Source organism: Pristiophorus japonicus, unplaced genomic scaffold (assembly GCF_044704955.1).
Source record: "Pristiophorus japonicus isolate sPriJap1 unplaced genomic scaffold, sPriJap1.hap1 HAP1_SCAFFOLD_548, whole genome shotgun sequence".
NCBI lineage: Eukaryota > Metazoa > Chordata > Chondrichthyes > Pristiophoridae > Pristiophorus > Pristiophorus japonicus.
Genome location: NW_027254455.1, coordinates 95,654 through 239,832, shown reverse-complemented (window position 1 = coordinate 239,832; position 144,179 = coordinate 95,654). Strand labels below are relative to the sequence as shown.

General features: G+C 48.3%; 1 long non-coding RNA gene and 3 pseudogenes across 1 annotated transcript; 2 read left to right on the top strand and 2 right to left on the bottom strand.

Moving 5' to 3' along the window:
• The first annotated feature begins 19,260 nt into the window (after positions 1–19,260).
• On the top strand, positions 19,261–35,538 carry LOC139254476 (uncharacterized). Its single transcript, XR_011592016.1, has 3 exons — positions 19,261–19,328; positions 20,986–21,123; positions 35,477–35,538. It is a non-coding gene; the product is annotated as an uncharacterized lncRNA (long non-coding RNA).
• Positions 35,539–49,242: 13,704 nt separating this feature from the next.
• Positions 49,243–96,121, bottom strand: LOC139254475 (guanylate-binding protein 1-like; annotated as a pseudogene).
• Positions 67,862–68,096, bottom strand: LOC139254479 (U2 spliceosomal RNA; annotated as a pseudogene).
• Positions 96,122–116,410: 20,289 nt separating the features above from the next.
• On the top strand, positions 116,411–116,641 carry LOC139254480 (U2 spliceosomal RNA; annotated as a pseudogene).
• The last annotated feature ends 27,538 nt before the right edge of the window (positions 116,642–144,179 follow it).

Below are 144,179 nucleotides of genomic sequence, written 5' to 3'. Positions count from 1 at the left end.
GGCTTGCAGGCACTGTGATTGCCAAAGAGGGGAATAGGGTTTTGGTAGTTAAATTTACCAATGGACAAATCTGCCGCAAACACGTGGATCAAACTAAAAGGAGGTTCAGCAACCCCATAGAAGAAGCAGAGGAGGAACATGACGTGGAGTTTACTCCACCACAGGTGACCGAACACCAGAACCAAGTGGAGGAGAGCCCAGTCACTGTGGGCAGTCTGGACAGGCCTGAGGCACCGCAAACAGCAGACACTCAGGCCAGCGCCCAACAACCGGAACCCCAATTCAGGCGTTCTACAAGAGAGTGTAAACCACCAGAGACTTAACCTGTGATCCCAATAAGACTTTGGGGGGAGGTGATGTCGTGTATTCAACTATCATTGTAACCCATGTATAAGCTGACCTAAGTTGTACACCTTGAGAACATTGACCACTAGGGGCAAACTTGTGGGAGACATTCCTAACCTGGACTTTCAGGTATAAAAGGGGAAGCTCCACCCATCTTCATCACCTGAGGTCTTGGTAATAAAGGTAACTGGTCACAGAGTGACCTTCTCTCAAGTATGGGCCTCGTGTGCATTTATACTGTATAGTAAGGACTTATCAAAAACTGCACGCAGTATTCCAGGAGTGGCCTCACCAATGCCCTGTACAGCTGTAACAAGGCTTCCCTGCTTTTATACTCCATCCCCTTTGCAATAAAGGCCAAGATTCCATTGGCCTGCCTGATCACTTGCTGTACCTGCATACTATCGTTTTGTGTTTCATGCACAAGTACCCCCAGGTCTCGCTGTACTGCAGCACTTTGCAATCTTTCTCCATTTAAATAATAACTTGCTCTTTGATTTTTTTCTGCCAAAGTGCATGACTTCACATTTTCCAAGATTATACTCCATCTGTCAAATTCTTGCCCACTCATTTAGTTTATGTCCTCCTGAAGCCTCTTTATGTCCTCCTCACACATTACCCTTCCTCCCATCTTTGTATCGTCAGAAAACTTGGCTACGTTACACTCTGTCCCCTCTTCCAAGTCGTTAATATAGTTTGTAAATAGTTGGGGTCCCAGCACTGATCCCTGCAGCACCCCACTCGGTACTGATTGCCAACCGGAGAATGAACCATTTATCCCGACTCTCTGTTTTCTGTTTGTCAGCCAATCTTCTATCCACGTTAATATATTACCCCGTGAACTTTTATCTTGTGCAGTAACCTTTTGCGTGGCACCTTGCCAAATGCCTTCTGGAAGTTCAAATACACCACATCCACTGGTTCCCCTTTATCCACCATGTTCGTTACATCCTCAAAGAATTGCAGCAAATTTGTCAAACATGACTTCCCCTTCATAAATCCATGCTGACTCTGCCTGACCGAATTTTGCTTTTCCAAATGTTCTGCTACTGCTTCTTTAATAATGGATTCCAACATTTTCCCATCCACAGATGTTAGGCTAACTGGTCGATAGTTTCCTGCTTTTTGTCTGCCTCCTTTTTTAAATAGGGGTGTTACATTTGCAGTTTTCCAATCTGCTGGGACCTCCCCAGAATCCAGGGAATTTGGGTAAATTACAACCAATGTATCCACAATCCCTGCCGCTACTTCTCGTAAGATCCTAGAATGCAAGCCATCAGGTCCAGGGGATTTATCCACCTTTCGTCCCATTATCTTACTGATAATGGCGTTGTACCCCTCTCTTAGTGTGGGTTGGCCCGTGCTGCCCCTGGACCCTCACCTCTCCTGGGTCTCGAACTCTCGTTCCTGGCCACGATCACGACGCTCCTGGGCCCTGATCTCTCACTGCTCCTCCGCCCCGATCAAAACTGGAGCAGTCAGAAACAGGACATCAATTAATCTGCTCTTATCATGGAGACATGGATAGTAGGAGCATGCGTGCGCACTAGGTCCGTGCAGCAGAGCTGGTCTCCAGTCGTCTTGGTTAATCCTTGCCACTGACCAAGACCTAGCTCTGTCAAGCCCGTGTGATGGCTGGTGTGCAACGGCCACCACACGTTAAAAACATCCACACACAGGCATCTTCCACCCTTCAATATGTAGTTCAGGACCTGGAATGTCTGGTCCCTCATTGAAACACCTGTGAACTCATCCCTTTTTGGTGTGGAAGCAAGTCATCCTCGATACGAGGGACTGCCTAATACTCATTAATATCTTACTGAGCACCAGCTCCTTAGTGATTGTGATTGTGTTAAGTTCCCCCCCGCCCCTATAGCCCCTTGACTATCCACTGTCGGAATACTGTTAGTGTCCTCTACTGTAAAGACTGATACAAAATATTTGTTCAGAGTTTCTGCCATCTCCATGTTCCCCATTACTAATTTCCCAGTCTCGTCCTCTAAGGGACCAACATTTACTTTAGCCACTCTTTTCTGTTTTATATACCTATAGAAACTCTTGCTATCTGTTTTTACATTTTGCACTAGTTTACTTTCATAGTCTATCTTCCCTTTCTTAATCATTTTTTTAGTCATTCTTTGCTGGCTTTTAAAAGCTTCCCAGTCTTCTGTCCTCCCACTAGTTTTGGCCACTTTGTATGCCCTTGTTTTTAATTGAATACCGTCTTTTATTTCTTTAGTTACCCACGGATGGTTATCTCTTCTCTTACACCCTTTCCTCCTCACTGGAATATATTTTTCTTGAGAGTTGTGAAATATCTCTTTAAATGTACGCCACTGTTCATCAACCGTCCTACACTTTAATCTATTTTCCCAGTCCACTTTGGCCAACTCTGCCCTTATACCTTCATAGTCTCCTTTATTTAAGCTTAGTACGCTGGTTAGAGACCCAACTTTCTCACCCTCCATCTGAATTTGAAACTCAATCAAGCTGTGATCACTCATTCCAAGGAGATTGTTTATTAATCCTGTCTCATTACACAGGACTAGATCTAAGATAGCCTGCCCCCTGGTTGGTTCTGTTCCATACTGCTCAAGGAACCCATCCCTTATGCACTCTATGAACTCTTCCTCAAGCCTACCCTGACCAATTTGATTTGTCCAATCAATATGGAGGTTAAAACCACCCATGATTATTGCTGTTCCCTTTTTACAAGCCCCCACTATTTCCTGGTTTATACTCCGACCAACGGAGTTGCTGCTGTTAGGGAGACTATAGACTACGTCCGCCAGTGACTTTTCCCTCTTATTATTCCTTATCTCCACCCAAACTGTTTCAACATCCTGATCATTTGAGCATATATCATTTCTCATTATTGCGTTGATTCCATCTTTTATCAATAGAGCTACCCCACCTTCTTTTCCTTTCTGTCTGTCCTTCCGGATTGTCAAATACCCCTGAATATTTAATTCCCAGTCCTGGTCACCATATCTCTGTAATGACGAAGAGGTCATAGCACAGATTGAGACAAATGGGTATCAACTCATCTATTTTGTTACAAATGCTACGTGCATTTAGACAAAGTGCCTTTAAATTTGTTTTTTTACACTTTTTTCCTGCTTGTTTCCCCTCTCCTTCAAACTCACTTTCTTTATTTTTGCTTTCTAATTCCAGCTTTTCTCTCCTCCCTACTGAATTAACTCTCAGGTTCCCATCCCCCTGCCAAGCTAGTTTAAACCCTCCCCAACAGCACAAGCAAACCCCCCCCCCCCCGGCGAGGATATTGGACCTGGCTCCATTGGGGTGCAACCCGCCCGGCTTGTACAGGTCCCACCTTCCCCAGAAGCGGTCCCAATGTCTCAGGAATCTAAAGCCATCTCTCCAGCCATGTATTCATCTGCTCTATCCTCCTATTTCTGTACTCACTAGCTCGTGGCATTGGTAGTAATCCAGAGATTGCTACCTTTGAGGTCTTGCTTTTTAATCTCTCTCCTAGCTCCCTAAACTCTGCCTGCAGGACCTCATCCCTCTTCCTACTTATGTCATTGGTACCGATGTGGACCATGACCTCTGGCTGTTCACCCTCTCCCCCCAGAATTCCCTGCAGCCACTCAGTGACATCCTTGACCCTGGCACCAGGGAGAAAAACATACCATCCTGGAGTCACATCTGCGGCCGCAGAAATGCCTGCCTGCTCCCCTGGCTATGGAATCCCCTTTCACTATAGCTCTTCCATTCTTCTTCCTCGCACCTGTGCAGCTGAGCCACCCGTGGTGCCGTGGACTTGGCTCTGGCTGCACTCACCAGAGCCACCATCGCCCCCACCGGCACTCAGAACAGAGTGGGGGGAGGGGGCACAGCGCAGTCAGTGTCGGAGCAGTGAATGACAAATCGCAACTTCAGGATTTCCACATTAGGAGGCTCATGGGCGAAACCCTGAAGTTTCAAATGGCTAATAACAATGAACGCAGTTTGTTCTGAAACCCTCATCCCTGCTTTTGTTACCTCCAGACTTGACTATTCCAACGCACTCCTGGCTGGCCACCCACATTCTACCCGACGTAAACTTGAGGTCATCCAAAACTCAGCAGTCTGTGTCCTAACTCACACCAAGTCTCACTCACCCATCACCCCGACCTACATTGGCTCCCGGTTAAGCAACGCCTTGATTTCAAAATTCTTATCCTTGTTTTCAAATCCCTCCATGGCCTCGCCCCTCACTACCTCGGTAATCTCCTCCAGCCCTACAACCTTCAGAGATCTCTGCGCTCCTCGAATTCTACCCGCCTGAACATCCCTGATTTTAATTGCTCCATTGATTGAGTAGACTAGGCCGATATTCTCTAGAGTTTAGAAGAATAAGAGGTGATCTCATTGAAGCATACTAAATTCTTACAGGGCTTGACAGGGTAGATGCAGGGAGGATGTTTCCCCCGGGCTGGGGGGGCTAGAACCAGGGGTCACAATCTCAGAATAAGGGGTCGGCCATTTAGGACTAAGATGAGGAGAAATTTCTTCACTCAGAGGGTGGTGAATCTTTGGAATTCTCTACCCCAGGGGGCTGTGGAGGCTCAGTCATTGAGTATAATCTAGACAGAGATCGATAGATTTTGAAATATTAAGGGAATCGAGGGATACGGGGACAGTGCAGGAAAGTGGAGTTGAGGTAGAAGATCAGCCATGATCTTATTAAATGGCGGAGCAGGCTCGAGGGGCCGAATGGCCGACTCCTGCTCCTATTTCTTATGTTCTTATGTTGTTATGAGATTTTAAATCAAAGCCCTCGTCTGCCCTCTCAGGTGGATGTAAAAGAATCCATGGCTTTTCAAAGAAGTGCAGGGGAGTTATCCCGAGTGTACTGCCCAATATTTATTCCTCAATCAACAACAAAAAAACAGATGATCTGATCATGGTCACATTGTTGTTTGTGGGAGCTTGCTGTGTGCAAATTGGCTGCTGCATTTCCTACATTACAACAGTGACTACACTCCGAAAGGACTTCATTGGCTGTAAAACACTTTGATATGTCCAGTAATCATGAAAGGCGCTATATAAATGCTTCTTTCTTTCTTTCTTTCTTTCTTTCTTTCTTTCTTTCTTTCTTTCTTTCTTTCTTTCTTTCTTTCTTTCTTTCTTTCTTTCTTTCTTTCTTTCTTTCTTTCTTTCTTTCCTTCCCCCCCCCCCCCGTCTGTATTTGTCTCTCTCTCTCTCTAGCCATGCCTCTCATTAACCTCTCTATCTCTGTCGCTCTCCATCGCTTTCTCCCTTGCTGTCCATCTCTCTTGGGATGATTTTAACATTGTGTGATCTCGAGTTAAACGCCCGTTGGGCACCATGCCTGATTTTCCTTTGGGTACTTTAGAAACTTCGTACGGACCATGTGTGTCTCAGTGTCCCCTGTACATGTACAGTACACAATGGGTTAAAGGGAACGGTTCATTCTCGTCTGGTATTGTACACCCTGTGTGTTAGTGTCCCCTGTACGTCTACAGAACACAGTGGGTTAAAGGGAACAATTTATTACGATACTGAGAGCCACCAGCAGAGAGAACTAGAGATGGGGTTCATCGACCTGAAACATTAACTTTGTTTCTCTCTCCACAAATGCTGCCTGACCTGCTGAGTGCTCCCAGCATTTTCTGTTATTATTAGAGAGAGATGTAACTGAGTACAATCATACAGAGATATAACAATGATTAGGCAATTAACACTGAAAGAATGATGATTCAGACACTAGGGAATAAAAAGATTTGGGGAACGAGAGACATAAAAATCAGGTAATGATTGATCAGAAACTCGAGACACTGGGGAAACAAAAACTAGTTGTTAATCATCCCAGTAAAGCAGGTTGGGCCCCAAGCTCACTTATCAGCAGTGCAGGTGAGCCCATCGTTCTCTCAACACACAGAGTCACACAAACATATACACATAAACACACACACATACCACACACACACATACACACACACGCATACACATACACACACACACACAGAAATACCCACACAGAGTCACACAAACACACACACACACAGAGCAACACACACAAACACACACACAGAGTCGCGCAGAGTCGCAAATCACTCAGACAAACACACAACCCCACACAGACAAACCCTCGGTGAACGTCTCACCCTGATCGGTGAGATTCTAACAGAAATTCCAGGCAAAAAGAGAGAAATTGATGCAGTGTGTGTTGAGGGGATTCATGTCCCTCCTTCGCTCCACCCCCTCCCCAAATATCCCTCCTGACAGCTGATCACCTCACTCCACGGTTTCGACCAACGCCTCTATAAAAGGTCAGTGATTTCTTGGAATTAGAATACTTACATCAATGACAGAAGATAATAAAAGCTTTTAATAAAAGCTTCCTGACAAACCGGCTTCCGTTCACTGTGTAAAGCTGCCTCTCATATGCACCTGGTTTGCAGTCTGACGATACAGAATCACAGCAAGTTCCAGCAAGACTATTTGACCCAACAGGTCTGTGCCAGAGCGACCCCCTTCAGGCACCCACTCTCCCCCTGCTCACTCCCCACACACTGTAATATCCCACCCACTCTCCCCCTGCTCACTCCCCACACACTGTAATATCCCACCCACTCTCCCCCTGCTCACTCCCCACACACTGTAATATCCCACCCACTCTCCCCCTGCTTACTCTCCACACACTGTAATATCCCACCCACTCTCCCCCTGCTCACTCCCCACACACTGTAATATCCCACCCACTCTCCCCCTGCTCACTCCCCACACACTGTAATATCCCACCCACTCTTCCCCTGCTCAACCCCACACACTGTAATATCCCACCCACTCTCCCCCTGCTCACTCCCCACACACTGTAATATCCCACCCACTCTCCCCCTGCTCACTCCCCACACACTGTAATATCCCACCCACTCTCCCCCTGCTCACTCCCCACACACTGTAATATCCCACCCACTCTCCCCCTGCTCACTCCCCACACACTGTAATATCCCACCCACTCTCCCCCTGCTCACTCCCCACACACTGTAATATCCCACCTACTCTTCCCCTGCTCACTCCCCACACACTGTAATATCCCACCCACTCTCCCCCTGCTCACTCCCCACACCCTGTAATATGCCACCCACTCTCCCCCTGCTCACTCCATACACCCTGTAATATCCCACCCACTCTCCCCCTGCTCACTCCATACACCCTGTAATATCCCACCCACTCTCCCCCTCTTCACTCCCCACATCCTGTAATATCCCACCCAGTCTCCCCCTGCTCACTCCCCACACCCTGTAATATCCTACCCACTCGCCCCCTGCTCACTCCATACACCCTGTAATATCCCACCCACTCTCCCCCTGCTCACTCCCCACACCCTGTAATATCCCACCCACTCTCCCCCTGCTCACTTCCCACACCCTGTAATATCCCACCCACTCTCCCCCTGCACACTCTCCACACTCTGTAATATCCCACCCACTCTCTCTGCACACTCCCCACACCCTGTAATATCCCACCCACTCTCCCCCTGCACACTCCCCACACCCTGTAATATCCCACCCACTCTCCCCCTGCTCACTCCCCACACCCTATAATATCCCACCCAGTCTCCCCCTGCTCACTCCCCACACCCTGTAATATCCCACCCAGTCTCCCCTTCTCACTCCCCACACCCTGTAATATCCCACTCAGTCTGATCCCACTCTCCTGCTCACTCCCCATACCCTTTACCAACCCATGCCGTTGGCCACTGCGCTATCACCCCTGACCACCCCTTTAATTTCTAAAACCTATCCTCAGATATCCATCGCCATAACAGCAGTGGGATGATTGAGAAGTTCACCGACAGTGCAAACGTCTTTTATCATGTAGTTTGATAGGGATGTTGAGTAAATGTTTAAAACGCAGGAGTCAGATCTCCTTGTTGTGATCACCTGTCAACACGGGATACACCTTTTCAGAAATACGTGAGTGGGAGTGTTCTCTTATTTATTTGCTTCCTGATGCTCGGCACGTAGAAAGCCGGCAGTTTGCAAACACAGAGTACCACTTCTGTTCCGTGCGGTGCCCTCACCAGTCGAAGTACAAAATGAAGTTGTTTGGGATTGTCATCGTCTGTACTTGTATGGCTGAAGGTGAGTCTGTTTCTTTCCCGTTAGTTCTGGGGATTTGTGTGACACTGTACTTGATGGCCCATTCTCCAGTGACGCGTAGCCCAGACCGGGGATTGTCGACAGCTTTCAATCCTTGAACCAGTTCGTCAACCATCCAACAGTTTTCCTGGTCAATATTCCTCTGGTCCCAGCTCACAAGTACCGACACTGGGGCCCCTGGTTGCGGAGGAGGGAGGTGGTGGATGGAGAGAGTGATGAAAAGGGATTAGGAACCCGGCCAATGGCAGAATGTTGTTTGAGGCACGTATTGCAGAAAAAGAGACACCTTAATATCCACCCAGTCTGATCCCACTCTCCCCACACCCTGTAATATCCCACCCAGTCTGATCCCACTCTCCCCACACCCTGTAATATTCCACCCAGTCTGATTCCATTCTCCCCACACCCTGTAGTATCCCACCCAGTCCAATCCCACTCTCCCCACACCCTGTAATATCCCACCCAGTGTAATCCTAAAACCCCACTCACTCCCCACACCTGTAATATCCCACCCAGTGTAATCCCAGTCTCCCCCGCTCACTCCCTATACCCTGTAATATCCCACCCAGTGTAATCCCAGTCTCCCCCGCTCACTCCCCACACCCTGTAATATCCCACCCAGTCTAATCCCACTCTCCCCACACCCTGTAATATCCCACCCAGTGTAATCCTAAAACCCCACTCACTCCCCACACCTGTAATATCCCACCCAGTGTAATCCCAGTCTCCCCCGCTCACTCCCTATACCCTGTAATATCCCACCCAGTGTAATCCCAGTCTCCCCCGCTCACTCCCCACACCCTGTAATATCCCACCCAGTCTAATCCCACTCTCCCCACACCCTGTAATATCCCACCCAGTGTAATCCTAAAACCCCACTCACTCCCCACACCTGTAATATCCCACCCAGTGTAATCCCAGTCTCCCCCGCTCACTCCCTATACCCTGTAATATCCCACCCAGTGTAATCCCAGTCTCCCTTGCTCACTCCCTACACCCTGTAATATCCCATCCAGTCTAATCCCAACCCCCTGCTCACTCCCCGCACCCTGTAATATCCCACCCAGTGTAATCCCAAAACCCCCCGGTCACTCCCCACACCCTGTAATATCCCACCCAGTCTGATCCTGCTCACTTCCCACACCCTGTAATATCCCACCCACTCTCACCCTGCTCACTCCCCACACCCTGTAATATCCCACCCACTCTCCCCCTGCTCACTCCCCACACCCTGTAATATCCCACCCAGTCTCTCCCTGCTCACTAACCACACCCTGTAATATCCCACCCAGTCTCTCCCTGCTCACTCCCCACACCCTGTAATATCCCACCCACTCTCCCCCTGCTCACTCCCCACACCCTGTAATATCCCACCCACTCTCATCCTGCTCACTCCCCACACCCTGTAATATCCCACCCACTCTCACCCTGCTCACTCCCCACACCCTGTAATATCCCACCCAGTCTGATCCTGCTCACTCCCCACACCCTGTAATATCCCACCCAGTCTGATCCTGCTCACTCCCCACAACCTGTAATATCCCACCCAGTCTCCCCCTGCTCACTAACCACACCCTGTAATATCCCACCCAGTCTCTCCCTGCTCACTCCCCACACCATGTAATATCCCACCCAGTCTGATCCTGCTCACTTCCCACATCCTGTAATATCCCACCCAGTCTTCCCCTGCTCACTTCCCACACCCTGTAATATCCCACCCACTCTCACCCTGCTCACTCCCCACACCCTGTAGTATCCCACCCAGTGTAATCCCAAAACCCCCCGCTCACTCCCCACACCCTGTAATATCCCACCCAGTTTGATCCTGCTCACTTCCCACACCCTGTAATATCCCACCCAGTCTGATCCTGCTCACTACCCACACCCTGTAATATCCCACCCAGTCTGATCCAGCTCACTCCCCACACCCTGTAATATCCCACCCAATCTGATCCTGCTCACTCCCCACACCCTGTAATATCCCACCCAGTCTCCCCTGCTCACTCCCCACACCCTGTAATATCCCACCCAGTCTCCCCTTGCTCACTCCCCACACCCTGTAATATCCCACCCAGTCTCCCCTTGCTCACTCCCCACACCCTGTAATATCCCACCCACTCTCCCCCTGCTCACTCCCCACACCCTGTAATATCCCACCCAGTCTGATCACACACTGTTTTACAGTCCACTGATGCAGGAGCAGCGTTCCATCGAATTACAGAGAATGTGCAGCACAGAAACAGTACATTCAGCCCGATAAATCTGTGCTGGTGTTTATGTTCCACACAAACCTCCTCCTACCTTACTTCATCTCACCTGCATTTAGGGGGAAGTGAGATAAAAATATGTGGCAGATAATAATAGACGGGTAAACTGATAAGGTGCACTGCAGCATGGTGGTAGGTGGTTTGTGCGGAGAATAAACACCAGCAGGGACCAGTTGGCCTGAATGGCCTGTGCCTGTGCAGCACATTCTATGCAATATGTCCAATTTGGCCCCTCGAGCCTGCTCCGTCCTTTAATAAAGTCATGGCTGATCCGATCATGGACTCAGCTCCAATTCCCCATAACCCTTCACTCCCTTATCTTTCAAAAATCTGTCAATCTCTACCTTAAATATATTCAATGACCCAGCCTCCACAGCTCTCTCGGGCAGATAATTCCATAGATTTATGACCCTCTGAGAGAAGAAATTCCTCCTGATCTCCATTCTGAATGTTTGGTCATTTACTTTCTAATTCAGTACAGTGCAACGTCACCTTTCGTTCTTTCGAAGTCAAGGTACCATTCCACCAGCAGCTAAAACAATAATATACAAAACATAGAATCATAGAATGGGTACAGCACAGAAAGAGGCCATTCGGCCCATCGAGCCCGTGCTGGCTCGCTGCAAGAGCACTTCAGCTAGTCCCACTCCCCCGCCCTTTCCCCGTAGTCCTGCAAATATTTTTCCTTCAGGTACTTATCCAACACCCTTTTGAAAGCCACGATTAAATCTACCTCCACCACCCTCTCAGGCAGTGAATTCCAGATCCTAACCACTCGCTGCATAAAAACCTTTTTCCTCATGTTGCCTTTGGTTCTTCTGCCAATCACCTTAAATCTGTGTCCTCTGGTTCTCGACCCTTCGCCAGTGAGAACAGTTTCTCTCTATCTGCTCTGTCTTGACCCGTCATGATTTTGAACACCTCGATCAAATCTGCTCTCAAACTTCTCTGCTCTATGGAGAACTGCCCCAGCTTCTCCAGTCTATCCATGTAACTGACGTCCCTCATCCCTGGAACCATTCTGGTCAATCTCCCTCCACACCCTCTCTAAGGCCTTCACATCCCTCCAAAAGTGTGGTGCCCAGAATTAGACACAATACACCAGTTGAGACTGAACCTGTGTTTTCTAAAGGTTCATCATAATTTCCTTGCTCCATTGCCACTTCAGGCACACTTTCAAACTCACCTGGATATTAAGCCAGGTGAAGAGTCTATTGTGGATGTGGTCAGCTAACATGGGTATGTAATATGAAAGTTCAAGTTATTACAAAATAAAGGATAAAACCAACCTAACGGTTCTATAGGGACCACATCCCTGAACTACCAAGAGCCTCTATTTGATACTCAGAAAGTGGCTCAATTAATCCCACTCTGTTTTTTTCCAGTGCTATCTCTGGCCTGTAATACTTGTATCGCAACTTCGGGTTCGTGTTTCCCAAAGGAAACGATTTGCTCGACTGGGATCAACACCTGCGAGACCATTTCATCGTCAACCATTACCAGTAATGTTGCTTTTTATGAAGCCATTTTGATATTGCATGAAAATTGGGACTTAAATTTATTTTATTGAATTCCGAAACGTTTCATTCTTTCTTGGCTTCTAGCTCATCGATAGCAAGAACGACTTGCATTTATATAGCGCCTTTCATGACCTCAGGACATCCCAAAGCGTCATACAGCCAATTCAGTCATTTTTGGAGTAATGTAGGAAACGCGGCAGCCAATTTGCGCACAGCAAACTCCCACAAACAGCAATGACCAGATAATCTGTTTTTTTGTTATGAGGGATAAATATTGGCTAGGACACAGGGGATAACTCCCCTGCTCTTCTTCAAAATAGCGCCATGGGATATTTTACATCCACCTGAGAGAGCAGACGGGGCCTCGGTTTAATGTCTCATCTGCAAGACGGCACCTCCGACAGTGCAGCACTCCCTCAGTGTCAGCCTAGATTTATGTGCTCAAGTCTCTGGAGAGGAATTATGAACCCACAACCTTCTGACTCAGAGACGAGAGTGCTACCCACTGAGCCACAGCTGACACTGTGGCTAATAACTACAATGGATGGTGATTGAAGCTGTCTGTACAGAAGACTGAACTTGGCTGCAGGAATGACGACTTAGAAAAAGCTTTACCAATGTGACCCAGCGCTTGAGAGAGTTAGAAGGAGAGAATTTGAGGAGGAGAGAATTTGAGAAGCAGGATGAGGTGGTTAAGCAAGGTCTGTAAGCTCCATCTAACATAGAAACATAGAAAATAGGTGCAGGACTAGGCCATTCGGCCCTTCGAGCCTGCACCACCATTCAATGAGTTCATGGCTGAACATGCAACTTCAGTACCCCATTCCTGCTTTCTCACCATACCCCTTGTGTCCTCGGCAACAGGCTGCCGTACTGTCGTAAAATAGCTGTCATAAATCTTTCAGTTTCAACGGGCAAACACTGCTCTTAAAATAGTTCAAACAAGAGGTTAGCGTGAGCTTGAGAAATGTCACCCTACCCTTTGCTTTTCTCTTTCGATTTGCACAAGTACAAAGCAAGCCTTGTGGCTGACAGAAGAAATGCAATGGAGGAGGAAGTTTGGGAAGAAAAAAGTGAGAGAAATTGAGGCCTGCTTTTATAAGCTTAAGACTTTTAAAGAACAGAAAATTCATTTAGAAAAATAATTGAATTATTTAAAATCCTGTTAAATAAGATAAGTTTATTTCTAGACTCTTTAAAATATGTACATTTATTTGTCAAAAAAAATTAAATTTTTGTTTTAAATAATTAATTGAATTCCAATTTTATTAATTTGAATTATGTGATTTTTTTAAAGTTATTTTCAGTGTTTGTTTGTTTTTGGGGGTATTCCCGTTCCGACATATGGCAGCTCCGTAGATACGGAATTACTATAAGTATGAATTGGGATACTCTGCTAGGTTGGGCTGGCCCACATGCTCCCATTGATGCATAGGAAACACTTACGCTCCTGGCATACGTGTGTGTCTATGAAGGCCTTCGCGTAGAGGGTTAGGACCGCAATTTTTCAGGTCAGAGGCATCCGCCTGTGAGAAGCTTCCTGTCATGTATTCAACCAGCAAATCTGCCGCAAACATGTGGATCAAACAAAAAGGAGGTTCAGCAACCCCATAGAAGAAGCAGAGGAAGAACACGATATAGAGTTCACTCCACCACAGGTGACCGAACACCGGAACCAAAGGGAGGAGAGCCCAGTCACTGTGGGCAGTCTGGACAGGCCTGAGGCACTGCAAACAGCAGACACTCAGGCCAGTGCCCAACAACCGGAGCTCCAACTCAGGCGCTCTACAAGGGAGCGTAAACCACCAGAGAGACTCAACCTGTGATCCCAATAAGACTTTGGGGGGGAGGTGATGTCATGTATTCAACCAGCATTGTAACCCATGTATAAACTGACCTAAGTTGTACACCGTGAGAACACTGACCACTAGGTGGGAGACACTCCTAACCTGGTAGTCAGTGTTCTCACGGTGTACAACTTAGGTCAGTTTATACATGGGTTACAATGCTGGTTGAATACATGACACTTCCGACCGCAATTTTGGGCCGTAGAAGCTGGTCAAACAAAATAAATATATAATTAAAAAGATTCAAAGTGTCACTGACTAAGCTCAGTAGGGAAGGTGCGTGCATCTTTAAGGCATTTGACAAAAGAGCCAGAGGAACACAGGAACAGGAGGGGGCCATTCAGCTCCTCGAGCCTGTTCCGCTAGTCAATGAGATCATGGTTGATTTGCAACCTAACTCTATTATACCCGCCTTTGGCCCATATCCCTCAATACCTTTGGTTTGTAGAAAGTTATCAATCTCTGATTTAAAATTAACAATTGATCTAGCATCAATTGCCATTTGTGGAAGAGAGTTCCAATCTTCAAGCACTCTGTGTGTGTAGAAGTGTTTCCTAATTTCACTCCTGAAAGGTCTGGCTCTAATTTTTAGACTATGTCCCCTCATCCTTGACTCCCCAACTATTTTTGTTGAAACTTAAATCAAATGCCCCCCCTGGAAACCACAAATTAACAATTTTAAACTTTATGAAACCTTAAATCAAATTAAAATTTTGTTGCTGGAGGTGATGACGCACTCCAGTCCCTCTGGTGCCCATCTCTCATGGAAGGCCGCGAGCGTACCGGGGCTGGGCACCGCGTGCTCCATCTCCAGGGACACCCTGGCTCGAACGTAACCGCAGAAGAGAGGCAGGCAGTCGGGCAGAATGACCCCTTCGATCGCCCTCTGCCTGGTTCTTGACTCCCCAACCAGCGGAAATCGTTTCTTTCTACCTATCGGTAATGTCTGGACCTATGCTCACAGGTCTGCGGAGCTGTTGCACTATGAGTCGCTTAGCCAGTTGCGAGATGTTCACAAGACTCAATAAAGCCCCAGTTAATTGAGTGCAGGTTCACCACGATGAGGCGTGCAGTTGTGAGCCTGGTGGATGAACCGGTCGGGTTCAGTTTGATTGTTAAACCTTTGCTAATAAACCGGCTAGTTCTTTACAGCAATTGTGTAACTGTGAATTCTTAAGCAAAGAACCCATGAAGCAAATATACTACACTACCCTATCTGTTCCCCTTAATATCCTGAAAACTTCGATCAGATCACCTCTAAACCTTGTAAATTCTAGGGAATACAACCCTAATTTGTGTAACCTCTCCTCATAACTTAACCTTTGGAGTCCGGGTATCGTTCTGGTAAACCTAGGCTGCACTCTCTCCAAGACCAATATATCCTTCCTATGGTGTGGTGCTCAGAACTGCTCACAGTGCTCCAGGTATTGAGCAGGTTGGGCCTATACTCATTGGAGTTTAGAAGAATGAGAGGTGATCTTATTGAAACTCCTGAAAGGTCTGGCTCTAATTTTTAGACGATGCCCCCAAGTCGTTGACTCCTGAACCAGCGGAAATAGTTTAATTCCATCTACCCTACCTGTTTCCCTTGATGGGCCGAAGATTCCAGCCTCGCTGGGTGCGTACGAAGTGTGCACAGACCGACGAGGCCTCACAAGAGCCGGTTCTCGGGGCGCGATGCGCATGTGCCGAAAACCAGTTTTTCCGATCTGTTAAGATTTCTCTGAATAGGGTCCTCCACGTTCCCGGGAGAAGGAGATCCTTGCGGAAGAGATTGGACTATTTGCCCAACTCATGCCCAGCGAATGTCCTTCAAGCTTTTACCCCTGGTAAAAGCAGGCGAATAGCTTACTTTTACCAGTGTTAGAGTTTTAAAACATATAAAAATTAAATTTAAACATTCATTTATATATTTAAAATCCTGTCCATTAGCTAAGGTTATTTTTAACACTATTAAAACACACTAAGAAAATACAAAAAATCTATATTTTTCTAAAACATTTAATTACATTTAATTTCAATTAATTTTAAATATGTGAGGTGTTTTATTTATTTATTATGCTGTGTTTTGGTGTTTTTGGGGGTTTTCTCATCGATAGTAATGGGAACCCGTACAACCAGAGCTCCCATTTTGATCAATGAATATACTGCATGGTGATTGGTGGTCCAGGCCCACATGACTCCAGCTTATACGTACTTACGTGAAAGACATCATCCTGTGCACTGCACAGTTAATCTATGCCTCCGATCGGAATCGTAGGTTGCTCCGGGACCGCCAGGTATTTTGGTTGATTTTTTCGGATCGGATGCATTCGTACGAAGGAAATCTCCGACCGCAATTTTCAGCCCAATATCTTGATAACTTCGATCAGATCACCCCTTAACCTTCTAAAACCCTGGGAATACATCCCTGATTTGTGTAATCTCTCCTCGTAACTTAACCCTTGGATTCCCACCAAGGCCAATATATCCTCCCTAAGGTCTGGGGCCCAGAACTGCTCACAGTGCTCCAGGTGTGGTCTAACCAGGGTCCTGTATAGCTGCAGTATAACTCCTACCCCCTTGTATTCTCGTCCACTAGATATAAAGGTCAGCATTCAAGTAGCCTTTTTGATTATTTTCTGTACGTGTTTGTGACAATTTAATGATCGATGTACCTGAACCCCCCAGTCACTTTGCACCGCTGCTGTTTTTAGCTTTTCATCATTGAGAAAGTACCCTGCTCTATCCTTTTTAGGCTCCAAGTGGATTTGCCTTGGGGGAGATGAGGAACATTTTATTTTGTACGCAGCGAGTTGTTATGGTCTGGAAGGCACTGCCTGAAAAGGAAGTGGAAACAACATTTAAAAGGGAATCGGGTAAATAAATGGAATTGAAACATTTGCTGGGCTGAATGGAGAGAGAAGGGGGAGTGGGACTAGCTCTTTCAAAGAGCCAGCACATGCATGATGGGCTGAATGGTTTCTTTAGGTGCTGTCTGATTCTATGATTCTCTGGTCCAATCCCCCCGATTTGTGTTCAATCCTTTTTCTCGGGTTCCAGTTGTGAAGAAGTATTTAAATGTCAGAATAAAGTGTGATGAATAGGTTGATGGAGGGAAAGACATGGTTGGCTTGGATAATGGAATACAGAGTAACATTTCAAAATTAGCTGATGCTGCCAAATGTAGAGGTGTGGCAAACAGTGAGGATGATACCAACCGACTGCAGCAGGACTTTAGATCGGCTGGCAGAATGGGCAGAGAAGTGCTGGATGGAATTTAATGTGAGGCGATACATTTTGGCAGAAGTGATAGGGAGAGGCACTATAGACTTAATGGCACAGTTGTAAAGAGTGTGCATGGACAGAGGGACCTGGGGGTTCATGTACATAGATCTTTGAAGGTGGCAGGCCATATTGAGAGAGTATTTAGCAAAGCATATGGGATCCTGGGCTTCATAAATAGAGGCAATGAGTACAAAAGTAGGAAAGTTATGCTGAACCTTTATAAAGCTCTGGTTAGGCCACAACTAAGGTATTCTGGTCACTACATTTTAGGAAGGATGTGAAGGTCCTTGAGAGGGTGCAGAGGAGATTTACCGGAATGTTTCCAAGGATGGGGGATTTAGCTACAAGGTTAGGGTGGAGAAGCTGGGGTTGTTCTCTTTGGAGCGAAGGAAGTGTAGGGGAGATTTGATAGAGGTGTAAAAGATTATGACAGGTTTAGATAAGGTGGACAAAGAAAAGCTGTCCCCATTAGCTGATGGTTCAAGGACTAGGGGACACAGATTGACGGTTTTGGGCAAGAGATACAAATAACTTTTTTACGTAGCGAGTGGTAATGACCTGGAACTCGCTGCCTACGAGGGTGGTGGATGCGGAGACGATCAATGATTTCACAAGGAAATTGGATAGGCACTTGAGGGAAATAAACTTGCAGGGCTACGGGGATAGAGTGGGGCAATGGGACTGACTGGATTGGTCTACAGTGAGCAGACATGGACTTGAGGGGCTGAATGGCCTCCTTCTGTGCCTTAATGACTCTATGACTCTATGACACAGACAGATTGGGGGTCATTTTAACTTTTAGGTGCTAGTATATGATGGGAGATAGCTCATTGGCCTCTCATTATACAACCTGGCCCATGCTTCCTTCTATTGACTTTAATCAGTGGCTAATTCCACATCACACATTTTACACTGTCACTCAAAGTTAGAATGACCCGCATGGAGTGAAGACACAGCGATAGATGGATAGAGAGATAGCTAGATAGAAAGCAAGAAGAGCAGAACAGAGAAGGCCAAGAGGAGATTTGATGGAGGTGTTTAAAATCAGGAAGGATTTCGATAGAGTAAATAAAGAGAAACGGTTTCCAATGTCTGCAGGGTCGATAACCAGAGGGCACAGATTTAAGGTGATTGGAAAAGAACCAGAGGCGACACGAGGAAAACTTGTTTAAGCAACGCTTGGTTAGGATTTGACTGATAGGGCGGTGGATACAGATTGAATAGTAGCCTTCAAAAGGGAATTGGATAAATATTTGAACGAAAAGAAAAAGAAAAATTTGCATTTATATCGCGCCTTTCACGACCACCGGACATCACAAAGCACTTTTCCAGCCAATGAAGTACTTTTCAAGTGTAGCCACTGTTCTAATATAGGAAATGCGCAGCTAAATTGTGCACAGCAAGCTCCCACAAGCAGCAATGTGATAATCATCACATAAAGTGTTTTAGATGTTGATCGAGGGATAAATATTGTCCAGGAGAAAAAAATTGCAGGGATATGGGGAAAGAACGGGGGGAGTGGGACTAACTGGATTGCTCTTCGAAAGAGCCGGTGCAGACTTGATGGGCTGAATGGCCTCCTTCTGTGCTGAACTATTCTATGATTGTATGATTCTAAGAGACAGAGAGAGAGGTAGGTGCATAGACAGAGAAAAGAAAAGCTGAGGTTATTTCTTGGACCATGACGAGGAATTGAATAATGGTCTTTGTTTTGCGGGGCTGAATTGCTCGCGACACAATCATACTGAGCGATGCTCTAAAATGAGGAAAAAGTTTCAAGTTCCAATTCTGAACTGTGCTTGTTTTCAGTGGAACAAATCACCAGTCGTATTTATCAAACGTGTGGCATTAACTCTAAAGGCATTTCGTTCAGCAGTGACAGCGTGTTCATCTCCCAATCCAGCAGTTTCTGTGCTTCTGATTTCTGTAATAATCGGATAATTGCAGGTAAGGTTACAGTGCGTGATAATCCGACTGGGATCCAATAGATTCATTGAACTGATGTATGTAATGCGTATCCCCGATTTTCATCAGATGCTTCGCCTCCAATCTCTGGAATTCCCTCCCTAATCCTCTCCGCCTTGCTACATCTCCCACCTTAAAACCTACCTCTTTGACCAAGCTTTTGGTCGCCTGCCCGAACAGCTCTTTACGTGGCTCGGTGCCAAATTGTGTCTGATAATGCTACCCGCCCTCCCCAACCACCCCCACCTCCCCGTTTACTGTTCCACTGAAGTCAACTGAAAACGAATATCGGGTGAGGCGTAACATGGGCGACCGATTTGCTCATGCACACAAATAATTTGACCCCGCTATTCTAATGGGATTAATTTTATTTTATTAATTCATGGGATGCGGGCTTTGCTGGCAAGGCCGGCATTTATTGCCCATTCCTAATTGCCCTTGAGAAGGTGGTGATGAGCCACCTTCTTGAACCGCTGCAGTCCGTGAGATGAAGGTGCTCCCACAGTGCTGTTAGGATTCTTATTGTTTATCCTAGCGGTTTGATACAACTGAGCGGCTTGCTAGACCATGTCAGATGGCAGTTAAGAGTCAACCACATTGCTGTGGGTCTGGAGTCACATATAGGCCAGACTGGGTATGGACGGCAGATATCTATCCCCAAAGGACAGTAGTGCACCAGATGGGGTTTTATGACAATCCAGTGGTTACACGATCGCCATTACTGATGCTAGCTTTTAATTCCGGATTTATGTAACTAAGTGACTTTAAATTCTACAGCTGCCGTGGTGGGACTTGAACTAGATGGCTTTGGATTAATAGTCCAGTAAATAACCACTATGCTACCGCTTCCAATAATGATAATGTTGGTAATGTTGGTGTCATATTTTGACCTGAAATAAACTTCCGACCACATATCCACAGCATAACTAAAACCGTCTATTTCCACCTCGATAACATCGCCCGTCTCCGCCCTAGCCTCAGCTCATCCTCTGCTGAATCCCTTATCCCTGCCTTTGTTACCTCTAAACTTGACTATTCCAATGCACTTCTGGCTGGTCTCCCACATTCTATCCTACACAAATTAAAGGTTTTCCAAAACTTCGCTGCCCGTATCCTAACTCGCACCAAGTCCCGCTCATCCATCACCTCTGAGCTCGCTGACCTACACTGGCTTCTGGTTAAGCAATGCCTCGATTTCAAAATTTTCCTCCTTATTTTCAAATCCCTCCATGGCCTCGCCCCTCCCTATCTCTGTAATCTCCCTCTGCCCCAAAACCTCCCCGAGATGTCTGCACTCCTCTAATTCTGCCCTCTTGAGCATCACTGATTATAATCGCTCAACCTTTGGTGGCCGTGCCTTCTGTTGCCTGGGCCCCAAGCTCTGGGACTCCCTCCCTAAACCTCTCCGCCTCTACCTCTCTTTCCTCCTTCAAGATGCTCCTTAAAACCTACCACTTTGACCAAGCTTTTGGTCACCTGCGCCAATTTCTAGTTATTGGCTCAGTGTCAAATTTTTATCTCATAATATTCCTGTGAAGCACCTTGGGATGTTTCACTACCTTAAAGGTGCTATATAAATGCAAGCTGTTGTTACTGTAATATCCAATAGATGATTCTTTTCCTCTGGTTTCCCTTTCAGAGCCTGCCAATACCACCCTGAATGGAATGAAATGCTACGGATGTTATGCAAGTAGCTCTGAGGCCTGCAGTGAAAAAATAGTGAAGTGTGTCGGAGAAGAGAATGGGTGCATGACTGGATCAGGAATACAGCAAGTGTGTACGTTTAACTTTTCTGTTCCATCGCTTTAACTTTTCTTTGATATTATGGCCTGTCCCATTCTAAATGAATGGAAAACACACAACATAAAATTAATCTGTCACTCAGTGTCAGTCTGAAAGCAGTTCTGTTCAGGTGCATGGAATCAGAGAACGATACAATACCTAAGGAAACTATTCAGCCCATCGTGCCTGTGCTGGCTCTTTGAAAGACCTTTCCAACTTTCTCACTCCCTCTGCCCTTTCCCATAGTCCTGAAAATCCCCCCCCCTCCCCACCCCGACCACCGCTGCATCAGAAACTGGGCACAGATTGGCCTTACGTGTGACCCACGGAAATAGTGAGGGGGATGGGGAAGGGTTAGATCTTCAACTTGCCACGTGGGCTTGAAACTGGAGGGTTTGAACCTGCACTTTTACAGCTGGGTGTCAAACACACGGCAGACAAGTGGCGACCCTTTTTACAACTCTGCCCACTTTACTTTTAAACTGACTTCAGTGGAAAGGACTATCAGGTGGGGTGTGAAACAGGCCAATGATTGGTCAAAGCAGGTTTTGCCTAGTGGGTTTTTTCTTTGCAGGGTACAAAGTAACTGCTGCCTGTGGGATCCTGGTCTTTATAAATAGAGGTATTGAGGATAAAAGCAAGGAAATTACGGGAAAATCAAAGCCCGTGCCACTAAACGCTCAGTTGCAGAGTGGTTGTGAAATAGGCTAAGTGACAGAAAGCAGAGAGTAGTGGTGAATGGTTGATTTTCAGACTGGAGGCATGTAAAGATTGGTTTCCCCAGGGGTCAGTATTAGGACCACTGCTCTTTTTGATAAGAAGATAAGAATTAAGAGCAGGAATAGGCCATTTGGTCCAGTGTGCCTGCTCCACCATTCAATAAGATCGTGGTTGATCTTCTACCCCATCTCCACTTTCCTGCACTGTCCCCATATTCCTTGATTGCCTTAGGATAAGGGGTAGGCCAGTTAGGACTGAGATGAGGAGAAACTTCTTCACTCAGAGAGTTGTTAACCTGTGGAATTCCCTGCCGCAGAGAGTCGTTGATGCCAGTTCATTGGATATATTCAAGAGGGAGTTAGATATGGCCCTTACGGCTAAAGTGATCAAGGGGTATGGAGAGAAAGCAGGAAAGTGGTACTGAGGGAATGATCAGCCATGATCTTATTGAATGGTGATGCAGGTTCGAAGGGCCGGATGGCCTACTCCTGCACCTATTTTCTATGTTTCTATGTTTCTATGTTAATATCCAAAAATCTATCGATCTGTGTCTTGAATATACACAATGACTGAGCATCCACAGCCCTCTGGGGTAGAGAATTCCAAAGATTCACCACCCTCTGAGAGAAGACATTTCTCCTCATCTCAGCCCTAAATGGCCAACCACTTATTCTGAGACTGTGACCGTTGGTTCTAGACCCCAAAGGCAGGGGAAACATCCTCCCTGCATCTACCCTGTCAAGCCCTGCAAAAATGTTGTATGTTTCAAATAAATTACCTCTCATTCTTCTAAGCTCCAGAGAATATAGGCCCAGCCTATTCAATCTCTCCTCATAGAACAATCCCCCTAACCCAGAAATCAGTCTGGTGAACCTTCGTTGCATTCCCTCGATGGCAAGTATATTCTTCCTTAGGACAGGAGTCCTAAACTGTACACAGTACTCCAGGTGTGATCTTACCAGGGTGCTATATAATTGCAGTAAGACATCTTTATTCTTATATTCAAATTCTCTTGTAATAATAAAATAATGATAAAAATTGATACCCACATTACAATAATTACTGCAATCTAAAAGTACCTCATTGACTGTAATGTGCTTTGAGACGTCAGGTGGTCATGTAAAGCGCTATATAAATGCAAGTCTTTCTTTCTATGTGTTAATGACCTGGACTTGGGTATCAATTCAAAGTTTGCAGAAGACACGAAACTCGGAAATATAGTAAACAATGAGGAGGCTAGTAACACACTCATCGGGAGGCATGGACAGATGGTGAGATGAGCAGACACATGGACAGATGGTGAGATGAGCAGACACATAGACAGATGGTGATATGGGCAGACACATGGACAGATGGTGAGATCTGCAGACACATGGACAGATGGTGAGATGGGCAGATACATAGACAGATGGTGAGATGGGCAGACACATGGACAGATGGTGAGATGGGCAGACACATGGACAGATGGTGAGATGGGCAGACACAGACAGATGGTGAGATGGGCAGACACATGGACAGATGGTGAGATGGGCAGACACATGGACAGATGGTGAGATGGGCAGACACATGGACAGATGGTGAGATGGGCAGACACATGGACAGATGGTGAGATGAGCAGACACATGGACATATGGTGAGATGGGCAGACACATGGACAGATGGTGAGATGAGCAGACACATGGACAGATGGTGAGATGGGCAGACACATGGACAGATGGTGAGATGGGCAGACACATGGACAGATGGTGAGATTGGAAGACACATGGACAGATGGTGAGATTGGAAGACACATGGACAGATGGTGAGATTGGAAGACACATGGACAGATGGTGAGATGGGCAGACACATGGACAGATGGTGAGATGAGCAGACACATGGACAGATGGTGAGATGGGCAGGCACATAGCAGATGGTGAGATGGGCAGACACATGGACAGATGGTGAGATGGGCAGACACATGGACAGATGGTGAGATGGGCAGACACATGGACAGATGGTGAGATGGGCAGACACATGGACAGATGGTGAGATGAGCAGACACATGGACAGATGGTGAGATGGGCAGACACATCGACAGATGGTGAGATGGGCAGACACATCAACAGATGGTGAGATGGGCAGACACATAGCAGATGGTGAGATGGGCAGACACATGGACAGATGGTGAGATGAGCAGACACATGGACAGATGGTGAGATGGGCAGACACATAGCAGATGAAGTTTAATGTAGCAAAGTGATTCATTTTGGAAGGAGGAATGAGGAGAGACAATTTAAAATAAATGGTACAATTTTAAAGGGGGTTCAGGAACAGAGAGACCAGGGAGTGTACGTACACACATCCTTGAAGGGGACAGGACAAGTTGAGAAGGCTGTTAAAAAAGCTTATGGGACACAGTATTTGTAACAAAAGAGTTAAGTTGACGGCACAGATTGAGACAAATGGGTATGATCTGATCGCCATTACAGAGACGTGGTTGCAAGGTGACCAGGACTGGGAATTAAATATTCAGGGGTACTTGACAATCCGGAAGGGCAGACAGAAAGGAAAAGGAGGTGGGGTAGCTCTGTTGATAAAGGATGGATTCACTGCAATAGTAAGAAACAATATTGGCTCAAATGATATGGGTGTTGAAACAGATTGGGTGAAGATAACGAATAATAAGGGGAAAATGTCACTGGTGGGCATAGTCTCTAGGCCCCCTAACAGTAGCAACTCTGTTGGTCGGAGTATAAGCCAAGAAATAATGAGGGCATGTAAAAAGGGAAAATCATGGGTGATTTTAATCTCCATATTGATTGGACAAATCAAATTGGTCAGAGTAGCCTTGAGGAGGAGTTCATAGAGTGCATAAGGGACCGGTTCCTTGAGCAGTATGTAACAGAACCAACCAGGTGGCAGGCTATCTTAGATCTGGTCCTGTGTAATGAGACAGGATTAATAAACAATGTCCTAGTAAAGGATCCCCTCGGAATGAGTGATCATAGCATGGTTGAGCTTCAAATTCAGATGGAGGGTGAGAAAGATTTCTAACCAGCGTACTTAGCTTAAATAAAGGAGAATATGAAGATATGAGGGCAGAGTTGGGTAAAGTGGACTGGGAAAATAGATTAAAGTGTAGGATGGTTGATGAACAGTGGCGTACATTTAAGGAGATATTTCACAACTCTCAAGAAAAATATATTCCAGTGAGGAGGAAAGGGTGTAAGAGAAAAGATAGCTATCCGTGGCTAAAGAAATAAAGGACGGTATCCAATTAAAAACAAAGGCATACAAAGTGACCAAAACTAGTGGGAGGACAGAAGATTGGGAAGCTTTTAAAAGCCAGCAAAGAATGACTAAAAAAATGATTAAGAAAGGGAAGATAGACTTTGGGCCCAAGTTTCGGCCTCAGTTGCTCCTGATTTTTTGGAGCAACTGGTGTAGAACGGAGTATCTTAAAAATTAAAATTATCGGCATTTAGTTTGCTCCAGTTCTAGTCAGTTAGAACAGTTTTACTTTGGAACAGAATTTTTTTTTCAAAAGGGGGGCGCGTCCGGCCACTTACGCCTGTTTTCAAAGTTTCGGCAGTGAAAACTTACTCCAAACTAACTTAGAATGGAGTAAGTGAAGATTTTTGTACGCTCGAAAAAACCTTGTCTACACTTCAGAAAATCAGGCATAGGTTACAAATCAGGCATCGGGAATGGGGGGCGGGTTAAAGGGAAGTTTACAAACATTAAACACTTCAGTTTTACAAATAAAGAGCCATCATCAATAATAAATGATAAAAACATCAATAAATCAACCAATAAATCAATCAAAAAAAATTAATAAGAAATAACTTAAAAAAAATATCAATAAATAAACCATTTTCTACTTACCGACTGCAGCACCGGGAGCCCTCCCCCACCCCCAGTGTGTCTCTGTCAGTGTCTCTATCTCTCTGTCTGTCTGTCTGTCTGTGTGTGTCTCTCACTCTCTGTCTGTCAGTGTCTGTGTTTCTGACAGCGAAGGGAGGGGGGGAGGGGGGGAGGGGGAAGAGGGGGAGGAGGGGGATAGAGTGGGGGAGGGGAGTAGAGGGGGGAGGGGGAGGAGGGGGGTAGAGGGAGAGAGGAGGGGCAGGGGGAGGGGAGGCAGAGGGGGAGGGAGGGAAGGGGAGGGATGGGGGAGAAGGGAGAGGGGGGAGCGAAGGGGGAGAGAAGGGGGGGAGGGGGGAGAGAAGGGGGGGAGGGGGAGAGAAGGGGGGGAGGGGGAGAGAAGGGGGGGAGGGGGAGGGGGGAGAGAATGGGGGGAGGGGGAGGGGGGAGAGAAGGGGGGGAGGGGGAGAGAAGGGGGGGAGGGGGAGGGGGGAGAGAAGGGGGGGAGGGGGAGGGGGGAGGAGAGGAGGGGGAGGAGAGGGGGAAAGGGGGGGAAAGGAGAAGGGGGGAAAGGAGAAGGAGGGGGAAAAGGGAAAGGAGAAGGGTGGGTGAAGGTGAAGGAGAAGGGGGGGTGGAGACTGAACAGGCCGGGCCCAGCCGGGCCCAAGACTTCGGGCAGGGCCCGTCCCCAGCACCAGATTTACAGGTAGGTTGCATTGGGTCGGGTCGGGTCCGAGGTCCGGGGTCAGGAGCGCGGGTCAGGTCGGGGGGAGCGCGGGTTGGAGTCGGGAGCGCGGGTCGGGTCGGGTCGGGGGGGGGAGGGAGGTCAGTTCGATTCGGGTCGTGGGGGGGGTGAGGGAGAGAGGGAGGGAGAGGGAGGTCAGGTCGGGTGGGAGGGGGAGCGCGGGTCGGGTCCAGTCCGGGGGGTCGGGTCCGGTCCGGGGGCGGCGGGGGGGGGGAGGGGTAAGCGGGAGTCCAGTCGGGTCGGGAGGAAGCAGGAGCAGGGCGTGGGAGGCAGCCTTATGCACGCAGCCCCAATGAGGCCATTCGACCAGGGCTAGGGGCTGCGTGCTTCGGGCCCCTCCCACATAGTTTTGGGCACCTGGAGTTACTGCACATGCGCGCCCACTGTAGCGTGCATGTGCAGAGGTCCCGGCACTGTTTTCAGCGCGGGGACCTGGCTCTGCCCCCCAACAGCTCGTGCTGCGCCGCGCCCGACTCAAGAGGACCAGTAGGGAGCCGGAGAATCTGTAAGTTTTTTTTAGGCGCACTTTGTGGCGCGAAAAACGGGCATCCAGGTCGGGGCTGTGCCGTTCTAGGCGCGGCCCGAAACTTGGGCCCAATGAAAGTAAACTAGTGCAATATGTAAAAACAGATAGCAAGAGTTTCTACAGATATATAAAAAGGAAAAGAGTGGCTAAAGTAAATGTTGGTCCCTTACAGGACGAGACCGAGGAATTAGTAATGGGGAACATGGAGATGGCAGAAACTCTGAACAAATATTTTGTATCAGTCTTTACGGTAGAGAACACTAACAGTATTCCGACAGTGGATAGTCAAGGGGCTATCGGGGGGGAGGAACTTAACACAATCACAATCACTAAGGAGGTGGTACTCAGTAAGATAATGGGACTAAAGGCAGATCAATCCCCTGGACCTGATGGCTTGCATCCTAGGGTCTTAAGAGAAGTAACGGCAGGGATTGTGGATGCATTGGTTGTAACTTACCAAATAGTTGGGGTCCCAGTACTGATCCTTGTGGCACCCCGCTAGATTCTGGGGAGGTTCCAGCAGATTGGAAAACTGCAAATGTAACACCCTTATTTAAAAAAGAAGGCAGACAAAAAGCAGGAAACTATAGACCAGTTAGACAAACATATGTGGTTGGGAAAATGTTGGAATCCATTATTAAAGAAGCAGTAGCAAGGCACTTGGGTAAGCAAAATTCGGTCAGGCAGAGTCAGCATGGATTTATGAAGGGGAAGTCATGTTTGAATAATTTGCTGGAGTTCTTTGAGGATGTAACGAACAGAGTGGATAAAGGGGAACCAGTGGATGTGGTGCATTTGGACTTCCAGAAGACATTTGACAAGGTGCCACATAAAAGGTTACTGCACAAGATAAAAGTTCAGGGGGTTGGGGGTAATATATTAACATGGATAGAGGATTGGCTAACTAACAGAAAACAGAGAGTCGTGATAAATGGTTCATTCACCAGTAACTAGTGGGGTGCTGCAGGGATCAGTGCTGGGACCCAAACTATTTCCAATCTATATTAACGACTTGGAAGTAGGGACTGAGTGTAACGTAGCCAAATTTGCTGACGATACAAAGATGGGAGGAAAAGCAATGTGTGAGGAGGACACAAAAAATCTGTAAAAGGACATAGACAGTGAGTGAGCAAAAATTTGGCAGATGGAGTATAATGTTAGAAAGTGTGAGGTCATGCACTTTGGCAGAAAAAAAATCAAAGAGCAAGTTATTATTTAAATGGAGAAAGATTGCAAAGTGTTGCAGTACAGCGGGACCTGGGGGTACTTGTGCATGAAACACAAAAGGTTACTATGCAGGTACAGCAAGTGATCAGGAAGGCCAATAGTATCTTGGCCTTTATTGCAAAGGGAATGGAGTATAAAAGCAAGGAAGTCTTGCTACAGCTATACAAGGTATTGGTGAGGTCACACCTGGAATATTGTGTGCAGTTTTGGTTTCCATATTTATGAAAGGATATACTTGCTTTGGAGGCAGTTCAGAGAAGGTTCACTTGGTTGGTTCCGGGGATGAGGGGGTTGACTTATGAGTAGGTTGGGCCTCTACTCATTGGAGTTCAGAAGAATGAGAGGTGATCTTATCGAAACGTATGAGATTATGAGGGGGCTTGACAAGGTGGATGCAGAGAGGATGTTTCCACTGATGGGGGAGACTAGAACTGGAGGGCATGATCTTAGAATAAGGGACCGTCCATTTAAAACAGAGATAAGTCCGTGAGTCAGAGAGGTCTACAAAAGGCCGCGAGGTCGGGAGGTGCGTCGCTGAGTCAGGAGTCCGTGAGTCGGAGAGGCCTACAAAAGGCCGCTAGGTCGTGAGGTGCGTCGTTGAGTCGGGAGTCCGTGAATCAGAGAGGCCTACAAAAGGCCGCGAGGTCGGGAGGTGCGTTGCTGAGTCGGGAGTCCGTGAGTCAGAGAGACCTACAAAAGGCCGCGAGGTCAGGAGGTGCATCGCTGAGTCAGGAGTCCGTGAATCAGAGAGGTCTACAAAAGGCCGCGAGGTCGGGAGGTGCGTCGCTGAGTCAGGAGTCCGTGAGTCAGAGAGACCTACAAAAGGCCCAGCTTGTGCAGCTACAGGGAGAAGGCAAAAAGAAGTAGAAAGAAATAGAAAGGTGACGTCACAGCCAAGGGGGTGAGTGATTGGCTGGTGACTGGTAAGTAGTTTTTCTTTTTTCTCTTCTATATCAGTGAGTAACTTTTAGCACTGTTGTTGCCAATTTAAGTTAATCTTAGGGTTAAGTCATGCCAGGCGAGCTCAGGCAAGTGTTATGCTCCTCCTGTACTATGTGTCCTCCGGTGTCCCTGACGACTACGTGTGCGGAAAGTGTATCCGCCTCCAGCTCCTGACGGTCCGCGTTGCGGAATTGGAGCTGAGGGTGGATTTACTCTGGAGCATCCACGATGCTGAGAATGACGTGAGTAGCACGTGTAGCGAGTTCGTCTTACCGCAGGTGAAGGGTCCACAGCCAGTTAGGGAATAGAAGACCAGCAGGAAGAGCAGTTCAAGGAAGGTAGTGCAGGGGTCCCTTGCGGTCATCCCCCTGCAAAACAGATACACCGCTTTGAGTACTGTTGAGGGGGATGACTTATCAGGGGAGGGCAGCAGCAGCCAAGTTCATGGCACCGTGGCTGGTTCTGCTGCACAGGAGGGCAGGAAAAAGAGTGGGAGAGCGATAGTGATAGGGGATTCAATTGTAAGGGGAATCGATAGGCGTTTCTGCGGCCACAACCGAGACTCCAGGATGGCATGTTGTCTCCCTGGAGCAAGGGTCAAGGATGTCTCGGAGCAGGTGCAGGACATTCTGAAAAGGGAGGGTGAACAGCCAGTTGTCGTGGTGCACATTGGTACCAATGATATAGGTAAAAAAAGGGATGAGGTCCTACGAGACGAATTTAAGGAGCTAGGAGTTAAATTAAAACGTAGGACCTCAAAAGTAGTAATCTCGGGATTGCTACCAGTGCCACGTGCTAGTCAGAGTAGGAATCGCAGGATAGCGCAGATGAATACGTGGCTTGAGCAGTGGTGCAGCAGGGAGGGATTCAAATTCCTGGGGCATTGGATCCGGTTCTGGGGGAGGTGGGACCAGTACAAACCGGACAGTCTGCACCTGGGCAGGACCAGAACCAATGTCTTAGGGGGAGTGTTTGCTAGTGCTGTTGGGGAGGAGTTAAACTAATATGGCAGGGGGATGGGAACCAATGCAGGGAGACAGAGGGGAACAAAATGGAGACAAAAGCAAAAGACAGAAAGGAGATGAGTAAAAGTGGAGGGCAGAGAAACCCAAGGCAAAAAACAAAAAGGGCCACTGTACAGCAAAATTCTAAAGGGTCAAAGTGTAATAAAAAGGCAAGCATGAAAGCTCGGTGCCTCAGTGCAAGGAGTATTCGGAACCCAGGAGAGGGCTCTGAGCGAGTTAGAGTGGGTGAGAGCTCAGATGAACAGGACCCCAAGAAAGAATGCAAAAGGCAGGAATCAACAGAGCAGAGTAGCACTGGGGTAAGTGTAAACCACAAGGTGATAGGAAGGGACAATATGTATGAATATAAAGGGGCTGCAGGAGGCGTCAAAACTAAAAATCATGGTTTAAAAACTAGTATTAAAACACTCTACCTAAACGCACGCAGCATTCGAAATAAAGTAAATGAGTTGACGGCACAAATCATTACAAATGGGTATGATTTGGTGGCCATAACAGAAACGTGGTTGCAGGGTGGCCAAGACTGGGAATTAAGCATACAGGGGTATCTGACAATTCAGAAAGATAGACAAGAAGGGAAAGGAGGTGGGGTAGCTTTGTTAATAAAGATGATATCAGGGCAGTTGTGAGAGACGATATTGGCTCTAATGAACAATATGTTGAATCATTGTGGGTGGAGATTAGAGATAGTAAAGGGAAAAAGTCACTGGTGGGCGTAGTTTATAGACCCCCAAATAATAACTTCACGGTGGGGAGGGCAATAATCAAGGGAATAATGGAGGCATGTGAAAAAGGAACGGCAGTAATCATGGGGGATTTTAACCTACATATCGATTGGTCAAATCAAATCACATTGGATAGCCTTGAGGAGGAATTCATAGAATGCATACGGGATTGTTTCTTAGAACAGTGTGTTACAGAACCTGCAAGGGAGCAAGCTATCTTAGATCTGGTCCTGTGTAATGAGACAGGAATAATAAACGATCTCCTAGTAAAAGATCCTCTCGGAATGAGTGATCACAGCATGGTTGAATTTGTAATACAGATTGAGGGTGAGGAAGTTGTGTCAGAAATGAGCATACTATGCTTAAACAAAGGGGACTGCAGTGGGATGAGGGCAGAGTTGGCTAAAGTAGACTGGAAACACAGACTAAACGGTGGCACAATTGAGGAACAGTGGAGGACTTTTAAGGAGCTCTTTCATAGTGCTCAACAAAAATATCTTCGAGTGAAAAAGAAGGGCGGTAAGAAAAGGGATAACCAGCCTTGGATAACCAAGGAAATAAAGGAGAGTATCAAATTAAAAACCAATGCGTATAAGGTGGCCAAGGTTAGTGGGAAACTAGAAGATTGGGAAAATTTTAAACGACAGCAAAGAATGACTAAGAAAGCAATAAAGAAAGGAAAGATAGATTACGAAAGTAAACTGGCGCAAAACATAAAAGCAAATAGTAAAAGCTTTTACCGATATATAAAACGGAAAAGAGTGACTAAAGTAAATGTTGGTCCCTTAGAAGATGAGAAGGGGGATTTAATAATGGGAAATGTGGAAATGGCTGAGACCTTAAACAATTATTTTGCTTCGGTCTTCACAGTGGAAGACACAAAAACCATGCCAAAAATTGCTGGTCACGGGAATGTTGGAAGGGAGGACCTTGAGACAATCACTATCACTAGGGGTAGTGCTGGACAGGCTAATGGGACTCAAGGTAGACAAATCCCCTGGTCCTGATGAAATGCATCCTAGGGTATTAAAAGAGATGGCGGAAGTTATAGCAGATGCATTCGTTATAATCTACCAAAATTCTCTGGATTCTGGGGAGGTACCAGTGGATTGGAAAGCAGCTAATATAACGCCTCTGTTTAAAAAAAGGGGCAGACAAAAGGCAGGTAACTATAGGCTGGTTAGTTTAACATCTGTAGTGGGGAAAATGCTTGAAGCTATCATTAAGGAAGAAATAGCGGGACATCTAGATAGGAATAGTGCAATCAAGCAGACGCAACATGGATTCATGAAGGGGAAATCATGTTTAACTAATTTACTGGAATTCTTTGAGGATATAACGAGCATGGTGGATAGAGGTGTACCGATGGATGTGGTGTATTTAGATTTCCAAAAGGCATTCGATAAGGTGCCACACAAAAGGTTACTGCAGAAGATAAAGATACGCGGAGTCAGCGGAAATGTATTAGCATGGATAGAGAATTGGCTGGCGAACAGAAAGCAGAGAGTCGGGATAAATGGGTCCTTTTTGGGTTGGAAATCGGTGGTTAGTGGTGTGCCACAGGGATCGCTGCTGGGACCACAACTGTTTACAATATACATAGATGACCTGGAAGAGGGGACAGAGTGTAGTGTAACAAAATTTGAAGATGACACAAAGATTAGTGGGAAAGCGGGTTGTGTGCAGGACACAGAGAGGCTGCAAAGAGATTTAGATAGGTTAAGCGAATGGGCTAAGGTTTGGCAGATGGAATACAATGTCGGAAAATGTGTGGTCTCCACCTTGGAAAAAAAAACTGTAAAATGGAATATTATTTGAATGGGGAGAAATTACAACATGCTGCGATGCAGAGGGACCTGGGGGTCCTTGTGCATGAATCCCAAAAAGTTAGTTTGCAGATGCAGCAGGTAATCAGGAAGGCGAATGGAATGTTGGCCTTCATTGCGAGAGGGATGGAGTACAAAAGCAGGGAGGTCCTGCTGCAACTTTATAGGGTATTGGAGTACTGCGTGCAGTTTTGGTCACCTTTCTTAAGGAAGGATATACTAGCTTTGGAGGGGGTACAGAGACGATTCACTCGGCTGATTCCGGAGATGAGGGGGTTAACTTATGATGATAGATTGAGTAGACTGGGTCTTTACTCGTTGGAGTTCAGAAGGATGAGGGGTGATCTTGTAGAAACATTTAAAATAATGAAAAGGATAGACAAGGTAGAGGCAGAGAGGTTGTTTCCACTGGTCGGGGAGACTAGAACTAGGGGGCACAGCCTCAAAATACGGGGGAGCCAATTTAAAACCGAGTTGAGAAGGAATTTCTTCTCCCAGAGGGTTGTGAATCTGTGGAATTCTCTGCCCAAGGAAGCAGTTGAGGCTAGCTCATTGAATGTATTCAAGTCACAGATAGATAGATTTTTAACCAATAAGGGAATTAAGGGTTACGGCGAGCGAGTGGGTAAGTGGAGCTGAGTCCACGGCCAGATCAGCCATGATCTTGTTGAATGGCGGAGCAGGCTCGAGGGGCTAGATGGCCTACACCTGTTCCTAATTCTTATGTTCTTATGTTCTTATGTTTATAAGGAGGAATTTCTTCTCTGAGAGTTGTAAATCTGTGGAATTTGCTTCCTCGGAGAGTTGTGGAAGCTGGGACATTGAATAAATTTAAGTCAGAAATAAACAGTTTCTTGAGCGATAAGGGGATAAGGAGTTATGAGGGGCGGCCAGGGAAGTGGAGCTGAGTCCACGATCAGATCAGCCATGATCGTATTAAATGGCGGAGCAGGCTCGAGGGGCCGTATGGCCTATTCCTGTTCCTATTTCTTATATTCTTATGACCCTCGGCTTTATAAATAGAGGCATAGAATACAAAAGCAAGGACGTTATGCTCGACCTTTATATAACACTGGTTACGCCTCAGCTGGACCATTGTGTCCAATTCTGTGTATCACACTTTAGGATGGATGTAAAGACCTTGGAGAGGGTGCAGAGGAAATTTACTAGAATGGTACCATGGATGAGGGGTATGTTTTAACAGCCTTCTCAATGTGCCCTGCCACCTTCAAAGATTTGTGTGGGTACACCCCCAGGTCTCTCTGCTCCTGCCCCTTTACTTTATAGTGCCGCTCCTCATTCTTTATTCCAAAATTAATCACTTTGCACCTCTGTATTAAATTGTATCTGTCATGTGCGGCCCATTTCATCATTCTGTTTATGTCCTCCTGAGGTCTGTTACTATCCTCCTCACTGTTTACAAATTGCAATAAGCTTCCAAATGATTTTAAGGGATGGAAAACCACAGATCAAGGTGCAGAACTTCACAATGTACATCTCAAGTGTATTTTGGTCAGTGTTCTGTTATTCTCTGATCCCTCTGACTGACACCTGTGCTCCTTGGGCGAGCAATAGGCAGCTCCTTATAACTGACAGTCGACGTCCTGCTGTGTAAGTACACAATGGGTATGTTCGTGTTCTGGTTAAGTTACCAACAAGCAAAGAACTGGGTTACTAATTCAGATCCAGGATCAGTTCAAATCCCAGCAAAGGAAATCTGTGAGACTGAATTCAGTTACTTTTTAAATTATTATTCATTCACAGGATATGGATGTCGCTGGCAAGGCCAGCATTTATTGCCCATCCCTAATTGCCATAATGAAGCCCCCTTCTTGAATACAACTGAGTAGCTTGTTAGGTCATCTCAGAGGGCAGTTAAGAGTCAACCACGTGGGTCAGGAGTCACATATAGGCCAGACCGGGTAAGGACGGCAGATTTTCATCCCTGAAGGACATTAGTGAACCAGATGGGTTTTTACAACAATCTGGTGGTTTCATGATCACTAGCTTTTTAGTTAATAGATTTGAATTGAAATTCCCCAGCTGCCCTGGTGGGATTTGAACACAAGTCTCCAGATCATCAGTCCAGGCCTCTGGATTACTAGTCCAGTGACATAACCACTATGTGATCATACTCCATAATACAAATTTAAAATAAAAAGCAGGTGTCAGTAAAAGTGACTATGAAGCTGTTGGATTATCATTAAAAAATCCATCTCGTTCTCCCATGTCTCAGTGGGTAGCACACACGCCTCTGGGATAGAAGGTTGTGGGTTTAAGTCCCACTCCAGGGACTTGAGCATATAAATCTAGGCTGGCACTCCAGTGCAATGCTGAGGGAATGCTACACTTTTGGAGGTGCCTTCTTAAGGATGAAACGTTAAACCGAGGCCCCGGCTACTATCTCAAGTGGAAATAAAAATTCCGATGGCACTATTTCAAAGATGAACAGGGGAGTTATCCCCAGTGACCTGGCCAATATTTATCCCTCAATCAACATAATAAAAACAGATTATCTGGTCATTATCATGTTGCTGTTTGTGGGAGCTCGCTGTGCAGAAATTGGTTATCGCGTTTCCCAAATTACAATAGTGACTACACCCCAAAAGTACTTCATTGGCAGTATAGGGGCTTTGAGACATGCTTGGTCGTGAAAGGCGGTATAAAAATGCAAGTCTTTCTTTATTTAGTGACATCCTCATCTTGATAATGAACTGCTTTCTCATAAGGATCATTTTATTGAGGAGTAATCTAATTTCTGTCTATTTCTAGTACCGACGATGGGGTTTCACCTTTTCACCAAAGGATGTATTTCTAAGAGTATTGTCGATGACCCAACCAGTTTGAGCCCGTTTCTCATAATCCTGGACCTGCCTCCGACGTTTTGTATGGCTAATCTGTGTAACGGTGACACAGAGAACACCAGCACAATTGATCCAGGGGAAATGTGACACAACTGCCAGGAAGAACATCAGTGATAGTTCTATGCTTTTCCGCTGCTCCCTGTGGTAGCAAGTTCCACATTTGCACCATTTCCTGAATAAAGACGTTTCTCCTGAATTCCCCACTGATTTATTAGTGACTATCTTATATTAATGACCGTTAGTTTTAGACTCTACACAAGTGACAATATCACCTCTACATCTACCTTATCAAACGCTTTCATAATTTTAAAGAACTCAATCAAATAAACCCTCAGCCTTCCCCTGTCTGAAGTAAAGAGCCATAACTCAGTTATTCCATAACCCAGTTATTTAAGGGGCTCAGCATTTTCTTGAAAAAAAGAATCAAAGGCATCTGTGGCTCAGTGGGTAGCACCCTTGCTTCTGAGTCAGAAGATTGAGGGTTCAAGTCCCACTCCAAGGACTTTAGCATATAAATCTAAGCTGACAGTCCAGTGTAGTGCTGAGGGAGTGCTGCACTGTTGGAGGTGCTGTCTTTCAGAAGTAATGTTAAAGCGAGGCCCTACCTGCTCTCTCAAGTGATGTAAAAAATCCAATGGTACTATTTCGAATAAGATCAGGGGAGCTATCCCTGCTGCCCCGGCCAATATTTATTTCTCCATCGACATAACAATAAACAGATTATCTGCTCATTATCACATTGATGTTTGTGGGAGCTTGCTGTGCGCAAATTGGCTGCCACGTTTCCCACATTACAACAGTGACTACACTTCAAAAGTATTTCATTGGCTGTAAGGTGCTTTGAGACGTTCTGTGGTTGTGAAAGGCGCTATATAAATGCAAGTCTTTCGTTCTTTTCTGATTGTTGCAACCACTTTCTCCAGTGCCTCTATAGTCTTTATTGTATCCCTAGATTCCAATCCAATCACAGATCTAGAAAGCTGTTTGTGAAAACATTATATTAATTGGTTTATCAAACTGTATAGTAGGTTGGTTCAATGCCAAGAGCACACAGAGTGATTTTTCTGTATCAATTAATGTCTATAATGTATTGAAGAACAGGTGTGTTTGGGAATTGCAAAGACATTCTTTAAAATAAAATCCTGTTTCTTTCTCTGCTCATCTCCCGAAATTGGCGAGTTAGCTATCAGCTCCACAGGTATGACATCGGCTTCAGCTGTCACCAGTACATCGACTCCAGCTACAACCAGTACATCGACTCCAGCTACAACCAGTACATCCACTCCAGTTACAACCAGTACATCGACTCCAGCTACAACCAGTACATCCACTCCAGCTACAACCAGTACATCCACTCCAGTTACATCCAGTACATCCACTCCAGTTACAACCAGTACATCGACTCCAGCTACAACCAGTACATCGACTCCAGCTACAACCAGTACATCCATTCCAGTTACAACCAGTACATCGACTCCAGCTACAACCAGTACATCCACTCCAGTTACAACCAGTACATCCACTCCAGTTACAACCAGTACATCCACTCCAGCTACAACCAGTACATCGACTCCAGCTACATCCAGTACATCCACTCCAGTTACAACCAGTACATCCACTCCAGTTACAACCAGTACATCGACTCCAGCTACAACCAGTACATCGACTCCAGCTACAACCAGTACATCCACTCCAGCTACAACCAGTACATCCACTCCAGCTACAACCAGTACATCCACTCCAGCTACAACCAGTACATCGACTTCGGCTACAACCAGTACATCGACTCCAGTTACAACCAGTACATCCACTCCAGTTACAACCAGTACATCGACTCCAGCTACAACCAGTACATCGACTCCAGCTACAACCAGTACATCGACTCCAGCTACAACCAGTACATCGACTCCAGTTACAACCAGTACATCGACTCCAGCTACAACCAGTACATCGACTCCAGTTACAACCAGTACATCCACTCCAGCTACAACCAGTACATCCACTCCAGCTACAACCAGTACATCCACTCCAGCTACAACCAGTATATCCACTCCAGTTACAACCAGTACATCCACTCCAGTTACAACCAGTACATCGACTCCAGTTACAACCAGTACATCGACTCCAGTTACAACCAGTACATCGACTCCAGCTACAACCAGTACATCCACTCCAGCTACAACCAGTACATCCACTCCAGCTACAACCAGTACATCCACTCCAGCTACAACCAGTATATCCACTCCAGTTACAACCAGTACATCCACTCCAGTTACAGCTACAACCAGTACATCCACTCCAGCTACAACCAGTACATCCACTCCAGCTACAACCAGTACATCCACTCCAGTTACAACCAGTACATCCACTCCAGTTACAACCAGTACATCGACTCCAGCTACAACCAGTACATCGACTCCAGCTACAACCAGTACATCCACTCCAGTTACAACCAGTACATCCACTCCAGTTACAACCAGTACATCCACTCCAGTTACAACCAGTACATCGACTCCAGCTACAACCAGTACATCCACTCCAGTTACAACCAGTACATCCACTCCAGTTACAACCAGTACATCCACTCCAGTTACAACCAGTACATCCACTCCAGTTACAACCAGTACATCCACTCCAGTTACAACCAGTACATCGACTCCAGTTACAACCAGTACATCGACTCCAGTTACAACCAGTACATCGACTCCAGTTACAACCAGTACATCGACTCCAGCTACAACCAGTACATCCACTCCAGTTACAACCAGTACATCGACTCCAGTTACAACCAGTACATCCACTCCAGTTACAACCAGTACATCGACTCCAGCTACAACCAGTACATCCACTCCAGCTACAACCAGTACATCGACTCCAGTTACAACCAGTACATCGACTCCAGCTACAACCAGTACATCCACTCCAGTTACAACCAGTACATCCACTCCAGTTACAACCAGTACATCGACTCCAGTTACAACCAGTACATCCACTCCAGTTACAACCAGTACATCGACTCCAGTTACAACCAGTACATCGACTCCAGTTACAACCAGTACATCGACTCCAGCTACAACCAGTACATCGACTCCAGCTACAACCAGTACATCCACTCCAGTTACAACCAGTACATCGACTCCAGTTACAACCAGTACATCGACTCCAGTTACAACCAGTACATCCACTCCAGCTACAACCAGTACATCCACTCCAGCTACAACCAGTATATCCACTCCAGTTACAACCAGTATATCCACTCCAGCTACAACCAGTACATCGACTCCAGTTACAACCAGTACATCCACTCCAGCTACAACCAGTACATCGACTCCAGCTACAACCAGTACATCCACTCCAGCTACAACCAGTACATCCACTCCAGTTACAACCAGTATATCCACTCTAGCTACAACCAGTACATCCACTCCAGCTACAACCAGTACATCCACTCTAGCTACAACCAGTACATCCACTCTAGCTACAACCAGTACATCGACTCCAGCTACAACCAGTACATCGACTCCAGCTACAACCAGTACATCGACTCCAGCTACAACCAGTACATCCACTCCAGCTACAACCAGTACATCCACTCCAGCTACAACCAGTACATCCACTCCAGTTACAACCATTACATCGACTCCAGCTACAACCAGTACATCCACTCCAGCTACAACCAGTACATCGACTCCAGCTACAACCAGTACATCGACTCCAGCTACAACCAGTACATCGACTCCAGCTACAACCAGTACATCGACTCCAGCTACAACCAGTACATCGACTCCAGCTACAACCAGTACATCGACTCCAGCTACAACCAGTACATCCACTCCAGCTACAACCAGTATATCCACTCCAGCTACAACCAGTACATTAACTCCAGCTGTCACCAGTACATCGACTCCAGTTGACAGCAGTACATCGACCCCAGCTGGAACCCCAGCTGGATTCAGTACAGCAAGCCCAGCTGCAGCGAACCTAGCAACCAACAGTACCTCAAACCCAGCAGGAAAAAGCACAGCGAGTTCAGGTACCAACAACTTTACAGTTCTCGCAACAACCGGTATTGCAATCCCAGCGGTATACTTCCCATCCACGCCCCTCCCCTACAGCCAGGTGATACCCTGGGCCAGGCAATAAGCATAAAATAATAATGAAGTAAGCACTCAGCGGCAACTCTTTCCAAGAGCAATCAGTTAGTCCCACTTACCCCTCTCTTTCCCCATATCCCTCCAATTTGTTCTCCTTCAAGTATGTATCCTTTTGAAAGCTACTATTGAATCAATATCCGCCACCCCATTAGGCAGTGCATTCCAAATCCTAACCATTTGTTGCATTAAAACATTTTTCCTCGTGTCGCCTCTCGATCTTTTGCCAGTCACTTTAAATCTGTGCCCTCTGGTTATTGACCCTTCAGGTACGCGCCCCACATGTTTCGGGTATTCTGCATGCGATGCGCAGTCGTGAAAACCCGGAACTTGCGATCTGGCAAATAGCCCAACGTTCCGCCCGCGGAGGCCCTTCTCCCGGGAATTGGTTCAATCTGTCTGGGTTTCAGCCCATGTGCATTGCATGCCTACACCCGGAACTTGAGGGGCATCTACGGGCTTGTGTGCACCTCGTACTCACCTGTAGGAGCAACAAATTGTCTGCAGGTAAAAGCAGCCTGTCAATCCAACCTGTGCCACAAGTGACAGCAAAGGGTTACCTGCACAGCAAGCAATGCTGGGAGTAGCGCTCCAGGCAAAGCCGTGACTTTGAAGACTTTCGGTGAGTGGGGCAATGCTACACCTTGGTAATTGTCTCAAAGCGGCCTTTCAGTATATTTCAACAGATCATCCAGAAAGAGTGTAATAAGATATTGTCCTGTACCAGAACTGTACAGAGTGCTCCAAGGGTGGTCTAACCAAGGTTCGATACAGCTTCAGCATAACTTCCCTACTTTTCAATTCCATACCTCTAGAAATAAACCCTAGTCCCTGGTTTGCTTTTTTATGACCTTGCTTATCTGTGTCGCTACTTTTAGTGATGTGTGTATTTGTACTCCGAGATCCCTTTGTTCCTCTACCCCACCCAGACTCTCACCCTCCAAGTCATAAGTGACCTCCCTATTCTTTCTACCAAAATGTAACACCTCACATTTATCTGTGTTGAACTTCATTTGCCAATTACATGCCCATTCTGCAGGTTTATTAATGTCCCCTTGTAATTTGTTGCAGTCCTCCTCAGTATGGACTAACCTCCCAATTTGCTGCCATCTGCAGATTTAGAAATTGTGTTTTTGATTCTAAAGTCTAAATCGTTAATATAAATTGTGAACCAGCACTGATCCTTGTGGAACACCTATACCCACCTTCTGCCCCTGTCACTAGCTCCCTTTACCCCCACTCTCTGCTTTCTGTCTTGAAGCCAGATAGCCATCTATACTGCTACTTGTCCCCAGACTCCGCATTCTCTGACCTTGTTCATTAGTCTATTATGGGGTACCTCATCGAAGGTCTTTTGACAATCTAGATAAATTATATCTACTGCATTATCATTGTCTACTCTCACTGTTACCTCTTCAAAAAATTCAATGAGGTTGGTCAAGCAAGACTTTCCCTTTTGTAATGCATGCTGACTATTCATTATTATATTTTGGGTTTCTAGATGTTCTTCTATGTTCTCCTTTAGTAGGGACTCCATTATTTTTCCTACCACTGATGTAAAGCTGAGTGGTCTAGAATTCCCTAGACATGTTCTGTTCCCCTTCCTAAATATAGGTTAGGGCCTCAATCTTCCCCAAAGCCATTTTTTGGCGTACTTGAAGAGTTACCCCCATTTTTGGGGGGGCCCAACTACAACCAAAAAAAAAAATCATGCAACTTTCCCCATTTGAATTGTTCAGTTTGGCACCCTAACCTTTTGCCTGTCCTTTAGCTTTGGGGGTGGAGCCTAAGATTTGCGCCAAAAAGATCAGGTTGCCAGGGTAACGAGGGACAGACTGCGGGCTAAGGCTGGAAAATGAAATTTACAACACATTCTGGCCAGCTCACAGCAACCTGTACAAGCACCTTGTGTTATATATGTAAACCTGTACATACCTTGTACAGCCACCAGAGGGCTCATCCCCTGGAGTCCCAAGGGATCCCACAATCCCTTGGGAGCACCTGTAATTAAGGAGACCTCACAGGCTGGAGAGGCGCTCTGGAGACCTGCAATAAAAGACGAAGGTCACACTTTACTTTGAGCTCACAGTATCTGGTCAGACTCTTTATTCATACATAACAACTGGCGACAAGATACAGATGACGTACCCAATGATGCAGAGAACAGTGGGCATCCTAGAGAAATTTTCAGAGGGAGATGATTGGGAAATCTTCGTGGAGCAACTTGACCAATACTTCGTGGCCAACGAGCTGGAAGGAGAAGCGAACGCTGCCAAACGAAGGGCGATTCTCCTCACCGTCTGTGGGGCACCAACGTGGCCTCATGAAAAATCTGCTTCCTCCAGTGAAACCCACAGAGAAATCATACGATGATTTATGCACACTGGTCCGGGAGCATCTGAACCCGAAGGAAAGTGTTCTGATGGCGAAGTACCGGTTCTACACCTACAAAAGGTCTGAAGGCCAGGAAGTGGTGAGCTACGTCGCGAGCTGAGACGCCTTGCAGGGCATTGCGAATCTGAAGGACATTTGGAGCACATGCTCAGAGACTTCTTCGTAATTGGCATTGGCCATGAAGTGATACTTTGCTAACTTTTGACTGTAGAGACCCCAACCTTGAGTAAGGCTATAGCGATAGCCCAGGCGTTCATTGCCACCAGTGACAATACTAAGCAACTCTCTCAGAATGAGTGCTGCTACAAGAACTGTGAACAAAGTGATTTTGTTTTCAAATCGCAACGCACAGGGCAAGCCGCACATGCCTGCAGCTGCACGTCCGCAGATGTCTGAGAGTCCACCATCAAGGGTGATGAATGCCATTAACACCTTGTTGGCGCTGCGGGGGTGATCATCATTTCCATTCATGCCGCTTCAAAAGGTATGTTGCAAGGGCGGTGGAATAAAGGGACACCTCCAACGTATGTGCAGGCGAGCTGCAAACCCTGCTAATCCTGCAAACCACCATGTTGCAGAGGAGGACAGATCCACGGGGGATCACGATGAACCAGAGCCTCAGACCCGAGGAGGCAGAGTATATGGGGTGCACACATTTACCACAAAGTTTCCCCCGATAATGCTGAAGGTTGAATTAAATGGACTCCCGGTGTCAATGGAGCTGGACACAGACGCGAGCCAGTCCATCATGGCAAAAAGCCTTTCGATAAATTGTGGTGCAGCAAGGCCTCAAGGCCAGTCCTGACTCCCATTCGCACTAAACTGAGAACTTACACAAAGGATCTGATTCCTGTAATCGGCAGTGCTACTGTAAAGGTCTCCTACGATGGAGCGGTGCACAAGCTACCACTCTGGGTGGTACCGGGCGAAGGTCCCACGCTGCTCAGCAGGAGCTGGCTGGGAAAGATACGTTGGAACTGGGATGACGTCCGAGCGCTCTCGTCCGTTGAAGACACTTCGTGTGCCCAGGTCTTAAACAAGTTCCCCTCGCCGTTCGAACCAGGCATCGGGAAGTTCCAAGGAGCAAAAGTGCAGATCCACCTAATTCCAGGGGCACAACCCGTCCATCACAAGGCGAGAGTGGTACCGTACATGATGAGAAAGAGGGTGGAGATCAAGTTGGACCGGCTGCAATGAGAGGGCATCATTTTGCCGATCGAATTCAACAAGTGGGCCAGTCCAATTTCCCAGTCCTCAAGGGAGATGGCACCGTCAGAATCTGTGGTGATTACAAAGTAACTATCAATCATTTCTCCCTGCAGGATCAATACCCACTACCAAAGGCAGACAACCTTTTTGCGATACTGGCGGGAAGAAAGATGTTCACAAAGCTGGACTTGACCTCGGCCTACATGGCGCAGGAGCTGGAGGAATCATCGGAGGGCCTCACCTGCACCAACACGCACAAAGGTCTCTTCATTTACAACAGATGCCCGTTTGGGATTCGATCAGCCCCGGCGATATTCCAGAGAAATATGGAAAGCTGACTGAAGTCGGTCCCGCACACCGTGGTCTTCCAGGACGACATCTTGGTTACAGGTCGGGACACAGTCGAGCATCTGCAGAACCTGGAGGAGGTTCTTAGTCGACTCAACTACATGGGGCTCATGTTAAAATGCTCGAAGTGCGTTTTCCTGGCACCTGAAGTGGAGTTCCTGGGGAGAAGAATCGTGGCGGATGGCATCAGGCCCACCGATTCGAAGACGGAGGCAATCGAGAACGCACTGAGGCCACAGAACATGATGGAGCTGCGGTCATTTCTAGGATTCCTGAACTACTTTGGCAACTTCTTACCGGGTCTCAGCACCCTGTTAGAACCACTGCATGTCTTGCTACATAAAGAAGACGAATGGGTATGGGGTAAAAGCCAAGAAACTGCCTTTGTAAAAGCTAGAAAATTGTTATGCTGAAACAAATTGCTTGTGTTGTATGGTCCATGTAAATGTTTGGTACTAGCATGTGATACGTCATCATACGGTGTTGGGTGTGTATTGCAGCAAGCTAATGAATCTGGGAAATTGCAACCAGTTGCTTATGCATCCAGAAGTCTGTCCAAGGCTAAGAGAGCCTACAGCATGATTGAAAAAGAAGCGTTAGCGTGTGTCTATGGGTTAAAGAAAATGCATCAATACCTGTTTGGGCTAAAATTTGAATTGGAAACTGACCACAAGCCACTGATATCCCTCTTTTCCTGAAGTAAGGGGATAAATATGAATGCATCGGCCCGCATCCAGAGATGGGCGCTCATGTTTTTTTTTATTTTTTTTTTATTTTTATTTTTTTTATTATTTATTTTTTTAAATTTTTCGTTGCCAATCTTTCCAATTCTTTGTCAGATCACAAACGCCAGAGGTCACCTTGCACACATCAAGGATCACTCTGCGCCAATGCTCTTAGCCAAAAGGCCGAGAGCCACTGCACCGTTCCTGGAAGTACTGCAATACCAGGTTCGTGCCATGGAGGTGGATGGGTCAGGCCCACCACACACCTCCGTGGAGGTGGATGGGTCAATCCACCTCACCCACCTCCTATTAGATGGGCGCTCATGTTGTCCGCATACAACTATGCCATCCGCCACAGGCCAGGCACAGAAAACTGCGCCGATGCTCTCAGCAGGCTGCCATTGCCCATCACGGGGGTGGAAATGGCGCAGCCCGCAGATTTAGTCATGGTAATGGAAGCATTCGAGAGTGAGCAATCACCCGTCACAGCCCGACAGATTAGAAGCTGGACAAACCAGGACCCCTTACTGTCCCTAGTAAAAAATTGTGTGCTTCACGGGAGCTGGTCCAGTGTCCCAGTGGAAATGCAGGAAGAGGTAAAACCGTACCAGCGGCGCAAAGATGAAGTGTCTATACAGGCAGACTGTCTTCTGTGGGGAAATCGGGCAGTGGTCCCCAAGAAGGGCAGGGACACTTTCATCAGTGATCTCCACATTACTCACCCAGGCATTATAATGATGAAAGCGATAGCCAGATCCCATGTGTGGTGGCCCGGTATCGATGCGGACTTAGAGTCCTGCGTGCACAAATGTAACACGTGCTCACAGTTAAGCAATGTACCCATGGAGGCATCACTAAGTTTATGGTCTTGGCTCTCCAAACCTTGGTCCAGGGTCCATGTCGACTATGCAGGTCCGTTTTTGGGTAAAATGTTCCTCGTGGTTATAGATGCGTACTCCAAATGGATTGAATGTGAGATAATGTCGGCAAGCACATCCGTTGCCACCACTGAAAGCCTGCGGGCCATGTTTGCCACGCACGGCCTGCCTGATGTCCTGGTGAGCGACAACGGGCCATGTTTTACCAGTGCCGAGTTCAAATAGTTCATGACCCGTAATGGGATCAAACATGTCACATCTGCCCCGTTCAAACCAGCATCCAATGGTCAGGCAGAGAGAGCAATGCAAGCCATCAAGCAGAGCTTGAAGAGGATAACTGAAGGCACATTGCAGACTCGCCTATCCCGAGTCCTGCTTAGTTACCGCACGAGACCCCACTCACTCACTGGGATTCCACCCGCTGAACTGCTCATAAAAAGGGCACTTAAGACAAGGCTCTCTTTAGTCCACCCTGATCTACGTGAACAGGTAGAGAGCAGGCGGATTCAACAATGTACATGTCATGATAGCGCAAATGTGTCATGCAAAATTGAAATCAATGATCGTGTATTAGTGTTGAACTACGGACAAAGTTCCAAATGGTTTCCCGGCACTGTTGTGGCCAAAGAGGGGAGTAGGGTGTTTCAGGTCAAACTTTTAAATGGACTCATTCACCGGAAACACTTGGACCAAATCAAACTCAGATTTACGGACTATCCTGAGCAACCCACTTTGGACCTTGCCTTCTTTGACCCCCCAACATACACACCAGTGGTAACCGGCACCGCGGTTGGCCACGAAGCAGAACCCATCACCCGCAGCAGCCCAGCAGGAATCACTACACCAGGCAGCCCAGCAAGGCCAGCTGCACAGCAGCCCAGCGAGGGCCCAACAAAAGATTCACCAATACCAGCATTTGCACCGAGACGATCAACCAGGGCAAGAAAGGCCCCAGATCAACTTACCTTGTAAATAGTTACACTGTTGACTTTGGGGGGGAATGTTGTTTTATATGTAAACCTGTATATCCCTTGTGTAGCCACCAGAGGGCTCATCCCCTGGAGTCCCAAGGGATCCCACAATCCCTTGGGAGCAGCTGTACTTAAAAGGCCTCACAGGCTGGAGAGGCACTCTGGAGACCGGCAATAAAAGACTAAGGCCACACTTTACTTTGAGCTCACAGTATCTAGTCAGACTCTTTATTCATACATAATACCTTGCACGTTGCAGCAGATTACCAGCATTAAATTATGAAAGAGTTTATGACAAAAGTGTATCCCCCCTCCCTCCCAGTGCCCCGTGCCTCTCCTAACCCTAGCCGAAAGGCCTCCCCCCCCCTTCTCTCACCTCTTCCCTCCCCTTCTTTCCTCCACCCCCTCTCGTCTCTCCTCTCCCCCCCCCCCTCCCCCACACCCGCTCTCTCTCCTCTCCCCCTCTCCCTCCCTCTCTGCTGGTACTGTCTGGGCTGTGGAACTGCATCTGCTGTGCTGATTGTCTTGCCTGCGTCGATTTTGTTAACCGCCCAGAATGTTTTTCCAGAGTCGTCCTAAGAAAAATTGGAGCTGGCTAAACTTGCTTAAATGGCCAGAATTGGCAGGTTATGCCCCCAATGAGGTAAACAAATTGTAGTCTAAAAAAATCCTACCTAAGTTAATTACACTAGTGCAGAAACTTTGGGGAAACTTGGAGATTTGAATTTACTCCATAAAAAATGGTGCACGCCAAAGAAACGGCGCAGATAATTGGGGAAAATTGAGCCCATCATGTCTGCTATCCGCCAGTCCACTGACAATACACCTTTTTCTAATGAATCATTAAATATGTGTAGTAATGCCTCTGCTATCTCTTCCATCGATTCTTTTAAAATGAGTGGATGCAATCCATCCGGACTAGGAGTTTTATCCTCTTTGAGTGATTAGTTTATTTAATATATTCCCTCTTTTAATTTAAATGTACTTATCTCATTACTAATCTCATCATCCAATGTCATGTTCACCTTTTCTATCTACCTGGTAATTACTGAAGCAAAATAATTATTTAATATTTATGCCATCTTTCTATTATTACCCGTGGTATTCTCCTGTCTATCCCTTAATGGACCTATTCCCATCCCAACCTTCTTTTGTTTATTGATGTGAAATATTTTACTATTTTGTTTTATGTTCCTTGATAATAATAATGCTTGTCCGACATCCAGTACCGGATGAGCAGAAATATTCTCCAATTAAATACTGGGAAGACCGAAGCCATTGTCTTTGGTCCCTGCCACAAACCACGTTCCCTAACCACTGACTCCATCCCTCTCCCTAGCCTCTATTGAGGCTAAACCAGACTGTTCGCAGCCTTGCCATCATATTAGACCCTGAAATTAGCTTCTGACCACATATCTGCGGCATAACTAAAACCACTTTTTCCACCACCGTAACATCGCCTGTCTCCACCCCTGCCTCAGCTCATCTCTTGCTGAAACCCTCATCCTTGCCTTTTTTACCTCTAGACTTCACTACTCCAAAGCACTCCTAGCGGGCCTCCCACATTCTATCCTACATAAACTTGACATCATCCAAAACTTGGCAGCCCGTGTCCTAACTCGCACTAAGTCCTAATCACCCATCACCTCTGTGCTTGCTGACGTGATCATTGGCTCCCGGTTAAGCAACACCTCGATTTCAAAATTCTCATCCTTGTTTACAAATTCTTCCATGGCCCTCGCCCCTCCCTATCTATGTAATCTCTTTCAGTCTCACAACCCCCCGAGATGTCTGCACTCTTCAAATTCTGCCCTCCTGACCATCCCTGATTATAATCACTCCACCATCGGTGGCCGTGCCTTCAGCTGCCTGGGCCCCAAGCTCTGGAACTCCCTCCCTAAACCTCTCCGCCTCTCTACCTCTCTTTCCGTCTTTAAGTCAGTTCTTTGACCAAGCTTTTGGTCATCTGCTGTAATTATGTGGCTTGGTGTCAAATTTATCTGTTTTGTCTGCTGTGAAGCACCTTGGGAGCTTTTACTATGTTAAAGACACTATATAAATAAAAGTTGTTGTTTTATAATTTAATTTCACAGTTTCTCCCTGCCTTCCTATTTGTTTTTTGACTTCTAATCTTTTTGCATTCTTCCTTGTCATGCATCCCCTGCTGTCTATGCACTTAATGTATGTCTCTTTCCTTACCCTCAATTGTTCACATGGCTTTACTCATCCATGGAGTCTCATTAGTATTTAGCTTGATCTTTCCTTTTAGCGGAATATATTGTTCCTGCATTTTGTTGAACACCGTTTTAAATGTTTCCCATTGCTGTTGTACATCATTTTTTGCCAATATAGTTGCCCATTTTATTTTCCCAAGTTCTGTTCTTAGCCCCTCAAAATCAGTTTTTCTCCAATCTATTACCTTGGTATTCGTCATACTTATGTCCTTCTCAATGATCATCTTATAGCATATTATATTATGGTCATTATTACGTAGATGTTCCTCTACTTTTATTTCTCTTATATGCATTACTATATCCAATAGCCAATCCTCCCTGTTGGGCTTTTTCTATATTGAGTTAAAAAGGAGTCCTGTACACAGTGTAGGAACTCCATTCCCTTATCCCCTTCACCTACCTCTTCAGTTCAATTAATATCTGCGTAGTTGAAATCCCCTATGATTATTATTCTGTTTTTTTACTAATTTCCCTAATTTGTCTGCATACTTCTTCCTCCACCTGCCTTTCACTACTAGGTGGTCTGTAGACAGCATTATTAGTGTGGTTGATCCTTTGGTATCTTCATTCTCTATCCATATGGATTCTATTGTTGACTTGCTGATAGCTGTGTCACTTTTTTCTACTGCCGTTAAATAATCCCGCATAAGTACAGCTACTCCACCTCCCCTTTTCTCCTCTATCTTTTTTATGCAACCTTTCTCAGCCGTTTTGTGTGAAGTTTTAAAGTATGCTGTTCATTGAAATTTATTTCCTCAGATGGTTTAAACACGGTCGAAATCGTCATAATAGCCTTTGTTACTGTGAACACTTCTGTAATTGTACTCGTCCTGGTGTTAAGGTGGAAGAAAAAAACGCAAGGTAAATAATTGGGATGGAATATTCAAAGTAACTTAGCTACCACACAAGTACTAGGTAATAGAAACAAAGAAACATAGAAAATAGATGCAGGATTAGGCCATTTGGCCCTTCGAGCCTGCACCACCATTCAATAAGATTATGGCTGATCATTCCCTCAGTACCCCTTTCCTGCTTTCTCTCCATACCCCTTGATCCCTTTAGCCGTAATGGCCATATCTAACTCCCTCTTGAATATATCTAATGAACTGGCATCAACAACTCTCTGCGGTAGAGAATTCCACAGGTTAACAACTCTCTGAGTGAAGAAGTTTCTCCTCATCTCAGTCCTAAATGGCCTACCCCTTATCCTTAGACTGTGTCCCTGGTTCTGGACTTCCCCAACATTGGAAACATTCTTCCCGCGTCTAACCTGTCCAATCCCGTCAGAATCTTGTAAGTTTCTATGAGATCCCCTCTCATCTTTCTAAACTCCAGTGTATAAAGGCCCAGTTGATCCAATCTCTCCTCATATGTTAGTCCCGCCATCCTGGGAATCAGTCTGGTGAAACTTCGCTGCACTCCCTCAGTAGCAAGAACGTCCTTCCTCAAATTAGGAGACCAAAACTGAACACAATATTCCAAGTGAGGCCTCACCAAGACCCTGTACAACTGCAGTAAGACCTCCCTGCTCCTACACTCAAATCCCCTAGCTATGAAGGCCAATATACCATTTGTCTTCTTCACCGCCTGCTGTACCTGCCTGCCAACTTTCATGACTGATGAACCATGACATCCAGGTCCCATTGCACCTCCCCTTTTCCTAATCTGCCGCCATTCAGATAATATTCTGCCTTCGTGTTTTTGCCCCCAAAGAGGATAGCCTCACATTTATCCACATTATACTGCATCTGCCATGCATTTGCCCACTCACCTAACCTGTCCAAGTCACTCTGCAGCCTTTTAGCGTCCTCCTCACAGCTCACACCACCACCCAGTTTAGTGTCATCTGCAAACTTGGAGATATTACACTCAATTCCTTCATCTAAATCATTGATGTATATTGTAAATAGCTGGGGTCCCAGCACTGAGCCCTGCGGCATTTCATTAGTCACTGCCTGCCATTCTGAAAAGGACCCGTTTATCCCGACTCTCTGCTTCCTGTCTGCCAACCAGTTCACTATCCACATCAGTACATTACCTCCAATACCATGTACTTCGATTTTGCACACTAATCTCTTGTGTGGTCCTTGTCAAAGGCCTTTTGAAAGTCCAAATACTTGACTATCTCCAACAAATGAGAGTCAAACCACCATCCCTTGACATTCAATGGCATTACCATCACCAAATCCCCCACCATCAACATCACGGGGGTCGCCATTGAAACTTAACTGGACCAGCCACTGGCAACAAGTGCAGGTCAGGGGCTGAATATACTGTGGTGAGTGTCTCACCTCCTGGCTCCCCAAAGCCTTTCCAACATCTACAAGGCACAAGTCAAGAGTGTAATCGAATATGCTCCACTTGCCTGGATGAGTGCAGCTCCAACAACGCTCAAGAAGCTCGACACCATCCAGGACAAAGCAGCCCGCTTGATTGGCTCCTCATCCACCACCTTCAACAGTCACTCCCTTCACCACCAGCACACTGTGGCTGCATTGTATACCATCTATAAGACACTGCAGTAACTCGCCAAGTTTTCTTTGGCAGCACATCCCAAACTCGTAACCTCCTAGAGGGTCAAGTGCAGCAGGTGCATGGGAACAGCATCACCTGCAAGTTCCTCATCAAGTCACACACCATCCTGACTTGGAAATATATCGGCCGTTCCTTCATCGTCACTGGATCCTGGAACTCCCTCCGTAACAGCACTGTGGGAGTACCTTCACCACATGGACTGCAGCGGTTCAAGGCAGCGGCTCACCACCACCTTCTCAAGGGGCAATTCGCGATGGGCAATAAATGCTGGCCTTGTCAGCGACGCCCACATCCCATGAACTAATATTAAAAAAATAGTTTAGAAACTAAAATATGTATTTCCCAGGAAGACAAGTAACGAGAAAATAATTTTTCAAAGTTCCTACTTCCTCATGCATCAGATTCAATTCATCGGAGTCAATTCATCATTTTGTTACAGATGATTATGGGCTGGAATTTACGGTGGGTAATAACGACGAACAAACAGCATTTGCTGTTATTACCCCCCTGAATCTGACCGCAATTTCAGGAGGAGAGACTGGATCAACTGGGCCTTTATACATTGGAGTTTAGAAGGATGAGAGGGGATCTCATAGAAACATACAAGATTCTGACGGGACGGGACAGGTTAGATGCGGGTAGAATGTTCCCGATGATGGGAAAGTCCAGAACCAGGGGACACAGTCTTAGGATAAGGGGTAGGCCATTTAAGACTGAGATGAGGAGAAACTTCTTCACTCAGAGAGTTGTTAACCTGTGGAATTCCCTGGCGCAGAGAGTTGTTGATGCCAGTTCATTGGATATATTCAAGAGGGAGTTAGATATAGCCCTTATGGCTAAAGGGATCAAGGGGTATGTAGAGAAAGCAGGAAAGGGGTACTGAGGGAACGATCAGCTATGATCTTATTGAATGGTGGTGCAGGCTCGAAGGGCCAAATGGCCTACTCCTGCACCTATTTTCTATGTTTTTATGTTTCTATGATGCAGCCCATGCGCATCTAAACGGGGAAATCCTGAAGTTGCGATTAGTCATTCTCTGCTCCGACACGGGCTGCGATGTGTTCCCCCGCTCCCAGCCCCCCTCCCCCCGCCCCCAGCCCCCCTCCCCCCCCAGCCCACCCTCCCCCCCCCGCCCCCAGCCCACCCTCCCCCCCCCCCCCAGCCCCCATCCTCCTAGCCCTCCACCATCCCTCCACCTGGCAATCAGCGTAATCAGGGAAACTGATTAAAACTTGGGTTTTTCTGCGGTGATATCGCTGTTAAATACCCCATTAAAAGTTAGACCTTGTTGGATTAGGTGTAACTGGGGTTTCAAAGGCCTATTGACTGCTAAACAAATATTATGGCCCTGAAAGACTAATTTTAATTTTGTGGAGTGTCAAATTTCTCCATTATGATAAATAATTACAAATTTTAAGAAAGTTAAATAAAACACTTATATTTTTGAAAAGTTTGTTTCTATTTATTTCAGGGTTAGTTTTTCCCCATGCGAGAGCATGTGACTCCAGACCCACAGCCAATGTAGTTGAATCTAAACTGCCCCCTGAAATGGCCAAACTAGCCTCTTACTAGTTCCAAACCGTTACTCCTTCACCACATGGGGACTGTGGCAGTTCAAGAAGGCAGCTCACCTCCACCTTCTTGAGGGCAATTGGGGACAGGCAATAAATGCCGGCCTTGCCAGTGACACCCACATTCCAAGAATGAATCATTAAAAAATACTGTTGACTTTGACGGAATCATCATCATAGGCAGTCCCTCAAAACGAGGATGATTTGCTTCCACACCAAAAAGGGATGAGTTCACAGGTATTAGAATGAAGGACCTAATATTCCAGATCCTGAGCTACATGTTGAAGGGTGGAAGATGCCTGTGCGTGGATTTTTTTAATGTAGGGTGACCGTTGCACACCAGCCACCACACGGGCTTGACAGAGCTAGGTCTGGCAATAAGCAAAATAAACAATTATTTTGCCTCGGTCTTCACAGTGGAAGACACAAAAACCATGCCAAAAATTGCTGGTCACAGGAATGTGGGAAGGGAGGACCTTGAGACTATCACTATCACTAGGGGGGTAGTGCTGGACAGGCTAATGGGACTCAAGGTAGACAAGTCCCCTGGTCCTGATGAAATGCATCCCAGGGTATTAAAAGAGATGGCGGAAGTTATAGCAGATGCATTCGTTATAATCTACCAAAATTCTCTGGACTCTGGGGAGGTACCAGTGGATTGGAAAGCAGCTAATGTAACGCCTCTGTTTAAAAAAGGGGCAGACAAAAGGCAGGTAACTATAGGCCGGTTAGTTTAACATCTGTAGTGGGGAAAATGCTTGAAGCTATCATTAAGGAAGAAATAGCGGGACATCTAGATAGGAATAGTGCAATCAAGCAGACGCAACATGGATTCATGAAGGGGAAATCATGTTTAACTAATTTACTGGAATTCTTTGAGGATATAATGAGCATGGTGGATAGAGGTGTACCGATGGATGTGGTGTATTTAGATTTCCAAAAGGCATTCGACAAGGTGCTACACAAAAGGTTACTGCAGAAGATAAAGATACGCGGAGTCAGCGGAAATGTATTAGCATGGAGAGAGAATTGGCTGGCTAACAGAAAGCAGAGAGTTGGGATAAATGGGTCCTTTTCGGGTTGGAAATCGGTGGTTAATGGTGTGCCACAGGGATCGGTGCTGGGACCACAACTGTTTACAATATACATAGATGACCTGGAGGAGGGGACAGAGTGTAGTGCAACAAAATTTGCAGATGACACAAAGATTAGTGGGAAAGTGGATTGTGTAGAGGACACAGAGAGGCTACAAAGAGATTTAGATAGGTTAAGCGAATGGGCTAAGGTTTGGCAGATGGAATACAATGTCGGAAAATGTGAGGTCATCCACCTTGGGGGAAAAAAACAGTGAAAGGGAATATTATTTGAATGGGCATGAATCCCAAAAAGTTAGTTTGCAGGTGCAGCAGGTAATCAGGAAGGCGAATGGAATGTTGGCCTTCATTGCGAGAGGGATGGAGTACAAAAGCAGGGAGGTCCAGCTGCAACTGTATAGGGTATTGGTGAGGCCGTACCTGGAGTACTGCGTGCAGTTTTGGTCACCTTACTTAAGGAGGGATATACTAGCTTTGGAGGGGGTACAGAGACGATTCACTCAGCTGATTCCGGAGATGAGGGGGTTACCTTATGATGATAGATTGAGTAGACTGGGTCTTTACTCGTTGGAGTTCAGAAGGATGAGGGGTGATTTTATAGAAACATTTAAAATAATGAAAGGGATAGACAAGATAGAGGCAGAGAGGTTGTTTCCACTGGTTGGGGAGACTAGAACTAGGGGGCACAGCCTCAAAATACGGGGGAGCCAATTTAAAACTGAGTTGAGAAGGAATTTCTTCTCCCAGAGGGTTGTGAATCTGTGGAATTCTCTGTCCAAGGAAGCAGTTGAGGCTAGCTCATTGAATGTATTCAAATCACAGATAGATACATTTTTAACCAATAAGGGAATTAAGGGGTATGGGGAGCGGGTGGGTAAGTGGAGCTGAGTCCACGGCCAGATCAGCCATGATCTTTTTGAATGGCAAAGCAGGCTTGAGGGGCTAGATGGCCTACTCCTGTTCCTAATTCTTATGTTCTTATGTTCTTATGTCTTGGTCCAGTGGCAAGGATTACCCAAGACAATTGGAGACCAGCTCCCCCTGCTGCTGCCTCCTCTGGGCCCCAAACACTCGCCTCTCCTGGGCCGCGATCAAACCCCTCTACGAACTTTTGCCACTCCTTCGCCCCGATTTTGCCACTCCTGCTGTAGCTGCCCGCACTGCAGCCAGCCGTCGCCCTCCTGCAGCAGCACGCGCTGCTCCCTGCAGTGGTATGCCGCTGCACGCTGCTCCCTCCAATGGCCCCGGCCTGCTGATGGTCTTGCGGGCTGGGGCCAGGCCACCGCCCATTGCTCCTTCTAATGGCTCCAGCCTGCTGTGTTGTGATAATGACCAGATAATCTGTCAGTGACAGATAAACAATTATTCATTCACATAAACAGCGGTTTTCAAATGAACCTCATCACACGAAAGGAGAAATGCGTAAAACCGAGATTCTACACAAAGCACCATTGTATGAAATGATAACTATTTCGATTATGTTGTATGAATTTTAGATGAATCAATGCATTATGTTTTTTTCTTCCCCTCATTTTCATGCAAACAGATGATCAGCAGGACAAGAACAGCTGCCATCCCAGGTGCATTAAATGCAGTTGCTTACACTGCCTTGGATTGTTCCATTGATTTACTGTTTGCGATGGATGGTTGCATTAATTCCTAAACGGTAAACATGAACTAGATGGAGCAGGAAAGAAAATCAGACATGGAGGACCACAAGACCCTTACAGAACCATCGCATTTTATTCTTAACCAATTTGATTGGGATGAAAATCAGGAGGCTGTGTTACAGACATACGATACTCCCCCCGTCCCAACCCCCAGACAGATTTTGCTCTTTGCCGCCATACGGGCCAATGCTCAAATGTAAAGGATGAAAATACATCCCCGTTTAAGAAAAAAGTTTCATACAGATGCATCTTGTAGGGTCGAATTACCCCTTTTTATATCCCCGTTTGCCCCTCCGGTGGGCGTGGGGTGCTGGAGCTAACAGATGAGCAGTGTCTCCGGGAAAACTGCCCTGGAGTCTTGAGGGGCGCAGTCCTGGCAGCGTGCGCCCCGCGGTTAGCACCCCTGGTCGGTGCGCAACTGATGATGATGTCATCGCCATGCACGCTGACCCGTCACCGCCCTGCACCGTACCCCTTTGTGCCCCACGGGGGTCACGAGGCCGGTGCGGGCGGAGGTCAAGGGGAGGCCTTGAGCGATCCGGGCTGCCATTTATATTTGTCGCCTGACTCTTGTGTCGGCCCAACAATGGCGGCCCTTGCATCGATCAGACCGCCATTGTGCAGGCCGGCACTGCGTTTTGGGTACCGGGCTGCTGGCCTGATCGATCGCGTCCCTGATGGCCCAGTGACGGCCTGCAGAGTGTGCAGCGGGCGGCCCTCCCCTTTAATTCCACGTCGGGCGCAGGAAACCCTGGCTGCGGGAGGTTACCGCCTTCAATCGGGGCAAGGGGCAATTTCGCGGCTAAAGACTATTCTACCACTTGTTAAATCTGTATTGAATATGTATTTTGTGAAATCACCTTTGCATTAACCAAATATGTACCTGATGATTATTAACAGGATGTAAGCATTTGTTGTAACCTCACACATGTACTGTGACTTGTATTTTTGATATGTAACTTCTACAGTTCTTTAAATAATCATTTTTAGTATTAATCAAATAAGTCCTTACTACTAGGGGGAATCAAGGGGTATGGCGAAAAACAGGAATGGGATACTGAAGTTGCATGTTCAGCCATGAACTCATTGAATGGTGGTGTAGGCTCGAAGGGCCGAATGGCCTACTCCTGCACCGATTTTCTATGTTTCTCTGTAAGTATGCAGTAATCTTTAAACCGAGTATCTGTCAAGCCTTAATAAACTGTGAACAAAAGAAGCAATCTGCCTTGATTCAATGAACACAGCGTGACATTGCGAACATCAGCAGCAGCTATAAAAAACTAACTGGTCCTGGCACTGGATAAGGGGAGAAATTTAGTCGCACCTCGTTAAAATTGTGAAAAGTTAGCGTCAGACGCAAACAAATTCTAACGTCTTCCAGATTGGGCTTTGGGGCCCAGGCAGGAAGGGAGGGCAGTAGATCAAGCGCGAATGACAGCGCTCTACCCAATTTCAGGTGACTTGCGATCAGGTAAGTGCGTATTTTTCTTGCAGTTCGGCAGCATTCGCCCACAGGGAGCCTCCGAACGCAAATTCAGGCCCATGATCTTTCTCCTGCGCCTCAGCTGTTGGATCGCCTGGGAAAATACAGGAAAATCGGACGCGACTGAGCACAGCTCAGTTCAGGACCCCGCCCTCCTTGGACCAAAAATCGGCCTGGCTCCCTTAGTGTTTGTCCTCTTCTCCAGCAATTGTCCTGTCACGGTAACACGGCCCCAGGCACAAGCTTGAATTGTTCCACCAAGTATTATATGGTATTTCCTTACAAGATTTCGGGATAAAGAATGCTCCTCAGTCCATGTTATCTCCGCCCAGAACATCAGCTCCACCTATCATACGCTGGGTTGTCAGCTTGCCTCAGTTGGTCTGAGTCAGAACGTTTTGGATCAAGTGTACTCCAGCTTATATCCGAAGCTGGCATTTCAGTGCAGTACTGAGGGAGGACTACACTGATAGACACGCCGTTCTGCATACCATGGATCATTAAACTGAGGCCCAGTCCCTGTGTGAAGGGACTATTAGAAGGGGACTCTCCCAGTATCTCGGCCAACATGGCTCACTCAACTAACACTATGGAAAGCACATCAGTTGTCAACGCATCTCCGTACTGCTTGTGGGATCTTCCAATGCGCTCGTGGCCATTTGTGTGTCACATGGCAGTCATTGCAACAGATTCATTCATGGCGTATGGTTCATTTCTCCAGGTTGCTGAAAAATGTGACGAGGATGCTGTCTAAGTCGAAGCTCTGATATAAGGTCCCGCAGTGGGTCCATGTGAACGATTGCATTTGTTCTGCAATTCAGTCTAGTCTCGGGTTAGGCAAGCCAAGGCACCATAAACATTTGCTCATTTGTGGGATCGAGCCTTGTTCAAAAGGGCTGCAGTGTTTGTCAACAAGTACAATGACTACACCTCGAAAGTTAGCCAATGACTGTGAAATACTTTGGGACATCCTGGGGATGTGAAAGGCGCTATATAAATGCAAGTTCCTTCTGCTATAATACTTAGTACATAAGCTCTGAGTGGGAAAAAAGTGTCCATCATGAACAAGCCCACGATATCTTTTACTTTATTAGTGAAACACAGTTTGGGGACAATAATCCCTAATGCTCTTTGTGGTACATCTCTAGCTACATTCGTTATAGAATCAATAAATTATAGAACGGTTACAGCACAGAAGGAGATCATTCGGCCAGTGCCGGCTCTCTGCAAGATCACTTCAACCAGTCCCACTCCCCCACCCTTTCCCCGGAGCCCTGCAAATGTTTTTCCTTCAGGTACTGATCCAATTCCCTTATGAAAGCCATGATTGAGTCTGCCTTCACCGCCCTCTCAGGCAGCGCATTCCCGATCCTAACCACTCGCTGCGTAAAAAAGTTTTTCCTCATGTCGCCTTTAGTTCTTTCGCTCATCCACCTTAAATCTGTGTCCTCTGATTCTCGACCCTTCGCCAACGGGAACAGTTTCTCTCTATCCACTCTGTCTAGACCCCTCGTGATTCTGAACACCTCGATCAAATCTCCTCTCAACCTTCTCTGCTCCAAGGAGAACAACCCCAGCTTCTCCAGTTTATCAATGTAACTGAAGTCCCACATCCCCGGGACCACTCTGGTCAATTTCCTCTGCACCCTCTCTAAGGCCTTCACATCCTTCCTAAAGTGCGGGGCCCAGAATTGGACACAATGCTCCAGTTGGGGCTGAACCAGTGTTTTGTAAAGGTTCATCATAACTTCCTTGCTTTTGTACTCTATGCCTCTATTTATGAAGCCCAGGATTCCGTATACCTTTTTAACCGCTTTCTCAACCTGCCCTGCCACCTTCAATGACTTGTGCACATATAGCCCCCAGTCTCCCTGTCCATGCACCCACTTTAGTTTCTATTGCCTTTCCTCGTTCTTTCTACCAAAATGTATCACTTTGCACTTTTCTGCATTAAATTTCATATGTCTCTGCCCTTTCCACCAGCCTATCTATGTCTTCCTGAAGTCTGTCACTGTCCTCCTCTCTCTTCACTATACTTCTGAGTTTTGTGTCATCTGCAACATTTTGAAATTGTATCCTGTACACAAGTCATTAATATATATCAAGAAAAGCATCAACCCCCAATTTCAGCACCAACGGTGAAACTCACTTTTGGAAAAAACTCTTGAACAGATTTCGTGCTAATTTTGCACCAACAGGCAAGAATTTGTAATAGCCAGGCACGATCAAGGTAGCAGTATCTAGAGCAATGTCCACGAATGAAGGGGAGCCTGTTTCTTCGAGCTGCTTCCTCAGAGAGTCGATCTCCTCCTGCATTTCTTGGGCACGCTCGTGGAATTCTTCTTTTAAGAGGTTGTTCTGCTCCAGTAACCGATGCCCCAGGACATTCTCATGCTCCGACCCGCTCCAGTTCCGCCTTCTGCCGGAGTTGCCGCTGGTTCTCCTCCTTTGTCCAGCTGCCGGACAACACGGTTCTCCTCTTCCAACGTTCTGCTTTCCTGCTCTGCTGCTTTGGCCCTCTCCCGTGTGGCTTGGGAACCAAAAACAACAAGAGAGAATAAGTTAGAAACGTCGGTGCTGTAGTCCCACAAAGTCAGCGAACATTTCAATCCAACTGCTGAACCCCGAACGGGCTGGATTTTTGGCTTTGCTCATTTCGGGGCAGTAATTGCGGTAATCGGGGCGGTAAAGTTTGCGCCCGGGAGCAATTTGCACCTCAGTCAGCAAAATTGGGCACCTGGGCCCTGAGTGAGGGGCAGAGAGATAAGGGAGACGTTGCACACCTCTCTTAGGGCACTAGGCCGGCCGAGCATGGGAAAATCCTGAGCTAAGCAGCCGGCTGAGCATGGGAAAATCCTGAGCTAAATCGCCGGCCTCAGAGCGCTCTGAGATCTCTGGGGGAGGAAAAGAAACCCACCAAAAAGATTCCCAATCAATAACTCACGCCACCACAGCATAAATCGCAATAAACAACGATCACACTTACCCGAGGTGGACATTACTCACCTCACTACAGCTGCTACAGCTCAGACCGCCAGGTTTCACAGGCGGTCCGAGCACGGTGTTCTACGCAGTGCTACCGATCAAGCGGAAGCCAAAAATCGAGCCAGTGTCACTACCAGGGGCGTTGCACACCGGCTCGCCTCTTCCGGGCGGTAATGCTCCCCGCCCCACCGAAACCGCCACTGAAAGTCCCGGCGAGGCGCTGGAAGCTGGCTGCCCACCCGGAGGAGCTCATCGCCGCCATTGCCGCCCCACCGGGGCAAAAACAGAGGCAGCAACTAGCCGAAAATCCAGCCCCAAATATAATAACAGTCCAATCACTAAATGACCACAAGGCCCGAGAGCAGTGGTCAGCACGTAAGGCCCTGGTCGCCCTACGAAAGAAGGAGAGGGTGGACACTGTCGGGTGGTTCCCCGAGCAGACTGTCGAACTCGTTTGGCAGAATGTCTCATCGCCAGAGCTTTCACACAAGCACCAAGACATAGCTTGGTTGGCGGTGAGGAGGGCCCTACCCGTCAGATCCTTCATGCACAGCCGGGGTTTCAGAGACACGGCACTCCGCCCCCGAGTTGGCTGTGGTGCGGACGAGACTGTCATCCATCTCCTTCGGGATTGCCCCTTTGCAAGGCAGGTCTGGAAGGAGATGCAGTGGTTGCTGTCGAGGTTCATCCCAAGCAGCTCCGTAACACAGGACTCTGTGCTCTACGGGCTGTTCCCAGAGACACACCGAGACAGACATCACCTGCTGCTGGAGGGCCATCAACTCGGTGAAAGACGCACTTTGGTCTTGCCGAAACTTGCTGGTCTTCCAGAGCAAGGAGATGTCCACGTCTGCGTGTTGCAGATTGGCGCAATCCAAGGTCCAGGACTACGTGCTGAGGGACACACTGAAAATTGGTGCAAAGGCATGATGGGGAAGGGCCACAGTTTAAGGCCCTTCCGTCACGGTAAACCCAGAGGGTGAAATCAGGCTGTACTTGGTGCTCTATGTATACAAGCAGATTAACATGTACTGAAAAACACCTGTGTTGTGCCGTGTATAATGAAAGTCTCTGCACTGTTTAGTAACTTGTAAAGAAATGTAAATGTATCCCCATCTGTTCCGTGTACTGCTTTCATCTGCATAGTGCTACATGTAACGTGATTTGTGATCGGTATTGAAATGTATCCTGGAATGTAATGTAAACCTGTTCTCATCTGCTCCATGTAAAACCCTTATTTGCACCATACTACATGTAACATGATTTATGGATTGTACTAAACTGTACCTTGAAATGAAATGCACGCAAGTGCATTGTATGGGACTGCTGTCAGCATCCAAACGAATTGTATGGAATTGCTGATTGCAAGGTACTGAGTTATTTTCCAGTGTATTGTGAAAATTTTATATGAATAAAGTATATTTTTGAAAAAAAAAGTCCAATTATTAAATAAAATACAGAAAATAATCAAAAAAAGGTCATAAAATTCTGGCCTTTATATTTAAAACAGAAATTTGTTTTTATAAGAACATAAGAGCATAAGAAATCGGAGCAGGAGTAGGTCATACGGCCCCTTGAGCCTGCTCTGCCATTTAATAAGATCATGGCTGATCTGATCAGCTCCACCTCCCCGCCCGCTCCCCATAACCCCTTATCCCCTTATCTATTTCTGTCTATTTCTGTCTTAAATTTATTCAATGTCCCAGCTTCCACAGCTCTCTGAGGCAGCGAATTCCACAGATCCACAACCCTCAGAGAAGAAATTCCTCCTCATCTCAGTTTTAAATGGGTGGCCCCTTATTCTAAGATCATGCCCCCTAGTTCTAGTCTCCCCTATCAGTGGAAACATCTTCTCTGCATCCACCTTGTCAAGCCCCCTCATAATCTTATACGTTTCGATAAGGTCAACTCTCATTCTTCAGAATTCCAAACAGTAGAGGCTCGGGTGGAGCATAAACACCTCCAATTATATAAATTCCAATTATATAGTGCCTTTAATGTAGTAAAATGTCCCAAGGCGCTTCACAGGAGTATTATAAGACAAAAAATTGACACCGAACCACATAAGAAATTAGGGCAGGTGACCAAAAGCTTGGTCAAATAGGTCAGTTTTAAGGAGCATCTTGAAGGAGGAAAGAGAGGTAGAGAGGCGGAGAGGTTTAGGGAGGGAGTTCCAGAGCTTGGAGCCCAGGCAGCTGAAAGCACGGCCACCGAAGGTTGAGTAATTAAAATCAGGGATGCTCAAGAAAGCAGAATTAGAGGAGTGCGGATATCTCGGGGGGTTATGGGGCTGACAGAGATTACAGAGATAGGTCAGGGAGGGATTTGTAAACAGGATGAGAATTTTGAAATGGAGGCGTTGCTTATCCGGGAGCCAATGTAGGTCAGTGAGCACAGAGGGTGATGGGTAAGTGGGACTTGGTGCGAGTTAGGTCAAGGGCTGCTGAGTTTTGGATGACCTCAAGTTTGCGTAGGGTAGAATGTGGAGGCCAGCCAGGAGTGCGTGGGAATAGTCAAGTCTAGAGGTAACAAAGGCATGGATGAGGGTTTCAGGTGCAGATGAGCTGAGGCAGGGCGGAGACAGGCAATGCTACGGAGGTGGAAATAGGCGGTTTTAGTTATGCCTGTGGATATGTGACCAGATGCTCATTTCAGGGTCAGCTATGACACTAAGGTTGCGAACAGTCTGGTTCAGCCTCAGACAGATGCTAGGGAGAGGGCTGGAGTCGGTGGCTGGGGAACGGAGTTTGTGGCGGGGAACCAGAGACAATGGCTTCGGCCTTCCCAATATTTAATGAGAGAAAATTTCTGCTCATCCAGGACTGGATGTTGGACAATCAGTCTGACAATTTGGAGACCGTGGAGGGGTTGAAAGACGTGGCAGTGAGGTAGAGCTGGGTGTCGTCAGCGTACACGTGGAAACTGACACCATGTTTTAGGATCATGTCGCCAAGGGGCAGCATATAGATGAGAAATAGGAGAGGGCCTTGGATAGATCCTTGGGGACACCGGGAGTGGGAAGAGAAGCCATTGCAGGTGAGGACTGGAGTACGAGAAAACTAGAATACAAGGGGGTAGAAGTTATGCTGCAGCGATACAGGACCCTGGTTAGACCACACCTGGAGCACTGTGAGCAGTTCTGGGCATCATACCATAGGAAGGATACATTGGCCACTGAGAGTGGGGAGAGAGGGGGTAGGATACATCGCTTTATGCAGTGGTTGCTGGAGTGATGATTTAAGAACATAAGAACATAAGAATTAGGAACAGGAGTAGGCCATCTAGCCCCTCGAGCCTGCTCCGCCATTCAATAAGATCATGGTTGATCTGGCCGTGGACTCAGCTCCACTTACCCACCCGCTCCCCATAACTCTTAATTCCCTTATTGGTTAAAAATCTATCGATCTGTGACTTGAATACATTCAATGAGCTAGCCTCAACTGCTTCCCTGGGCAGAGAATTCCACAGATTCACAACCCTCTGGGAGAAGAAATTCCTTCTCAACTCGGTTTTAAATTGGCTCCCCCGTATTTTGAGGCTGTGCCCCCTAGTTCTAGCCTCCCCCACCAGTGGAAACAACCTCTCTGCCTCTATCTTGTCTATCCCTTTCATTATTTTAAATGTTTCTACAAGATCACCCCTCATTCTTCTGAACTCCAACGAGTAAAGACCCAGTCTACTCAATCTATCATCAGGTAACCCCCTCATCTCCGGAATCAGCCTAGTGAATCGTCTCTGTACCCCCTCCAAAGCCAGTATATCCTTCCTTAAGTAAGGTGACCAAAACTGCGCGCAGTACTCCAGGTGCGGCCTTACCAATACCCTATACAGTTGCAGCAGGACCTCCCTGCTTTTGTACTCCATCCCTCTCGCAATGAAGGCCAACATTCCATTCGCCTTCCTGATTACCTGCTGCACTTGCAAACTAACTTTTTGGGATTCATGCACAAGGACTCAAAAGAGTTTCATGCACAAGGACCTCCAGGTCCCTCTGCACCGCAGCATTTTGTAATTTCTCCCCATTCAAATAATATTCCCTTTTACTGTTTTTTTTTCCAAGGTGGATGACCTCACATTTTCCGACATTGTATTCCATCTGCCAAAACTTAGCACATTCGCTTAACCTATCTAAATCTCTTTGCAGCCTCTCTGTGTCCTCTACACAACCCGCTTTCCCACTAATCTTTGTGACATCTTCAAATTTTGTTACACTACACTCTGTCCCCTCTTCCAGGTCATCTATGTATATTGTAAACAGTTGTGGTCCCAGCACCGATCCCTGTGGCACACCACTAACCACCGATTTCCAACCCGAAAAGGACCCATTTATCCCGACTCTCTGCTTTCTGTTCGCCAGCCAATTCTCTATCCATGCTAATACATTTCCTCTGACTCCGCGTACCTTTATCTTCTGCAGTAACCTTTTGTGTGGCACCTTATCGAATGCCTTTTGGAAATCTAATACACCACATCCATCGGTACACCTCTATCCACCATGCTCGTTATATCCTCAAAGAATTCTAGTAAATTAGTTAAACATGATTTCCCCTGCATGAATTTGACACAAGGAATGGTTGAGGCAGAGATCAGTGCATCTTTTCAGGGCAAATTGGATAAGGAAGCTGAAAAGGATACAAGGATACGGTGAGAGAGCGGAATTATTTTTGGATCGCTCAAACCACGAGTTGGTTCAAATGTGACTCTGTGCTGTAAATCTCTCTGGTTCTAGGATCTTGGGCAGGATGCAAAAATTTGGGCACTGAGCCTAGTGCACCTTGTTCTCTGTCAGACTCAATAATTCATTAAGCAGAGCTTATGGTACCTTTGTGGTTATGTTACTGGCATAGGCCTGGACTAATGATCCCGAGATATGAGTTAAAATCCTACCAGCTGGGGATTTTAAATTCATATTAGTTAAATAAATCTGGACTAAAAACCGAGTATGACCAATGATTGTTGTAAAAACCTATCTGGTTCACTGATGTCCTTAAGGGAAGGAAATCTGTCGCCTTACCCGGTCTGGTCTCTGAGACTCCAGACCCACAGCAATGTGGTTAACTCTTTACTGCTCTCTGAAACACAGTTGTACCAAACCATTACAAAATATCATGGGCTGCAGGGATTCAAGACCATCTTCTCTAAGGGCAGTGAATCCACGTCCCATGAACAAATCAAAGAAAAAGTTCACTGTTTGAACAAAATTCACACTTGTTAAGAATATGCAGAAGACAAGCAGAATGATATGGTGGATGGGCACATTGATGATGAGCACTGAAAGACCCAGCTTCAGTGTAATAAGATGAAAGACTCTTCCCTGTATTGGAAATAGCACCCAGTCTCAGCCCAGTAGGTGCATGTCCATCGTGGAAACCCACCTGGTGTCAGCTGTGGCTCAGTGGGGAGCACTTTTGTCTCTGAGTCAGAAGGTTGTGGGTTCAAATCCCATTCCAGGAACTTAAGCACATAAATCTAGGCTGACACTCCAGTGCAGTGCTGAGGGAGTGCTGCCCTGTTGGAGATGCCATCTTTCGGATGAGACGTTAAACCGAGGCCCCGTCTGCTCTTTCAAGTTGTGACCTTGGATTCCATAAGGTAATTTGTGGGTTGGTGAGTGGAAAATCCAAATGTTTCAATAATGTCCATCAGAAAATAATCCCTGGAGCACCTTCTCTAACCACATCCAGCCCTACACAAGTCAGGCTTCTGCGTGATTCTAGTTCACCCTACTTGGTTTGCTCTCTGAAATGGCAAGCCATTAAGCTGTAAGAAAAAGTGTATAAACATTGTGAGGCTATTTCGGTACTGCAATGGGTCACCATCACCTTCTCAGGGCAACTAGAGATGAGCAACACAATAGGAGGGAGAAATTGGCCTCGTTTGCGCCTGCGTGGGGCGATAAGAGGGCGCTCTGGCTCAGCGACAGGGCGCGGTGAGAGTACCAACACCCACCAACTTGCCTCGCAGGTTAGCGATGGTGGTAGCCCCTAACACCACGATCTCCTGCGCCCGGACGATCGGCTGGTACCACCGCAGATGCGACAACACCGGCCAGCGGCAGGAGGTGTTGTGAGCTCTGCCGGCAGCTTGGGGAGCGGTTTTGCAAGGGCATTGCCGCTGAGGTAAGTGAAAACTTTTTTTTGGAACCCACCGGCCATTTTCTTGTCGCATTTTCTTCCGGCGTGCTTGATCAGCCCTGCGCTCTGTTAGAGTGCGTGGGGCTGATGGTCGCGGCTGCCGACGGCTAGCAAGGGATTGCATTTATTGATGGCCCTTCCCTTTCAGGGAGGGAAGGAGCCTCCGATCCCGGCAGTGCTGCCCGGGACACTGTGCAGTGCTCTGACCATACCGCCCCTCCTGCCTGGTTCAGCGCTCCAAGGGAAGTGCTGGCGCTTGATTTAACGCTCCATGTCCCTCCCGGAGCATTAATCCGGAAGCTTGCCTCTGCCAGAATTGAGTAGGGCCCGCCGATACCTTTGCGTTCCCGCAAAATCTATCTCCCCAAACGGGGCGCTACGCAGTTTCTGGTCTTAAGTCTTTCCAGCATCGGCCACATCCCGATGATAAATAAATGAGTAATATGATGTCTGGCACAACACGGCATTAGGAGAGTGTTGCTCTGGGATTGTGAGTGGCAGACCACTGTTGGAGAGATAGCTATCTCTGGCTCCCGAGTCCTTTACTTTGTACCAGGCACCAAACAGCTAAATTGAGGTTACTGACATTAATCGCAAGGCGGGGGGGGGGGGGGGGTATAAAGAGATCTATGGGAAAAGAGTGAAGGAATGGGATGAATTGAATAACTCTTTCAATCCAACACAGGCACGATGGGCTGAATGGCCTCCTTCTGTGCTGTATGATTCTATAAATCTGCTGAATTTTGAACATAAGAACGTAAGAAATAGGAGCAGGAGCCGGCCTTTCGGCCTCTCGAGCCTGCTCCGCCATTCCATAAGATCATGGCTGATCTTCGACCTCAACTCCCGTTTCCTGCACTATCCCCGTATCCCTCGATTCCCTTAATATCCAAAAATCTATCGATCTCTGTCTAGATTATACTCAACCACTGAGCATCCACTGGAGTAGAGAATTCCAAAGGTTTACCACCCTCTGAGTGAAGAAATTCCTCCTCATCTCAGTCCTAAATGGCCGACTCCTTATTCTGAGACTGTGACCCCCTGGTTCTAGACTCCAAAGGCAGGGGAAACATCCTCCCTGCATCTACCCTGTCAAGCCCTGTAAGAATTTTGTCTGTTTCAATGAGATCACCTCTCATTCTTCTCGAGAATTTAGGCCTAACCTGCTAGGGCTGCTGAGCATGTAGTTGGGCCCAGGGAGGGTCGAACAACTAAAAATAAAAAGCATCAAAAACAAAACAAAAAAACCTGACGACCTTTAGGGGACCGCATCCAGGTAAGTACCTGTAAAGATAAAATTTAAATAAACTTCATTAACCTTTTTTACAGCATCTTGACACTTAGCGTTGAGGACAGAGCTGCCTGCACACAGCGGTCCAATGCCAACTCCCGCCGACTCCTGCCCGCACCAATCTGGCCTGGAGCGGGCGGGAGGTCACTTACTGATGTGTAATTTTTTTTTTTTTTTTAAATTCGTAGCCAATCGTTCCAATTCTTTGTCAAATCACAAACGCCAGAGGTCACCTTGCACATGCCAAGGATCACTCTGCGCCAATGCTCTTAGCCAAAAGGCCTAGAGCCACTGCACCATTCCTGGAAGTACTGCAATACCAGGTTCGTGCCATGGAGGTGGATGGGTCAGGTCCCCCACACACCTCCGTGGAGGTGGATGGGTCAAGCCACTCCACCCACCTCCTGTTTCCAAAAAAGCAAGCATATACCTTCCTGACCAGGGAGAAACCACCCAGAGGTCATGGTGGCTGGTCAGGTCAGTTATGCATGATCTTAGCCAATTTTTTTTTTTAATTCGTAGCCAATCGTTCCAATTCTTTGTCAAAACACAAACGCCAGAGGTCACCTTGCACATGCCAAGGATCACTCTGCGCCAATGCTCTTAGCCAAAAGGCCTAGAGCCACTGCACCGTTCCTGGAAGTACTGCAATACCAGGTTCGTGCCATGGAGGTGGATGGGTCAGGTCCCCCACACACCTCCATGGAGGTGGATGGGTCAAACCTCCCCACCCACCTCCTGTTTCCAAAAATGCAAGCATATACCTTCCTGACCAGGGAGGAACCACCCTGGGGTCATGGTGGCTGGTCAGAAACAGTACTACACTTGATCTTAGCCAAAAGGCCGAGAAGCGATACCTCTATTAACACCCTGCCCCACACTCAGGGCCCAGCTGATGAATTTTGCTGACTGAGGTGCAAACTGTTCTTTATCTCTCGTCATCAAGGTTACGCCGGCCTGTAGAAGGGCCTCCAAGCGCTGCTCCTTTCTTTTGAGAAATGCATGCAGAACTTCCTCAGCCTGTAAAAAGAAAACAGAGTTTGTTTTGGGGAGATTGCTAGCATTCAACAAAGGAATATTGTTGCATGAGATGCCAAAGGTCGGAGGGGAGGACACACCCCAGTTGTAAGGGAGTGGGGGAGGAGGGTGAACCCGAGGTAAACAAGTTGTGGCGATTATGCAACACCACGCTTCGGTTTATAAAGTATTGTAATCTGAGAGAAAGTGATGCTGGAGGGAGCTGAGTAGCTCCACAGTTCAGAAGTCCTGGAAAAAGGAACGAGTTTGAGTCGGAGACTATGTCATGAGTTTTGGTTTCAATGGCTCAGGGATTTAAAGGGGAAGGAAAGTGAGAAGCGTGTATTCAGGGTATTGTGTTCCTAACACAGATGAGGCTGCACACAGGGAGGTTAAAGTAACAGTGACCTCAGTCTTTAATAAGACACTCCAGAGTGAGGAACAGGCCTTAGGGGCCGGCTTATATACAGTGCTCCCAAAGGATGTTGGGATCCCTTGGGACTTCAGGGGATGAGCTCCCTGGTGGCGGAACATGGGAGTGCATGCATTACAGATACACAACACAGGGCTTAGCGGGAAACAAAGGGAGACAGCTAGGAGGATAGAGGGGGACAGGTTACAGGATAGAATGAGACAGATTGGAGAGTAGAATTAAACAGGCAGGAGACTATAAGTACCCGCTGTCCCCCTCCCTAAACTCCTCGCCTCGTATGTACACTTTAAGGGAACTCACACAATACTAAAATTGCAAGAAAATACAGCTTTGGATAATTGGAGATGAGGTATAAATTAACCCTAGTCTGACCAAATGGTAGAACAGGTTTCAAGGTGATGAAGGGAGCAGTAACATAGTGGTTATGTTACTGGACTAGTAATCCAGAAGACCTGGCCTAATAATCTCGTAGACTAGAGTTGAAATCCCACCACGGCAGCTGGCGAATTTAAATTCAGTTAAGTAAATAAATCTGGAATTAAAAAATAAAGCTAGTGCAGGTATCAGTAATGGTGATATTTTTGAGAAATGCATGCATGAAACTACCGGGTTGTTGGAAAAACCCAACTGGTTCACTAATGTCCTTTAGGGAAGGAAATCTTCCGCCCTTCCCCGGTCTGGCCTATCTTCTTCTATACGTGACTCCAGACACACAGCAATGTGGTTGGCTCTTAACTACCTTGGTGGATGACCACCAGCTTCTTGAGGGCAATTAGGGGAGGGCAATAAATGCTGGCCTTGCCAGTGACGCCCACATTCCAGGAATAAATAAAATAAAAAAACTCCCATTCCTATGTTCATTAAAGACAATATGGTGGATGTTAAACCTGCCACATGGGTGTACAACTAGCGTTGCAGTTCAACTGGCCATTATACAAACTGCCCAATTCCCATCACCAATCAGATTAGTTTTACTCCTGGAAAGCAAGTTCAAAAACAACCGGGCTGTTTAAGACACGGGTTTGGCAGATTCTTCAATCTGAATTGCAAGAATGGAGATAGAGTGCCTGAATGAACATTTGCCTGGGTCCACCCAGTCAACATTAAATGATCCAGAAATGTTCCTGGCGCTGAGGGCGTACCTGGACTCCTTTGCCTGGTGTGACTCGGTATTCCTCAACCAGCACCTTTATGTCCTCCTCAAACTCCGCGTACCCTCCTGGCTTTACGTAAGACCGATCCTTGTTTTTAGATTCCACCGCACCGCCCAGCTCCAGTATGATGGCGGACGACTTGTCTTGAGATTCTTGGGCGTTCTTCACACACATGGCTTTGTAACTTGTGGCCACAGAGTTCTGTTGTCAACAATAAAACAATGAGTCGTTGCACTGCCTAATAAAAAATAAAGGATTTCAAAGTTTGCATTATGGACTTACCCTATGCAGTGTTCAAAATACTATATTTCTCCAAACTCAAAGTCCAGCAGTGTCCTACCTTGGGCTCGGGCCTCAGCTATTTACAATCTATATCAATGACTTAGATGAAGGGACCGAGTGTAATGTATAGAAGTTTGCCGATGATACAAAGCTAGGTGGGAAAATAACCTGTGAAGGGAATGTAGAGAGGCTGCAGAGAGATATAGACAGGTTGACTGAGTGGGCAAGAACATGGCAAATGAAATACAATGTGGGGAAGTGTGAAGTTATCCACTTTGATAGGAAAAATAAAAAACAGAATATTTGTTGAATGGTGAGAGACTGGGAAGTGTTTGCATTCAGAGAGACCTGGGGGTCCTTGTACATGAATCACACGCAGGTAGAAAGAAAGAAAGAAATACTTGTATTTATATAAATAGAAATGTAAATATTGGCCAGGACACCGGGGATAACTCCCCTGCTCTTCTTCGAAATAGTGCCATGGGATCTTATAGCCCACCTGAGAGAGCAAACAGGGACTCTCATCCAAAAGACGGCACCTCCGACAATGCAGCACTCGCTCAGCACTGCACTAGAGTGTCGGCCTAGATTTATGTACTCAAATCCCTGGAGTGGGACTTGAACCCACAATCTGCTGACTCAGAGGCGAGTGTGCTGCCCATTTGCTGTGCGCAAATTGGCTGTCATGTTTCCCACTCCAAATGTTCTTCATTGGCTGTAAAGCACTTTGAGACGCGAATCACTGATGGTCATGAAAGTTGCTATAGAAATGTAAGTCTTTCTTTCTTTCTATTAGAGGTTGAATGCCAGTTAGGTAATTGTGCATTAGAATCGTTGTAACTTCCCCAAAAATCCATTACTCACTGATTAAAGCACAATTATTCACTCTCTGTACCATAGGCCATTTAGAAATAATTAAACAGAAAATGCATGATCCCATGGTCAGTTGCACACACAAGAGTAAGTGTCAAATGTTGACATAGCAATTTACAATAGAACATACTTGAGCATACTTGGTGTGCACGGCGATGACATCATCGGCGCGAAAGCTACTGGGCACGGCGCAAAGCCGTTTCTGCCCTCGGCATTCCGGGGGAAATTCCAGGCGGGTCACTTCCGCTGCCTGCCGCAGAGCGAAAAGTACTTAACACCCCATTAACAATTCCCGGTGGCACTAACAGGCCTTTCGGAAAAGGGTAATTGCGGCCCCAAGGTTTCTCCTGTACATCTATTGTGATATATTGTTTTAAACTAGTGCTGATCATTTACCTGAGGTGTTCGTGTTTCACAGTGTACCTAAATCTCCATTTAATTGCATGCCCTCTGAACGTGGTTGAACAAACCCCAGCTGTGTAGCTCTCCTAACCTTCCGTCATGCCTTCCGCACGCACTCTCATCTCTATTGAGGCCCATCGTAAATGTGATCACACTTAGAATCATAGAATGGTTGCAGCACAGAACGAGGCCATTCGGCCCATCGAGCCCGTGCCGGCTCTCTGCAAGAGCACTTCAGCTAGTCCCACTCCCCCACCCTTGCCCCGGCAAAATTTTTTCCCCTTCAGGTACATATCCAATTCCCTTATGAAACCGACGATTGAATCTACCTCCACAACCCTTTCAGGCAGTGAATTCCAGATCCTAACCACTCGCTGCATAAAAACGTTTTTCCTCATGTCGCCTTTGGTTCTTTGGCCAATCACCTTAAATCTGTGTCCCTCTGGTTCTAGACCCTTCCACCAATGGGAACAGTTTCTCTCTATCTACTCTGTCCAGACCCCTCATGATTTTGAACACCTCGATCAAATATCCTCTCCACCTTCTCTGCTCTAAGGAGAACAATCTTTGATGAACTTAATTTAAATTCCCCAGCTGCCATGGTGGGATTTGAACTCAGCCCCAGATCATTGGTCCAGCAACATAACTATTATGCTACCGTACCCGACAGTGACAGTGCACAGTGACTTACATCTCCCATTGACAGCGTGGCCCCCTTTCAGTCTCTTTATCTGTGCTGTTTTATAAACATAATCCACAAAATCTCTGGTCTGTTCCACAAAGGCAGGATCCAGGCAGGTGTCCGTAAGCCGGTCCATGTTTTTCATCACATCCTTGTCGGCCGGCCTGACAAACGCAAAACACTTCCTGGTGGGGAAGTAGCTCCGGATACACTCCCTGGGCAGATTGTAGTCAACATTCTTTTTCCTTGAGCCTGAGAGAAGGAAAAAAAATCAAAATCAGCTGAAGAAACTTCACACTAAACCACTACAAGTCAATGGTTAGGTTTGGCACCTTACTTCGGGAAGGACGTCAAGCTCATGTGAAGGGTGCAGGGGAGATTCATCGCGATGATCCTGGGATGAGAGGCCTCAGAATGAGGAGAGGCTGGAGACACTGTTTCTTCTTCTTCATTAGAACAGACAATATTCATCATCATAGGCAGTCCCTCGAAACCAGGATGACTTGCTTCCACGCCAAAAAAGGATGAGTTTGCAGGTGTTTCAATGAAGGACCTAATATTTCAATGTTTCTATGTTTCTATTCCAGGTCCTGAACTACATATTGAAGGGTGGAAGATGCCTGTGCGTGGATTTTTTTAACGTGTGGTGACCGTTGCACACCAGCCACCACACGGGTTTGACAGAGCTAGGTCTTGGTCCAGTGGCAAGGGTTAACCAGGACGACTGGAGACCTGATCTGCTGCACGGCCCTAGTGCGCACACATAGTAAGACAGTATTAAGAGGACAACTGATAGATGTGTTGGAAAGTACAAAGGATTTTGATACAGTGAGTAGAATCATAGGGCCCAAATTTGATGAAGGCCTCTGCCCACCCAAGTACCGCTCAGAGGACAGCCGATGGCCACCGAGGTCCCTGGCGGTACTCTCGACAGGGGTTTTAACAGCCCTGCGATTTGTTCCTTCAGTACTTATCCAATTCCTTTTTGAAAGCCATGATTGAATCTGCCTCCACCACCCTCCTAGGAAGTGCATTCCAGATCCTGACCGCTCGCTGCGTAAAAAGGTTTTCCCCATGTCGCCTTTGGTTCTTCTGCACATACCTTAAATCTGTGTCCTCTGGTTCTCGACCTTCTGATAATAGGAACAGTTTCTCTCTCTCTATTCTGTCTGGATCCCTCATGATTTTGAACACCTCGATCAAATCTCGTTTCATCCTTCTCTGTTTTAAGGAGAACAACCCCAGCTTCTCCAGTCTGTCCCCTAACTGAAGTTCCTCATCCCTGGAATCATTCTTGTCGGTAACTATATGTATAAATTTAGAATAATAGTGGAAAGAACAAGAGGAGAAGTTCGGGGAATTTTTGAAGCAGAGAATTGTTGGGATAAGGAATGTCCAACCGGAAACGAAGGGAGCAGCAGGATTCAAAAGTACAGGGAAAGAGCCGGGGAATTGGACTCGGGAACAACTCCTACAGAAAGACTTGCATTTACATAGCGCCTTTCATGACCACCGGACGTCTCAAAGCGCTTTACGGCCAATGACGTACTTTTGGAGTGTAGTCACTGTTGTAATGTGGGAAACGCGGCCGTCAATTTGCACACAGCAAACTCCCACAAACAGCACTCTGATAATGACCCAGATAATCTGTCTCTTTGTGATGTTGATTGAGGGATGAATATTAGCCACAGGACACCTGGGATAACTCCCCTGCTCTTCGAAATAGTGCTATAGGATCGTTTACTTCCATTTGAGAGAGCAGATGGGGCCTCAGTTTAATGTCTCATTCGAAAGACTGCACCTCCAACAGTGCAGCACTCTCTTTATCTGTGCTTGTCGAGGAAATTTAGCTTAAATTAACTCAGGCGGAGACTTTCAGAATTGCGCTTCGAGAGAATTTTATTTCTAAAACTAACGAGATATCTCGGAGAGCCCGCTTAGTCCACACCAAGGCAGAACTCCGAATTTTACAGGCAACTTCGCACTATCTTTATACAGTTGAAACAGGAATTTTATCTGCAACTCGCCACACATAAACATTATTCATACATTCTGTGAGTACAAAGGTCATTGTATCTATGAGCATTATTCATACGAAACTGTGAGTACAAAGTTCACCCCGGTAGGCACACTTTATCTGTTTCTTGCATAGTTTCTCTCTGTCCCTAGGCTGATCTGGAAACTCATGCAAAGACCAGACAGTCATGTATATACAACATTCTGTTCTTTGAGGCTGATAAGTTTCGGTAATTTTCTCTAGCTCTGTGAATTCTACAGAATCAGCAAAAGCGAACTTAACCCTTCCTTTAACCTAGGACATGGATTGATTTCTTCTACAACTCCCTCCTTGTTGATCTTTTCCAGATCAACACGGTTTCATATTCTTTTCATGTTTAAAAGGGGGTTCATACCCTTCAGGGTAGGGTCGCATTTCAAGGCATTTTTCCTCGTCGTAATCATATATTTTCTTCTATGCGATTTAACCTTTCTTTTATGAACACACTTTTTCTTTCCACGTGGGATACTAGGCCCATTACTTGACCAATTAATTTTTTCAATTTCATATACATTGCACAAATGATTATCAACAACGCAAGCATAACTGCACCCAAGATTACTATGGGGTGTATGGCCAGTTTCAATACGGCTGAGGCCCTGGGGGACCATCCGTAAAACACATCCCACCAGTGGTATACTGTTAAGGAGGTGACTTCATCTGCGATTTCGATTTTGAATTGGTGGATGTCCCTGCCTCGTTTAGACAGAGCTTCCTCAATTTGCTTGTCATTACGTATCAAATTGTGCAGTCTGGTCAAATTAATTATAGGGGGTAGGGGGTCAATCCTATGCACAGACAGGTATTTTTCTACATTTTGCCACTGCCCAAAGGTATAAGTTCTTTTTTCTTCAGGGTCATACAAGGTGTATACTCCTCTCACGCATGTATTAATGGGGGGCCGATATAGAATTCCATCCAGATAGACAGATTTATTTCCTGTCACACAGATTTCATTCGGTCCAATTTCTGCAATCTCAGTGTCATTTGTCGGCCTCAGTTCCCACTTACATACTCCGGTGGGGTGCTCCAATGTGCATGGTTCGTATATGGCAGTCTGATTAATGCTATTTTTTCAGCTGCCAGTGGTGGTTTTACGCCAGTAGGCATTGGTCTTCCCAATAAGGCTTCATGTGGTGTCAAACCAGTGTTTCAGTTTTTCTGGTTTCTCATCATCTCTCTTAGTGGCGTACGCTTCTACCCACCTTGTGAACATGTCTATTATCATCAATAGGTACTTAAAACCTGATACTGGAGGCATGTGGACAAAATCAATTTGCAAATTTTCAAAGGGCATACTAGGTTGGGGTAGATGATCATATTCAGCCTGACCGTGTGCTAGGCGAGACAGGGGCAAGAATAGAGATCTAGGGCAAACAGTTCGCCCATCAGGGTGATACCAAATGTCGTTTTTCAGAAAACAACCCTGGTGTTCTCAAGTCCTTCTTTCTTGCATAGTAACTTGTTGTTGGGCTGTTTTAAGTAGTTGGATGTCAAGTGTCTGTGGAGGGGAAACTGAGACTGCTTGAAGGCAGTCTGCCTGTGCCGAAGCGGCCTGTTTGGCTGCCTCGTCAGCCCTCCTATTTCCTACTGCTACTTCATCCTCACCGGTTGTGTGAGCTGCACATTTGATAACGGCTACCTTACTTGGCAACTGAATGGCATCTAATAGATTAAGCACCAATTGAGAGTGCTTAATATGCTTTCCGCCAGAGGTGATAAAGCCTCTGTTTTTCCATAGTTGCCCAAAATCATGGACCACACCAAATGCATATCTAGAATCAGTATAGATATTGGCAGTTTGATCTTTTGCTATTATACAAGCTCTGGTGAGGGCAAACAATTCAGCAGCCTGAGCCGAGGTTCCGGGAGGCAGGGCAAATGCTTCAACCGTTTCATTGCATAACCTGCCAAAAGTAAATCATCTGACGGCCTGTACGATGATCCATCTGTATACAGAATGAGATCAGGATTGTCCGTAGGTTCTGTGAGCAAGTCTGGTCTTGGTAAGGTGGCTACTTGCACTGTTAGTAGACAATCATGCTGGTCTGGATCTTCTATGTCAGTAGTAGGAAGGAAAGTGGCTGGGTTTACTACCGGTGCGTGCCGAAAGGTGTAATTAGGGTGTGACAGTATTAATACTTCATAACCTGTTCTTCTAGATGCTGTAAAGTGTTGTGTGGCAGCGGAATTCAACAGTAATAACACAGCGTGGGCTGTTATGACAGTACATGGATAGTCCAAAACAATAGGTACCGACTTCTCCACCATCACCGCGGTAGTTGCTACAGCGCGTAGACATGCTGGCATTCCCCTTACCACTGGAGGCAGCAAAACCGAATAATAAGCCACTGGTCTATTTCCCCCACCGTGTTCTTGGGTCAGTACGGCTGTTGCAAATCCTTCTTTTTCATTCACATACATTTGAAAAGGTTTTCCATAATTCGGAAGTCCCAACGCCGGGGCATTAGTGATCACTTTCTTTAACTGTTTAAATGCTTCCTCTCTCTCAGGGGTCCATTCCACCTTGGGTGGGGCATCATTTAGAGCAGCTGATCTTAGGACTGCATCCCATTCCCGATAATCAGGGATCCATTGTCTACAGTACCCAACCATCCCCAAAAATGACAAGATATCCTTCTTTGTCTTAGGTATGGTGGCTCTTTGTATTGTCTGAATTCTTTCTGGTCCTAGCTGCCTTTGCCCATGAGATATGATAAAACCCAGGTACTCGACTTGAGTCTGACAAAACTGTAACTTTTGTAACGACACTCGGTGCCCTCTTTCACACAGGTGTTGTAATAGTTTCAGGGAGTCTTGCATGCACCTATATCCGTGGCTGGAAGCCACAAGCAAATCATCCGCATACTGCAGCAGTACGGACTGGTCTGATAATGAACAGTCTTCGAGGTCTCTTTTTACTGCTGCTGCATATACGGCGGGGCTTTCGCTGTATCCTTGGGGCAACCTGGTCCATGTGTACTGCTGCTTCTTGTAGGTGAAGGCAAACAGATACTGACTCTCCTGACTTAGTGGGATGGAGAAAAAGGCTGAGCACAGATCTATCACAGTAAAGACAGTTGCTGTTGGTGGTATAGCAGATAGCACAATGTTGGTGTCCGGTATCACAGGGGTGATAGGGACTACTATCTTATTAATAGCTCTCAGATCTTGCACAAATCTCCACTCATTCGGCCTATTAACCTTTGGTATGGGCAGTATCGGAGTGTTACACGGGCTCTGTGTCTTTTCTAGAACTCCTTGTTCCAACAATGCAGAAATGACTGGCTCTATCCCATCTTCTGCCTCTGGAGGCAGTCTGTACTGCCTAATGCTTGGTAACACGGCGTTCTTTATCAGCTGTACCCAATGGGGTACTGCAGAATGTACTTTCCCAACATGATTCTTACGTTTTGCCCAAAGTTCCGAAGATACTTGATTCAATGCCATTGGCAGCTTAGGGCTTGGTTGTTCAGGGGGCTGCTGTTTTTTTTTTAAAAGTGGAGGCATAACTTTTACCTTTCCACTGGAGAATCCCCCTGGTGCGGGCGATAAATTCTATCTGAACATTCTGTAATTCTATTACTGCCCAAGGTCGATAGCCTGGTTGCTGTTTCTCCTTTTCAATTTCTACAATCATCGGACCCATATCTTTGGGTTTCGCTGGCGGTTTTACAGCCAATGTCAGGTGGGGTGTCGAGTTCTCTTCTCTAAACCGCTGCTGCTGTAAGGGTGTCAAATTCATGGCTACCCCCAATCCTTCTGGTCCAAATTAAATGCGGGGTGTAGCTTCTATTATTTCTTCTTTCTTTAGAAAGGGCTGTATTAAGCACTGGTAAGTTTCAGCTTTTTGTCGAGTGTACCAGGCTGTACAGTGAAGCTGAACTGCCTCAAAGCTTGTCAAAATTATATACATCAATTCTTCAGTATTAGAGTCAATTTTAGCTTTTAAGTTTTGTATAACTTCATGTATCAAGGGGTAGCCTTTTCTTTGTTATCCTCCCTTTTCTCTTCTTTAATCCCATTAAAGAACTGATGGATTTTATTTTTCCATCTGTCTGCAAAATCTATCATTCTTCTGCTTTCTGCAAGCAGCGGGTGACTTCCCCTATATCCCCATGCTTTTTAGCCCCTTGCAGAATTGCGTTCTTTCCTCGGTGTTTCAGCCAATGGGTTAATGACTCATTGCCGGCATCCAGCAAGTCATCATTAATTCTCCAGTCTCCATTTTCCCCTGTTGGGATGGGGAACATATCTTTTACTCCCTGCCAGGAAGATCCATAGGCCGCTTGCAATAATAGTTTAACATTCTCCTGGGAGTGGATTGTAAATTGTACATGTCTGCTCAAGCCAGTTGTGAAAAGCGATTGGTCTTTTTACCGGATTCGGGGCGGCCGAGATCATATCTCTGGCTTCCCCAGGGGACCAGGGTTTCAGAACTGCTGTAGTTCCTACCATTACCCTAGGATTTTGGTGGACGGTAGAGTCGGCTGCTTCTTTTGCCGTTTGTTGCCTTGTTTGGTGAGGACCTCTCCTCCCTGTGTCCTGGTTTGCTACCCCTCCCTCTATTTCTATCATTTCCTGCCAACTATCTTGTTTTGGGGGTTCTATACGGGGGTAAAGTCCTACTGTTGGTGCTGAGGGGATAGGAAGGCCTGGAGGACTATCAAAGATAACTTAAAACTTCCTCCATATGGCCAATCCCCATCAGACCAACCGTACAAATCGCTACTAAACGTTACCGCGTATCTGTCGTCTCCTGTTTCTTTAATTACAGTGTCCGCCGGCGAGCCGGGCGGCACAATGGGATCTCCTATCTTCTCTCGTTGCTTTACTACCTTACGGATTCTCTTCTCGGTTTGAGGATCTAATTTTATTTTTTCAGTCGAGGGATCATCTTTCTTTCCTTTTCTAGGAGCTGGGCGTGAGCGCCCTGCTCGACTAGAGCCGTTTTCCATTCGTCCGGGTGTTATGTCCCACGATCCTTTCTGAAATGAGAGTTTAGGACACACCTACAAAATATACAGTATTTTACAAAGCGCTCACCGGTGTTCTCTTTTCTGCTCAGCTCGGGGTCTCCTTTTGCCTTTTTGTTATTTTAGCTTCTTTGCGGTAGCTACCTTAAATGCCTCACCCCCTCCAGGGGATCTCGGCGGCTCGTCCTTCTTTTTAACTAGGACTGCCCAGGCACCTTCCTCCTTTCAGCTAGGAAGGTCCTTTAAAATTCCTCTTTTCTCTTTAAAAGTAAAATTTAGTTCTTTTGGATCTTGTTATCAGAGATCCTGCCGACTACGCCAGAAACTGTCGAGGAAATTTAGCTTAAATTAACTCAGGCGGAGACTTTCAGAATTGCGCTTCGAGAGAATTTTATTTCTAAAACAAACGAGATATCTCGGAGAGCCCGCTTAGTCCACACCAAGGCAGAACTCCGAATTTTACAGGTAACTTCGCACTATCTTTATACAGTTGAAACAGGAATTTTATCTGCAACTCGCCACACATAAACATTATTCATACATTCTGTGAGTACAAAGGTCATTGTATCTATGAGCATTATTCATACGAAACTGTGAGTACAAAGTTCACCCCGGTAGGCACACTTTATCTGTTTCTTGCATAGTTTCTCTCTGTCCCTAGGCTGATCTGGAAACTCATGCAAAGACCAGACAGTCATGTATATACAACATTCTGTTCATTGAGGCTGATAAGTTTCGGTAATTTTCTCTAGCTCCGTGAATTCTACAGAATCAGCAAAAGCGAACTTATCCCTTCCTTTAACCTAGGACATGGATTGATTTCTTCTACAGTGCTGTTTTACAAACATAATCCACAAAATCTCTGGTCACTGCACTGGGAGCATCAGCCTAGATTTATTTTTGTGCTCAAGTCCCTGTAGTGGGACTTGAACCCACAACCTTCTGACCCGGAGGCGAGAGTGCTACGCACTAAACCATAGCTGACACAAATGTTGGACCAAATTAGATTGGGCAGGGAAATAGGACTAAGGGAACAGTTCCTTCAGAGAGAGGGGGGATTTTGAATAGTACAGTTAGAGAAATTCCTATGCCAGGAATTAAGGTTCCAAACAGAGTCTTAGGTTTACAGATTTTATTCGAGGAACTGATAATCACAGGCAGCGCATACGGCGATGTGAAAGCTCTGGGAAACCTCGGGATACAGGTGCTGTGCTGATGCAGCAGGGAGACTCTGATGTATTTTCTTCATGGGTTCTTTGCTTAAGAATTCATAGCAACACATTGCTATTAAGAACTAATTGGTTTCTTAACAAAGGTTCAACAATTACACTACATATTACCAGTTCATCCTAGATTCAACTGGCTGGGGTTTTATTGAGTCTTGGCTAAGCCACTCACAATGCAACATCTCTACAAACCTGCAAGCATACTCACAGGTGCCTACACCACAGTGACCAACCCCTCGAGCTCCCGCACTTTGTTACAGTATCCTCCATTTTTTTAAGGTCGGCTAAAAGGCCCATCTCCTCCTTGACCTCAACTCTTGGATTTGCATTGATGAAATCAACTCAGCAGTTCAACGGGCGAGACGTGGAGTATGAGGGGGTGAAAGGCTCCAAACATAATCCCAGGGCAGTACGTAAACAAACTTATCTATTCACACCCACAGAATAGAATAAACATTCAGCACATCCCAGGGTTCCAAAACTAAATTAAACGCCAACAGTGAGATCATAAGAACATGAGAAATAGGAGGTGGGGTTGGCCATTTGGCCAGAGGTGGGACCGGCCATTTGGCCAGAGGTGGGGGTCAGCCATTTGCCGGAGGTGGGACCGGCCATTTGGCCAGAGGAGAGGTTGGCCATTTGGCCAGAGGTGGGACCGGCCATTTGGCCAGAGGTGGGGTCAGCCATTTGCCGGAGGTGGGACCGGCCATTTGGCCAGAGGTGGGGTCAGCCATTTGACTGGAGGTGGGGTTGGCCATTTGGTCGGAGGTCTGACCGGCCATTTGGTCGGAGGTGGGGTCGGGCATTTGGTCGGAGGTGGGGTCGGGCATTTGGTCGGAGGTGGAGTCGGCCATTTGGTCGGAGGTGGGACTGGCCATTTGGTCGGAGGTCTGACCGGCCATTTGGTCGGAGGTGGGGTCGGACATTTGGTCGGAGGTGGGGTCGGCCATTTGGTCAGAGGTGGGGTCGGCCATTTGGTCGGAGGTGGGGTCGGCCATTTGGTCGGAGGTGGGGTCGGCCATTTGGTCGGAGGTGGGACTGGCCATTTGGTCGGAGGTCTGACCGGCCATTTGGTCGGAGGTGGGGTCGGCCATTTGGTCGGAGATGGGACCGGCCATTTGGTCGGAGGTGGGGTCGGGCATTTGGTCGGAGGTGGGGTCAGGCATTTGGTCGGAGGTGGGGTCGGCCATTTGGTCGGAGGTGGGACTGGCCATTTGGTCGGAGGTCTGACCGGCCATTTGGTCGGAGGTGGGGTCGGCCATTTGGTCGGAGGTGGGGTCGGCCATTTGGTCGGAGATGGGACCGGCCATTTGGTCGGAGGTGGGGTCGGGCATTTGGTCGGAGGTGGGGTCGGGCATTTGGTCGGAGGTGGGGTCGGCCATTTGGTCGGAGGTGGGACTGGCCATTTGGTCGGAGGTCTGACCGGCCATTTGGTCGGAGGTGGGGTCGGCCATTTGGTCGGAGATGGGACCGGCCATTTGGTCGGAGGTGGGGTCGGCCATTTGGTCGGAGGTGGGACCGGCCATTTGGTCGGAGGTGGGACCGGCCATTTGGTCGGAGGTGGGACTGGCCATTTGGTCGGAGGTGGGGTCGGGCATTTGGTCGGAGGTGGGGTCGGCCATTTGGTCGGAGGTCTGACCGGCCATTTGGTCGGAGGTGGGACCGGCCATTTGGTCGGAGATGAGACCGGCCATTTGGTCGGAGGTGGGACCGGCCATTTGGTCGGAGGTGGGGCCGGCCATTTGGTCGGAGGTGGGGTCGGCCATTTGGTCGGAGGTGGGACCGGCCATTTGGTCGGAGGTGGGACCGGCCATTTGGTCGGAGGTGGGGCCGGCCATTTGGTCGGAGGTGGGACCGGCCATTTGGTCGGAGATGGGATCGGCCATTTGGTCGGAGGTGGGACCGGCCATTTGGTCGGAGGTGGGGTCGGCCATTTGGTCGGAGATGGGACCGGCCATTTGGTCGGAGGTGGGACCGGCCATTTGGTCGGAGATGAGACCGGCCATTTGGTCGGAGGTGGGACCGGCCATTTGGTCGGAGGTGGGACCGGCCATTTGGTCGGAGGTGGGGTCGGCCATTTGGTCGGAGGTGGGGTCGGGCATTTGGTCGGAGGTGGGGTCGGCCATTTGGTCGGAGGTCTGACCGGCCATTTGGTCGGAGGTGGGACCGGCCATTTGGTCGGAGATGAGACCGGCCATTTGGTCGGAGGTGGGACCGGCCATTTGGTCGGAGGTGGGGCCGGCCATTTGGTCGGAGGTGGGACCGGCCATTTGGTCGGAGGTGGGACCGGCCATTTGGTCGGAGGTGGGGTCGGCCATTTGGTCGGAGATGGGACCGGCCATTTGGTCGGAGGTGGGACCGGCCATTTGGTCGGAGATGAGACCGGCCATTTGGTCGGAGGTGGGACCGGCCATTTGGTCGGAGGTGGGACCGGCCATTTGGTCGGAGGTGGGACCGGCCATTTGACTGGAGGTGGGGTTGGCCATTTGGTCGGAGGTCTGACCGGCCATTTGGTCAGAGGTGGGACCGGCCATTTGGTCAGAGGTGGGACCGGCCATTTGGTCAGAGGTGGGGTCGGCCATTTGGTCGGAGGTGGGACCGGCCATTTGGTCGGAGGTGGGGCCGGCCATTTGGTCGGAGGTGGGGTCGGCCATTTGGTCGGAGGTGGGGACGGCCATTTGGTCGGAGGTGGGGTCGGCCATTTGGTTGGAGGTGGGGTCGGCCATTTGGTCGGAGGTGGGGTCAGGCATTTGGTCGGAGGTGGGACCGGCCATTTGGTCGGAGGTGGGACCGGCCATTTGGTCGGATGTGGGACCGGCCATTTGGTCGGAGGTGGGACCGGCCATTTGGTCGGAGGTGGGGCCGGCCATTTGGTCGGAGGTGGGACCGGCCATTTGGTCGGAGGTGGGACCGGTCATTTGGTCGGAGGTGGGACCGGCCATTTGGTCGGAGGTGGGGCCGGCCATTTGGTCGGAGGTGGGGTCGGCCATTTGGTTGGAGGTGGGGTCGGCCATTTGGTATGAGGTGGGACCGGCCATTTGGTTGGAGGTGGGGTCGGCCATTTGGTATGAGGTGGGACCGGCCATTTGGCCGGAGGTGGGACCGGCCATTTGGTTGGAGGTGGGACCGGTCATTTGGTTGCAGGTTGGACCGGCCATTTGGCCGGAGGTGGGACCGGCCATTTGGTCGGAAGTGGAGTCGGCCATTTGGTTGGAGGTGGGGTCAGGCATTTGGTCGGAGGTGGGGTCGGCCATTTGGTATGAGGTGGGACCGGCCATTTGGCCGGATGTGGGACCGGCCATTTGGTTGGAGGTGGGACCGGTCATTTGGTTGCAGGTTGGACCGGCCATTTGGCCGGAGGTGGGACCGGCCATTTGGTCGGAGGTTGGACCGGCCATTTGGTTGGAGGTGGGACCGGTCATTTGGTTGGAGGTTGGACCGGCCATTTGTCGGATGTGGGGCCGGCCATTTGGTCGAAAGTGGGACCGGCCATTTGTCGGATGTGGGTCCGGCCATTTGGTCGGAGGTGGGACCGGCCATTTGGCCGGATGTGGGTCCGGCCATTTGGTCGGAGGTGGGTTCGGCCATTTGGTCGGATGAGGGACCGACCATTTGTTCGGAGGTGGGTCCGGCCATTTGGTCGGAGGTGGGGTCGGCCATTTGGCCGGAGGTGGGGTCGGCCATTTGGCCGGAGGTGGGACCGGCCATTTGGTCGGAGGTGGGACCGGCCATTTGGTCGGAGGTGGGACCGGTCATTTGGTCGGAGGTGGGACCGGCCATTTGGTCGGAGGTGGGACCGGCCATTTGGTCGGAGGTGGGGCCGGCCATTTGGTCGGAGGTGGGACCGGCCATTTGGTCGGAGGTGGGACCGGTCATTTGGTCGGAGGTGGGACCGGCCATTTGGTCGGAGGTGGGGCCGGCCATTTGGTCGGAGGTGGGGTCGGCCATTTGGTCGGAGGTGGGGTCGGCCATTTGGTATGAGGTGGGACCGGCCATTTGGTTGGAGGTGGGGACGGCCATTTGGTCGGAGGTGGGGACGGCCATTTGGTCGGAGGTGGGACCGGCCATTTGGTCGGAGATGGGGTCGGACATTTGGTCGGAGGTGGGGTCGGCCATTTGGTCGGAGGTGGGACCGGCCATTTGGTCAGAGGTGGGGTCGACCATTTGGTCGGAGGTGGGACCGGCCATTTGGTCGGAGATGGGGTCGGACATTTGGTCGGAGGTGGGGTCGGCCATTTGGTCGGAGATGAGACCGGCCATTTGGTCGGAGATGGGGTCGGACATTTGGTCGGAGGTGGGGTCGGCCATTTGGTCGGAGGTGGGACCGGCCATTTGGTCAGAGGTGGGGTCGACCATTTGGTCGGAGGTGGGACCGGCCATTTGGTCGGAGGTGGGGTCGGCCATTTGGTCGGAGGTGGGGTCGGCCATTTGGTCGGAGGTGGGGTCGACCATTTGGTCGGAGGTGAGACCGGCCATTTGGTCGGAGGTGGGACCGGCCATTTGGTCGGAGGTGGGACCGGCCATTTGGTCGGAGGTGGGACCGGTCATTTGGCCGGATGTGGGACCGGCCATTTGGCCGGAGGTGGGACCGGCCATTTGGTCGGAGGTGGGACCGGTCATTTGGCCAGAGGTGGGGCCGGCCATTTGGTCGGAGGTGGGACCGGCCATTTGTCGGATGTGGGTCCGGCCATTTGGTCGGAGGTGGGTTCGGCCATTTGTTCGGAGTTGGGTCCGGCCATTTGGTCGGAGGTGTGTTCGGCCATTTGGCCGGATGTGGGTCCGGCCATTTGGTCGGAGGTGGGTTCGGCCATTTGGTCGGATGTGGGACCGGTCATTTGGCCAGAGGTGGGACCGGCCATTTGGTCGGATGTGGGACCGGTCATTTGGTCGGAGGTGGGGCCGGCCATTTGTCGGATGTGGGGCCGGCAATTTGTTCGGAGGTGGGGTCGGCCATTTGGTCGGAGGTGGGACCGGCCATTTGTCGGATGTGGGGCCGGTCATTTGGTCGGAGGTGGGACCGGCCATTTGTCGGATGTGGGGCCGGCCATTTGGTCGGAGGTGGGTTCGGCCATTTGGTCGGAGGTGGGGTCGGCCATTTGGTCGGAGGTGGGGTCGGCCATTTGGCTGGATGAGGGACCGGCCATTTGGTCGGAGGTGGGTTTGGCCATTTGGTCGGAGGTGGGGTCGGCCATTTGGCTGGATGTGGGTCCGGCCATTTGGTCGGAGGTGGGTTCGGCCATTTGGTCGGAGGTGGGGTCGGCCATTTGGCCGGAGGTGGGACCGGCCATTTGGTCGGCGGTGGGGTCGGCCATTTGACCGGATATGGGGTCGGCAATTTGGCTGGAGGTGGGACCGGCCATTTGGCCGGAGGTGGGGTCGGCCATTTGGCCGGAGGTGGGGTCGGCCATTTGGCCGGAGGTGGGGTCGGCCATTTGCTCGGAGGTGGGATCGGCCATTTGGCCGGAGGTGGGATCGGCCATTTGACCGGAGGTGGGGTCGGTCATTTGGCCGGAGGTGGGATCGGCCATTTGGCTGGTGGTCGGACCGGCCATTTGACCGGAGGTGGGGTCAGGCATTTGGTTGGAGGTGGGGTCGGCCATTTGGTCGGAGGTGAGGTTGGCCATTTGGTCTGAGGTGGGACCGGCCATTTGGTCGGAGGTGGGATCGACCATTTGGCCGGAGGTGGGGTCGGCCATATGGCCGGAGGTGTGGTTGGCCATTTGTCCGGAGGTGGGGCCTGCCATTTGTCCGGAGATGGGGCCTGCCATTTGGCTGGTGGTCGGACCTGCCATTTGGCCGGAGGTGGGGTTGGCCATTTGGCCGGAGGTGGGGCCTGCCATTTGGCCGGAGGTGGGGTCGGCCATATGGCCGGAGGTGGGGTCGGCCATTTGGCCGGAGGTGGGGCCTGCCATTTGGCCGGAGATGTGGTTGGCCATTTGTCCGGAGGTGGGGCCTGCCATTTGGCCGGAGGTGGGGCCTGCCATTTTGCCGGAGGTGTGGTTGGCCATTTGGCCGGAGGTGGGGCCTGCCATTTGGCCGTAGGTGGGGCCTGCCATTTGGCCTACTCTGAATATGATGCCATTATACTCACAAATGGAGTAAAACTCAATAAAACTTGTCCTGCTCATGTCCCTAACAGGAACACGCAATGTTGAGCAAATGGGGACGGGGCAGAAAATGGGACTAATTGGATAGCTATTTCACAGAGTGACCACAGGCACGATGAGCTAGGGGCCTCCTTCTGTGTAGATATGTGCTCTGATTCAAACTGAGAACTGACCAGGTGCAACAGCAACACTTGTGTGTTCAAGTGGTGACGGCTGGACTGACCAAACATTTTTACACCGCTGCTTGTACAAAACCAGCCGTTCTGTTTGTCAGTCCCGCTGACGGTTTCCCACACTTACCTTGCTTCAGTTTGAGAGCCAACTCCAGGTAATCGTCCAATGATGTCTCTCCGTCATTTGTCCTCAGCTCCAGGGCGAAGTCGCCAACTGACCACACAAAGGCCAGGAAGAACCGGGCAAACCCCAGCGACTGGTCAGTCCCAGCTGCCGCTTTCACTTTGATGTGCTCGGTCAGTTCTGTGATGTAACTGAGGACCAGCTAAGGAACACATTTACAAATGGCTGCCAGATTCGAGGTGCTGAGGCCCAGGGTAAAAGAAAGCAAGTCTTGCATTTATACGTGCCCTTCACAACCACCGGACGTCTCAAAGTGCTTTACAATCAATGAAATACTTTTGAAGTATAATCACTGTTGTACTGTAGAAACACTGCCACCAATTGGTACACAGCAAGCTCCCACAAACAACAATGTGATAATGACCAGATAACCTGTTTTTGGTATGTTGATTAAGGGATAAATATTGACCAGGAAATCAGAGAACTCCACTGGCCGCCTTCAAAATAGCATCATGTGATCTTTTACATCCACCTGAGGGGACAGACAGGGCCTTGGTTTAATGTATCATCTGAAAAACAGTGCTGCATTCCTTCAGCACTGCACTGGAATGTCAGCCTAGCATTATATGCTCAAGCTCCTGGAGTGGGACTTGAACCCACAACCTTCTACCTCAGAGGCAAGTGTGCTACCCACTAGGCCACAGCTGACACTTGGATAGTGCTAATGTCTAACCGGAGCCAGGTGTTATTAGTGTCGATGTGTCAAGGAAGAGTCTGTTCTCATCGACATTTCGGGGTAAAAATGAAGTACCTTAGTGCCAGTCAGTGCCGTGCAGGGGGAGCTGAGGCAGGAGCATTACACGAGGCGAATCCAGCGATGTACATCAAATCTGGCCCCCCCTGTAGCATTGCTGCTACGAGTTAGCGCCGAGGACTTCAGCGCCAGGCAGATCGTGACGTCAGTGCACGTGCTCTGCTCACTGCGGCCCGACCTGCAAAATTCATTGTCGTCCCCCTGCCTTCGCGCCTGTCCCTGACAGTGACAGGGGGAGGAGGCAACAAGCCAGTGGATGCCATGTCCAGGGGTGCTACTTAAAGGGGTCATGAGAAATGAGTCGCAGCTGTCAGCTTAGTGCTGTTTCACTGCCTCCTTGTCAGTTTGACATTGTGTAACAGTTGAATTCAGTCATTTAAAGGCTGTTTAATCTCCAGAGTCTTGTGGCTACTAAACATTCGTGGCATTTTTATTCTCACAACATGTCAAAGTGCTACACTAGAATGTGGTTTTGTAGCATCAATGAACCTCCCCTTTAAGAACTGGAAAGAGCCTGTGCCAGTGATAACTTGTGATTAGACTGCACCTGATATTGCTTAGCACTTTGAGTCTAACGCCCCTGAGCTAGGCTATTCGCGCTTGATTTAGTGCTCCAATCCTTTCTTTGAACAATGAGATTTAATGTGTGCAGCGCGATTCATTAACGCCTGACGCTAAATCTCAAACTTTTCTAAAGTTAACGCCCATTCCTGGGCTGCAATGAATTTCTCCCCCTTAGTCAATTAAATGTCCAGAGCATTCAGATATCAGTCTGACAGCTTAACCGTCTGGCATTCTCCAGGCACAAGTTCCTTCAACAGATCTCTGACAAAGATGCCTTTTACCCACAAAATGGACTCTTCAATCCCAAACAATAGGATAGAAACAGCAGAAATGTGTTTGTTCCAGGAAAGGGTTAATGCATTAATAAAGCTCCTGACCCTTTTTGTAATTCATTCTCTGGAATGTGTTTGTTCCAGGAAAGGGTTAATGCATTAATAAAGCTCCTGACCCTTTTTGTAATTCATTCTCTGGAATGTGTTTGTTCCAGGAAAGGGTTAATGCATTAATAAAGCTCCTGACCCTTTTTGTAATTCATTCTCTGGAATGTATTTGTTCCAGGAATGGGTTAATGCATTAATAAAGCTCCTGACCCTTTTTGTAATTCATTCTCTGGAATGTATTTGTTCCAGGAATGGGTTAATGCATTAATAAAGCTCCTGACCCTTTTTGTAATTCATTCTCTGGATATGGGGATCACTGGCATTTATTGTGCACCTCTACTTGCCCTGAGAACATGGTGGTGGGCCTTCAATCTGGTACACCATTTCAGAGGGCAGTTAAGAGTCAACCACGTTGGTGTAGCCCTGGAGTCACATATAACAACTATAGCTTGTATTTATATAGCGCCTTTCACATAGTAAAACATCCCAAGGCTTTCCACAGGAGTATTATAAGACAACAAATTTGACAGCGAGCCAATAAGGAGAAATTAGCGCAGGTGTCCAAAAGCTTGGTCAAAGAGGTAGATTTTCAGGATTGTATTCAAGGAGGAAAGAGAGGTAGAGGCGGAGAGGTTTAGGGAGGGAGTTCCAGAGCTTGGGGCCCAGGCAACAGAAGGCATGGCCACCAAAGGTCGAGCGATTATAATCAGGGATGCTCAAGAGGGCAGAATTAGAGGAGCGCAGACATCTTGGGGGGGTTGTAGGGCTGGAGGAGATTACAGAGATAGGGAGGGGCGAGGCCATGGAGGGATTTGAAAATAAAGAGGAGAATTTTGAAATTGGAGCATTATGGGCAAACCGGGTAAGGATTGCAGGTTCCTTCCCTAAAAAGAAAGACTTGCATTTATATAGCACCTTTCATGACCACTGGATGTCTCAAAGTGCTTTAAAGTCAATAAAGTACTTTTGAAGTGTAGTCACTGTTGTAATGTGGGAAACGCAGCAGCCAATTTGCGCACAGCAAGCTCCCACAAACAGCAACATGATGATGACCCAGATAATCTGTTTTTTGAGGGATATATATTGGCCAGGACACCAGGGATAACTTCCCTACTGTTCTTTGAAATAGTGCCATGTGATTTTTTATGTCCACCTGTGAGAGCAGACGGGGCCTCGGTTTAACATCTCATCCGAAAGACAGCACCTCTGACAATGCAGCGCGCCCTCAGTACTGCACTGAAGTATCAGTGTAGATTTTTGTGCTCAAGTCTCTGGAGTGGGACTTGAACCCACAACCTTCTGACTCGGAGGCAAGAGTCACAGTAAACCAGATAGGTTTGTACGACAATACAAGAGCATCACGATCACTGCTACTAGGACCAGATTATGCATTGCAAGATTTTAAAAATTGCATCAAATTCTCAAACTGCCACTAGGAGGTTTGAACTCATGCTCTCTTGGATTACTAGTCCCGTAAGATAACCACTACACTACCTCAGCCACTCTGCTTGAATTTTGTTTTAGAAAACCGCGTGTGTAATCTGGCAGGACAGTAAATCCAGTGAGTTAGAATTTACCTGAACCTCAGGAATTTACCAGTGAACATTCTACTTCAAACTGACCACTGGTTGGTGTGAGGGGTCAGAACTCAGGGAGGATAGACAAGTAGGAACTTCCAAATTCATGGGAATTTCCAAATCCCAGAGTACTTAAGGAAGTGGCCCTAGAAATAGTGGATGCATTGGTGATCATTTTCCAACAGTCTATCAACTCTGGATCAGTTCCTATGGACTGGAGGGTAGCTAATGTAACACCACTTTATAAAAAAGGAGGGAAAGAGAAAATGGGGAATGATCGACCGGTTAGCCTGACATCAGTAGTGGGGAAAATGTTGGCTTCAATTATTAAAGATGAAATAGCAGCGCATTTGGAAAGCAGTGACAGGACCGGTCCAAGTCAGCATGGATTTATGAAAGGGAAATCATGCTTGACAAATCTTCTAGAATTTTTTGAGGATGTAACTAGTAGAGTGATCAAGGGAGAACCAGTGGATGTGGTGTATTTGGACTTTCAAAGGCTTTTGACAAGGTCCCACGCAAGAGATTTGGTGCAAAATTAAAGCACATGGTATTGGGGGTAATGTACTGACGTGGATAGGGAACTGGTTGGCAGACAGGAAGCAGAGAGTTGGGATAAACGGGTCCTTTTGAGAATGGCAGGCAGTGACTAGTGGGGTGCCGCAGGGCTCAGTGCTGGGACCCCAGCTATTTACAATATACATCAATGATTTAGATGAAGTTGAGTGTAATATCTCCAAGTTTGCAGATAACAATAAGCTGGGTGGCGGTGTGAGCTGTGAGGGGGATGCTAAGAGGGTGCAGGGTGACCTGGACAGGTTAGGTGAGTGGGAAAATGCATGGCCAAAATAATGCCTTGAGATAGTCACGATTATGAAATATCATTCCGAGCACTGGGATTATCAAATGTACATTTTTTTATTTGTTCCTGGGATGTGGACATCGCTGGCAAGGCCGGCATTTATTGCCATCCCAAATTGCCCTTGAGAAGGTGGTGGTGAGCCGCCTTCTTGAACCGCTGCAGTCCGTGTGTGGTGAATGTAAGATAAATTCACACGTGAATGTTTGCACCAACCTGATCCGTCTCATTTTATCTAACTTTGGATGCCTTGCCCTAGTATTCCTTCTCCATCTCTATATCCCCAGAGTCAGGGTCAACCGGGTATTCTACCATGAAGGGCATCACAACACAACCTTGTTGATTTCCAGTGAAAGGCGCTATATCAATGTGCTTTTTTCCTCCTGTTTATACTCTTGGATCCACGGGAGTGTTTTTTGCAAACAATATATGAAGGATACTGTAGCTTGCCCAGTGCGTACTAATCGATGGTGCCCATGCTGTTGTACACCAACATGCTGCTCATCAGCACAGCAAGATCCAAGAGTCATTGTTTTCATCCCCCTGCAGAGATTGAAACAATTACACTTGACAGTCAATCATTTCCCACAATACCCTCCCTCTGGTTGAATATGAAACAGCAGGTTAGGTTACGACTCTGTGCAATATTGGGTGCCAAGGTGTAAACGGGCTCTGTAGTCTCCACCTACCGGCTGGTCTTTGAGAAAAAGATTCAGGAGTGAAATCAGGAGGCACATTTTCACACAAAGGGTAGTGGAATTCTGGGATCCTCTCCTCCTATAAAGGCTGCTGAGGCTGAGGCTGGGGTGGGGGATCAATTGGAAATGTCAAATCTGAGATAGCTTTTTGTAAGCTAATGGTATGAAGCGATATGGAACCAAAGCGGGTAAATAGAGTTAAGGAACAGATGAGCCCTGATCTAATTGAACGGTGGAACAGGCTCGAGGGGCTGAAAGACCTCCTCTAGTTCCCATGTTCCAGTGCAAACCACTAAGCAATGTATGTTGTTGAATCAGTTAATTAATATCAAAAAGTTACCCCTCCCATACTCCCCTCCCCATAAGAACACAAGAGTTAGGAGCAGGAGTAGGCCATACGGCCCCGCGAGCCTGCTCCGCCATTCAATAAGATCATGGCTGATCTATGACCACAACTCCACTTTCCCGCCTGATCCCCATATCCCTTGATTCCCCTCGACTCCAACAATCTATTTATCCCAACCTTGAATATACTCACGACTGAATATCTACAGCCCTTTGAGGCTGAACATTCCAAAGATTCACAACCTTTGAGTGAAGAAATTGCTCTTCAGTGTTAAAAAGCCGACACTGTATCCTGAGAGTATGCCCTCTAGCACCAGCCATGGGAAATAATTGCTCAGCATGACCCTGTCAATCCCCCTCAGAATGTTTCAGTGAGATCTCCTCTCACTCTTCTTTACAATATACATTAACGATTTAGATGAAAGAATTGAGTGTAATATCTCCAAGTTTGCAGATGACACTAAGCTGGGTGGCGGTGTGAGCTGTGAGGAGGACGCTAAGAGGTTGCAAGGTAACTGGGACAGGTTAGGCGAGAGGGCAAATCCATGGCAGATGCAGTATGATGTGGATAAATGTGAGGTTATCCATTTTGGGGGCAAAAACACGAAGGCAGAATATTATCTGAATGGCGGCAGATTAGGAAAAGGGGAGGTGCAATGAGACCTGGGTGTCATGGTTCATCAGTCATTGAAAGTTGGCATGCAGGTACAGCAGGCGGTGAAGAAGGCAAATGGTATGTTGGCATTCATAGCTAGTGGATTTGAGTATAGGAGCAGGGAGGTCTTACTGCAGTTGTACAGGGCCTTGGTGAGACCTCACCTGGAATATTGTGTTCAGTTTTGGTCTCCTAATCTGAGGAAGGATGTTCTTGCTATTGAGGGAGTGCAGCGAAGGTTCACCAGACTGGCCTGCACCAGTGGTGCATCGGTCAGGGCGGGGAACGTTGTACTAGCATTCGCGGTGCAAAACATGATCCTCGCCAACTTTAGTGTGGGGTCGTTTGTGCTGTGAGAGGGGCCTCGGGGCAGGGAGGGGAGAGAAATTCAAAAAAACATTCAAACAACATTACCCTTAGCTACTAAATCTCTGAAGAAGAGTACTTCACCTTACCTTTTTTACAGGTTTTCTAATGTACCACTGCTGGCAGGGCTGTCCCAACATGTTTTACCTGTTGCTGTTCTGGGTGCGGCGTACGTGTGAATTCATCCCTTTTTGGCATGGAAGCAGGTCTTCCTCGTTTCGAGGGACTGCCTATGATGATGAGCGGGAGAGAGCCAAAACTCGGTCGGTATCGCAATTCTCGTCGTTACACGTCTGGCGCTGCTCTCCCCGGCAGTCCGTTCCATCGCCGCCGCAAACAAGGAGCCGAGGATCCCGCTCGGGCTTTGCCGCTGAGTTCTTGCCGCGAAGCGGCAAATCACGGCGAAAACCCGGTCGCAAACCCCTCAAAAATCCAGCCCATAATAGTGTCTCACCATTTAAAAAAACTATTCTGTAGCATACATCAGCAAAGTGGAACTTGAGTGTGTTCCTTTGTTAAATAGAATGGACTTAGATCCATGACACACAAGAGTTGATTGAGAGTTAGAATGACTCACCTTGTCCATGTCGCCCAGTCCCTCAGTGTCCAGTAGCACGAGGCAGTGGTCTGGCTCTAGTGGATGAGGCACACACCACATCCAGATCCCTTTGCTCTGGGATTGAATGGTTGATCCAAGTGAGAAACCTATTTTGTTTCGCCGGAGTAGAAACTAGTTAGTTATTTGCAGAATAAAAGTGAATCGTACATCAAGGCCATCTTTATGTAGGAATGTGTTTGTTTTGGAACACTGGCAGGATGCCTTTGACTGCCCAACTACCAGCGGTGTTCGAGCGGGAAGGATAACTTGGGCTGTGGATAAAACCTTTAAACCAGTAAAATGGGTGAGGGATCGGAAAGGAAGAGTTATATTTATATAACGCCTTGCACAACCTCAGGATGTCTCAAAGCACTTTACAGCCAATGAAGTACTTTTGGGGTGTAGTCACTGTTGTAATGTGGGAAACACGGCAGGCAATTTTGTGCACAGCAAGCTCCCACAAACAGCAATGTGATAAGGACCAGACAACCTGTTTTTTTTTTGATGATGTTGATTGAGGGGTCAACATTGGCCCCCAGCACACCAGGAAGAACTGCCCTGCTCTTCGAACGGTGCCATGGGATATTTTACATCCACCTGAGAGGGAAGATCTGAAAAAGACGGCCCCTCTGACAGCGCAGTACTCCCTCAGCATTGCACTGTGAGTGTCAGCCTAGATTTTGTGCTCAAGTGTTCGGAGTGGGACCTGAACCCACAACCTAACGACACAATGGCGAGAGTGCTACCCACTGAACCATGTTTGTGCACAGTGACACCTGACACAAATAACTGTAACCTGAAGGTAAAGAGCAAAGTAAGGTCGACTGCCACAGCGCAGAAGAAGATGACAATAAACTTGCAGAATGAGCATGGAAATGGCCAATGAACCTCAATATAGATAAATGTGAGTTGGTAGGAGGAATAAAAAAGCCACCGACGTCTTGAAACACAAGAGTCTAAATGGGATAGGGGTGTAAAGGGATTTAGGGGTACAATATGCAGACCATTGAAAGTGGCAACTCAGGTCAATAAACCATAACATTGCAAAACCAGCACTGGGACTCATTTCTCGAGGGGGATGGGAAAAAGGTAGAGAGAGAGAGAGAGAGGGAGAAGTAACTAGAGAGATGATGAATGATCGACCGCAGCACAGGGAGGAAACCAGCTTTGGGGGAGAAATTCGGCTGCTTTGCGCCTCTCGTTAGTGCCTGCACGGGGCAGTAACGGGGCGTGAAGGGGTTACCGATCGGTTGCACCGAATTCAGCAACGCCCGTGAACTTCCTGGGTGGTTTTGCGCAGGCGCGAGCACTTACCGCCTCGGTCTCTCGCGCCCGGTAGATCGTGACGTCATACATAAGAACATAAGAAATAGGAGCAGGAGTCGGCCATTTGGTCCCTCGCGCCTGCTCCGCCATTCAATAAGATCATGGCTGATCTGATCCTGGCCTGAACTCCACTTCCCTGCCCGCTCCCCATAATCCTTGACTCCTCTTTGACGTTGCACAGCACTCTGTTACCGCCCCGGATGTGAAATTTGCTTCCGCAGCTGCCCCCTCCCCCCGCCCCCGTCCCCGCTGCATCGCCGGGCATCAACAGCGGAAGCCACTTGAGGAGCAGGTAGGTCAAACTTCATTCTTCACACAAGTCTGGTGCCTGCTGAGATTTCGTGATGCCTCATTGCTGTGCAATGCCTCAGCCCTCCACTCTCTGAGAATGACTGGGGCTACAATGGAAGTCCCCTGGCCTCACACAACTAAGTACAAGAATGTTGCAACCCATCATCGGCCCTTCCCTTTAAGCGAGGGAAAGAGCCTCTGATGCTGGAACACTGCACTGACAATTCTCCAGCGCTCCTCTCGCAAGCACCCTAAGAGAAGTGGTTAGCGTTTGATTTAGCGCTCCACTTCCCTCTCGGAGCGCTAAAGCCGAAGTCCCGGGATCAAAAAAGGATTATCGCCTGGCGATACTTTTTCTCACATTTCGAAATATATCTCCCCAAAGGTGGGGAGGGGGGTGCGGGGAGGCGGGGGGATCAGAACTTCTAGCCCAAGGCCCCTATCGAAGATCCGATAGAAAATTGTATCGTGGTGGTTTGTTCATGCAGTAGACAATGGCCAGTTCCATCTTTTTCATTGAGTGCACAGGAAAGTTCGTTCAACCAATTACATCAAATAGTTCAACATTCTTTATTGCCATGGACATGGTTTATGTTTATATTTCTTCATCAGGGATGAAAATAACAGAATATTTCTAACAAGCCATAACTCCTGCAGTTTTGAGAGCTATCTGGTACTGTAACCTGACCTCGGTACTCGTTTAAATGTGATGGTTTTAAGTGTGTACCTTTCTGTTTCCTAGCGAGTTTGTTCATCAGGTAGGATTTCCCGGTGCAGTACAGTCCCACGATGGCCACCACCACCGTCAGTTGGTTGATCTCTGACAGCATGTTCAAGGTTTCTTGGTTGACCTGGAGTTCACCAGATGCGCTGTTCTCAATGAAACACACGGGCTCCTCCATGTTATAAAATGCACACCCTTCACTTGGGTTCGTGTGGGGACCAATTCTTTTTGTCTAATGTACAAAATAAATCACAAAATATTCACCTTCCATCAGCAATGTGAAGAGGGTTTGATGGAGTTGACTTTGGGGCATTACCAGGTAGATAAAGCCAGTAGATATTAGAGTCATTGAATGGTTAAAGCACAGAAGGAGGCCATTCAGCCCATCTAGCCCATGCCGGCTCTCTGCAAGAACACTTTAGCTAGTCCCAACCCCCACCTTTTCACTGTAGTCCTGCAAATGTTTCTCTTTCAGATACTTACACAATTCCCTTTTGAAGGCCTTGATTGAATCTGCCAATCACCTTAAATCTGTGTCTTCTGGTTCTCAACCCTTCCGCCAATGGGAACAGTCTCTCGCTCTCTCTACTCTGTCCAGACCTTCATGATTTTGAACACCTCTATCAAATCCCCTCTCAAACTTCTCTGCTCCAAGGAGAACAACCCCAGTTTCTCCAGTCTATTCATGTAATTGATGTCATTCATGTTGTGTTCCTAATACAGATGAGACTGCACACAGGGAGGTTTGAGTAACAGTGACCTCAGTATTTATTAAGACTCTCCAGAGTGAGGAACAGGCCTTAGGGGCCGGCTTATATACAGTGCTCCCAAGGGATGCTGGGATCCCTTGGGACTTCAGGGGATGCGCTCCCTGGTGGCGGAATATGGGAGTGCATGCTTTACAGATACACAACATCACTCTCCCCCAAAGTCAAAGTGAAAACTATTTACAAGGTGAGGCGGTCGGGAGCCTTTCTTTCCCTGGTGGACCGCCTCGGTACAAATGTCTGTTCTGGTGTGTTGGCTGTGCCCTCGCTGGGCTGGTGTGTTGTTGGCCCTGCAGGGCTGCTGGGTGAGCCTGGCCTTGCTGGGCTGTTGGGCATGATGGGTTCAATTTCCTGGTCCGGGATGGTGTCGTTGATCCTTTGGGTGTGTGTTGTGGGCTCGCAAAAGGTGGTGTCTGCTGTGGGTTGTTCAGGTCAGTCTGTGAATCGCAGCCTCGTTTGGTCCAGGTGCTTTCTGCAAATTTGTCCATTGTCTAGTTTGACCACAAACACCCTACTCCCTTCTTTAGCTATCACCGTGCGCGCGATCCACTTGGGATCATGTTCATAGTTTAGCACATACACAGGGTTATTCAGATCAATTTCCCGTGACACAATGGCGTGACCATCGTTTACATTTTGTTGCTGCCGCCTGCTCTCTACCTGATCATGCAGGTTGAGGTGAATCAGCGAGTGTCTGGTTTTAAGTGTCCTTTTCATGAGTAGCTCAGCCGGGGGCACCCCTGTGAGCGAGTGGAGTCTCGTGCGGTAGCTGAGCAGTACTCGGGACAGGCGGGTTTGGAGTGAGACCTCTGACTCGTTTAAGGCTCTGTTTGATGGTTTGTACTGCCCGCTCTGCCTGCCCATTGGAGGCTGGTTTAAACGGGGCCGAGGTGACATGTTTGATCCCATTGCGTGTCATGAATTCTTTAACTTGGTGAAACATGGCCTGTTGTCACTGACCAGTATGTCAGGCAGGCCATGGGTGGCAAACATGGCCCTCAGGCTTTCAATGGTGGCGGTGGCAGTGCTTCCCGACATTATTTCACATTGAATCCATTTTGAAAAAGCATCCACCACCACCAGGAACATTTTACCGAGAACTGGGCCCGCATAGTCGACATGGATCCTCGACCATGGTCTGGAGGGCCAGGACCACAAACTTAGTGGTATCTCTCTGGGCGCGTTGCTCAACTGAGCACATACGCTGCATTGCCGTACACAGGACTCTAAGTCAGAGTCGATACCGGGCCACCACACGTGGGATCTGGCTATCACTTTCATCATTACTATACCCGGGTGTGTGCTGTGGAGATCCGAGATGAAAGTCTCCCTGCCCTTTTTGGGTAGCATTACACAGTTACCCCACAACAGGCAGTCTGCCTGAATGGACAGCTCGTTCTTTCGCCGCTGGAACGGCTTGATTGGCTCTTGCATTTCAACGGGGATGCTGGCCCAGCTCCCATCCAGTACACAGGTTTTTATTAGGGACAGCAAAGGGTCTTGGCTGGTCCAAGTCCTAATCTGGCGGGCCGTGACAGGTGATTTATCATTTTCAAATGCTTCCATGACCATCAACAAGTCTGCGGGCTGTGCCACCATCAACAAGTTTGCAGGTTGCGCCATTTCCACCCCCGTGGTGGGCAATGGTAGCCGACTGAGAGCATCCGCACAGTTCTCAGTGCCTGACTTGTGCCAGATGGTATAGTTATACGCTGATAGCGCAAGTGCCCACCTTTGTATGCGGGCTGAGGCATTAATACTTATCCCCTTGTTTTCAGCGAACAGGGATATGAGGGGCTTGTGATCGGTTTCCAGCTCAAATTTGAAGGCAAACAGGTACTGATGCATTTTCTTTACCCCGAACACACACGCTAATGCCTCTTTCTCAATCATGCTGTAGGTCCTCTTGGCCTCAGACAAACTTCTGGAGGCATAGGCGACAGGTTGCACATTCCCCGCAATGTTAGCTTGTTGTAATACACACCCGACTCCGTACGACGACGCATCACATGCTAGCATAAGTCTTTTACACGGGTTATACAATACAAGCAGCTTGTTGGAGCATAAAATGTTTCGTCTTTCTCAAAAGCAATTACTTGTTTTTTTCCCCATACCCAGTTCTCACCTTTATGCAATAACACATGTAGGGGCTCTAAGAGGGTGCTGAACCCCGGTAGGAAGTTACCAAAATAGTTGAGGAGTCCCAGGAACGACCGCAGCTCCGTGATGTTCTGTGGCCTGGGCGCGTTCCTGATAGTCTCTGTCTTGGTGTCTGTGGGCCGAATGCCGTCCGCTGCGATCTTTCTCCCCAAAAACTCCACTTCTGTTGCCATGAAGATGCATTTCAACCTCTTCAGCCGCAGCCCTACGCGATCCAGTCGCTGGAGGACCTCCTCCAGGTTTTGTAGGTGCTCGGCGGTGTTCTGGGCCGTGACCAATATGTCGTCCTGAAAAACCACCGTGCGTGGTATGGACTTGAGTAGGCTCTCCATGTTTCTCTGGAAGATCGCTGCAGCCGACCGAATTCCAAACGGGCACTGTTGTAGATGAACAGTCCCTTGTTCGTGTTGATGCAGGTGAGGTCCTTCGAAGACTCTTCCAGCTTCTGCATCATGTAGGCCGAAGTCAGTTTGAGCTTGGTGAACGTCTTGCCTCCTATCAGCGTCGCAAGTAGGTCGTCTGTCTTAGGTAGCGGGTATTGGTCCTGAAGCGAGAAACGATTAATAGTTACATTATAATCGCCACAAATCCTGACCGTGCCATCACCTTTGAGTACTGCAACAATCGGGCTGGCCCACTCGCTGAATTCCACTGGGGAGATGATGCCCTCGCATTGCAGCCTGTCCAGCTCGATTTCCACTCTCTCCCTCATCATGTGAGGTACCGCTCGCACCTTGTGGTGAATGGGTCGTGCCTCTGGGATCAAGTGGATCCGCACCTTCGCCCCGGAAAAGTTTCCAATGCTTGGCTCAAAAAGGGAAGGAAATTTGTTAAGAACCTGGATACATGAGGCCTCATCGACATGTGATAGCGCTCGGATGTCATCCCAGTTCCAGCGGACTTTGCCCAGCCAGCTCCTTCTAAGCAGTGTGGGGCCATTGCCCGGGACAATCCAGAGTGGCAGTTCGTGCACCGTGCCCTCGTAGGTGACCTTGACCATGGCGCTGCCCAGGACAGTGATAAGCTCTTTGGTGTACATTCTCAGTTTTGTGTGGATGGGGCTCAGAGCTGGTCTGAGTGCCTTGATGCACCACAGTCTCAAACATCTTTTTACTCATTATGGATTGGCTAGCGCCAGTGTCCAGTTCCATGGCTATGGGCAAGCCATTCAATTTTACATTTAACATTATAGGTGGATATTTCGTCGAATGTGTGCACCCTGTGTACTTCAGCATCTGCCTTCGCTCTCTGAGGCTCGCAATTGCTTTGATCCACCATGGACCGACCTTCCTCTGCCACGTGGTTGTTAGCAGGTCTTGCAGAGCTTGCAGCTCGTCTGCAAACTCGTTGCAGGTGCCCCATTGTTCCACAGCTCTTGCAAACATACCCTTTGAAGCAGCATGAATAGGCTGAATGGAAACCTCCACAATGCCAACAAGGTGTGAATTGCCTTGCATTCATCCTTTGTTGCGGACTCTGAGTCATCTGGGTCACCTGAGGCCTGCTGGCATTTGCAGACTCATGGTTTCTGCCCTGTACATTTCTGCTCGCAAACACAGTTCCAGTTAATTTATGAACATTGCTAGCACTTGTGTGCTGAGAGATTTGTTTGGTGTTATCACTGGTGGACATAAACGCCTGTGCTATCGTCATGGCCTTACTGAGGGTCGGTGTCTCTACAGTCAAAAGTTTTCGTAGGATGGTCTCGTGGCCAATGCCCAGTACAAAAAAGTCTCTGAGCATTTGCTCCAGGTAGCCATCAAACACACATTGTCCTGCAAGTCGCCTTAGCTCGGCGACGTAGCTCGCCACTTCCTGACCTTCAGATCGCTGGCACGTGTAGAACCGATACCTCGCCATCAGCACGCTTTCCCTCCCGAACCAGTGTACACAGCTCCTCATACGACTTATCTGTGGGTTTCACCGGAGCCAGAAGATTCTTGATGAGGCTGTAGGTCGGTGCCCCGCAGACTGTAAGGAGGACTGTTCTCCTTTTTGCAGCGCTTCCTTCTCCGTCCAGCTCGTTGGCTACAAAGTACTGGTCCAGCCGTTCGACATGGGCTTCCCAGTCCTCACCCTTCGAGAACTTCTCCAGGATGCCCACAGTTTGCTGCATCTTTGCGTTGGATTCGTATACTCGTCGCCAGTAGTTGTGTTCCTAACACAGATGAGACTGCACACAGGGAAGTTAGAGTAACAGTGACCTCAGTCTTTATTAAGACACTCCAGAGTGCGGAACAGGCCTTTGGGGCCGGCTTATATACAGTGCTCCCAAGGGATGCTGGGATCCCTTGGGACTTCACGGGATGCGCTCCCTGGTGGTGGAACATGGGAGTGCATGCTTTACAGATACACAACAGTTCATCCCTGGAACCATTCTTGTAAATCTTTCCTGCACCCTCTCTAAAGCCTTCACATCCTTCCTACAAACAGTACTTAATTGAATGGCCAGATAATACATTCTGGTGGTGTTGGCTGAGGGATAATTATTGGATAATACACTGGGACAACTCTATTGTTCTTCCAATAATGCCATGGGATATTTAACAGATAGGGGCAGATATAAATTGGGCAGAACATCTCATCCAAAAGACGGCGCCTCCGATAGTGCTGCACTGGAATCAACCTAGATATGGTGCTCAAATCCCTGGTGTGCAACAATCCCAGAACCGTCAGACTCAGGTACGAGTGCTGCCATTGAACCAAGGCTGATACCTAAAGGCCGAGGCATGGGCGTTTAGTGAGAAGTTGTTTAAATAACGAACGGCCTTTAGATGTATCTGCAAAAGAGAGAGTTATCCCAGATTGGTGTTGGTGCTCGAGACACATCACCTCGGGATGGATTTTTCACTCCATTTTTTTGGACGGCAGCTGTTGATAATTCTGCTATTCCCATTTACACCTCACCTAGACCCACTTTTTTGTTTCTTTACTTGTCCCATTACTGTCTCCTTTGCCTTGCACCATCCCTTCTGTCTCTCTAATCTCACCTGCCTTCCACCCTATCACAGACCTTCCCTTTTGTTCCTTCCTCCCCTCTCCTCTTTCCCTGCCTCTGTACTTGCTGAAAACCAGTTACAACTCGAGCTTTTTTCAGTTCTGACAAAAGCCTATCGACCTGAAACGTTAACGTGCTTTCTCACTCCCCAGATGCAGCTTGAGCTGCTGAGCATTTCCAGCATTTTTGGCTTTTATTTCAGATTTTGCTTTTAGATCCGATTAATTGTCTTGCTTTCGGTTCCATGGGGATGTGACTCAAGTAATACTGATACAGATGTTTTTCCCCCACCTGTCCGGTCCTGTATCCCTCTCACACACTTTTGTCCCAAATGTACCAGAGGGCGCATGACAAATAATCAATGTGTCAAGATCATAGAACGATAGAATGGTCACAGCACAGTAGGAGGCCATTTGGCCCATCGAGCCAATGCCGGCTCTCTGCAAGATCACTTCAGCTAGTCCCACTGCCCCTGCCCTTTCCCCGTAGCCTGAAGGGTGCGAAATTCGTGGGAACCCCCCCGCCCAGTGTTTGGACTCATTGGAAAGGAAAGTTAATTTGGAACTATCTACCAGAGAGTTTGAAATCCTAAAGTACACATGGAAGAAACTACGAACTTTAATCGAATTTGGGATTTTACGAGACAAATTTAGTCTGTATGGGCAGGGCTAGAGAACTAATGGATGGCTATCCTACAAAGAAACCAGTTTGAGTATTGAAGCTGTCTGGGGTATTGAAACTAAAGTAAATTGTCTGGAGAATTATGGATACTCGAAAATCCTTCTCCACAGGAGACATTAACATAGCAACAATTAATCCAGAGATAGCTAACCATCAGCCTGAATCTGGAAAGCCATTTCAGCATATGCATAACAAACAAAGGCCCATCCAGCCCGCATGAAAAAACCCAAGCACAAACAGACATTGCAAATACCAAGCTAATACTTCCATCAAGAAACAGATTTAGAAGATCGACACACCTGAGACAAGTTAACATTTTAATGAGCCCGCCAAAATATGACAAAGAAATACCAAGCCTGCCAAAAATTAAACAAAGAATCCGGGCTGATTTGGCGCTAAGATTAGAACAGCTCCAACAGTATAACTGTGCCCTGTTTTAACAAAGGGTATGCTACTACCTCAAGATACTGCTAGGGGTGTTTAGCATCAAGAAGGGAGAGAGACCACCGCTGCAGTTGTAACTAACTTCTCCAGCTTCGACGTCCTGAAATCGGAAAAGGAAGGAAGAACATCACCATTGTGGCAGCAACCGACCACAGCCAACGTGGTACCACCAAAAACACCGCGATCGACCAACTTCGAAACAAAACTCCACAAGGAAGAAACCGAAAAATCGGAAGTTTCCACTCTACAAGCTAAGTCCTGACTACCAACAGGTGAAAACATTACCTAAAGAGACTTTAAATCTATTTCTAACAAAAGAAAACGGGTACTTACCTCATAAGTCCAAAACGCACACTACTGCATCAGCGGACACCACCCAACTGAAGATTGTGCAGTAAGAAGTCTTCTCCGATGTTCAGGGTATGGCAAGCCGAACCTACAGAATTCAGCAAACCCTGAAATCGCGAACCACCGCTAACTACCAGTAAAGGATTGGTAAGCATAGTCCCTGTTTGCCCTGGAGTCTAATCTAGTCAGTGTTAGGTATTGGGAGGTGGGAGGAGTATTATTCATTTAACCCCTTTGAATGTGTGATGTACTGTTCTTTATTAGAGTAATTATAAGTTTGACATTGTATTTTCTTGTCTTTCATAAAATCAAAGTTCTTTTATACCAAACCAGTTGTCTCTTGCACTTTATCATGTCCCCCAAATAAATCCAGAGTCGAGAACCCAAGGGAGTGGGAGCGATTCAAACCGCTCAGAAGGTCAGAGGTGAACCTGACCCCCGGGACCACCCCTTACAAGCTCTGCAAATTTTTTTCCTTCAGGTATTTATCCGATTCCCTTTTAATTTGAATCTGCCTCCACCGACCGCCCTTTCAGGCAGTGAATTCCAGATCCTAACCACTCGTTGCATGAAAACGATTTCTTCATGTCACCTTTGGACCTTCTGTCAATCACCTTAAATCTGTGTCCTCTGGTTCTCCACTCTTGCGCCAATGGGAACAATTTCTCTTCAGAGGAAAAAAGGGACCTTGGAGTGCAGGTCCACAATCCCTGAAGCTAGCAGGCCAGGTAGTTAAGGTGGTTAAGAAGGCATACGGAATACTTGCCTTTATTAGACGAGGCATAAAATACAAGAGCAGCGAGGTTATGCTTGAACTGTATAAAACACTAGTTAGGCCACAGCTAGAGTACTGCGTGCAGTTCTGGTCACATTACAGGATAGATGTGATTGCACTAGAGAGGGTACAGAGGATATTTTTTTTATTCGTTCACGAGATGTGGGCGTTGCTGTTAAGACCAGCATTTGTTGCCAATCCTTAATTGTCTTTGAAGATGATGGTGAGCCACCTTCTTGAATCGCTGCAGTCCGTGATGTGAAGGTGCTCCCACAGTGCTGTTAGGGAGGGAGGTGCAGGATTTTGTCCCAGCGACAATGAAGGAACGGCCGATATATTTCCAAATCAGGATGGTGTGTGACTTGGAGGGGAACTTGCAGGTGATGGTGTTCCCATGTGCCTGCTGCCCTTGTCCTTCTAGGTGGTAGAGGTCGCGGGTTTGGGAGGTGCTGCCGAAGAAATCTTGGTGAACTGCTGCAGTGCATCTTGTAGATGGTACACACTGCAGTCACAGTGCACCAGTGGTGGAGGGAGTGAGTGTTTAAGTTGGTGAATGGGGAGCCAATCAAGCGGGTTGCTTTGTCCTGGATGGTGTCGAGCTTCTTGAGTGTTGTTGGAGCTGCACTCATCCAGGCAAGTGAAGAGTATTCCATCACGCTCCTGACTTGTGTCTTGTAGATGGTGGAAAGGCTTTGGGGAGTCAGGAGGTGAGACACTCAACGCAGAATACCCAGCCTCTGACCTGCTCTTGTTGCCGCAGTATTTATGTGACTGGTCCAGTTAAGTTTCTGATCAATGGTGATCCCCAGGATGTTGATGGTGGGGGATTGGGCGATGGTAATGCCGTTGAATGTCAAGGGGCGGTGGTTAGACTCTCGCTTGTTGGAGATGGTCATTGCCTGGCACTTGTGTGGCGTGAATGTTACTTGTCACTTACCAGCCCAAGCCTGAATATTGTCCAGGCCTTGCTGTATGCGACACGGACTGCTCCATTATCTGGGGAGTTGCGAATGGAACTGAACACTATGCAGTCATCAGCGAACATCCCCACTTCTGACCTTATGATGGAAGGAAGCTCATTGATGAAGCAGCTGAAGATGGTTGGCCTGGGACATTGCCCTGAGGAACTCCTGCAGCGATGACCTGGGGCTGTGATGATTGACCTCCAACTACCACAATCATCTTCTTTTGTGCTAGGTATGACTCCAGCCAGTAGAGAGTTTTCCCCCTGATTCCCATTGACTTCAGTTTTACTAGGGCTCCTTGAAGCCACATTTACGAGGATGTTGCCTAGACTGGAGAATTTTAGCTATGAGGAAAGATTGGATAGGCTGGCTTTGTTTTCTTTGGAAGCGGGGAGACTGAGGGGAGACCTTATTGAGGTATATAAAATTATGAGAGACCTAGATAGAGTGGATAGGAAGGACATATTTCCCTTGGCAGAGTGCTCAACAACCAGGGTGCATAGATTTAAAATAATTGTAAGGAGGTTTAGAGGGGATTTGAGGGGAAGTGTTTAAACCCAGAGGGTGGTGGGGGTCTGGAACTCACTGCCTGAAAGGGTGGTAGAGGCAGAAACCCTCACCACATTTAAAAAGTCCTTGGATGTGCACTTGAAGTGTTGTAACCTGCAGGGCTACAGCCCAAGAACTGGAAAGTGGGATTAGGCTGGATAGCTCTTGGTCGGCCGGCACGGACACGATGGGCCAAAATGGCCTCCTTCTGTGCTGTAAGTTTCTATGATTCTATGATCGCACTTCCTCGTCTGCTGCTGAAGCTATTCTGACCGGCCTATCGGCCTTGACAATAACAATTTTGCATTCAAATCCTGTAGATATATGTACAGCACTTCTGGACATTGAAAGAAAAACACAACTGATTTCAGACCGAGGTGGAGAATCGGTGATACTGCGGAGATGGTGGAGAAAATGAACAAAAATAGTCCAATATCAACGGAGAGAAATTAAGAAAACAAAGAAAGAAAAAGAAGACTTGGATTTATATAGCGCTTTTCACGACCACCAGATGTCTCAAAGCGTTTTGCAACCAATGAAATGCTTTTATAGTGTAGTCACTGTTGTAATGTGGGAAACACGGCAGTCAATTTGCACACAGCAAGCTCCCACAAACAGCAATGTGATAATGACCCAGATCATCTGTTTTTAGTCATGTTGAGTGAGGGATAAATATTCCTCAGGCCAGGACACCGGGCATATCTCCCCTGCTCTTTTTCGAAATAGTGCCATGGGATCTTTTACATCCACCTGAGTGAGCAGATGGGGCCTCGGTTTAACATCTCCTCCGAAATACTGCACCTCCGACTGTAAAGTCCTGACCCTGCAGTACAGACTTCCACAGGTTACATGCTGAAGTCAAGGTCACTCTGGACCTGCACCTTTATTTCACAGCTTCGAGTGCCGCACTTGCCTGAGACCTGCCTTTATATACCTGTATGGAACAGGTATGCAGTGTCTCCGGCAAGTGCACCCCTGGTGGTAAAGTAAGCTTGTAGTTACAGGTCAGATCTAGTTAGTCATGTATAGCATGGTAAGATACAGTTATATACAGTAGTGTGAGATACATGACATCACCCTCCCCCAAGGTCTTATTGTCTTTATAGATTCAGTCTCTGAGATGGTCTACGCTCTCGTATGGAGCGTCTTAGTTGTGGTTCAGTTGTTTGCCTTGGTGCCTGTTTTTCTTTCGGTGTGATTGCTGGTATCTCGCCTGGGCTGTCTGTTGAGACTGCCCTTTCCTCAGGTTGTTCCCTCTGTCTGTCCACCAGGTGTGGTGTGAGTTCCACATTGTAGTCTGCCTCTGGTTCTGCAGTGTTGTTGGTGAATCTACTTTTGACTTGGTCTACATGCCTCCGGCAGGTTTGGCCATTGTCCATTTGTACAACCAGTAGCCTGTTTCCTTCCTTGCCTGTTACTGTCCCTGCAAGCTATTTGGGACCCCTGCCATAGTTTAGTACAAACACTTTGTCCCCTATCTCATTCCATCTCCCCCTCGAATTTCGGTCATGGTACTCAGTTAGCTTCCGGCGCTTTGCCTCAACAATTTCATGCATGTCTGGGAGGATTAATGAGAGCCTAGTCTTTAAGGTCTGTTTCATCAATAGTTGCGCGGGGGGAACCCCAGTCAACGAATGAGGATGAGATCTGTATGCCAGCAGCAGTCGCGACAGGCAGCTCTGCAGCGTGGGACCTTAGATTTTTAGCATGCCTTGTTTAACGATTTGCAGTGCTCGCTCAACCTGGCCATTGGAGGCCGGCTTGAACGGTGCTGTCTTAATGTGATTTATGCCGTGGTCAACTATAAAATCTTGAACTTCTGCGCTGGTGAAGCACGGACCATTATCACTGACCAATATGTCAGGAATTCCGTGCGTTGCAAACATGGTTATAAGGCTCTCCACAGTGGTGGAGGTGGTGCTCGAGTTTAAAATGGTGCACTCGATCCACTTTGAAAATGCATCGACGACTACGAGGAACATTTTGCCCATGAATGGGCCTGCATAGTCTACATCCACCCGCAATCCTTCTGCCCAAAATGTCAACCTCAGGCGCGAGAAACAGACACTTGGATTTCTTAACTCTTCGGCCTACCTGATCCAATTAACTTAGTACTTCCTCCAAATTGCGGAGATGGGAGTCGGTGTCCCTGCCCGTGATGAATATGTCATCTTGAAACACAACCGTCCCCGGTATGGACTTGAGCAGACTCTCCATGATGCGCTGGACTACCGCAGCTGCTGACCTGATGCCGAATGGGCATCGATTGTACATTAAAAAGGCCTCGATGTGTGTTGATGGTGGTGAGTAGCTTAGACTCTTCGGTCAGATCTTGCGTCATATACGCAGATGTGAGATCTAGTTTTGAGAAAAGTTTTTCTCCAGCCAATGTGGCAAATAGGTCCTCCGCTCTGGGCAACAGGTATTGGTCCTGTAGGGAGACTGTGTTTATGGTAGACTTATAATCCCCACAGATTCGTACTGATCCATCAGGCTTCATGACAGGGACGATGGGACTTGCCCAGTTGCTAAATTCCATGGGTGAGATAATGCCTTCCCGCAGAAGCCGGTCCAGTTCGTGTTCAATCTTTTCCCTCATCACATAAGCCACAGCTCTAACCTTGTGATGGACCGGTCTGGCATCCTGTGTGATGTAGATTTTAACTTTAGCCCCTTTGAAGGTGCCCACACCTGGCTGAAAGAGATGTTCAAAACGACTTAGAACTGTTGAGCAGGAGGTCTGTTCCTCTGACGACATGGCGTGAACATCATCCCATTTCCAATTTAGTTTTGCCAGCCAGCTTCCCCCCAACAGTGCTGGGAGATCTCTGGGGACAATCCACAGGGGAAGTCGGTTGTTAGGTTCGAAAATCCAGTGCTACAAAAAAAAGGCACCCGGTAACAAGGAAACCGAGCATGGGACCATTCCATACACCCTTTTAATCGAACTTTAGCCAAGGCAAGCCACAGGAAGAAAGGCAGGCTGGGAAGGATGTCTGTGGCCAGACACTTTGTGAATTCGAGGGCCACAGGCAGGCTGAGAAGCCAGCCAATCCCGGGAAGGTTCATCCTGGGCCGGCCAATCAGTGAATCGAGCCGGGCCAGAAGCAGGGAAATCGTCGACCAATGGGGAATACCCGGCCCATTTTGTAAAGAACAGCTTACCTGAATCTAATCAAGGAGATGGGCCTATTACCAGCCCATTACCCATGTACATAAAGACAATAGGAAAGCCTCACACCTCAGTACATTCCGGCCCTGACACAATAGCCAGCCAGACGATTAGGCACCGAGGTGCACAAGAAACAATGCTTTACATTTAACACCTCATCCCCACCTCGACTCAAACAATGAGACATTGATTCAGTTTGGGTGCAAAAGGGGCCGGAACCGAACCAGATATAAAGGCAAGAACAAGAAGGACAGACAAGAAGGAGATTAACCCGGGGTCTGGGACTGTGAATTGTTGTGTGGGGAGATTAACCTGGGGTCTGGGACTGTGAATCAGTGTGTGGTGAGACTAAACCGGGGTCTGGAACTGTGACTCGGTGTGTGGGGAGATTAACCCGGGGTCTCGGACTGTGACTCGGTGTGTGGCAGATTAACCCGGGGTCTGGAACTGTGACTCGGTGTGTGGGGAGATTAACCTGGGGTCTGGAACTGTGAATCAGTGTGTGGTGAGACTAAACTGGGGTCTGGAATTGTGACTCGGTGTGTGGGGAGATTAACCCGGGGTCTGGGACTGTGACTCGGTGTGTGGGGAGATTAACCCGGGGTCTGGGATTGTGAGTCGGTTTGTGGGGAGATTTGTGTGCGTCTCCTTCTCTTGTGGAGAAGGAGACGCACACAAGAAGGACACACACTCGGAAGGAGACACACTCAGACAGAGACAGAGACCCGATGACACCTCGAAGGAAGAGAGAGGGACTCAGCCTCGCAGCAGATAAAACCTCCGAGGTCGACTGGAGAAGCCCGATTTAAGGTGGGACCCACTATACCTGTCAAAAGGGAAACTGTGAGTATCACCCTGGAGTCTTTTCCCAACTCTCAGCTTAGGCTAGTTAGGTGTAAAGGAGGGGGTGGGTGATAGAGTGGGTGTAAGGATTTTAAACTTGTATAAAACTTTCGATGTGTCCGTTCCTCCCATAGACCTTTTCTTAGTTCAAGGTGGTTCAACAAGCCAGTGTGTCGACCTTGTATTTAACTTGGTCCACACTTTGGGGGCTCGTACCAAATATACATGTGTGTAGTAGCCTTTGTGTTGTTTTAGCAATGTAACCTTGTTTAAACGCGCAACTGGGTTTTAATAAAGTAGGACTTACCTGAATTTTCCAGGAACATTTCTTGTCTTTTGCATCTCTGCGTGTTTTATTGTGGGAAGCTCATTATCCACCTAAATTCTGAGGTCAGAACCAGATAAGAGTACAGGACACCTCAAAAATGTCAAGGTTGCGATTGGATATAAGCGGCCACAGACATATTGGTGGTATCAAACATATCACTAAGCTGTAATTGGATATAAGCGGCCGCAGACATATTGGTGGTATCAAACATATCACGAAGCTGTAATTGGATATAAGCAGCCTCAGTCATATTGGAGGTATCAAACATATCACTAAGCTGTAATTGGGTATATGCAGGAAGAAAAGGTCCACTGGTGATAGCAACTCAAATCACCATAGTCTGAAGGTTGCACCCGGTCACCAGCAACCGTAGAAGGAAAAACCCCGACAACTAATGGCACCCCAGATGGGACCTCAGTGGGAAAATGAGCTGACCACCTCAGAGAAGGTGATCCTGGAACATTCCAAAATGGAGGAAAGAATTAAAGATTATGTGTTTTCTAAAGTTAATTTTTCTAAGGCTTGGGTTCAGAGCCTGACAAGGGCGTTGCGTCCGGCAGAAGCGGCGGCCCAGTGGACTGCGGGCCCAACCTATAGAAAGAATATAGAGAAGGCGATCTGGCTAATCTGCTTGACAAGGCAGGTTAGAGAGCTAGACCTCCAGGTAGGGAGGTTACAGGATGAACTCAAAGAAGCAGTAATAACCTCAGCAGCCAGCAGTGCAGCGGGTACTAAGGTCCCAGAAGAGGTAATAGAGGAAAGGAATAGAAGGGCACAGTTAGAGGAAACGTTCCGCAACCATCAGGAGTACCTGCAGAGTCAGGTTACAGTGTCTCGGGCAGCGGGGCAGGAACATAGGGAACAAAGTACAACCTATGTAAAGCACGTACAGGAATTGCAGGGCCAGCTAGAGGATTTGCGTGTTGCCGATAAAGTCAACACGGAAATCAGCCGTGAGAAGGCAGATCATCCGCCCTGCCAGAAACGGATCCAATCCCTCCTCCAGGCTCTGTCCCAGGTAAAGGGGACAGTGTGTCTGCTGGGCCCCAGGGGGGCTACCAATGAATGGGGAGTGGAGGAGGATCCGACGGCAGAAGCCAGTCGACCGCCTCCCGAGGCGTCGGTAGTGTGTCCGGCAGGCTTCAGGGAGGAACAGAGGGTGCAGTCCAAGATGCCCACAGGGAGAGTCGGTCCAGCCAAAAGGGCATGGGGCTGGCCAGGTGGAGCCGACCCAGCCAAAGGGGTATGGGACACTCGTAGAAAGGGTCGAGTCTGTCAGTTTGATCACGGCTGAAGAACAAGGGGAGCCAGTAGTAACATCAGCAGTGGGACTGATATGCCCGGCTGTGCAGAGAAAGTACGGCCCCCCACAGGGTGCGCAACTCCAGGGACCGCTCGACAGCGAGTTTATTATCCCACATGGGGTGCAAGCCCTAAAGGCTATGGTATCGCACATCCCCAAGCTGACTAGGCAAGGAGACCCGTATGCCCATTTCCTGGAAGTAGCGCAGGCAGTAGACCTCAATGCCTGCGATAATGCAGAAGCGGTTAAAGTGCTCCTATTCTCAATAGATGGAAGAATCTATCTTCCCCCTGTTTGTCGAGGGGACACTGTATCTTGGAGGCTCTGAAAAGGGCCATCCTGGAAGCCATGGGGTGGAACGAGAGAAGCCCTTTTGAAAGGATAGCAAAGACCTGTCAGCTAGCGGAGAGGCCCCACAGATCTATGTGGACAGGCTGTGGCTGGTGTATAGCGCAGCCTGCGGGGGCCAGCTCGACAGGGCTAATCTCATGGTAGAGCAGAGGGAGGCCTGGTTTCGCACCATAATCACAAACAGCCTGCCCAGTGTAAAGCAAAGGGCAGACCTCTGGTTTATCCCCGCAGACCCCAACCTCACCGAGGACATCATGATCGGCAGACTGACCACCATACGGCGGATGGAGGAGGAGGAGAAGCCTGAAAAACCCATAAAGGGTCGGGTGCACACGGTGCAACCCAACCAAACCCCCAAGAAAGAGTGGCATCAGGAAGGGGGATATCCTTCCGATAAGAGGGGGGTATGTTACGGGTGCGGCAAGCCGGACCATTTCCGCAACAACTGCCGGTCCAACCCGCACCGCACCAAGGAAGTAAAAACACCCCCGGAGGGGAACCCAGGCGGCGGGAAACCCGGGGCCACCGCAGCATTCGAGATTGCGGTGGAAACCCTCAGGCAGCTGCTGGCAGGTTCCGGCCGGGTGAATGTAGCTGTAGGCAGGGAGATCCCAAGGCTGCCAAGCTGATTTCTTCAGTTGAAACAGAACCTGCAGAAGGCACCTGCACTGGGGGCTATTGATGGGGGAAAGGATTTCTATTTAGAAGTAGCAGCCAGCGGGGACAGTCTGAGTGCAGTGCATTTACAGGAAAGGCACGGACAGCTGAGAACGGTGGTGTACTCCTCTAGAGTCCTTGCAGAGGTGGAGAAGGGGTACTCCAACTGTGAAAGGCATCTGTTAGCCACTCACTGGGCTGTGAAAAGAGCACAGGTTTTCACAGGAGTATCCCCTATCACACTCCTCACCCATCACACCCCGACCCAGATGTTGTTAGATGGGAGAATAAAGGATGGAACAGTCAGCAGTGCCAGGATCACTCGCTGGACCCTCCTCCTCTCCCAAATGGCCATCAGGGTCAGGGACCTCTGTGAGCCCAGGCTCGCAGCTAACCTCATATATGCAGGGGAGCCACACAGATGCTCAGTAGAAGGGGTTTGGATTTCAGGCAGGGGTATATCCCACAGGGCATGAGATCTACGTCGATGGATCCAGTTCAGTGTCCGCAGGTACAAGACTCACGGGTTGCGGAGTTTGGGACCCCAAGGCAGGCATAGCCTTGGCGCTTAAACTCCCCAGCACCCTGAGTGCCCACCAGGCTGAACTGTCAGTGGTGATGTACGTGGTGACACACCCCGAGGAATTCCCCACCCCGTACATGATTTGTTCGGACAGTATGTTTACTTGCAACTCGTGTACAGAGTATCTGGCTATTTAGTCACGCAGAGGGTACACATCTGCAGATGGGAAGCCCCTGGTAACCAAGCCCCTGCTAGTAAGGATAGTGGCAGCCCTAGGGAACAATAGGGATGTTTACATCCACAAGGTTAAGGCTCATTCTAAGACAGAGCCCAGGGCAGAGGGTAACCAGCGGGCGGACCTCCTGGCCAGAGAAGGAGCAAAGACAGGTCGCTTCTGGGACCCGTATGAGAAAGGCAGGGTGATAGCAGCTAGAGGCAAGCCAGGGAAACAAGGGAGTGCAGGGGTAGCAGTGGCCCCGGACCTGAGAACGGTTCAGGAGCAGGACCACATCCTCAAGGCTGCCATAGCAACCATCCTAAGTGGAGGAAAGGCAGAGAGCCCATACAGTGCCGCTGATAGAGCTGTCAAGGAAGGGATGCTGTTTAAAGGGGATAAGTGGGTGGTTCCAGCACAACACCAGCGGGAGTTCCTACAACTGGCCCATGAGGGTCCAGGTGCAGGACACCCCGGGCCAGAATCCACCTGGCAGAAGGTGGAACAGGCAGCATGGTGGCCAGAGCTCCGGAACGACGTCCGTGATTTCTGCACAGCCTGTCTGGTGTGTGCAGCCAACAACCCAGACCCCCAGAAAAGGAAGGCACCTGTGAGGCACATCAGGCGGGTAGAGGGACCATGGCAGTCGATCCAAATCGACTATAAAGGGCCCCTACCAACCGCCCAGGGAGGTTATAAATATTGCCTCGTCCTGGTGGATGTGTTTTCCAATTGGTGGAAGCCTTCCCTTGCCGAACAGCTACTGCATGGGGGACGGCTAAGATCCTGGTCCGGGAAGTGTTCTCAAGATGGGATCTGCCACAGTTTGTGGAGTCTGACCGTGGAAGTCACTTAACCGGCCGGGTGATGCAGGCTACCTTAAAGGTACTGGGGATTAAAGCACGGTGGCATGTGGCTTACAACCCCCAGTCCTCAGGCCCTGTAGAACGCCTCAACCGCACTAGAAAAGAAAGGCTCCGCAAGGAGACAGGGAATTTCCCCAATCGATGGGTAGAGGTCCTGCCCCTAGTCCTCATGGGTATCCGGGCCGGTCAGTCCAAAGGCACAGGTTATTTGCCCCACGAAATAATGACTGGGTGGTCCATGAGAACCCCAGTACACCTACTAGTGCCGAGCCTCACAGAAGGGCAACTTCAGGAAGCTAACCGGGACCATTTTGCTAGGAATCTGCTGGAATAGCTGCAGCAGATTCACTGGCAGGCAGCCACCAACATGGGAAAGCAACACTTTAGCAACAAGCTGCTGCTGGAGCCCTGCAGCCACCACGATTGGGAAGTAGGTGACCAGGTTATGGTCCGCAACTTCACCAGGGTGGGGGTGTTTGAGCCACTGTACATGGGGCCCTACAGTATAGTGGAGAAGGCAAGCCCTATGGTTTATGTGGTCCATTTACCCCGCCGGGTAAAGTGGTACCACATAAACCAATGCAAGCGGTTCGACCCTACTAGGGCAGGAAAAAGGAAGGCTCCCACAGGTAAAGAAACCCCACGGGAGACAGAGGACATTCCAGTGGATGTGGAGGCTGTAACAGAGGTCAACTCCGGCCCCGAAGTCCCACAACCCGGAATAGTCCACTGCCACAGTGAGACCATCACACGGCAGAGTGAAGTGGCACAGTCTGATAGGCAGGAGAGGGACTTAGCACAGGAGAAGGGAGTCCTGTGCAGTATAACGACTGGACAGATAGAGGAAGGGATAGACCAGTGAGAGGACCAAGGGGTGCAGCCCGTAACATGGGACTCCGCATCCCTGGTTAGGCGTAGTTCCAGAGTGAGGCAGCCTAGGATGCCTTGGTCCCTCGTATACCTTCCTGCCCGTCCCAGAGTCAGACGAGAAAAGAAGCACGAGAGTGGCAGACTCTGTGCGGTAAAAGGGACACCACCGAAAGGCCCGGGAAAGATCCCAGACACCGAAGGGCCCACAGAAATGGAAGCAGGACACTTAAAAGAAGTCCTCCTGCAAGCCCGACAAAAGGGGGCAGTCCGGCTCCTGGGGCAAGGTCAGCAAGATGGCCGACAAAGCCAAGTCAGTATCAGAGACTGACCAGGCCACCCAGAGACGGGTGGCATTGTATATAGCCCGGTGTTCTGTATATAGTTCAGGGAGATTTTAAAGTGAGGTGTTGGTGTTTTTATTTTGTGATGTTACTCCAGTCGAGCCTGAAGAAGTCTCAGGCAAGACTGTGTTCAATCTTGTGTTCCAGAAGATGCTCCGGACCGTCGCGATGTTATTTACCTATCTGGGGACCTGCACCGGACAGAAACTCCACATCGAGATGTCTTTGACATACGGGTGCTCCGGGGGCAGGGCGCCAATCGTGACCACGGGAGAAGGGATCATGGAGGCAGAAGGCCAGGCCACCTGCTTCCACAAGGGGAGATGGCCGGGATGGTTGGGTTCAAATTCCACCCGGTATTCGAGCCACGAGAGTTTTACCTATGGGGAGGCCTCCATCCCTTGCCCCGAAATCGAGATGGTCACGTCCTGGGTTAGGGTGACAGAGGGAAGGAGAGTGTGTTTAACACGTGTTGGGGACACACCTTTGGGACGGTGGTGGTGGCTCAGGAAACTGAGTGCGGACATCAAGGACAGCAGCTCAGATTGGGAACATCTGAGCAATGACTCCTACCGAACGATCACGGGGTCATCGGCGGGGTGATCACTGTGTGTTGGGAGAAATGGTGGGCCTATGATCAGGGGATCTATACCTGCCTATGGGGCTCAGCCTGAATATGCCCAGCTGGGCTGTCCATTGCTTTTGCCCGATGGTGGAAGGACTCGGGGAAGGGGATGGAATGCCATCGAGCAGGGAAAACTGTGCCTCCTTGCTTCCCGGTACCGGTCAACACCACCGAGCTGCTGGCTCAGGTGAAGAAAGCCCTGCCCACGCCCAAGCCCATTGACAGTTATGGATGTCCGCCCACCACAAGGTGACCTGGGAATGGGTTAGTGTTAGTACCCACAGATAAGTTAGTATACCAGGGAGTACATTATGCAGTTGCTTCAGTAATTCTAAACCTGACAGAAGTTCACCTACCTGCTTTCTGCCCCAGAGAAACCGAGCTCTACTGAAGCAAATGTTCAGGAGCTTTTACGAGCTGGACTTTGGGGACATCAATGTAGCAGACTTGTATAGGCATTCAGAACATTCAGAACAACATTCAGAAACAGAATGCTCGAAAGTCCATTTCCCAATTTAATCTCTATTTCTCTCTTTCTGCCTTTCCCTCTGTATTTCTATCTGAGTCTCACATAGCAGATATGAGTCTCCATCTGTTTGTTCCTCTGACCTAGAAATTACTCTGCTCCGGCCTTCCGATGCAGACTGTGTGCAGTGAACTTTCCCTTTGTCTGAAGGGATAGGCCTGATCGCTTCTCGGCCTTTTGGCTAAGATCTGCATAACTAACCTGACCAGCCACCATGACCTCCGGGTGGTTTCTCCCTGGTCAGGAAGGTATATGCTTACATTTTTGTAAACAGGAGGTGGGTGGGATGGCTTGACCCATCCACCTCCACGGAGGTGTGTGGGGGACCTGACCCATCCACCTCCATGGCACGAACCTGGTATTGCAGTACTTCCAGGAACGGTGCAGTGGCTCTAGGCCTTTTGGCTAAGAGCATTGGCGCAGAGTGATCCTTGACTGGTGCAGGGTGACCTCTGGCGTTTGACAAAGAATTGGAATGATTGGACACGAATAAATAAATAAAAAAAAAATAAAAATAAATATTGGGCCTTGGGCCTCACTTAAATGAGACCTGGGAATTGTAGATACGTGTTACATATCCCCAGGGTGCTTGCTGGTGAAGTGCCTTCTCTTCCTTTCCCAATTTTCCCAATCTCTTTCTGAAGATCTTACAGCCTGGAATATTTAGTTCCTAAACTTGCCCAGATTGTAGCCAGGTCTCCGCCTGCAATTTCTGCAGTCTGGAGGAGTCCGTGTTCCATATCTATATCGAATGTGTGAGGTTGCAACCCCTCTTTCAATATTTGAAGGGGCTGCTCCTCAAATTCTGTTGCACTTCAGTCCCACACTCCTGATCTTTGGGCACCCTGTGCAGAGGGGAGTGGGCAGGTCAGAAGGCGTCCTCGTAGGACTGCTCCTGGGCCTGGCCAAGCTGGCCATCAGCCGGTCCAGGCAGTGAGCAGTTGAGGGGGTCATTCAGCCCCAACTGCCTGCCTTTCTTCCGTAGTTACTTTCGAGCCAGGGTGTCCCTGGAGATGGAGCACTCGGTGTCCACCAGTACGCTCGCGGCCTTCTGCGAGAGGTGGGCGCCGGAGGGACCGGAGTACAGCATCACCCCCGGCAACACATTTTAATTTAAATTATTTAATGCCAAAAGTTTTATTTGTTTATTTGTTGGTTTAGTGCCCCTTTATTAAGGGGGCACATGTATTAATGTTCAACTAAAAAAATTGTAGCCAGGTCTCTGGAATGGCTCCTACATCACTTGAATGCGTGCTTCTAATTCATTTGTTTTATTTCTTAAGCCACACGCATTGGTGCACAGAACCCTTACCTGGGTAACTGTCCCCACCCTGCACAAATGCCCTGATAGTGTCTTTCTCACACTTTTTGAACCTACCACCTTTTTGGTTTGGCCACACCTCATAGTACTGTGTACAATTCTGGTCACGATATTGTCGAGGTACTGGAGAGGGCGCAGAGACGATTTATAAGCATGATACCGGAAATGCGAGGATGTACCTATCAGGAAAGGATGAACAGGTCGGGTCTCTTTTCTCTAGAAAAGAGAATGTTGAAGGAATGACCTGAGAGAAGTCTTTAAAACTATGAAAGGTTTTCAGAGTAGAAGCTGAGACAGTGTTTCCACTTGTGTGGAAGAGCAAAAGTAGAGGCCATCAATATAAGGCACAATTTCTAAATTTGCGGATGACACCAAATTTTTTGGGGGGGGGGGGTTGGAGCGGGGGGGCGGGGGTTAGTCAATACTGAGGAGGACTGCAACAGATTACAGGTCATTGTGAATAAACTTGCAGAATGGACATGTAATTGGCAACGGAAATTCAACACAGACACATGTGAGATGTCACATTTTGGTAGGAAGAATAGGGAGGTCACTTATGACTTGGAGGGTGAGAGTCTGGGTGGGGTAGAGGAACAAAGGGATCTCGGAGTACAAATACACAAATCACTAAAAGTAGCAACACAGATTAGCAAGGTCATTAAAAAGCAAACCACGCACAAGGGTTTATTTCTAGAGGGATAGAATTGAAAAGTAGTGAGGTTATGCTAAACTTGTATTGAACCTTGGTTAGACCACACCTCTGCGTACAGGAAGGCATATGGAATACTTGCCTTTATTAGTCGAGGCATGGAATACAAGAGCAGGGGGGTTATGCTTGAACTGTATAAAACACTGGTAGGCCGCAGCTGGAGTATTGCGTGTATAGTGTCCCTGCACCTTACTACAAACTCACACGAGGCATGTATATTTCAGACACGGTCACTCTGTGACCTTCACCTTTATTGCCAGGACCAAGGAGTGCTAACTCTGGGTGGGACCTCCCCTTTTATACCTGGAAACCCAGGTGAGGAGTGTCTCCCGCAAGTTCATCCCCTGTGGTCAGCGTGTGCATTTCTAGGGTACAGGTACAGTGTACATGAGTTACAGTTACATGACCATGTCATTGCAAGATGGTTAAATACATGACATCACCTCGCCCCTTAAGTCTTTTTGTGTCAGAGGTTAAGTCTGTCAGGTGGTCGACGCTCTCTCGTGGAGCGCCGCAGTTGTGGCTGTGGTGGCTGAGCCTCGGCACGCGTCTCTGTCACTTGACGTGATTCCGGCCTGTCAGGGCTGGCCGCAGGGACTGTGCATGCTGTGGACTGCCTTTGTTGCTCATCCGCTGGCAGTGGTGTGGGTGCAATCTCATGCTCTTCTTCAGGTTCCTCCGTGTCTGTGCTGAACCTTTTCTTTACTTGGTCCAAGTGTTTGCGGCATATCTGCCCATTGTTTAATCGGACCACCATGACTCTATTTCCTTCTTTACCAATTACGGTGCCTTCAAACCACTTGGGTCCCAAAGCATGGTTAAGAACAAATACCGAATCATCTATTTCTATTCACCCCTCCCTTGAGTTTCGATCATGGGACTGGCGCTTTCCCTCAACAATGTCTGCCAGGGCTGGGTGAATGAGGGACAGCCGCGTCTTGAGCGTGCGTTTCATGAGGAGTTCTGCTGGCGGGACTCCCGTGAGCGAGTGCGGCCGGGACCTGTAGGCCAGCAGAAGGCGCGATAGGCGGTACTGAAGGGAGTATCCTTGGATGCGGAGCATCCCTTGTTTTATGACTTGGAAGCCGGCTTGAACGGCGCTGTCCGGACGTGCTTGATACCATTGCCCGGCATAAACTCCTGGAATTCATGGCTAGTGAAGCATGGGTCATTGTCGCTGACCAGGATGTCTGGCAAGCCATGGGTCGCGAAAACCGTACACAGACTCTCCACAGTGATGGATGTTGTGCACGAGTTCAATATGATGCACTCGATCCACTTCGAGTATGCATCGACAACGATCAGGAACATTTTTCCCATGAACGGGCCCACATCGACCACGTGAATACGTGACCATGGCCTGAGTGGGGCCTCCCTGGGGGCATTGCCCAGCTGGACACATGTCGTGCACCTGCGAACCCAGTGTTCCAGGTCTGAGTCAATCCCCGGCCACCATACATGTGACCGGGCAATGGCCTTCATTAACACGATGCCAGGGTGCTCGCTGTGGAGTTCCCTGTTGAACGCTTCCTTCCTTTCTGGGGCATGACTACCCGGCTGCCCCATAGCAGGCAGTCGGCTTGGATGGCGAGCTCATCCATCCGTCTCTGAAACGGTCTGACTTCCTCGGGGCACGCCCTGTGTGCGGGCGCCCAATCCCCAGTCAGGACACGTTTCTTTATCATGGATAGGAGGGGGTCCCTGTTGGTCCAGAGTTTGATCTGGCGGGCTGTGATGGGGGAGCCCGCAGTGTCAAAAGCCTCAACGGCCATGACAATCTCGGCGCTCTGCTCCGACGCCCCCTCGGTGGTGGCCAGTGGGAGCCTGCTGAGCGCGTCAGCGCAATTTTCGGTACCTGGCCGGTGCTGTATGGTGCAGTCATACACAGCCAGTGTGAGTGCCCATTGCTGTATGTGAGCTGATGCATTGACATTGACAGCCTTGCTGTCGAACAACAAGGATGTTAATGGCTTGTGGTCCGTCTCTAGTTCGAACCGTCTACCGAAAAGGTAATGGTGCATCTTTTCCACACCGTAAACACAAGCGAGTGCTTCCTTTTTGACCATGCCATATCCATGCTCTGCCTGGGAGAGTGACCTGGAGGAGTAAGCCACCGGTTGGAGTCGGCCGTCATCGTTACCCTGCTGCAACACACACCCAACCCCGTAGGATGACGCATCACAGGTTAAGACCAGTTTTTTACAAGGGTCATACAAAGTCAATAGTTTGTTGGAACACAGCAGGTTCCTCGCCTTATTGAAGGCCCGTTCTTGACAATCCCCCCAAGACCATTCACAACCTTTATGCAGGAGCATGTGTAATGGCTCCAACAATGTGCTTAAATTCGGCAGAAAGTTCCCAAAATAGTTCAAATGTACCAGGAATGATCGCAACTCCGATGTGTTGCCGGGCCTAGGCGCCCGGCGGATCACCTCTGTTTTTGATTCAGTAGGCCGGATCCTGTCTGCGGCAACCCTCCTGCCCAAAAACTTGACCTCTGGGGCCAAAAACACACACTTGGCCTTCTTGAGCCGCAAGCCTACCCGATCCAATCGGCGTAGCACCTCCTGCAGGTTGTAGAGGTGTTCTTCGGTGTCTCGACTCGTTATGAGAATGTCGTCTTGGAATACGATCATTCCATGAATGGATTTGAGCAAGCTTTCCATGTTTCTCTGAAAGATGGTTGCTGCCGAACGAATGCTGAACAGACACCTGTTGTAGACAAATAATCCCTTGTGCGTCGTGATGGTGGTTAGAAGCTTGGATTCTTCAGCCAGTTCCTGAGTCACGTAGGCCGAAGTGAGGTCCAACTTCGTGAACAGCTTGCCAACTGCCAGCGTGGCAAAAAGGTCCTCCGCTCTCGGAAGCGGGTATTGGTCCTGCAGCGATACTCGGTTGATGGTGGCTTTGTAATCGCCACAAATCCTAACCGAGCCATCTGCTTTGAGGACGGGAACTATGGGACTTGCCCAGTCGCTGAATTCAACTGCCGAAATTATGCCCTCTCTGAGCAGCCTGTCCTGTTCACATTCAATTTTTTCACGCATCACATACGGCACCGCTCTGGCTTTGTGGTGCACTGGTCTGGCGTCCGGAGTGATGCGTATCACTACTTTAGTGCCCTTGAACGTTCTGACACCAGGTTGAAACAGTGACCCAAATTTTTGCAGGATCTGTGAGCATGAACTTCGCTCCACGGATGAAATGGCGTGCACATCTCCCCATTTCCAATTCATCTCAGCTAGCCAACTCCTCCCCAAAAGCGCGGGGCCATTTCCCGGAACAATCCAGAGTGGCAGCCGATTCTGTAATCCATTGTGTGTTACCACCAAGTTTGCACTGCCCAGCACTGGGATGATCTCTTTGGTGTATGTCCGTAGCTGCGTCTCAATGCGTTCCAGTTTGGGCCTGTTAGCTCTGTGTGGCCATAGTCTCTCAAATTGTTGGGCGCTCATGAGTGACTGGCTAGCTCCCGTATCCAGCTCCATGTACACTGGGATGCCATTCAGTAAGACTTTCATCATCATGGGTGGCGTTTTAGTGTATGAGCTGTGAACGTCAGCCACATGAACCCGCTGAACTTCAGTATCCATGGTTTTACCCCAAGCCTCATCCTGCATTGCAGACCCCTCGTCTGGTTCCTCTGTCTCATAGATTAGCCTCGCTACTGCTTTTTTGCACATCCTGGCCAAGAGCCCACTGACATTACAAATCCTACAGGTGTATTGCTGGAACCTGCAGCCTTTCGCAGTGTGTCTAACCCCGCCCCTCCAACATGAGCTGAGATCGAGATTGCTGTTAACAAAAGGTCTATTACCAGGCATTCCTCTCTGATTGCCCATTTGGCTGTTTCTAAGCACTCTGATGGTGGGTGTTAATGGTCCCATCGCATTGTTCCTCGGGCTGGCGTGAATTGCCGATCCCCTTTCCATTGTTCTTGTTGCAGGCCCACACTAGAGCCTGTTGCTGCCTGGACGGTTTCAAAATGCCCTTGCCTGCCTGCGGAGTCTCGTGCTGTGTTTACCATGTTAACTCCCTGGTCTGTCGCCACGTTTGGGCCAGGGCTGCGTGTGTAAATTAGCTTGGTCTCCTCTTCCCCGGCCATAAAGGTCTGAGCTATCAATGCTTCCCCTTCTAAAGTCAAGTCCTTAGTCTTTATGAGCTTCCTGAAAATGCCGGCATGATTAATGCCCTCGATGAAAAAGTCCCTTAACATCTCCCCCCTGCAGGCATCAGAGAACTTACAGAGACTGGCCAAGCGCCGCAGTTCCGCCATGAAGTCCGAGACGTTTTGTTACTCCCGACACCGGTGAGAGTAGAACCGGTGCCGGGCCATGTGTACGCTGATCGCCGGCTTGAGTTGCTCACTGATCAGCTGGCTGAGCTCTTCAAATGACTTGTCCACCGGCTTTTGGGGTGCGAGCAGGTCTTTCATCAGCGCATATGTCTGTGGTCCGCAGCTGGTCAGTAGATGCGCCCTCCGCTTGTCAGCCGCTGTCTCTCCCAGCCAGTCCTTAGTGACAAAGCTCTGCTGGAGTCTTTTCACAAAGTCATCCCAGTCCTCACCCACACAGTAACGTTCCTCTGTGCCACCGGTGGCCATCCTCGTGGTTCGGTGATTCCCGTTTCTCGTCGCCAAATGTAGTATCCCTGCACCTTACTACAAACTCACACGAGGCATGTATATTTCAGATACGGTCACTCTGTGACCTTTACCTTTATTCCCAGGACCAAGGAGTGCTGACCCTGGGTAGACCTCCTTTTTATACCTGGAAACCCAGGTGAGGAGTGTCTCCTGTAAGTTCACCCATTGTGGTCAGGGTGTGCATTTCTAGGGTACAGGTATAGTGTACATGAGTTACAGTTACATGACTATGTCATTGCAAGATGGTTAAATACATGACAGTGTGCAGTTCTGGCCACCACATTACAGGAAAGATGCGATTGCACTGGGAAGGGTGCAGAGGAGATTTACAATAATGTTGCCTGGACTGGAGAATTTGGGCTGTGAGGAAAGATTGGAGATGCTAGGTCTGTTTTCTTTGGAACAGAGGAGGCTGAGGGGAGACCTGATTGAGGTGTATAAAATTATGAGGGGCCAGTTAGAATGGATAGGAAGGACCTGTTTCCCTTAGCACAGGGGCCAACAACCAGGGGCATAGACTTAACGTAATTGGGGGGAGGTTTAGAGGGGATTTGAGGGGAAATGTCTTCACCCAGAGGGTGGTGGGGGTCTGGAACTCACTGCCTGAAAGGGTGGTAGAGGCAGAAACCCCCACCACATTTAAAAAGTACCTGGATGTGCACTTAAAGTGCCGTAACCTGCAGGGTTACTGGCCAAGTGCTGGAAAGTGGGATTAGGCTGGATAGCTCTTGGCCGGCCGATGCGGACATGATGGGCCAAAATGGCCTCCTTCCGTGTTGTAAATTTCAATGTTTCTATTAATTATTATAAAAAGGATATAAAGGCACTGGAGAGAGTGCAGAGCAGATTTACAAGGATGATACCAGAAAAGGATGAACAGGCTGGGTCTCTTTTCAATAGAAAAAAGAAGGGTGACTTAATAGAGGTCTTTACAATTATGAAAGGTTTTGATCAAGTGGATACAGAGAGAATGTTTCCACTTGTGGGGAAGAGCATAACTGGAGGCCATCAATATAAGATAGTCACCAAGAAATCCAATGGGGAATTCAGGAGAAACTTCTTTACCCAGAGAGTGGTGAGAATGTGGAACTCGCTCCCACAGGGAGGGGTTGAAACGAATAGTATCGATGCATTTAAGGGGAGGCTGGTCAAGTATATGAGGGAGAAGGGAATAGAGGGAGTACTGATAGATTTAGATGAGGAAAGATGGGAGGAGGCTCGAGTGAAGCATAAACACCGGCATGGACTGGTTGGGCTGAATGGCCAGTTTGTGTGCTGCATATATGATAGAAACATAGAAACATAGAAAATAGGTGCAGGAGTAGGCCATTCGGCCCTTCGAGCCTGCACCGCCATTCAATGAGTTCATGGCTGAACATGCAACTTCAGTACCCCATTCCTGCTTTCTCGCCATACCCCTTGATCCCCCTAGTAGTAAGAACTACATCTAACTCCTTTTTGAATATATTTAGTGAATTGGCCTCAACAACTTCCTGTGGTAGAGAATTCCACAGGTTCACCACTCTCTGGGTGAAGAAGTTTCTCCTCATCTCGGTCCTAAATGGCTTACCCCTTATCCTTAGAGTGTGACCCCTGGTTCTGGACTTCCCCAACATTGGGAACATTCTCCCTGCATCCAACCTGTCCAAACCCATCAGAATTTTAAACGTTTCTATGAGATCCCCTCTCATTCTTCTGAACTCCAGTGAATACAAGCCCAGTTGATCCAGTCTTTCTTGATATGTCAGTCCCGCCATCCCGGGAATCAGTCTGGTGAACCTTTGCTGCACTCCCTCAATGGCAAGAATGTCCTTCCTCAAGTTAGGAGACCAAAACTGTACACAATACTCCAGGTGTGGCCTCACCAAGGCCCTGTACAACAGTAGCAACACCTCCGTGCCTCTGTACTCAAAACCCCTCGCTATGAAGGCCAACATGCCATTTGCTTTCTTAACCGCCTGCTGTACCTGCATGCCAACCTTCAATGACTGATGTACCATGACACCCAGGTCTCGTTGCACCTCCCCTTTTCCTAATCTATCACCATTCAGGATGATGTAATCCTATGTATCGCACTTGTTGTGGCCTTTGCACTTTACATAGGCAATGTGTTTTTAATTTTTAATCCTAGTTAGTTTTTAACAGGCATTTATTAATTTTCCATGCAGACACTCCCTTCTCTTGGGTTAAAGTCACTTCTCCAGCCCTATTTATCCTTTCAGCTGGTTCTGGTGCAGCATATCTGGGCACATCTGGTGCAGCTCCTAGCTGCCCCAGTACTGGTGCCAAGGTACCATGAAATGGAACCCCTCATTCACAATAATCCTTCAGACTTTTCTGATCAGTTTGTAATTTGCATGTGCTGCTCCTGGGCATGGCCAAGGTGGCCATTAACCTGTCCAGGCAGCGGGCGGTCGAGGGGGTCGTTCAGCCCGACTGCCTGCCTCTCTTCCACGGTTACATCTGAGCCAGGGTGTCCCTGGAGATGGAGCACGCAGTGACCACCGGTACGCTCGCGGCCTTCCGCGAGAGGTGGGCGCCGGAGGGACCGGAGTACAGCATCACCCCCGGCAACCACATTTTAATTTGAATTATTTAATGCCAAAAGTTTTATTTGTTTATTTGTTGGTTTAGTGCCCCTTTATTAAGGGGGCACATGTATTAATGTTCAACTAAAAAAATTGTAGCCAGGTCTCTGGAATGGCTCCTACATCACTTGAATGCGTGCTTCTAATTCATTTGTTTTATTTCTTAAGCCACACGCATTGGTGCACAGAACCCTTACCTGGGTAACTGTCCCCACCCTGCACAAATGCCCTGATAGTGTCTTTCTCACACTTTTTGAACCTACCACCTTTTTGGTTCGGCCACACCTCATAGTACTGTGTACAATTCTGGTCACGATATTGTCGAGGTACTGGAGAGGGCGCAGAGACGATTTCTAAGCATGATACCGGAAATGCGAGGGTGTACCTATCAGGAAAGGATGAACAGGTCGGGTCTCTTTTCTCTAGAAAAGAGAAGGTTGAAGGAATGACCTGAGAGAAGTCTTTAAAACTATGAAAGGTTTTCAGAGTAGAAGCTGAGACAGTGTTTCCACTTGTGTGGAAGAGCAAAAGTAGAGGCCATCAATATAAGACACAATTTCTAAATTTGCGGATGACACCAAATTTTTTGGGTGGGGGGGGGTTGGAGCGGGGGGGGCGGGGGTTAGTCAATACTGAGGAGGACTGCAACAGATTACAGGACATTGTGAATAAACTTGCAGAATGGATATGTAATTGGCAACGGAAATTCAACACAGACACATGTGAGATGTCACATTTTGGTAGGAAGAATAGGGAGGTCACTTATTACTTGGAGGGTGAGAGTCTGGGTGGGGTAGAGGAACAAAAGGATCTCCGAGTACAAATACACAAATCACTAAAAGTAGCAACACAGATTAGCAAGGTCATTAAAAAGCAAACCACGCACAAGGGTTTATTTCTAGAGGGATAGAATTGAAAAGTAGTGAGGTTATGCTAAACTTGTATTGAACCTTGGTTAGACCACACCTCTGCGTACAGGAAGGCATATGGAATACTTGCCTTTATTAGTCGAGGCATGGAATACAAGAGCAGGGGGGTTATGCTTGAACTGTATAAAACACTGGTAGGCCGCAGCTGGAGTACTGTGTGTGTAGTGTCCCTGCACCTTACTACAAACTCACAGGAGGCATGTATATTTCAGACATGGTCACTCTGTGATCTTCACCTTTATTGCCAGGACCAAGGAGTGCTGACTCTGGGTGGGACCTCCCCTTTTATACCTGGAAACCCAGGTGAGGAGTGTCTCCCGCAAGTTCACCCCCTGTGGTCAGGGTGTGCATTTCTAGGGTACAGGCACAGTGTACATGAGTTACAGTTACATGACCATGTCATTGCAAGATGGTTAAATACATGACATCACCTCGCCCCTTAAGTCTTTTTGTGTCAGAGGTTAAGTCTGTCAGGTGGTCGACGCTCTCTCTTGGAGCGCCGCAGTTGTGGCTGTGGTGGCTGAGCCTCGGCACGCGTCTCTGTCACTTGACGTGATTCCGGCCTGTCAGGGCTGGCCGCAGGGACTGTGCATGCTGTGGACTGCCTTTGTTGCTCATCCGCTGGCAGTGTTGTGGGTGCAATCTCATGCTCTTCTTCAGGTTCCTCCGTGTCTGTGCTGAACCTTTTCTTTACTTGGTCCAAGTGTTTGCGGCATATCTGCCCATTGTTTAATCGGACCACCATGACTCTATTTCCTTCTTTACCAATTACGGTGCATTCAAACCACTTGGGTCCCAAAGCATGGTTAAGAACAAATACCGAATCATCTATTTCTATTCACCCCTCCCTTGAGTTTCGATCATGGGACTGGCGCTTTCCCTCAACAATGTCTGCCAGGGCTGGGTGAATGAGGGACAGCCGCGTCTTGAGCGTGCGTTTCATGAGGAGTTCTGCTGGCGGGACTCCCGTGAGCGAGTGCGGCCGGGACCTGTAGGCCAGCAGAAGGCGCGATAGGCGGTACTGAAGGGAGTATCCTTGGATGCGGAGCATCCCTTGTTTTATGACTTGGAAGCCGGCTTGAACGGCGCTGTCCGGACGTGCTTGATACCATTGCCCGGCATAAACTCCTGGAATTCATGGCTAGTGAAGCATGGGCCATTGTCGCTGACCAGGATGTCTGGCAAGCCATGGGTCGCGAAAACCGTACACAGACTCTCCACAGTGATGGATGTTGTGCACGAGTTCAATATGATGCACTCGATCCACTTCGAGTATGCATCGACAACGATCAGGAACATTTTTCCCATGAACGGGCCCACATCGTCCACGTGAATACGTGACCATGGCCTGAGTGGGGCCTCCCTGGGGGCATTGCCCAGCTGGGCACATGTCGTGCACTTGCGAACCCAGTGTTCCAGGTCTGAGTCAATCCCCGGCCACCATACATGTGACCGGGCAATGGCCTTCATTAACACGATGCCAGGGTGCTCGCTGTGGAGTTCCCTGTTGAACGCTTCCTTCCTTTCTGGGGCATGACTACCCGGCTGCCCCATAGCAGGCAGTCGGCTTGGATGGCGAGCTCATCCATCCGTCTCTGAAACGGTCTGACTTCCTCGGGGCACGCCCTGTGTGCGGGCGCCCAATCCCCAGTCAGGACACGTTTCTTTATCATGGATAGGAGGGGGTCCCTGTTGGTCCAGAGTTTGATCTGGCGGGCTGTGATGGGGGAGCCCGCAGTGTCAAAAGCCTCAACGGCCATGACAATCTCGGCGCTCTGCTCCGACGCCCCCTCGGTGGTGGCCAGTGGGAGCCTGCTGAGCGCGTCAGCGCAGTTTTCGGTGCCTGGCCGGTGCTGTATGGTGTAGTCATACACAGCCAGTGTGAGTGCCCGTCGCTGTATGTGAGCTGATGCATTGGCGTTGACAGCCTTGCTGTCGGACAACAAGGATATTAATGGCTTGTGGTCCGTCTCTAGTTCGAACCGTCTACCGAAAAGGTACTGGTGCATCTTTTCCACACCGTAAACACAAGCGAGTGCTTCCTTTTTGACCATGCCATATCCATGCTCTGCCTGGGAGAGTGACCTGGAGGAGTAAGCCACCGGTTGGAGTCGGCCGTCATCGTTACCCTGCTGCAACACACACCCAACCCCGTAGGATGATGCATCACAGGTTAAGACCAGTTTTTTACAAGGGTCATACAAAGTCAATAGTTTGTTGGAACACAGCAGGTTCCTCGCCTTATTGAAGGCCCATTCTTGACAATCCCCCCAAGACCATTCACAACCTTTACGCAGGAGCATGTGTAATGGCTCCAACAATGTGCTTAAGTTCGGCAGAAAGTTCCCAAAATAGTTCAAATGTCCCAGGAATGATCGCAACTCCGATGTGTTGCCGGGCCTAGGCGCCCGGCGGATCACCTCTGTTTTTGATTCAGTAGGCCGGATCCTGTCTGCGGCAACCCTCCTGCCCAAAAACTTGACCTCTGGGGCCAAAAACACACACTTGGCCTTCTTGAGCCGCAAGCCTACCCGATCCAATCGGCGTAGCACCTCCTGCAGGTTGTAGAGGTGTTCTTCGGTGTCTCGACTCGTTATGAGAATGTCGTCTTGGAATACGATCATTCCATGAATGGATTTGAGCAAGCTTTCCATGTTTCTCTGAAAGATGGTTGCTGCCGAACGATTGCTGAACAGACACCTGTTGTAGACAAATAATCCCTTGTGCATCGTGATGGTGGTTAGAAGCTTGGATTCTTCAGCCAGTTCCTGAGTCACGTAGGCCGAAGTGAGGTCCAACTTCGTGAACAGCTTGCCAACTGCCAGCGTGGCAAAAAGGTCCTCCGCTCTCGGAAGCGGGTATTGGTCCTGCAGCGATACTCGGTTGATGGTGGCTTTGTAATCGCCACAAATCCTAACCGAGCCATCTGCTTTGAGGACGGGAACTATGGGACTTGCCCAGTCGCTGAATTCAACTGCCGAAATTATGCCATCTCTGAGCAGCCTGTCCTGTTCACATTCAATTTTTTCATGCATCACATACGGCACCGCTCTGGCTTTGTGGTGCACTGGTCTGGCGTCCGGAGTGATGCGTATCACTACTTTAGTGCCCTTGAACGTTCTGACACCAGGTTGAAACAGTGACCCGAATTTTTGCAGGACCTGTGAGCATGAACTTCGCTCCACGGATGAAATGGCGTGCACATCTCCCCATTTCCATTTCATCTCAGCTAGCCAACTCCTTACAAAAAGCGCGGGGCCATTTCCCGGAACAATCCAGAGTGGCAGCCGATTCTGTAATCCATTGTGTGTTACCACCAAGTTTGCACTGCCCAGCACTGGGATGATCTCTTTGGTGTATGTCCGTAGCTGCGTCTCAATGCGTTCCAGTTTGGGCCTGTTAGCTCTGTGTGGCCATAGTCTCTCAAATTGTTGGGCGCTCATGAGTGACTGGCTAGCTCCCGTATCCAGCTCCATGTACACTGGGATGCCATTCAGTAAGACTTTCATCATCATGGGTGGCGTTTTAGTGTATGAGCTGTGAACGTCAGCCACATGAACCCGCTGAACTTCAGTATCCATGGTTTTACCCCAAGCCTCATCCTGCATTGCAGACCCCTCGTCTGGTTCCTCTGTCTCATAGATTAGCCTCGCTACTGCTTTTTTGCACATCCTGGCCAAGAGCCCACTGACATTACAAATCCTACAGGTGTATTGCTGGAACCTGCAGCCTTTCGCAGTGTGTCTAACCCCGCCCCTCCAACATGAGCTGAGATCGAGATTGCTGTTAACAAAAGGTCTATTACCAGGCATTCCTCTCTGATTGCCCATTTGGCTGTTTCTAAGCACTCTGATGGTGGGTGTTAATGGTCCCATCGCATTGTTCCTCGGGCTGGCGTGAATTGCCGATCCCCTTTCCATTGTCCTTGTTGCGGGCCCACCCTAGAGCCTGTTGCTGCCTGGGCGGTTTCAAAATGCCCTTGCCTGCCTGCGGAGTCTCGTGCTGTGTTTACCATGTTAACTCCCTGGTCTGTCGCCACGTTTGGGCCAGGGCTGCGTGTGTAAATTAGCTTGGTCTCCTCTTCCCCGGCCATAAAGGTCTGAGCTATCAATGCTGCCCCTTCTAAAGTCAAGTCCTTAGTCTTTATGAGCTTCCTGAAAATGCCGGCATGATTAATGCCCTCGATGAAAAAGTCCCTTAACATCTCCCCCCTGCAGGCATCAGAGAACTTACAGAGACTGGCCAAGCGCCGCAGTTCCGCCATGAAGTCCGAGACGTTTTGTTACTCCCGACACCGGTGAGAGTAGAACCGGTGCCGGGCCATGTGTACGCTGATCGCTGGCTTGAGTTGCTCACTGATCAGCTGGCTGAGCTCTTCAAATGACTTGTCCACCGGCTTTTGGGGTGCGAGCAGGTCTTTCATCAGCGCATATGTCTGTGGTCCGCAGCTGGTCAGTAGATGCGCCCTCCGCTTGTCAGCCGCTGTCTCTCCCAGCCAGTCCTTAGTGACAAAGCTCTGCTGGACTCTTTTCACAAAGTCATCCCAGTCCTCACCCACACAGTAACGTTCCTCTGTGCCACCGGTGGCCATCCTCGTGGTTCGGTGATTCCCGTTTCTCGTCGCCAAATGTAGTATCCCTGCACCTTACTACAAACTCACACGAGGCATGTATATTTCAGATACGGTCACTCTGTGACCTTTACCTTTATTCCCAGGACCAAGGAGTGCTGACCCTGGGTAGACCTCCTTTTTATACCTGGAAACCCAGGTGAGGAGTGTCTCCTGTAAGTTCACCCCCTGTGGTCAGGGTGTGCATTTCTAGGGTACAGGTATAGTGTACATGAGTTACAGTTACATGACTATGTCATTGCAAGATGGTTAAATACATGACAGTGTGCAGTTCTGGCCACCACATTACAGGAAAGATGCGATTGCACTGGGAAGGGTGCAGAGGAGATTTACAATAATGTTGCCTGGACTGGAGAAGTTTGGCTGTGAGGAAAGATTGGAGATGCTAGGTCTGTTTTCTTTGGAACAGAGGAGGCTGAGGGGAGACCTGATTGAGGTGTATAAAATTATGAGGGGCCAGTTAGAATGGATAGGAAGGACCTGTTTCCCTTAGCACAGGGGTCAACAACCAGGGGCATAGACTTAACATAATTGGGGGGAGGTTTAGAGGGGATTTCAGGGGAAATATCTTCACCCAGAGGGAGGTGGGGGTCTGGAACTCACTGCCTGAAAGGGTGGTAGAGGCAGAAACCCCCACCACATTTAAAAAGTACCTGGATGTGCACTTAAAGTGCCGTAACCTGCAGGGTTACTGGCCAAGTGCTGGAAAGTGGGATTAGGCTGGATAGCTCTTGGCCGGCCGATGCGGACATGATGGGCCAAAATGGCCTCCTTCCGTGTTGTAAATTTCAATGTTTCTATTAATTATTATAAAAAGGATATAAAGGCACTGGAGAGGGTGCAGAGCAGATTTACAAGGATGATACCAGAAAAGGATGAACAGGCTGGGTCTCTTTTCAATAGAAAAAAGAAGGGTGACTTAATAGAGGTCTTTACAATTATGAAAGGTTTTGATCAAGTGGATACAGAGAGAATGTTTCCACTTGTGGGGAAGAGCATAACTGGAGGCCATCAATATAAGATAGTCACCAAGAAATCCAATGGGGAATTCAGGAGAAACTTCTTTACCCAGAGAGTGGTGAGAATGTGGAACTCGCTCCCACAGGGAGGGGTTGAAACGAATAGTATCGATGCATTTAAGGGGAGGCTGGTCAAGTATATGAGGGAGAAGGGAATAGAGGGAGTACTGATAGATTTAGATGAGGAAAGATGGGAGGAGGCTCGAGTGAAGCATAAACACCGGCATGGACTGGTTGGGCTGAATGGCCAGTTTGTGTGCTGCATATATGATAGAAACATAGAAACATAGAAAATAGGTGCAGGAGTAGGCCATTCGGCCCTTCGAGCCTGCACCGCCATTCAATGAGTTCATGGCTGAACATGCAACTTCAGTACCCCATTCCTGCTTTCTCGCCATACCCCTTGATCCCCCTAGTAGTAAGAACTACATCTAACTCCTTTTTGAATATATTTAGTGAATTGGCCTCAACAACTTCCTGTGGTAGAGAATTCCACAGGTTCACCACTCTCTGGGTGAAGAAGTTTCTCCTCATCTCGGTCCTAAATGGCTTACCCCTTATCCTTAGAGTGTGACCCCTGGTTCTGGACTTCCCCAACATTGGGAACATTCTCCCTGCATCTAACCTGTCTAAACCCGTCAGAATTTTAAACGTTTCTATGAGATCCCCTCTCATTCTTCTGAACTCCAGTGAATACAAGCCCAGTTGATCCAGTCTTTCTTGATATGTCAGTCCCGCCATCCCGGGAATCAGTCTGGTGAACCTTCGCTGCACTCCCTCAATGGCAAGAATGTCCTTCCTCAAGTTAGGAGACCAAAACTGTACACAATACTCCAGGTGTGGCCTCACCAAGGCCCTGTACAACTGTAGTAACACCTCCCTGCCTCTGTACTCAAATCCCCTCGCTATGAAGGCCAACATGCCATTTGCTTTCTTAACCGCCTGCTGTACCTGCATGCCAACCTTCAATGACTGATGTACCATGACACCCAGGTCTCGTTGCACCTCCCCTTTTCCTAATCTATCACCATTCAGGATGATGTAATCCTATGTATCGCACTTGTTGTGGCCTTTGCACTTTACATAGGAAATGTGTTTTTAATTTTTAATCCTAGTTAGTTTTTAACAGGCATTTATTAATTTTCCATGCAGACACTCCCTTCTCTTGGGTTAAAGTCACTTCTCCAGCCCTATTTATCCTTTCAGCTGGTTCTGGTGCAGCATATCTGGGCACATCTGGTGCAGCTCCTAGCTGCCCCAGTACTGGTGCCAAGGTACCATGAAATGGAACCCCTCATTCACAATAATCCTTCAGACTTTCCTGATCAGTTTGTAATTTGCATGTGCTGCTCCTGGGCATGGCCAAGGTGGCCACTAACCTGTCCAGGCAGCGGGCGGTCGAGGGGGTCGTTCAGCCCGACTGCCTGCCTCTCTTCCACAGTTACATCTGAGCCAGGGTGTCCCTGGAGATGGAGCACGCAGTGTCCACCGGTACGCTCGCGGCCTTCCGCGAGAGGTAAACCAGTCTCCATCTTATGCAATCACACAGTGACTACACATAGAGTACACCCATTGTCTGTATATACAACATCACTCTCTCCCAAGTCCTTTGTGCCAATTACCTTTGCACTATGTGCTCTGGCTTAGCTCTCCCCAGACTTAAATGCCAATAGCCCTTGCACCTTGGCTGTGCTTTGGCTTGGCTCTCTCCCTGTTAACCCCCAAGTCCTTTTGCCACAACGTTGGGTAGTGGTTACCAGATTGGATGGTTCGATGATGCGGTAGAGGTTCCAGTGGGTTCTGGGTGTGATCCATGTGTGTGTCCATGGCTACATACAGCCATTTACCCCACCCCCCCTCCCACAGTGAGATCATGCAGCTGGCCCATTATGTTAACATACAGGATCAGACACAGTGCAAGTACAAAAAAAAGAAGAAAAAAACAACATTTGTTTTTTACAGTTTGAATCGTGACACCTAGGTTCAGTGACTTATATTCGTTATGTTTTACGGTCGTGCGCCAGGATTGGGTAGATTGCATTCATGGTTTAGTCATGGTCAGTACTGAGGTAGCAGTGCAGGTACGCGAGGACGCTAGTTCCAGAGCAACCGGACGGGATCCAAGTCATCTGATGGCAGCGCTGCACCCCCTGTTAGCGGGGTGTGCTTGGTTCGCTCACCGAGCCAGGACTCAGGACCTTTGCTGTTGCCTAGTGGTGGGCAGAGCCACAGATTTGTGTGGTCTCCCTGTCCTCCTTTGAGGGCTGCAGAGTCTTCTACCTGCTCTCTCACAGTGTTGGGAACCTGGCTGTTCCAGGTCCCGTTTGGGGAACTTGTTGGTTGTGACCTTTCACTCCCGGACATGGCCGAGATAGTGACTAGGGGCCGCACTGTCTCCACCTGGGTGGTGGGTAACGGCGGCCGACTGCGCATATTGGCGCCACTTTCGTTTCCAGGTCCGTGGCGAATGGTACCATCGGGTGCCTGCAGCGTGGGATAGACCTGGGGCAGGGCATCAGGATCAGTGCCTTCACCCTCCTGAGGTCGCTGGCCTATAACTTGTGGGGACTCTTGGGGCAGGGCATCAGGATCAGTGCCTTTACCCTCCCGAATTCGCTCGCTTGCTCTTGGGGACACTCTATTCCTGACATCTCGCAACAACATTTTGTTCTTTACAGTACCGACATCTCGCAACAACATCCTATTCACAATCTTAATTGATTCGTTACATTGATTGCCATGCATACCGTGTCTCTTTAAGTTCAGTTGGTTGCAGGTCTCCTTTAAGATCACCCTGCTGGCTTTACCCCAATCAAATCGTTTGTTGGACACCACGTGCCGGTCTGTTCTCTGGTGCCTGGCCCAAGCGAAGGTGAGGTTTTGCTCTGCCTCTGAGCACGGGGGACATTGATTGCTGGAGTGAAGAGATCTTTCCCATCCACCTTCTTCCGAGTAGTGTTGGACCATCACCTGCAACAATCCACAGAGGTAACGTGCACCAAGCCATTATGGATTACACTTACATCCACACTACCAAGGACTGGGATCAGCTCATTGGTGTAGATGCGCAACTTTTCTTGTACTGGAACCAGCTCGGGTCGTTTTCATTCCATAGCCTCTCAAAGGCATCCTGGCTCATCACTGACAGGCTCGCTCCTGTGTCCACTTCCCTGAAGACTGGAACGCTGTTTACCTCGACTTCCATCTTCACTGGAGGACAATCAGTGGTGCAGGTATACACTCCATACACTTCTTCTTGGGGCTGAGCTGCCTCTCTGGCCAAATCAGCATACTCGCCGCTGGATTCATAGTCATCTACCAACTCCTCTGCTAGACCATGAGTCGTATTTCTTTTACACGTGTGCAGGAGGTGGCCCTTCGTGTTACAGGCTTTGCATACATACTCAGCAAACCGACACTGGTGAGCCCTATGCCAGCTACTCGATTAGCACCCCTCGGCAGACTCTGAGTTCTGGAACCCCGAGGTCTGTGCTCTGGCTCAGTGGGTAGCACTCTCACCTCTGAATCAGACAATTGTGGGCTCAGGTCCCACTCCAGAGACACGAGCACAAAAATCTAGGATGACACTCTGTGCAGTGCTGAGGGAGTGCTGCAATGTCGGAGGTACCGTTTTTTTGGAAGAGATGTCTGCCCTCTCAGGTGGATGTAAAAGATCCCATGGCACTATTTCAATGGGGAGTCACCCCTGGTGTCCCAGCCAATGTTTATCCCTCATCGAGCATCACTAAAACAAATTGTCTGGTCATTATCACATTGCTGTTGGCTGCCGCGTTTCCAGCAGTACAACAGTGTCTGCACCCCAAAAGTACTTCATTGGCTGTAAAGCGCTTTGGGCCTTCTGATGGTCATGAAAGGCGCTATAGAAATGCAAGTCTTTCTTTTCTTCATTCTATGATTAAATTAGTCAAAAACGTTTGGTAAAGGAGTGCCACCTAGAGGAACGGCAGGATTGTAACAGAACATACTGATTTCAGAGGATGAAAAGTTGGGAACCAAATTTTAATTTGAGGTTACTGTAAAAATGTAATTTGAAATGTGTCTGTTCTGGTGGCCGTGCAGAGGGGACACTTGATGTTGCGTTTAACTAAAATAGTTGAAAAGTTGGGTACTGGGATGTTTGAGGTTTATCGTAATCACATAGTAATCACATTAACCTGTGACCCGTGGGCCACCCAACCCAAACAAACCCGCTGATCGAAATTTGCTTCAATCTGTTGCATGCGGGACAAGTCTTTGAATTCACCAGATCCACGTGAATCAATTGACATCTTAATCGCACTCCCCACCAGCTGATAGCAACCACGGGAATAAAGGTCTCGGCCGAATGGTGTGTTGTTTGGGGAAAAGAGCTGTCTTGTGCTTGTGGTGTGTTGAATGTAAGTGCATCTTTGGCCAGTGTGGTTTCTGAAACACGTTTGTTACTCAATTGCTGTAACCGCTTTCTCAATGGGCACTGATTTGACATCTCTTTTTATGATTTATCGATAGCCAATTTGTTTGTTTTGGTGAATGTTTGACTGATTTTAAGGCACATCAGATTGAGATTCCACTTTAAAAAAAAAACCCGCTAATAAGGTTATGTAGCGTGTGTGACTGGACTGATTTTTGTCTGTATTAGTGTTTGCAATCACAGCATCCAGCTTTCAGTCCATCGCTTCTGCCGGGGTTATTTGTCCCAGTTATGTTAATTAAAGTAAAACGTTTAGGATAGGTATGCAACTTCGTTTCCAAAGAGCTTTTATTTCGATCAGTCTCTACTGTTACCACAGTTTAAACCTAAAGATGTATTTCTGACATTTCACGACCGTGTCAGCTGTGGCTCAGTGGGTAGCAAGCACACTTACTTGCCTTCTCTGAAATCTGTATATTCCATTACAATCCTGCCTTTCATCTAGGTCGCGCTATCCTTTACCAAACGTTTTTCACTAATTTCATCATAGAATGACGAAAAGAGAGGTTTTCATTTCTAGTCAGAAGGTTGTGGGTTCAAGTCCCAATCCAGGATCTTGAGCGCACAAATCTAAGTAGGCTGACACACCAGTGCTGAGGGAGCGCTAAACTGTTGGCGGTGCTGTCTTTTGGATGAGTTGTTAAACTGAGGCACTAATGTAAAAGATCCTATGGTTCTATTTCAAAGCAGAGGAATTTTCCTCTGTGCCCTGGCCAATATTTATCCCTCAAATGTAACAAAGACATTATTGGGTCATTCTCATGATGTGGTTTGTGGGAGTTTTCTATGTGCAAATTGGCTGTTTTTCCCACATTACAACAGTAACTGCACTCCAAAAGTGCTTTGAGATGTCTGGTGGTTGTGAAAAATGCTATAAATGCAAGTCTTGCATTTCATGGGAACAAGCCATTTGGCCCAACCAGTCCATGCTGGTGTTTATGCCCCCCTTGAGCCTCCTTTTGCCTTTCCTCAACAGCATAACCCTGTTCCCTTCTCCCTCATTTAGCCTCTCCTTTAAATGCATCTACACAACTTTCTTCAACCACTCTGTGGTAGTGAGTTCCACATTCTAACCACAGGGATTTCAGAATAAACTTAACCCAATTTGATTTCTTGGTGGTGATCTTTTATTGATGGCTTCTAGTTTTGCTCTTCCCCCACAAGTGGAAACACACAAAATCTTGATTTTAAAGATGTCTATTTGGTCATCTCTCTGCCTTCTCTTTCCAAAGAGATGACCCAATTTTTTTTTTTGAGATGACCCAGTCTGTTCATCCTTTCCTTGTGTGTATACCCTCATTTCTGGTGGTATCTCAATCTTTTTTGCATCCTCTCTTGTGCCTCTATCCTCTTTATAATATGACCAGAACTGTATACAGTACTCTGGTCTAACAGGTTTGATACAAATTTAGGATAACTTCTTTTTCAATTTGATCCCTCTAGAAAGAAACCCAACTTAGGTTTACAAGGCCACTTAACAAAAAAGTAAATTGTCACTTAGTGATTTGTGTATTTGTACTCCTAAGATCCCTTTGCTCCACTAAGACTTTACATTAAAAGTAATGATTAAATTCAAAACCTAATGAAGTCACTGCTGTGCTAAATGTCTCTCCAATTGTCAGCAACTTCCCTGCATCCATAGTGTTGGCTGTGGCTCAATTGAATATTTTTTAAATAGTGAAAAACTTAAATGTAGGTGTTCAGAGAGATTTGAGTGTCCTTGTGCAAGAAAGAGTTAGCTTGCAAATACAGCAAGCAATAAGGAAGGCAAATAGCATGTTGTCCTTTATTGCAAGGGGGTTGGAGTAGAAGAGTAAGGAAGTCTTGCTACAATTGTACAGGGCCTTGGTGAGACCACATCTGAAGTACTGTGCACAGTTTTGGTGGTGATAGATCCTTACTATACAGTATAAATGCACATGAGGCCCATGCTTGAGGTCAGTCTGTGACCTGTCCTTTATTCCTTAGCACTCCAAGTGATGGTGGTGGAGCTTCCTCTTTGGTACCTGAAGGCCCAAGTTAGGAGTGTCTCACCTAGTGGTCATTGTTCTCAGTTTACAACTTAGGTCAGATTATACATGGGTTACAATGCTGGTTGAATACATGACATCACCTTTCCCCCCCCCCCCCCCCCCAAAAGTCTTATTGGGATCACAGGTTGAGTCTCTGGTGGTTTACGCTCTCTTTTCGAGCGCCTGAGTTGGGGCTCCGGTTGTTGGGCGCTGGCCTCAGTGTCTGCTGTTTGCAGTGCCTCAGGCCTGTCCGGACTGCCCACGGTGATTGGGCTCTCCTCACTTTGGTTCCGGTGTTTGGTCACCTGTGGTGGAGTGAACTCTACATTGTGTTCTTCCTCTGCTTCTTCTATGGGGTTGCTGAACCTCCTTTTTGTTTGATCCACATGTTTGTGGCAGATTTGTCCATTGGTAAGTTTAACTACCAGAATCCTATTTCCCTCTTTGGCAATCACAGTGCCTGTGAGCCATTTGGGCCCTGCAGCATAGTTGAGGACAAAAACAGGATCATTTACATCAATACATTGCGCCCTCGCATTCCTGTCATGGTAGTCACATTGTGACCGGTGCCTGCTCTCGACAATTTCTTTCACGGTGGGGTGTATAAGGGATAACTGGGTTTTGAGCGTCCTTTTCATTAGCAGCTCTGTGGGCGGAACCCCTGTGACCGAGTGTGGTCTGGATCTATAGGCCAACAGGAGGTGTGATAAGCGTCTTTGTAGGGAAGCCCCTTGGATTCTGAGCATCCCGTTTGATTATCTGCACTGCTCGTTCTGCCTGGCTGTTTGAGGCCGGCTTGAACGGTGCTGTTCTGACATGGTTAATTCCATTGCCTGCCATAAAGTCCTGGAATTCAGTGCTTGTGAAGCATGGGCCATTGTCGCTGACCAAGATGTCCGGTAGACTGTGGGCAGCAAACATTGCCCGTAGACTTTCTACCATGGCAGAGGATGTGCTTGAATTTAAAATGGCACACTTGATCCATTTGGAGTAGGTGTCTACTACAACCAAAAACATTTTTCCCATGAAAGAACCTACATAGTCCACATGGATGTGTGACCAAGGCTTGGTGGGCCAAGGGCTAAGGGGGGGGCTTCCCTAGGCGCCTTGCCCAGCTGGGCTCACGTGTTGCACCTGTGAACACAAAGTTCCAGATCTGCGTCTATCCCTGGCCACCAAACGTGTGACCTGGCAATTGCCTTCATCATGACAATGCCCCGGTGCTCATTGTGGAGTTCTGATGAATGCCTATCTGGGGCATGACGACACGGTTTCCCCACAGGCAATCGGCCTGAATCGAGAGTTCATCCCCGTGCCTGTGAAATGGTCTAAATTCCTCAGGGCATGCCCTGTACGTGGCTGCCCAGTCCCCATTCAGGACACATTTCTTGACTAGAGACAATAGCAGGTGTCTTTGTCCAGACTTTAATCTGACGGGCTGTCACAGGTGAGCCTTTGCTTCTGACAGCTTCAACAGCCATGACCATCTCAGCAGCATGCTCGGTAGCCCCTTCAGTGGTGGCTAGTGCTAGTGGGAGCCTGCTGAGTGTATCGGTGCAGTTTTCAGTGCCTGGTCTGTGCCGAATTGTATAGTTTTCGGTGGCTAACGTGAGTGCCCACCTCTATGCGGGCCGATGTGTTTGCATTTATGGCCTTGTCAGCCAAAAGGGACGTTATGGGTTTGTGATCTGTCTCCAGCTCAAATTTCCTGCCAAACAGGTACTGGTGCATTTTCTTTACAGCATATAGATGTGAGCGCCTCCTTTTCTACAATCCCGTAGCCCCTTTCTGCCTGGGACAGACTCCTGGAGGCAGAAGCTACCGGCCGTAACTGACCCTTGACATTGACATGTTGCAACACACACGACACCATAGGATGACTCATCGCACATTAACACAAGTTTCTTACATGGGTCGTAGTGTTAAGAGTGTTGGAACATAACAAATTGCGTGCTTTATTAAAAGCCCTTTCCTGGCTGTCCCCCCAGACCCATTCGCGACCTTTGCGTAGGAGCACGTGTAGCGGCTCTAGCAGCGTGCTCAATTTGGGAAGAAAGTTACTAAAATAGTCAGGACCCCCAGGAACGAACGCAGCTCCGTCGTGTTACGGGGTCTGGGTGCTCTCTGGATCGCTTCCGTCTTGGACGCAGTAGGGCTGATCCTGTCTGCTGCTACCCTCATCCCCAGGAATTCTACCTCTCGAGCTAGGAAGACACATTTTGCCTTTTTCAGTCGCAGCCCGACCCGGTCCAGCCTGCTTTGCACCTCCTCCAGGTTGTGGAGGTGTTCTTCAGTATCGTAACCCGTGATGAGGATGTCGTCTTGAAAAACCACCGTCCCTGGAATCGACTTGAGGAGGCTTTCCATATTTCGTTGGAAGATCGCGGCGGCCGAGCAAATCCCGAATGGACATCTGTTGTACTCAAACAACCCCTTGTGTGTCGTGATGGTGGTCAGCTTCTTCGAATCACTCGCCAGCTCCTGGGTCATGTAAGTTGAGGTCAGGTCCAATTTTGAAAAATGTTTGCCACCGGATAGCGTCGCAAAGAGGTCCTCCGCTCTCGGTAGCGGGTACTAGTCTTGGAGTGACACCCGATTGATGGTGGCCTTGTAATCACCACATTCCCACTGTCACAGGACACAGAGGGGAGAGCACCAGTTCCAACTGTCACAGGAGCATCCAGTCATGCCCCGGTAACTGCCCCCAAAGGAAGTGGAGTGTGGGAAATTGCACTCCGCTTCCTTTTGAGGGGTTGTAAGGCCAATTCTACGGCGGGAGCAGGACTTCCATGCTGGGGGCTAAAATTCTCGGCCCCAGAAGGTTACCGCCCCCAAGATGGGAGGCGGAGGGGAGACAGGGGCGCAGGATGGAGGGGAGAGTGGTGGAGGTGGGGGGCGGGGGACAGGAGGGGCCACATTGCAGCGAAAGTCTGGGGGGGCCTGGGGGTTCTGTGCCTCGGTGCGGGGAGTGTTCGGAGTGGGGTGGACAAGTTGACTGCGCAGATGGCGGTTGGTGGATGTGGTGTGGTTGGGGGTGTAGCTCCGGGGTGTCCGGGCTGGGGACTTGACATCCAGGGGTGTTCGGCATTTGGGAAGGATTCTGACTGGGCGGGTTGGGTGCGGGGGGAGTGTTCCCGGTGCTGGGTGGGTTCGGAGCCGGTGGGGTGCATGCTCTTGGGATGGGGGAATGGGCTGTTTGGGGCTGGGATTGGGAGAGACTTCTTCACTGAGTTGTTGGCCTGTGGGGTTCCCTGCCACGGAGAGTTGTTGATGCCAGTTCATTGGATGTGTTCGGGAGGGAGTTGGATGTGGTCCTTGTGGCTGGAGGTGGCGTGGGGGGAGATGCTGGGGTGGGTGATCAGCCATGATCTTGAATGGCGGTGCAGGCTCGAAGGGCCGAATAGCCTACTCCTGCACCAATTTTCTATGTTTCTATCCTGACCGACCCATCCTCCTTGTGCACTAGCACAATCGGGCTCGCCCAGTCACTCAATTCGACTGGCGAGATGATGTCTTCCCTCAGCAGGCGGACCAATTCGCCTTCTATCTTTTCCTGCATCATGTACGGCACCGCTCTGGCCTAGTGGTATACTGGCCTGGTGTCCGGGTTTATGTGAATCATACCTTGGGCTCCCATGAAAGTGCCAATGCCGGGTTGAAATAGTGAGTTAAATTTGTCCAGGATCTGTGAGCATGATACTCGCTCCACAGAGGAAATTGCATTGACATAGCCCCATTTCCAGTTCATGACAGCAAGCCAACTCCTCCCCAGTAGTGCAGGACCGTCCCCTGCGACAATCCAGAGTGGCAACCTGTTCTCCGAATCTTTGTGGGTCATGACTACCGTGGCACTGCCTAGCACCGGAATGATCTGCTTTGTGTAAGTCCGTAGCTGTGCGTCAATCGGCGATAATTTTGGCCTCCTGGCCTTGGACGCCCACAACTTTTCGAACTGTTTGATACCCATCAGAGACTGGCTGGCCCCCTGTGTCTAGCTCCATTGATACTGGGATGCCATTGAGGAGCACTTTCATAATTATCGGTGGCATCCTGGTGTATGAACTGTATGTGCCCCACATGAACTCGCTGAACTTCAGCTTCCAGCAATTTCCCCCAGCGTTCATGCAATTTCTGCAGGTATTTTGCTCATCTCTGCAAACTCTGGCTGAGTGTGTGTCTCCACGCCTCCAACATGAGCTGTTGTTGGAAACAAAAGGTCCCTTGCCAGTTGATCGTCCCTGACTGCCCCTGTGACTGTCCTTGAGTGCGCCATTAACAGGTGTTGATGGCCGCATTGTCCCTTGCAATGGCGTGAATTGCTGTTCAACTTGCCATTGTCTGTCGAACTCCCCCTCTGGGTTCGACTACATGTTGGAGCATGCCCGATTGCCCCTGTCTGCCTGGAGAATTATGTGCAGCTTTAACAATGTTGAATCTCTGTCCCAACCATTCCTTAACACAGTACCTCTCGTCTGTTCTGCTCATGGCCATGCTCGCGTGGTTTAAATTCCAGTTTCTCGTCGCCATTGATAGATCCTTACTATACAGTATAAATGCACACGAGGCCCATGCTTGAGGTCAGTCTGTGACCTGTCCTTTATTCCTGAGCACTCCAAGCGATGAAGGTGGGTGGAGCTTCCCCTTTTGTACCTGAAGGCCCAGGTTAGGAGTGTCTCCCACCTAGTGGTCATTGTTCTCAGTGTACAACTTGGGTCAGATTATACATGGGTTACAATGCTGGTTGAATACATGACAGGTGGTCTCATAAGAACATTAAAAAATAGGAACAGGGGTAGGCCATTTGGCCCTTCGTGCCTGCTCCACCATTCAATAAGATCTCTGGTTGATCTGATCTTAGCCTTAACTCCCCTTCCCTGCCTGCTCCCTAGAACCTTTGACTTCCTTGTCTTCCTTATCTAAGGAAGGATATACTTGCCTTGGAGGCGGTGCAACAAAGGTTTACTAGATTGATTCCTGGAATAAGAGGGCTGTCTTATGATGTGTAGAATGGGTCTGTACACGAGTTTAGAAGAATGAGCAGTGATCTCATTGAAACATACAAGATTCTGAAGGGGATTGACAGGATCAATGCAGAGGATATGTTCCCCCTGGCTGGAATGTCTAGAACTAGGGGGCACAATCTCAGGATAGGGGTAGGCCATTTAAGACTAATGAGAAGGAATTTCTTCACTTAAAGGGTTGTAGATCTTTGGAATTTGCTGCCCAAAGGGCTGTGGATGATGAGTCTCTGGATATATTCAAGGCCGAGATTGATAGATGTTTGGACTCTCAGGAATCAAGGGATACAGGGATCAGGTGGGAATGTGGAGTTGAGGTCAATGATCAGCCATGATCTTATTGAATGGAGGAGCAGGCTCCAGGGGCCACGTGGCCCACTCCTGCTCCTATTTCTTGTGTTAATTGGTAGCGCCCCTGCCTCTGAGTCACAAGGTTGTTGGTTCAAGTCCCGCTCCAGAGACTTGAGAGCACAAATCTGAGGGGTGGCTTTTGGCCTGCCTGACTGCCTCTCTTCTGGGGCTAAGTTTGCACCTGGGGGTCCCTGGAGCTGCAGCATGTGGTGTCCAACCAGCATGTTTAAAGCCTTC